At 39.1% G+C, this 144,179-nt stretch overlaps 2 protein-coding genes across 2 annotated transcripts; both read left to right on the top strand.

The window, feature by feature from the left end:
• The first annotated feature begins 48,766 nt into the window (after positions 1–48,766).
• Positions 48,767–73,862, top strand: LOC115633292 (irregular chiasm C-roughest protein). Its single transcript, XM_030530704.1, has 6 exons — positions 48,767–48,795; positions 69,968–71,066; positions 71,523–71,625; positions 71,689–71,816; positions 71,879–72,998; positions 73,372–73,862. Exons 2-6 carry the CDS (start codon positions 70,065–70,067, stop codon positions 73,860–73,862), a joined length of 2,844 nt encoding a protein of 947 aa, XP_030386564.1. The 5' UTR covers positions 48,767–48,795; positions 69,968–70,064.
• A 6,062-nt stretch (positions 73,863–79,924) lies between these two features.
• LOC115633360 (neurogenic locus Notch protein) lies at positions 79,925–126,256 on the top strand. Its single transcript, XM_030530800.1, has 9 exons — positions 79,925–80,176; positions 94,256–94,343; positions 105,292–105,560; positions 105,655–105,859; positions 109,708–109,838; positions 115,997–122,175; positions 122,235–122,511; positions 124,150–124,617; positions 124,705–126,256. The coding sequence occupies exons 1-9, from the start codon at positions 80,014–80,016 to the stop codon at positions 125,046–125,048; spliced, it is 8,124 nt and encodes a 2,707-aa protein (XP_030386660.1). The 5' UTR covers positions 79,925–80,013; the 3' UTR covers positions 125,049–126,256.
• The last annotated feature ends 17,923 nt before the right edge of the window (positions 126,257–144,179 follow it).

Raw genomic sequence — 144,179 nt, 5'->3', positions numbered from 1 at the left:
AAACATTTTTTTGAGAACTGAAAGAAAGTCAGTTACAACTGCTTTCAGGAGATATTGTTTGAATAATAATAAATTGTTTGAAGCAGCATGCATAAAGTCAGAAGATCAGGTTTATTGCTCCGAATATTTGATATTTATATATGCTCTACCCATAGGGCACTTGCTATTAGTGCCTTATTGACGTAACGTCTAGTTTAAGCGAGATAAGTAAACTTTAAAGGAAGTTGCAGCCATAGGGTAATCTCATGCTTTGGTCAACTCTGCACAGCAGAGTTGAAAGAAATGTCTATAAATCTATACACATAGGTGTTAGATATTATTTCTTTAATTATTTGAATAAAATACAACATATGAAATCAACCGGCTTTCCACAATCCCTTTTCTCACACTGTGTCACATGCGTAGGGCCCTAGTTGGCCAACGATAGTTGCTGACGCCAGCGGCAGGCTGTTGAAATAAATTTCACTTACGCCAACGCCACACACACATTTATACATATCGGTGGCACAGGCATACACTCGCACACACACTCGCACACACACACACACACACACATTGATGGCACACACATGCGGTGCGTCGTTTACTTGGCAATGCAATTACAGGCGCTAACCGCGCGTAAAAACAACAACAACAACAACAACAACATCAACAATACGAAGTAGAAGAAGAAGAGGAGTAGCATCAGCAGCAATTTCCGTGGAGCTTAAAGCGAGGCAATGACAATTAACAACAGGCGACAAAATGACTACGACTACGATGACGATGACGATGACGAGAGACGCAACAGAGAGGTATTCAGCGCTGAGGACGCATTTGGGAGAGATGGGGAAAATGCGGAGATATGGAAGACGAGAACAGGCTAAATATCAATGACAGCAGCTTCTGGCAAAGGCATTTCGTAGATGCCCCATGAGAAGTAGCCGGAAAAGAAGGAGGACGAGGAGGAGGGCATCAAGCATTTCCTTTTTTACGCATATTAACAGGCTTGAATTTTTCACAATGCCACTGCATTCGCATGCTTTTCCTCTTTTTTGCGCTTGGAAAACCACACGCACAATTTTCACGTGCAATTTCAGTAAAAATCGTTGGCAATAGAATGCAGCCGTTAGGCTGGGGAGGACAACAGAGTTCGGGGTGGAGGAGCGGTGGGTGGGCGTTTGGATGGGCATGTAAGCCCAGCACAACAAAAGTTTTGTGTCTTTCCACGCTCCGTGCATACTCATGCCTAGTCAAGCACACGACTGGCAAGCCACTTTCCGCAGTCGCTACCTCGTTCTCTTTCCCTTTCTTTTGCCCACCAAAGCACCATACCACCAGTCCCACTGCTCTATTGCTCGATATATTACGAAAACAAAAAACACTTGGCAAAATGGGAGAATTGCGCAGAATTTTAAGTGAAATTCCATGACATTTTAATGGGGTAGAAAAGGCAGTCGTCGTCGTCTCCGTCGTCTCCGTTGTTGTCACTTGAGTGCTGCCTGTTGTTATACCCTGTACCCGAAGGGCGGGAACAAGGAACATATAAAAGGTCTGTTCAAATTATATAACTGACAAAAGGAAGCGTCTCAAAACTCTTAAATCATAGAAAATGTTGATCGACAAGATGAAATCAGTCAAACCAGATAATATCAACACCATTTTTCATTTGTATGCCCAGTACCCGAAGGGTAACGAGTATTTAAAGCTTGGGAAAAGTAGGCAAACTATACAAGCAAACGCAAAACGGTCTTAAAAACAACATATAGCTTTCAAAGCCACACATAATACCAATGAATTATAGGTGGCTCCCTTTAAATTGGAAGTGATATTCTGCATGCCATGGTCATTTTGATTTGAATGGAAAAATATTATACAAATGTTACGAATATATGTATGTTTAACCGAAAAAAGTAGTGGAAGACTTCATAAAATACATATCTGTATATTCATGACCAGAATACGCAAACGAATCGGGATAACCAAGAACCAGGCATTGGCTTAGTGATCGAATTTTTCGAATGCCAGTTTATATATCTTTGCAACAATATTTTGTTATCCATTTCACATACTGCGTTGTAATCAATTTGTTAAAATAAACACCCATAGTTGTTATTTTTTACAAATACTATGACATTTCCACCGGTATCTTCGGTTAATACAAATACACAAAATTTAAGTATTTTTAAGATGTTGGTGTCATGCTGCACATAGAAACTCCCGAACTCGTGAAATATTCTCGAAGCCAAAGTCATAAAAAGCCTTTAAATGACTAACATACGCGACAAATAAATTTCAGGAATCAACGGCGTGCCAGAAAAAACAGAAATTGTTCACTAGAGGGGATGGCATACCGGGTCTTAGCATACCGATTAAGTCGCCACCGAGGAGACAAACTATCACGCTGGAGAGCAGAGCATAGCGAAGCCGGACCGAAGGGAAGTCCAACCGGAAGTTCTTTTAGTAAAGTATAGGCATATATTTAAGTGGGGAGGCCTAGACAAAGACAAAGCTGTCGAGCGCCTTGCACGGATCTTGTTGAAAATTCTTCAGTTGATGGTTGTTGTTTGAGAGAAGGGGCCGACCTTCGTTTAATGCTGCGCGACAGTGTGACGCATCCTATTTATAGATGCCAGCAGACAAAGCATTGGGGGCGATCTATTGCTCGGGCGTTTTCTAAGACGCCTCCCTTCTACATCACCCACCCGCCACAAACGCTTTGTCAGCCTCATTACGCCCGTGCCATCTCGCACCTTTATTAATTGCAGGCGACGTAAACGAACGCCGGGGGACGAAATGGGGGAGGAGATGAGCGCTTGACATGTTTAATGCGAAAACAAAAAAATACGAGAGAAAAGAAAGCAGCCATGGGGGCAAACAACATCTCCGGGATCGCCAGCCGATGGGGCCCACGCGCTATTTTTGGCATTACGTACGAAGAGATGGCGCGTGGCGTGTTCGGAGTTGACATAGGCTGGAAAATTGTGTACATTCTTGGCAACCAGTCTATTTCGGAACCCGGCAACAGCAGCTTAGCAGGAACACGGGGCAAAGTCGAGCGATGTGCCTGTCTGGGTGATTGCACTCATCAGACATTGCAATGTGAGGCAATAGCTACATGCCAGGCCCATGTCATGGCGATATCCAGACAAAAGTGGCAGCCGCGAATGAGATGCCGTATTAACGCCTGAAAAGTCGGATCTGAATTGAGGAATGTATTTTATAAATAGAGCTCTGAAATTAGCAGACCTATTGTGAAATACACTTTTGCAAAACGAATCTCTGTCTGAACAATGGCTATATATTTTGATTAGAAACTTGCTATTAATAAGATTATAGGGCTTTTGTGCGCCTCTTTGTCCATTTATCAGTCCGCCTAAAAAAAGGGGACCTCGCACAAGGGTCTCTTGCAAAAGACGATAGTATACTACGAGTTTATGAATGTTGCAAATAGAAGTATTTTTGGCACAAAAACACTAAAATAGTTTTCGTGCCATTAATCTTGACATTCCAACAGTAAAAATAGAATATAACACATAATAACTAAATACATATTTAATGTAAGGCTTGGGAACTTGTGGTAAGTCTCAGAAAAAGCAGATACAATGGGGATTACAGCTTTTCAACTTTTGATATGTGCGCAATTTTAATCTAAGTGGTCTTTTGCTTGTTTACAAGACTTTACAATCCAATCCCACTTTCTATGGATTGTGAAAAAAGTTTTGCAAAAGAAATAAATGGGCACAATTTTGAACGTTATCCCTCCTAGGTTAACATTTTAGTATTCTATGGACCTAACGGAAAAAAATTACAGTATTTGAAGCTGCTTTCAGTAACCCCTTAATCTTAGTCTCTTATCCGTTCTAAGTACTTTGATGATTAGTGTTGGCGCCTTGTCAGCTACAGCCGACGGTTGGAACTTTTGCACTTGCCATTGCAGCTGGCACTCAAGTACTGGACGCGCCCACTAAGCCTAATTTGGCAGCATATGATAAAATGTCCGGTCATAAATTATTGAAGTTTCTCGGCGCGACCAAAACATGCAAAACATGGAAATCAAATTACGAGTCCCATTGAGTTGGCGAACCACCGGGACGGGACGACAGTCAAACAGGAATCGTTATGTGAATCGCTCTCTCTCTCTCTATTCTTCGTTTTCTGTCCACTTGAGCGTACTTAATTTAATGGGCGCCAAAAATTAGAGCCACTCACATGGGCATCAAATGCCAGTTTTATGTAAATGAATGCGACCGAGTCGTGCCACAGGGCAAGTTTCTCAAGTGCTTGCACTTGTCCTTTAAGATAAAGTGCGCTCAGTTGGCTCAGTGCGTCTGATTCCATGCCTTGTCCTGCTGGACATGCAGCCTTCAATCAGGCTTGCCAGCCGCTACGCCTGTCTGCCCGCTGGCCTGCCTGCTGGTCTAGAGTTTTTCAGTAAAATTTGTGTAGACGGTTTCTAGTACTTTGTGTGGTTTAGTATTACAGCGAGACGAGAGAGCATTCGAACGGACGGGCGGGCAGGAAACGCATAAAAGGATAATGACAGGCACTTGCTGCCAAATGCATTTCGTTATATTTTTTTAGGAATGTCGCAGTCAATATCGACATCAGAGGTTTTTAGTTAAACTAAGCATCGATTTCAATGAATTGCCGTCCCCCAGCCCACTCAGTTTTTTCTCTTCTTTTTGTTGTTGTGTAATATGAGGCGCATCTTTTTTCATCTTGTTAAGGTTACTTGCTTTCTCTCTTTGAAACGACGCCACTTTGGCTTGGCTCTGTTTATTTGTTTGCTTGTTTTGTCAACATTTGGTCGTCCTCAAAAGTTGACTTAAATTTCCTGCTCGCACACTCCACAAATATGTTATTATAACCGTTTAACTTGTTCCTTTACTTATCTTTTTCTTCTTTTTTTGAAGCTGTCTACAGTTACGCAGTTTTTCCATTGAAAGTTTCAAGTTTGATTTTTGGTGGTGGCCTTTTTTTTGAAATGCAACTCAATCAAAGACAACAGCAACTTCTAGGGCAAGATGTTGGCAACTTGTGTGGCTTTTCTCACACATTTTTCACGCTAAGCCAAATACTCTTGCGCTCCCTGACTAAGTCGCAATGTCGGGCGGTCTCATCGACTACAAATATGTACACATATACATATATACTGGCAGTAGACATTGTTATACTAGTATGTGTGTGGCGGAGCGGTTTGCGTTGTTTTTGGTGCCAAGCGGCTTTATTGGCTCCGCTCCCGCTGGGCAGCACTTCATTTGTCAGGGTTTCATTCGCTCCCGTTGTTGTTGTTGTTGTCGTTGTTGCCGTTGTTGCCGTGTAATGAATTTTTTTTACCCAAAAACCAACACTGCATGTGGCAACTATAGTATAGTCGATGCGTTCTTTATTGAATTTCTATTCACTTCAATTGAGGGGCCCAACAATCGCCGAAGAGTCTGTGCAATGGATTTGTTTCAACGATAGACGTTCAATCACTTTACATTCCAAATAAGTAGCGCAACTCTTTTCGGATTTATGTAGAATTTGCATGCTCTAAAGCCAGTAAAATATCGTACAGTGAACACAAGTTTGCTTTTTTTAGTCATTATTCAGTTACCGGATAATACTGAAACGTATACACGCTAGTATGCATTTTTCGAGATATGTACGCGTGTACGTATGTATTTGAATTCAACTCTACTCAGTCATATTGTACAGCCGTTCAATGTTATTAACAAAGACCATCCCATTCCCGAACAGCCTCCATCCCCCCACCCCCCACCACCACCCACCACCCACCTAATTCAGCTACTCAAGGTACTCTCAAGTGTCACTGCCAGCAGCCACATGCTGACTTGGGGCCTATTACGAGTAATTTATCACAAAGAAAATACTGCCAGCGCCAGCTAAAAGCGATACCTCATTGAAGTGGCTTGGCTTTACTTTTGACACTAAAAGAGCACCGAATCGATCATTATCGGAACACAAAAAAATGTATCGAAAAGTGCACGGACTCCTTTGAATGTTTATTTAACTCAGAGCAAGCGATATACTATATACACCAAACGTAAGCGATCATATCTTTTCTTAACCATAACTGTGATTCTCTTTCAATCTCACAAACAACTCCTCCCATAGTATTAACCCTTTCGGGACTGAATTGTTTTTCTAAAACAGGGACATTTAACAAAAACAAATTTGTACGAGTATAAACTGAAGAAAAGGATAAAAACGTAATTCTGCATACTACTTATGAATCCTGTTTTTAGCCAGGAAGCCAGTATAAGTATTATAACTAATACTAAATTGTTTTGGAGAATACATTTCCAAAGCAAAATTTGAATCACAGAAGAATAAAAGATACTTGGGAACTGAACTAATATTTCAATTTTAAAGGTATTTATAGTTCAAAAATAATTAATAAATATATTATGAGTGATTTCTCAAGCAATTTACTCTGTTTTCTCAATTTTGCACATTTTCTCGGCATCTAAAATTGCCTGTAAATGACCTGTATGTCCCATTCAGAAATGATATAAATACATAAATTACTTATAAATATGGTGTATTTATACGGATAACTTTTTAAATGACGCTGACCGCTATCCCTGTAATTTTCGGGAAGACACTGAATAAATTAACATAACTACCACAAAACAATCAAAGTACCAGTCTAATACATAAACAGTTTACTTCTATGAAAGTCGATTAAGGCTTCTCCGGTGAAGAACAGTTCTCGAAATTAAAGCCTTTTGAATTTCTCTCTAATCGGCCATAATCATACAAGTAAGTACTATGACAATCAAAAACTAACATGTTTGCAGAGCAATTATTGAACTTTGTTGTTGTTGTCGATGACGGTATAGTAGGTTACTACTTTTTATGATGTTTAGCGATAGCTTTGTAATGTGAGTGACGATTAATTAATTAAGCCTTTATAACCAAGTATAGTACATAATACATGTTTTGGCTATCGAAGCGTTAATAAAGTACTTTTTTAGTGAGATTGCAATCTACGATGTGCGCCGCGCTGACGTTTGCCATCGACGCGCCTTAGAGCCCAAATCTCTTGAGGCTTTTTTAATGAATAATATTTATTTATATAATCAACCATAGAAGCCTCTTCCTGGCTCCCAACAAGCCGAATGAGATCTGTATGATGCATGATGAGGTGTTTATGAGTATGGGCAACATTTTGCATTAGTCATGGTCGTAGTATCGGTATGTCGTTGGGCTCTTTGGGGGCGTTGACTGTCGGCATTTCATTTCAGTTTGATATTTGTTCGTTCTGCATATTTACATAAGTATGTATGTATGTATGTTTCAGAGCAGGCGCCTCTATTAATTAGCATTGCTTTGATATTTTACCCTTGACTGATAAATGAAAGGCAATATTGTTGATGTGTGCGTTTGAAACTGCCAGAGAATGGTAAGCCACATGTTGTGGGTGCATGGATGATCAGAAAAACATGCATGGGTTGAAAAATTTGGGCTGGCCTCACTTTTAAATATCCTGTACCCACTCACAAAAAAAAATATATATATATTTTTTTTTCTTGAATTTAATTTGTTCAATTAAATTAATTTACTAAATTTAAATATGACACGTACGTTTATGTAATGCATCAATAGCATCAATTTACATCAGGATTGCGTCTATAGGCTTCCATTTGTGTCTATGCGTGTCTATATGTTACATACATTCGCACTGAACTACTGTACCCTTTTGCTCTTTGGTTACAGGGTATAACAACGCACATCCAAATAATGATGTCCATGTATCAGTGTATCTGTTTTAATCACTACAATACAATACAAGTTGCATTTTTAGAAATGTAGTGGCATTCCTGGAGATGTTTTATGAGTCGTGGGTCGCAAACACTTAACAATATTATGTTATCTGGTCAGTAAACACTAAGTTTTTCTCTCTGCAATGCCAGATATTTTAATATTTCAGTACGAAAGTGTTTTAATATATTTAAATATTTTTCAAAGCAGCTGATTGCTGCACCCAAATATAGTGCATATTAAGCTAGACTAAACTAAAAACAAGAGAGAACGCTACAGTCGAGCAAGCCCGACAGTGTAATACCCTGTACCCAGGTAAACTTCCGTCACTGAGTTATATGCGCCCATAGCAGCAACAAAAAGAGGAAGAAGAAGAGCGAACTTGTTGCTGCAGTTTGTGGGGGTTGTACTGGCGAGAATTTGTTTCGCTAATAACTTTTCTTAGAATTAACCGAATTGAATAAAATTTTAAACAACAGTAGACAATTATATATAAATTATGTGTGCAAAGTTTGGTTTAGGTAGCATTTGAAATGTGGACGCTATTGACGAAATTCTGTAGCGGGGGAAGGGGGGGAAAATTAAAAAAAAAAAAAATAAACTCGTCCTTACTCGGACCTAGGAGAATCTGGATGCCAACTTTGGTTATTCTAGCTTTTATAGTTTCTGAGATCCTCGCGTTCATCCAGACGGACGGACAGACGGACGGACATGTCTAGATCGATTTCTCTCGTCATGCTGATCAAGAATATATATACTTTATGGGGTCGGAGATTCTTCCTTCTGTATGTTACATACTTTGCACAAACCTAATATACCCTGTTTACCCTACGGGTACAGGGTATAATAACTAGCAGTGAATGATTGTCAATACAAGGTGAACAATATAGCTCTTCATCTCAGCAAAATCCTCTAAGTCTGTCCGCCTTGATCCACTAACTTAAAGGTTACACTTTCTTAATGCAGTAGCTATTACGTATAACTATAGCCTATAATTATTTGCTATTTAGAACAGCCCGCAGGTACTTAGTTCTTCTTGTTATAGTTAGTTAGTTTTGTGCCTAACCCTTAGCAGATTTAACACAAAAAGCACATGCTTGTATGTATATACTATATACTTACAAATACAGGGATACCAGTAAAATGTTTTAATTAAGCTATTTATCTAAACTAATGTGAGCATTTAGGAACCAAGACAAGAAGCAAATTGTGCTCATTAGCCGCTGGGGCTATGCCAAACCTCATCGGCCGTTTCGATTAAAATGCTAATAGTCGCTTTTTGTTCTGTTCTTGCATTCCTTTTGTTGTAGGTATGTATGGGTGTGCTTTTTATCATTTCTCTGTGTGAGATAATTGCCTAAGAGAAGTATATGGCCGACCAATCGACAAACCAGTCAACCGGTCAGTTAGACGAAGAGCAAGTACCTGTCCCTCGCCTTCAACTTGTTTGTGGTAGCCACCGAGAAATGTTTGTGGGCTCCAGAATCAAATGAAGATATCGTCACTTCGGGCCGATCAACGTGGCGATCAGTCAGAGAAGCGGTGTGTCATCATTAAACGCTGATGAGTCTGGCTGCTTGCCTACTTTGGGCCATCGTCGTCTCCAGGCCGCATTATAAGCTTGATTATGATTATCAATGAGCACATCGCTATTGCCGCGGCTCTGACTGGGGCATTTTTGACCGCTATCCCTGCACATTTAATAACAAAACTTGTCTTTGTCTTTGGTCCACTCTTCGCTGGATACCTTTTGTCTTCTGATTCCGCCCAACATATCATGTTCGCTTCGGTCAAATTTGTGCACTGTGGTTCAATGAGTCGTATTTGGGTGATAAAATTCTCTTACTACTGATGATATGCTCCTTGGGAGTTGTACTTTAAAATACCAACGTTTCAAAACGAAACCTTTGAGCACAGACGAACTCGCATACAATATATTGCTTTAAGTTTGCGTACACGAACTAATATTCTTTAATCTAGATTATTCCAAAAATATTATATAATATTTTTTAAAAGTCTTTTAATCGTATATAGCGAAAGTTTTGATGTACTCGTATGTAAAATACAGAAATGGGCGAGTCCGATCACATTTTGAAGCCAAGTATGCACATCGATCCTTTTTAACCATTACAACTTGAACAGCTGGACATCTAGGCTTGTTCCAATATTATATACTTAGTAAGTTTGTTTGTAGTGTATATATTTGATAAATACAACATCAAGTTTGCGGAGAATTTAAAGAGTATCAGTTGGTGAGTCTCGAACACTGTCATTAGCATTTCCTACCGTACAAGACACCTGGCTCGTATAAATTTTGAGATGTTTTTTTTTTATTAGGAGTTCGATAACTTTAGTGAGGTCTTGTTTCGCTTTTGTAGCGATCTTTGCGCCTGATAAAAGGCAGCATGCTGGCGACGCACGTCAGCGTGACAAATTGTGGCTGCTGTGTGCCCTCCTAATGATTACGATTATTAGCATAATGAAGTGAAGTTGAATAATAGGGAGAGAGCAAAGCAATCTAGTGATCTGTGCACAAACAAATGCGGCTTCTGATATATGTACTTACATACACACACACAGACACACACACACACATTTACACTTACATGGAACTCGCTCCTTGCCGTTGCCGATTCCCGTCGCAAGCGCTTGCCTTTTAATGTATTTCTGTCACTTTTTTGGTAATGGAGTTTTGTTTTCTCTTCTTTCCTTTTTTTTAGGTTGATGTGCCGTTATGAATGTATTTGTGTTTGAAAATCCCGTGCGCACTTACACGTAATCATAATCGCCCTAAAAGGTCATATATGGCTGGCATGCCCATTATAAGGACAGGTTTGGAGTATGTGCCACATGCGACGCACACACACAAATGTATCAGTGAAATGTGTTCATTTTTTAACATGTCCACCCACTCCACCACCACCACCACCACCCTTAACCTGGATCCACATCATCAACAGCAAGTCCCCCAAAAGCATCAGCAATAAAAAGCCACAAAAACTGTCACCACAAGGATGTTTGACAGATGGACTTGGTAGCTGAGCAGTGCTCATCTAATTTCTTGTTTTTGTTTTTCGCTACCATTGATGAAAACTCAGCTCCCGAGCTCAACCTTTTCCGCATCCACATCAAAAAACGAATCCTCCATCGCCATCGCCATCGCCAAGCCCCCGACACTTTCAAATCTGTTTTTAGAATTTGAATGCGTGTGAGAGTCGCAAGTGAATAGGTGGCTGCTGATACATATTTCAGTCAACAGAAATGCAATGGTTCTGATACAACAACAACTACAAAAACTGCCAAATGAATTAACTGTTATTGGTTGTCTATAGCGACACATTGGAGGTCGAAGAGACGTTACTAGTGAAAAACGAGCGTCAATTCAACAAATGAACACTTATAAAACTCATAAATGCAAGGTTTTCTTTAGATACACATACAAGTTATCTAAAGTGAGGTTATTCCGGCCGTTGCAGTCCCACTTCAACCCAAGTTGTGGTGCTTAGTGATGCCGGGTGTTAGTTAGTTATTTTTCAAAACATTTCCTTTTTATCAATTGTTATGTTAACTAAATGAAAAAGTGAGCAAATTTCAATAAACTCCAGTTTCTGGTGAGACATTATAAAGAACTCAGGAATACCAATTTTAGTTTTCATATCGAAATACACATCTGAGTTACTTATTTGTTTAGGGAAATGCAATGGTGAATCAGGACACTGGGGATTTTGTCATCACATCAAATATGCTGTCAATTAAAGCAAAAAGCAGCATTCGTTTAATTTAACATAATTGCATTGTTGTTTTTTTTTCAATTTCATATTTTAATTGACCATTTTATTTTGTCCCACTGGAAAAGATAAATACAAATTGTATTACTCAAAAGTGCTTACAACACAAGCAGCTGTAACGGCATGGAACATTTAGGATATGTACACTCATAAAAAACACACGTAGTAGATGTAGAGTTTGCACACTTTAATTTCGATTTTAATATTAAGATATTACGGTGAAACGGTTTTTAATCGTAGGAATTATTTGTAAACTCTGTACCTGAAAGATTTTCCAAAATGAAAAATGTAACAGGCAGAAGGAGGCGTGGCAGACCCTACAATATATTTTATTTTATTTTTTTATTTTATTTTTATTCATAATATCAACAATACTACTGTCGATTATATTATAAAACGTAATATAACAAATTAAACTAAACAAAATAAAAGATAAGAAAGCCTAACACAAAGCTGTACAATGACGTCTATTAATGCCTCCGACACGTTGGGGGAATTTTATTTGCCAATTGGCCAGCTATGCCCCGATTCACAGCCATATGCGGTCAGAGACATTAAAGACCTAAAAAACTATGCAAAAAGTAGATAAAGGTGAAAAATTAATTCTATTTAACAACTAATTAGAAAAAGTACGAAGTAGAACGAGAAAGAGAAAAAGAAAGAAGGAAAGAGAGACAGAGAATCAGAAAAAGAGAAAGGTAGAAAGAGAGACGAAAGGAAAAAGAAAAATAAAAAGAGAAAAAGAGGGAAATCTCCAACCCGGTGGGGGAAATTTTAAATGCCAGTCCGGCAAGCTACGCCCCAACTCACAGCACGAAGTGGTCAGAGATTTCCCCGAAGATAATTATAAAGAATAGATTTGATAGAACAGAGAGAGAGCCCTGTCGAAAGTAAATGTGAAAGATCATTATAATGTCTGCACATGACCCGAAAACGATTGTGCAAAGCGTAGTCAGTTGTGCATCTGGCCAATATAAACGGCAAATAATTCCTTGTTGGTCTACAAGGAACTGAAAAATTAAGGCGACCTAAGAGGGCAGAGAAGTCAACCTCACCAATAACCAACTTGTGGAGAAAAACTACTCCAAGAACCGTCCTACGATGTACTAAGGAAGAAGGTTTATAAGCATCAGTCTACTAGAGTACGATGGCAAGCAGAGATTGGGATCCCAGCTTAAACCACGTAGAGCAAAAAGAAGGAATTGCTTCTGAACAGACTCAATACTTTCCTGATGCTTTCTATACTGCGGAGACCAAACGCATGAGCAGTATTCAAGCACAGGGCGTACTAGAGCAGTGTAAAGAACGTTAGTGGTATAAGGGTCATTAAATTCCCTGGACCAACGTTTAATAAATCCAAGTAATCCCTTGGCCTTATTGACAATACTAGATATGTGAAGGTTAAAGTTCAATTTGGAATCAAAAAGAACCCCAAGGTCTTCAACAGTCGATATACGTTGCAATGGCACATTGTCAATCATATACGTCCCTAAATAAGGCAAGGTTCGGTGAAATGTCATGAACTTACATTTAGAGCAATTGAGGTGCAAGTGGTTAGCTAAGCACCAAGAATGCATGCAGTTCAGATCTTCCTGCAGGCGATGAAAATGAGAAGGGTCTTTCTAAGTCAGAATAAGTTTCACATCATCAGCATACATAAGAATATGAGAGTGTGGCAAGGTAGCGGGGAGGTCATTAATAAATAATGTAAAAAGTAAGGGGTCAAGATGGCTACCTTGAGGCACACCTGATGATGCAAACACAGGCTTAGAAATGTGCGACCTAAGCAAGATCCGTTGGGATCTGCCTTTTAGATAAGACGAAATCCAACACCAAAAAGCGGAGGGAAATCCTATACGACTTACCTTAGTAGACAGCTATCAGTAATTATGGGAGCGTAAATAGTGTGGGAAGATGAAATGCTATAAGAATAGGAGGAACTACTGATAGAGACAGAGGAATAAGTTGATTGGAAGAAGTTGGCAAACAAGTCAGAAGCTTCAGAATCGTTGCTGGCTTTTTTGTCACCAAGGAAAAATGATGAAGGTAGAGAAGCAGTTTTACGCTTAGAGTTAACAAAACTTATAGGATTACTTAGGGTCCTGTGCAAATTGCATCTTGCATCGGGCAAGGTAATTATTATAACATAGGGAATTAATAAGAACAAAATCCGATTTCGCTATAGAGTATTTATATAAGTCAAGAGCCCGACTGCTTATACTTTTTAAAGCATCTAGATTTAACATTTTTTAAGTTTGAAAGTCTTGGTGAAAACCAAGGAGGTTTTGATGACGCAGACGAAATGACACTTTTTGGGATACAGACATCAAAAAGAGCATTAATAGTGTCATAGAAAAACTTGACGGTTATGTTGATATCAACCACACTATACAAAAAGGACCAATTAGTTGCTAAAATAAGTTCGTTAAGCAAAGAAAAATTTCCTTTGCGAAAGCAACGACGTGTTTTATTAGAATTAAGTGTAGGAATAAAGGTGTGATTTGAAAATGATAGGGAGATTTCTAAAGTAGGGTGGTAAGTATCTTCAGGCACTGACAGGGGTAAAGACCTAGAGACTACAGCGCTACTAGGGTCAGTAACATAGACGAGATCAAGCATTTTGCTGAGGTGATTAGGTAGAGAGTTCATTTGAAACAAAGAAAGATCCAAAAGGCAATCCAAAAATTCATGTTCTGCAGAGGGCACCAAATAATTGGACTCATTGAAAAATGACCATTCTATGTTAGGCAAATTAAAATCACCTAGCACAATAAACGCATCTCTGTCACGGAGATGAGTAGAAATTGCTTTAATACAAGTTATATGTTGCATATAAACTTGAATATTGGAAGAGGGAGGTATATACGAGCAAGTGATGTAAAGAGCAAAAGACGGAAAAGTTACTTTAACAGCAACAAATTCAACATCATTTGGCACATCACCATCAATGATTTCCGTCCGAAGGTTGGATTTGACTGCAATCAGTACCCTTCCACCTCGACGACTCGGACGATCATGACGAAAAATACAAAAGTCATCTGATAAAATTTCATTATCAGAAATCGAAGGATTTAACCACGTTTCTGAAAACGCAATAATATTAGAATCAAAAGAAAAACTGCTCAGAAATAAATTCCCGAGCTTGGACAAAAGACCCCTAACATTTATTCCTTATCAGCATGACAAAACCTTTAAATCGAGAAAAAATAAAAATAATTTGCTATGGAATATTGGAAATTTACCTACATGTTATTTAAAGTGGGCTTATATGAAAATTTAATGAGCTTCAACATTAAATTGAGAACATCAAACTTAAATAACAACTTTGCTTTGAATATAATTCATATATTGTTGCTTATATTTGATTCAAAATCGATATATAAGAACATTGAATTGCATATGAAAATATTTATTTCTACTATGAAATTTTCTTTTGAGTATTCGTATAAGTGTTGGCCATTTGTTGCATGCTGGCAGATTTCAATGGCCAACTGAAGACAAAAACCATAATGCGAGCTTAAAAATTGTATTACGCTTATAAATGGAATTAAATCGCACAGTGTTGCACTTAAATCTCATTTCATTTTTTCTACGACTGCATTTCCATGTAATTTAAGCCGAATTTTAATAATGGTATTAGTATTGTTACAATCTAACAGCCAATTTAGAGGAGTATGTAATTGTTTGTGAAAATTATCGGTAGCTTAAGACAACTTGACATATTGTGGAGAAATGGAATGTTACAGTAGAGCTCGCTTGACTCCTATACTTATACCCCAAACGCCTTCCCAATGCTTCAAATCGAACATTTAAATAGAAACAAAGGCATTTAAGCACAATTCAAAAGTAAATGCTTCCTTAACATTGCACCTAAAATAAATGAATGGGCCAATTGATAATTTATAACTTATATGAGCATGGAGTTAAAAGGCACATTTTTTCTTGAATGTATTGTCTTTTTTATGTGTGTAACAACAACGGAAGGTGCTGGCAGAGGATGGACAGAGCAAACATTCATGATTAAAGCTTCCGTTTAAATCGGCCTTGCGGTCACCGTCTCAAACCCCAACGATCACTTCCCGCTGATTCAAATTTAATTAATCCCAGCACCTGCATTGCTGACTGAACGATATTGGACGGAATCGGGAAATTAACTTAATGACTCATCAACAATGGTAATAGGAAAGCAAATACTATATAGTATTATAGCTAAGCTGTCCATAATAAATTGCAAAACATAAATTGCATCCTACGACAATAAAGTATTTTGAAAACACATCGTTCTGATTGGCTTATTCTGTTTCCACCTAAGAGTACTTAGCTCCTTATTGGGAAATGAAGCCTTGTGGAAATAGCTGTGCTGGTCTTAATCTAAAGTAGTATAACCGCCTTTCATGCTAACCATTTCAATTCACTCTCGCACACACACACACACTTACTGAGGCCTTAAACATAGGCGGCAATCACACAACGTACTTTCCTCGGTCACCCAGCTGTGTGGCACAACTGTAAGTAATAACGGAAATATTCCATATCGAAATTTGTAGCGCTTTTTACCGCGTAACTTTCAAAGTTAGTCACTTTTGCGGGCCCGACGCTATTTTTGTTGTCGGTGTCATGTTCTGGGTTCTGCGGCACAAACCCACTCTCTCAGACACACACACACACACACATACTATTGATATGTACGTAAGGAAACATATAAAGGCAAGTGTGCATGTGTGCGTTGCGCTTGGGCGCATCATAAAAGTTGGGTGGCACCCATTTGCCATTAGGGTAACACATCGACGACAGCGACACAGCGAATTTAAAGCAACAGATCCATTCGCATTCCCAGCTCCTGGCTTTCAGCTTCCAGCACCCAGCTCCCATTCCCAATCGCTTTGCATTGCTCCTTTTGTGTTGCTTGCACAGCTCTCACGTAATTTTTCATAAACATAAAAGTTTCTGTTCCTGAGCCCATGTGTGTAGGTAGCCGGGTGGTTCGGCGTGTTCGGAGGTGTAGTTATGACGCATATTGTATTTGTATTTTGTGATTTTAATGCGGTGTGTGTGTGCGCCGGCAGGGCTCCACAAACGCGACATTAGCAGCAAACGCCAAAACATTTTATGACATAATTTGGTTGCTGTTTCATTTTGGCACAGCCCGGCAACCACAAGAGCATTTTGCGCACCAAACCTCAGAGCAGTTACTTTCAGCTGCGTTTTCGGGACGTAACAAAAGGTAAGACGCACGCGTGCCACGAAATTCAACTCCGCCATCCAACGGAACCACCGCTAAGCCACCAAAGGCCACCAACAACGATAACGACAATGACAACGAAACGAAGCGACGGAGTAGTACCAAGGGAGAGGAAGGTAAGGGAAGGCGAGGGGGAGGGCGTACGAGAAAGGAGCCGTCGCAACACATTTACATGAAGAGTACTTCTGCGGTTTAGCATTATAGGGACGCATACAAATGCCGTGATTGACTTGAAACTAATTTATTGATTGTACCAGGGGCCTGAATAGCCAGCCATTATATAATACAATATTATACTTATGCACATATTTTCGAAATTTAAGTATGTATCTGAATCAAAACGAAAAGATTAAACTAGAGCATCCAGAGATTTCTCCTGTTCTTATGCGTTCTAAGTGAGCAATTGATTTGAGAATAATCGACTTAAGTCGACAGTATTTTGTAAACTCCATTTACTATATTCTATCACGATGAATGTCGAAAGAATTCGAATTTAAGAACTTAATTTAAATTGGCATTCCTGGGCGTGATTGGGTTGTGACGTGTCACGGGGCTTATCTCTGCTTGCGTTATTGTTGTATTGCTACCGAAAGGGGCTTCCTCCCCCTCCCTACCAACAAACCTTTATACATAAGAAGAGCTAGCCTCGCGACCAAGCCGCAATGCCTTTTGGCCTTAGAAAACCTCAAACCTCAAATATGGGCTTTGGTTTGTGCGTTGGCACTGATAAGCAGCCTATGGCATCGATGACCCCAGACATACATACGGGCACGCTTTCATCCGTCCGCCCTTCCACCGTACGAGTATATTGCATCAAAGCTTTGTGGCATTTTACATGTGTATTAGTGGCAATGGTGTGGAAACGCAAGTCTCACAGCAGCCACACCCCACAGGAACCACCACCCCTTTCCTGCGGCACATGTGCGTGGGTTCATTGAGGGGGACTTACTTTTTTATATATAGTACAAATATACGTACATATTTATAAGTATGAATACATATGTAGGTGTATATGCACATACACATGTACATATATGATGGTCGTTATACATTCACATATATGTGTGAATTGTAATTACAAGCATGAAGCCTAATGACACATACGCCAAGTTTTGTCCCTTAGCACTGCCCAGTCCACCCCACCCCCCACCTCCCCCTCCGCAAGCACTACCGTTCCCCTACCAGCCCAAACATAGTGTTGACTAACAAGCAACCGTGTTGTAAGTGAAAAATGTTGTAAAAAAAACAGAAACCAAATTCCACATGGATGCTTTGCGCACGCCTTTTCCGCCTTTTTCGCCTTTGTTTGCTGCCATGAAACTCGACTCGACAGCTGGTAATTAAAAAAAATTAGTGGCAAAAAGGCGGGCAGGATGCGAAAGCCTGCCTGTTGGAAGAGTGAAAAAAAGAAAGGCCTGGTGCGGTGCTTGGGCTAGAGCGTGTGTAGGAGGCGCTCATCTTGTTAATAAAGACTATGACTGGCATTAATAAACGCATCATTATACACACGCATGACTCTTAACGTAAGGGGTACACATACAAGCTACCTTCACACACACGCACACAAACACACACACATACTACGAGTTTGGAGTGTCTATTTAAGCTAATGCCGCAATGTGGCAGTCAAGGCGCGTTGAAAGCGTTAAAAACTCATCTGAGTGCCGCAGCAATTGCAGGTGTAATATTTCAACACAGACACACACACACATACACACACATATATATATATATATATATATATATATATATATATATATATATATGTATGAGGCGCCTGTGTTTGTGCAATGCAAATTTATATTTTGCGCTTAGCACGCCACACAAAACTCAGTGCAATAAATAGCAAGAGGGGCAAGTTATGGCTGCCGCTTTTACTGTTCCGGTTGCAGCGACTGCCGCAGCGGGTGTATTATCTTTAGAATTTATTACCTACAAATGTTATTTCTAGAACGTTAGACACACTTTTAGCTGCTGCAGCAGCCAGCAGCATGCCTCATCTACGCTTCCATTAGACTTCAAGTGACTTAGACGGTCCATGTTTGTGTACGAGTATATTGGCAAAAGCAAAGAAAGAAAGCACATTGTTTGTTCTCCTCCTTAGAGGTATAGCAATATGGTGTAAGATGTACATTTTTATTGAGACATATTTACTTAAAAGTTATATAAAAACTATCTATTCATAACAAGTTAAAACACTGTTAAAAGCAGGGTATTTTACGTCCGGTCTAGCTCAACTGTAACATTCTCTATTTAATTAATCGATTTAGTTTCGCCAAGACTTTTGAAGTTCGTTGTTTAAGTTTTGAAGTCTGCCGGTTTCATGCTGAGGGAAGAGGGTTAAGTTAGCTGCGCCAGACGAAACCGCAAATCAGATTCCTGGATCAGATTCAGCGTTTGCCACTAAATATTAACAGTAGGTGTTCGGACTTTTTCAATAAATGATTGCCAGCTTCATGTTGGCGTACGCAAGTATGTAGTAATGCTTCCCTCAATCGTTTGCTCATAAATCTGCCTTTTCCGATCAGGACTGGGCGGAGCAAGAAGGGAACAACCATACTGGTATTTATTAGCGGGTAGTGTACACCCACTACAGAGTTGCGTCATAAACATGATATCATTACAATAATTTCCAAGTTTATGTCTTCTTTCAAGATAACACGGCATTACGCTCTTCCTTTTTTTCCTATTTGTGTGTATTGTGGCGGTACATACATACACGTACGTACTTGTATATCGACACCATTGGCTCGTATATTTAGTACTTTTGGCTTTAGGTTTTTACGCTTTTTCCATTCTGCTGCGGTCGGGTCGCTTAGCGTCAATATTTCATAATTAGCTCAGCATTCCCTACTGGTCCCTGGGCACAAACAGAAGCACCAGCAGACCACGCCGCGCCATGCCACCAAGCAAATGATCCGCTCCACTTGCCCTCAAAGTGAAGCAACAGTGGACAGAAAAAAAAACATGCTTCCAGGAAATTGCTGCACTCCAAGTCTTCCCCCGCTATAATACGCTCTACGCTGGCCCCTTTGGCACAAATATTACAATATGAAAGTGTGTTTTAAAAAACACAACAACTACAAAATATATGATTTAAAAAGAAGCGCGCAAAAAATAAACGACACGTGCCCGTAAACTGCAGCTCCTCGAGCCCCACAAGATACAATCCGACCAAATCCAACCCAACCTGATCCGCCTCGACGGCCGGAAATCCGCTGGGAATGCGCGATAGCAATGAACCATTAGAATTCAAATGAATTGCGAGGCTGTAACTTAAAGCCAAGCCATTATAATGAGTACAGCACCAGAAAAAACTGACTACAGGGTAATAAATTGACTCTTTAACGAAAGTGCTAGAGTAGACCGACGTTTATTATTTTAAAATCGAAAATGGAAAGGAGTGAGTCAGAAAAAACAATTCGCAGACTCGTATACAAAAGTGTAATGCTTGTAGGGCTCATATTTTTCGAACAGGCAGACTGCAGACAGGAACAGACAAACTTTCCAAATATTAATAACTTTATTTATACCCTGTACCCAAAGGGTAAAAGAGTATACTAGTTTTGCGCGAATGTATGAAACGCACAAAATATATATATTCCTGATCAGGATAACAAGACGAATCTATATAGCCATGTCCGTCTGTCCGCCTGTATGAACGCAAGAAAGTGTAAGAAAACCCAAATTTGGTATCTAGATTCTCCTAAATCCGAGAAAGGATGAGTTTGTGGTTTTTTTTTTAATACTCCCCGCTCTTCCCCGCAATTCGTGTTTTTTCCATAACTGCCGTAATTTTCAGAATTTTGTGCTCAGAATCGGCAATTCCTGCAGTTAGTGATTATGAGTCCGTATGCTAAGATAGGTTAATTATAACGAAAGTTAGAGATAGGTTCCTTATCTATCACCTATTTTTGCAAATGATCAATGCCTTTTTTTACATGGTTGTTTCTGAAACCAATCTACCGTGTAAAAACAGAATTAGGCGTATATGCAATTTTTAATTTTCAGACCGTGTTATATCAAAATCGTGTACAAAAAGACCGTGTAAAAAAGAATTAGGGGTACATATATTCTTGATCAACATGACGGGTCGATATTACTATGTCCGATCGTCCGTTCGTCTGTCAGTCCGTAAGAATACTGAGTTTTCTTATTACATTTCAGCGTTTTGACTTTTTTCGATTCTGTTAATTTGTTTCTATAATTATTCTACACATAGGGATAGGTTTTTTCAAAGTGGGGACATCTGACTTTAGCTTTCCTACTTGTTTTGTAATGAAATTACATATGTATACCCTTTATATATTAATGAAGTATTGATTTTACTACTACCAGTATAGACACACATACACTAGAGGTGTATTATTTGAATAAAACTTCATTAGGGGAATGGCAAATTTTATTGCGCTTAAAATTAATGGCCGCTTTGTTTTAACGCCGATATCAACATCGAAAGCGGCCTCAACGAGGAGCACCGAAGTTTTTTCTTTAATTCATATTTCATGTTAACATTTAACACACCTTAAATTCGAAGGTACCCGTTCGAAATGCAAGCCAATCCACCCGGCTTAGCTCAAACTCTGGACTCCTTGCAAGGGCCCAGGAGTCGACCCATGGAATTCATAACATTTTATTGCCATTTCATTTTATTTACTTGCATTTTATTATTTTATTTTGATCATTCGTCGACGTCGCAGTGCAAAAGTTGGCATAAAAACCAATGAAGAAATTTTATGAAGTGCTATTAAAAATGGAGCAAGGACAGGAAAATATTTATGCATTGCTCGAAACAAACTTGAGTAGAACCAAAAATGTAAACAAAGCACGAAGAAGAACGAATACGAAGACGGGAAAGAGGCAATACGAACATAAGGAATGAAATGAAATAAAATCAAAGGAAAAATTTAAAAACCATGAAAAACTCATTTAAGTAAAAACAATAAGGTGCAGCAGCAACAAAACAACATTGGCCAATTGTGTGGCAAAACCCAACAATAACAACAACAGCAACAACAACGCCTTAAAGAAGCGATGACAGTGAGAGGCAATGCTCACAGGCTGCCTAGCCAGGCGGGGCAAATGTTTAAATTAAATTGTTGGACATGCAAAACAAAAATATTGAAAGCACTGGAAGACCAATGAAAATAATGGCACCGTTAAATGTACAAAAATATGGCTCGACGGTCGGAGTCAGAGACCATGGACGGAGTAGGTGGACGATGCCAGCACAATGTTGGAATTGGCAAGTGTGTAAGCCCGACTGTGGCACACTCTATACACAAAAACCATTGTCGGTGCATAACAAGGAAGTGCACAGAAGGAACGAATAGAACGTTGAAGTCGAGTCAGTCCGACTCTTGATTTTTGTAGCCCAGCTTTTATGGTTCAAAAACAAACAGATGAACATGTCTACATCGATTCATCTTATCATGCAGATCATATGTATGTAAATAGACTGTACCTATTACACGTCAACTATGCCGCCTTCGGCTTGCTACGTACATTTGGCATTTAGTACACCTCTTCAAAAAAGAAAAAAACATCAAAAAAGTAGTCTGCGTCCTATGGTTTTCAGTTGTTTTCCAGGTTGCCAGATATTAGGAGCTCAGCAAACCTGGCTAGCAGCCCAAAATTTTATGGACAGAGTTTGTTTCAAACTAGATTTGCTTAACAATATCTTAGAGCATTACATGTCTTGACACTTATGGTTGTGTGTGTCTCCCAGATGTAAAATAGAGTGAAATAATTTTGGCACACTTTTTCACTGGTATTAGGGTATGCGAATATCGGGCCCATCATCACGCGTAGTTACGCGTCTAGTTCCAAAATTGAACTGTTTCTACTTCACTTAAATCCAAATAACAGGCAGTCGTATTAATGTAAAATGAAATGGGTCTGGGCTAATTACTTATTTAAATTCAGTCAGCGGAAAGCCAAGCTATTCTCTCGTGCTCCTACATCAATGGCTATGGTAATGCCTGCGCCCTCTTACCATCCAGCCTACGTCTAATTAACCTTGAAAATGTGTGCGCAAAAGGTATGGGAACTTTGGTAACGAGAAAGCAATACCCCACGCCATAAAATTCCAACACAAACACAATATTTAGCTGATCTTCAAATGTATTATCGCCACAATACTTCGAATCTGTCAATCCAACTGACAAAGTAAAATTACAGCTTTCTTCCCAAAGCCCAAGTTTCCTATTACCTCACTGAATTAATAATCAGGAACAAATTTTTAGCCAGCTAAGAATGTCTAAAATAACTGAAGTAATTATTTATATAACAAGTAAAAAATCTAAAGTCGGGTGGCCCGACTTTGAAATACTCTGTACATATGTTTAGAATAATTATAGATATTAAAAATTAATTAATTAATTAATTAAAATTAAAAGAATTAAAAATGTCTGTGTAAACATGTGTGCAGTCAACCAAACAGCAACATCAACAACAGTTGCGGGCAGCACTTGGGCAGCGCTTGAGCAGCACTTGAGCAGCGCTTGAGCAGCAGATATATTTATGGCTATAACTTCTTGGTTAATCGGTCCATCATAGTGTAACTTGGCATACGGACACATAATCACTAACTGGGGTATTTGCAAGATTTTAGTTCGAAATTCCAAGAAATTTCAAAAACAAATAATAAAAAAAAATTGCACAGCGTACAGGCATAACGAATCTTTGTGCAATGTTTGGTGTCTCTACCTCTTATAGTCTCTGAGATCTAGGTGTTCATACGGACAGACGGACAGTATATACTCTTGTACATTTTATGTTCAGAGTATAAAAAGCAGTAAAGGGATGTAAAGCTGTGAATTCCAATGATATGATAGGCATGTCTATATGTATTTTTATAAGAAAATTGTTGACAAGAAAGGAATTCCCGCAGTTAGGATGTTTTAGAGAAATTCAGCTTGGAAAATAACATTTTGACTGTCCCTATTTAATTGAGAAGCAGTGTATGTATCATATTGCCCAGAGCCATGCTGGGTTCTGAATTAAGACTGGCCAATTAGTTATTATACATTAATGAATATGTGAACCAATGTTTTACTTCTGTACTTCTGTTGCTGTTGCTGCTCTACAGATAGATTTTCACTGCTCCTTAAAGTAGATTACTTAAGTGTACTACAATTTGGTCCGCATTGGCCCCCACATGGCACCCTATCTTATCAAAATTATTGCCGCCATTGCTACTTTTTGTTATGTTCTCGCTGTGTTTTCGTTGTGTCTGCTGTCGCATAAATATTCAAGTGGCTGTGACAAAATTGAGCTACGGCGCCGTCCCTCAGGAAGTGAAATATGTTCGTTGACATTGCTGCTGGGCCATGATTTTACATGTGTTTGGTCCCCATTGCCGTCACCATCACCTCTTCTGCTAACATCCCTTCATGTTGGCCCTGCTGTTCCCATCTGTGGTGCCAATAACAACAACAATGCAACCTACCGTGTTCCTCAGCCTTTTGCGACTAAGTTGCCTATCTGTTTCGATGCTCCCCAATATACACACATACATACATATAAATGTATGTATATATACAAAAAGGAAAATAATAAAATGAGAACTGCTCGCGATGTTATTGTTGTTTCAAATCGCGTCATCCTTGTTATAACAATTGTTGAAAACGCAATTTCGTTTTTCAGCCGCTGCTGTTGATGCTGATGCTGATGTTGATGTTGACGCTCATGCCGATTCAAATTGTGATGCTCATGATGATGCCGCTGCCCGCTGCTTGCTGACGTCGTCGTCGACGCTGACTCTGACGCCTTTGACTCCTCCACTTGAATTGTATTTCAGCTTAAGTGTAAATCATTTCCGTTTGAATTTGGTTCATTGCATGATTTTCACATTAACAGCCACCAGGCAACAGCAGTAGCTTCATCGACGCTACGTCGCAGTCACGGTGGCTGCCGACGCAACTTCTTATTGCTTGGATGCTTCTTTGGCATCTCCATCGCCATCGACGTCGCTCTTCTGCTTGATTGTGTTTTCCTTAACTTCTTTTCTAGCGCAATTATTGACGTGTGCCCGAGTGTCGACTCGACTCGACTGTCTTCCGTCTGCCGTCTGCCGTCACTCCATCTTGGCTCTCTTGCTACTGACTTGGCAAGTGACTTCCCCTTAACCGTCAATGTTGGCTCCTGGAATTCTTTGAGTCGAAGTCATCAACACAATCGTGCTCCAGAGAAGTTGAGCTTGGTTTCCATTTGCGTAATATCATATGCTTTTTTTTATGATTATTGATTACACTGCAAGTAATCAGTACCATAAGTTGGACTAATATGCATACAACATTATATGCATATATATTGATAGTATATAGCATCTGAAATGTTAATTGGCATCTACTTGTTACTAATTTATTAGTTAATAAAACTAATTTATGTTGAAGTCTCTTAAGACAATGGATTTGAAGTATACAAATGTAGGCACCCGGACCTAATTTAATTACCATATTAGGATAATAATACTTATAATTAATAATCCTGGCATGACACTAAACTAGAGTTTTCAACCTTTTTATATGGGGCAGACACTGTAAACAATAATTCTTCTAAAATACAACTTTTTCTACAAATGTATGGACGGTATGATCTGTATTTAAATGTGCCTTCAGACTTCTAAGAAATACTTAAATATATGTGAGTTTTATAGTTCTCCTGGAGCTCATGAGAAGGCATATTCTTACTCGCTTGTTTATTGAAACCCCCTATCTGGAGAAACCGGGTTAGGGCGTACCCTCGCAAGTTCGCAGTCGTTTCGGTTCCTGCCGCCTGCCTTATTATATTTACGCTCGACGCAACAATAGTCGTAGTCCCGTCCCTCGCCTTCACTCCCCCACACACCACACCCCAGATTCTGTGCAAATTTTTATTTGTTTATTTCATTTGATATCGTATTTATTCACTTCTTGTGTTTGTGCGAAAACAGCCTCAGAATCCTCCTTTATTCATTTTCTTCATGCATAATTGGCTACGCCAAAACGGAAGGGCCCATCAACTTTCTGTGCAACCAGTAATCATTGAATCACATACACACATACGACACACTACATCATAATGAACACGACACTTGTATACCCTATACCCGTCCTTTCACATTACTAGAATTTAAACTGTATTGTACCTGAGGTTTCAACACTGTGTTTTGACGGGTGTACTAGAAAATTTCAGCGTCAAATGTATGTAACAGGATAATATACAATATAGAGCTCAAAGGAACTATACGTTGAATAAAGTTTTCCATGCAGAACTATGTAGTTGAAGAACTACACTACAGTATACTGGGTATAGAAGCGGGTCTGTAACTTTTTGGGATTCTCCTTTCAAGAAAACAAATCAACTTTGCATACCTTTAGCTTAAGGAGATATAAATACTGTGTTGGATGAGTCAAGCTTTTACACCTTACGAACTGCTGATATTCAAACACATTGATAAACTCGGCTTTATTTATTCTGATCAAGAATGTATAATGTTTTTTAGAAGTATTCGTACGAAAAAAGTTTAAGAAAAATTATCAGAATTGGAAAAACAATTAACGCATTCATACCACTGTGCCTTGTACCGCGCTTGTCATACAATCATTTTGTTGGTTCTGCCTCGCGTGGTGTTGTTGTTCTTCTTGTCACTGACTGCTAACACCCGCACACCCAAAACAGCCAGCACAGCCTTAAATGCTGACAATAAGAACAACACTAAAAATTCAGTCCAACGACAACTGCAGCCACATACAGGAAACAAGAACATAAAGCAAGGTCTGCTACCGAAATAAAAATCTGAGCAGCATATTCAATATAGGGGACGTTTCATACTGAGCGGAGCAGAGGTAACCCTTGAATTTGATATGGAAACGGCGAGTGGATCACTAGATTCGTTAAGAGAGTTGTATCTCAATATACTGCCAATACTTGGATTCTGAAGCTTCCGAAATTCTTGCATATACATTGAATATATATATTTGAGATATAAAGAATAGTCTCGGATACATACTATCGTTACTATATTGAATCCAGAAACTGCACATTTGTAACTAGCTATGTAAATATGTGTTATCTTCTCCAGTTTTGCCACCGCTTTCACTAAAACAGCTCCTCTACTTTCACATACCTTTGCATGTCGATCTTCCGTCGCATTTTTACACGGAACCATCTCTGCACTCCCGTTGCCATCATCAACATCGTCATCAAAATTGCTGCTGCTGTGCTGCTCGGCTCGGCTCATCGCTTTGCCTCATTGGAATTTGAAGAGTCTCGAATTTCTACCGCTTTAGAGGCAACTACTAAGTAAGTAATCCCGAGCCCAATCCCAGGAAAAATGCACATAAATTCGTTTTCCAACATTAACATTGGCGTGTGGATGCAGTTGCCCGCCCGTCTGTCTTTCGGGCTGACTGCCTAGCTGGCTGGCTGGCTGGCTGGCTGGCAACGCGTTGTGACTGGGGGAATCTATGGTACGGGCACACACCCACACACACACACACAAGTGTGACACACGCGCCTTGCCCTTCCTGTCTGGCCATTCATTCTCATTCATTCAATGCATCACTGCTGTGGTAATTGCTTTCCAAATGCTTAAATGCTTTCATTGTTGCTGTCGTCTTTCCCCCTCCCTGGCCGACGTACTCGTGTTCTCGTACACCTCAGCTGCTTCCATGCCTCAGCCACAGCCGCAGCCTCAGCGTCAGTTTCTTTCAAGTTAGTGCCCTTTTTGTTGCATTGCATTGCTGTGCCAGGCATGTCCAACATGTGTCGTCGTCATTGATTTGTCGTTGATAGCAGCAACATCAGCAGAAGAAGAAGCAAAAACAACAACATCGTCATCGTCATAGTCATCGGCACAATGGCAAAGGGGCCGCTGCTTGAAATGCTTGAAAAGCTGCAACTGAAACATCAAGCAGGGGAGCACAGGCAAAAACTATTGACATTTGTCTGTCAAAACGTTGACAATCACACCCAGAGGTCTGGATAGCCCCCCACGCCCAGGTCTCTACATGTTTATAAGGAAATACTTAGAAAAGGTAGTGACGATAGCGAGGGAGATGAGGGCCTATAATTGTATACCCTTTAATAACTAGTTACTAATAATAGAAATGCATTTATTCCCGATGTTTAAAGCGAGCTAAAAGCAAGAAAGGAATGCTAGAGTGCAACTGTTTACAGCTCAGAGAACGAAAAATTAAAAAAAACATCTGTAATATTCGACATAACATAAAATGTTTAACAGTTAGTTGTTAGTTAGATGGGAAAATGTCCCACCTTTGTATACTTTAGGTATTTGAAATATATTATAATGGAGCATGGCTTAATTTAAAAATATAAAATAAATAAAATATAAAATAAGACTCAGATGATTACCTTCTGCCTCTTGCGATATTGTTCTCAGCTAAATCATCTGATGTTGTTGTCCAAATATTCACAAAATTTATATTGACGACTACACTTACTTTGCGAATGACCAACTAAGATGGGAATCAATACCTGTTTATACTCTGTACATGAAATGTACAGAAGTATATTAGGTTTGCGGGAGCTGAAAAATGTAACAGGCAGAAGGAGGCGTGGCAGACCCCACAAAGTATATACAAGTATATTCTTGATCATCATGGCGAGACGAGTCGATCTAGCCCTGTCTGTCCGTCTGTCCGTCTGTCCGTCCGTATGATCACCTGGATCTCAGAGACTATAAGAGATAGAGACACCAAATTTTGCACAAAGATGCCTTATGTGTGTATTCTATACGAGTTTGTTTTATTTTTTGATTCCCCCCCCCCCACTTCCCCCCTATGGGGGTTTTCCCGATTTTCCATTCGTATAATCGCCTATATCTCGGAGACTATAAGACCTAGGAACACCAAATTTTAGTCCAAGATGACTTGTGTGAATACGCAGAGAATGTATATTTTGGAATTTCCCTCCCTCCCCCCTCTCCCCCGCAAATTCCGTAATTCTCCCGTAATTCTTGGAATTTCGAACTAAAATTTTGCAAATACCCCCAGTTAGTGATTATGTGTCCGTATGCCAAGTTTCACTATGATGGACCGATTAACCAAGAAGTTATAGCCATAAATATATCTGCTGCTCAAGCGCTTCCCAAGTGCTGCAGCTGTTGTTGATGTTGCTGTTTGGTTGACTGCTATTATGTTTACACAGACACGAATAGATGCGCATAAACATACATACACTCACATAGACGCAATTGCTATGTAAATATGAAATTATATACCCTTTACGTGAGTTCGAATACCGAGAAAGGTAAAATCGATAAAATTTTTTTTTTTTAATTTTCTTATTGTTTTGTTTTCTATAATTATTGTAAACATATGTACAGAGTATTTCAAAGTCGGGACACCCGACTTTAACTTTTTTACTTGTTCATCATTTATTTATAACACATTTTGGGTACAAGAAAAACCTAAAGTGTTTTTTATTCTAAAATGAGTTGTATTTTAGAATACCTAAGACAGTATTTTTCGCTTATAGCCATTTACTTGTTGTTATTAAAGAAACATTATGATTTAAAAAACGAAAATTAGATATATTTGTTCTAAATAATAATGCTCTTTCTTTATTTGCTTCTATCGAGGTTATACTGTAATTGAATCTGTGAACTGATTAATAACAAAAATAATCAAAATATTGAATATCACATAACATACATACTTGTATGTGATATCACAATATATGCCGTAAAGCCATCATCCATAAATTTATGTACTTAAATTTTAAAAAATTATAAGAGACATTGTTTTATTTTTACTGCAGTTGTTTTTCTCTTTTGGGGGCGTTGCACCTCTCGTTCTTGTTTTTGTTTTGCCGCCCCCAGCTACAGAGTCGTAACACAATTTGTTTTAAAAACAAGTCGCTCGCGTCACACGAAATGCTGTGCATGCAATTTATTCTCGAAGATAGACTTTCTCAGTCTAGAAATAGAGTTTTGCATTCTTTGCATTTTAATTATGAGGCACGATGCTGAACTTTTTTTTAATTGTTGTTGTTGCAGATTTCCTTAGCTTTGAATGCTTTCTTTTCACCTTTTATTTCTTCACAGTTGTGTTGTGCCAATTTTTTCCTGCGTTTGCATTTTATTTAAATTTTTAGCCCCATTCCCAATCAGCAATATCATAATCGTCATCATCATCATCATTAGCCGCATTGCCAATAGTTCTTCGGACAGCCTCATTCATCGCGACAACGTGTGAATCATGATTCGCAAGCCAACGTTCTGGCTGGTCTGGTCGGGTCGGGTCTCATCGGTTCCGTTTCGTGACACTTGCATTTGTAAAGCTGTGCTTGTTTCAGACTTCATCGCAATGCCTTAAGCAGGCCAGTAACCCATTCCCATATAATAATTCTCTGGCATGCGAGCAACAACAACGATAGCAACAAGGGGCATACGATTATATGGCTATCATAAAGTACGCGACTGAACTGAGGCTTTCGGACTTTCGGTCGCATTTTAGTCTCTTTTTTAAATAGGTGCTCGTCGCGCGCATCTGCAGCCCACCAATCATGTGCCACTTAATGGTTCCCTTAAGTCTGCCATGGTAGCAGAAGCTACAACAGCAACGCCAACAACATCATCAGTAGTGACAGTTTAAAGTGCACGTTTGAGGAGAAGGAGAAGAATGTGGAAGGTAGGAAAGGGACAAGAAATACTAATTTATGCATGTACGGGCAAACAAACAAACCAATTCGATAGTTCCGTTTTTCCTGTCTTACACACACTCTCTATAAATATATAAATAAATGCTAGGCATCGGATGTTCCTATAAGAAAACTGTGTCTTCATGGAATTTCTGCATGCGACCGAGTTCTTTTTTTGGACCACTTCAAAATGTTTGGTTTAGTTAGCTCTGATAAGCAAATGATGGTGGTAGTTTCAAGGTTTAATATTTCAAGTTCGCCATTTAAGACTCAATTCGAACAAAAAATCTAAATCATGTGTTAGCTGTTAAGAGTTATCTTTTCGGCAAATACCAAGGGTAAAGAATGAAATTGATAAGTAATCAGCTCCAATGAACTGAGGTACGCCTAGGACTTTATTTGTGGGCCTTAAAAAATCTCAGATCACTTGCAATAACAGAAATTCTAAATTACATACTTCAATCAACAATAGTTAAGGTGTAAGCTTAGCCATCTAAGCTCCGCGTGCGAGTTTGCTGGTTTCTTTCAGTCAAGCATAGAAAACTCTGTGACAAGTACTCAGTAATAGTACAATAAGCGATAATCTGATAAAATGATTTTAATTGTATTTAAAGGGAAATGGACAATGTACTAGAAATTTACGCAGAAGAGGCATCGAACTTAATGCTCAGAACGCCAATAACAAGAAAACGCAGGTATTCTTTATGCCATTAAAAACAAATTCAGACAAATTTGCAAAATGTTGGGTGTTGAACAAGCCACTGCATGAAAAAGAATTTCATTTTCAATGTTCAAAATGTAAGATGTACTTTTTTAAATTCGTTCAACGCTTTGCAAAATGTCTCTGCAACCCGTAAAACCATCGTTTAAATGCAGTTCATGAACATGTTTAGCAAATTATGGTACTTAGAGGTGAAGCTCCCGATTATTGTAATTGCAATGCGAAATGTTGGTCACATGAATGATACAAAAGGGAGTAAACTTGACACCAACGATCAGCACCGTTTAATTCAAAGGCAAAGATCCATCCCCGTGACAAACATGTATCAACATTTGCAGATCATATACACAAAGTATAGTAGTGACCTCAAGTTCACAAATTGTTCAAATTTAAAGTAAAGTGAACACGATGGATGCATGATGGATGCGTGAAATAGTTGAATCAAGAGCTTACATAACTGACATCAAGCATCAACAAAAATGCAGCTAGGAACGTTTAGCTTGCCAATTTTGTTTTCTTTGTTTTATAAGCGAGAATTGACTCTGGTGTGATGTTTTGTAATATCCAGGCAGTTCAATTAATTCGCCAGCAGAAGTGTGATAAAATGCTGAGTTAACAGCAGGCAGTAACAGTGAAACGAATGCAATCGTGGCTTTTGGGGCAGTCGTGTGGGCGCACGACGCGTGAAGCACACGAATGAACGTGAACGTTGAATCTTGAATGAATACCAAGGCATTCGTACTACTCTCCTTTTTTAGCACAAAGAGCGCGCGCACTCGCTCTTTCTCAGCATACTCTAGCTCCCTATCTCTCTCTCTCTCTCTCTGTGCCTCTGTGTCTCTGTGTTAAAAATAGCAACAGCTACAGATAGGCAGACAGCAGGCAGAGGCAGTCGAGAGTTTAACAGCCTGGGAACAGTTTTGCATATTGCGCGTCCCATCGCTGTGGAGCGAGAGAGCACTCGTCTGTCCACATAAAGCCGTCGTGAAGCATGCATCACCATCGTTGCTGTTCTCGTTGTTGCGTCGTCTGTTAACGCAGCAAAGTTCGCTGCTAGCGCATTTTTCCGGCGCATTTGATGGTCGCCTGCCTGCGAACAAGTTTTAGTACGTGTTCCGTCGTGTCAGCAAACAGTCGACCCAAAGACTTTATTCCATGCACATAACATCCGTGCGTCGAAGTTGCTGCCGCGCTTTTACGCCCCCGACCCACACCCCCTTAAGGAGCAAACGTAACGAAAATATCAAAAACAGCAAGTTATCCACAAAAAATTTAAATACATTTTGAAAATATACTATATTTTTTTCGAGTGTGAAAAAGTGCTTGTTGGTTTATACGTACACATTCATATCTACGTACGTACACACCTAATACATATAACAATTTCTGTTGTTTTTTTTTTTTTGTTTTTGTGTCAAGTGTCAAGTGTTGCGTGCTGTGTGTTGCTTAGCTTATAAATTCAATTAAAGTCGCAAACAGCCGCAAAAAAGAAGCAAAGTTTTCCTTTGCAAAAACTTATAATAGGAAGCAACGGCTAAAATCGCGGAATATAATAGTTAGTGTGTGTGGTGGTGAATTATTTTTTATTTATTTGCTCGTTTGTCAGTTTGTTTGGTGCACACACACACACACACACACACACACACACACACACACACACACACACACACACACACACACACACACACACACACACATACACACGAAATACAATTCTACGCTCAATAATGAAAAAACGCCGACAACTACTAATATAGAAGAATCTGTACAGATGTATGTGCAACTATATAGTCAATCAAGTGTGCGTGCTGCTTAAGAGAAACGTTTATTTAAAGCATCCTCCGTGGCAGCAGCGGCAACAACAACAACAACAGTAACAAAAACAGCAGGCGCGCTTTCATTCAATTTGCAGCCACACTACCAGCACAACAACAACAGCGGCAGCAATAACAACAACAACAAGAGCATCATTGGCAGCTTCCTGCGCAACCGGTCGAAGCAAAAAGCCAGTCGAAAAGTTGCACCTGTGTCATGGATCGTATGAAAAAGTTGGAGCAGAACTCGTTTTTGAAGCCGCAAGTCCTCCTTAAGCCCCATCAACTTCTTTACGCGTTTCGCGCTGCATTTTCGTCAATGAACTGCAAAACTGGTTGCACGGCAACAACAGTAATAACAACTTGCAATTATAATGATTTTGCAAACATATTCCCCGTACACGGCTTTAAACTGATTCGAGTCAACTTCATATCATAAGTCCAAAGGAAACAAAGCGCAGCGTTTAAAATTATTGGATTCTGTTTTTTGCAAAGCCTTGCAAACGCATTTTACAAAACAAATTTCTATAGTAAGTACTTTCATTGTTTGAATATACTATACTACTTATGTGGAATTACTCCAAAAGCTAACGTGTAAAGTTATAAGGTAATTTTCCACTTTCATCAAAATTATTTTGCAATATAATTACAAATAAAGCTTCAGCCAATAACGTTTGTTAAATTCTCAATGGCAAAAAACGCGTGCATTTGAAAATATGTTCTGGCCTTAAATGCCAATGAAATTTATCTTGGATGAGGGAGACCCTTTGCAATGCCACTTGCGCCCAAAACATGTTTACCTAACCACAACAAAGCCCCAAACAAAGGCAACAAGAGCAGGAGGACAACAATAGCAACAAATAGAGTCAGCACAGTCCTCTCTTAAGGAGGCATTCATGCAAGCGACGCGTGTTTGACGCTGCCAAAAACCGAAGTGCAAACAAACCTCAAACAAGCTGCAAAATCAACAAACTGAACAGCAACAACATAACAGCAGGGAAAACAGCAACTACAATTGCTATATACAATATTTTTATAACGCGAAACTGGGGCGTCTATTTGTCTTTCCCCATTTTTTAAGGGCGCCATTAGTTTGCACACCCACTTCATAAATATCTATTGAAAAAATAAAAATAATTCAAGCAACACAAAGTCGATATTCCCTATTAACAAATTGATAACTTGTTTAACACTTCTCCCCATTAGGTCAACCCTTTAGTAATTGTATTGAACCTACCACATATAGCCAAGTTTTACCGATATTGTTGCTTGAGAAGCAGTCACAATATGTTCCAACAGGTACCTGTAAGTATTAGTTACCAAATAATGTCAATTATATGGATCTATATTATTTTAGTCCAATTCATATTTCAAAGGTTTTTCAAATCAGTGAAGTATGGCAAAACAAAACTAGTATAGCCTTTTAGCCTTTGGGTACATGCTATAATGAGCAGGTGATGGAACAACTTTGGGGCTTGTACTAGAATGATGCATGTAGGCAACAGATAAAATTTATTTATTTTAACAAGCGTGCAGCGTAAAACTGTGGAAATGAACTAAAATTGTGCCAACAAATAAGCCAATAAAAGCAACACAAAGTCAAGTGTGTTAGTAAAAGAGGCAAGCAGCGCAGCACAGCCGTATCGCCACCCACCACCCACATCCGCATAAAACGCAAGGCCACTTCACTGGCCTGATACCTCATCGGTCGCAACCAGTTGAAGTTCAGGTTTCCACTCAGACTCAGATTGAACCTCAACCTCAACGTCAGTCCCATTCTCAACATAAAACTTTGGACCAAAAATTTTACATTTGCGCTTCATAATACGTGCAGAAATGTTGCCGTTTTCAAAACTTTTCTAATCAAATTAACAGCGAATCTGTAGCGCATAAGTCGTAACTAGGCGGCAAACAGCAACAACGTCTTGCCTGACCCCTCTCCCTTCCAGCAGGCTGGCACCTTGCCACTGCGCCCTCCACTATGCAACATAATAAGTGAAAATTATCAAAGTCAATTACGAAAAGCAAGTTGTACTTTTTGGCGGGTACATAAACCAAATGCCAAGTAGCAGAAAGAAGCAGCAGCAGCAGACGCAGAAGAAGAAGAACAGCAGGCGCTAACAAAGTATAAATAATGGTTGCCTTCTGCTGATGTTCTTCTTGTAGCCTCTGAGCTGATGCTGTAGCTGTAGCCAAGGGCGTACGCAGGGGGGGCTTTGCCCTCCTATTTTTTTCCATATAAGGTCGTACATTATTATGGCGCACTACTTTGCCTTAAAATGGAACTGAGTTGGATTTGTTTAAATTCTTTCATTGATCATATGCATCAAAATTGTATTTTTTTGGTCCCCCCCCTTTGGGAAAAGCTGCGTACGCCCTTGGCTGTAGCTGTTGCTGTTGAATGGTAAAACTTTTTCCGGCAACACCGCCACTTCCACTTAGCTTTATGCCTTTAAAGTGTGTGTGTGTGCGAGCGTTTGTGTGAGTCTGTGTGTTTATGTGTATGTGCACACACGCACATATCTAACCTTGAAAATGAAGATAATGATGTGAATGGTCGTTGTTGCCACTGGCATAATATTTATTTACATACAAAAGCAAAAGTTGCTGCATAAAACTGAATTACCGGAAATTGGCCCAAAAACGCTGCAACACAAAAAGAAAATAGCAAAGCAGAGAGCAAACAACCAAGCGAATGAAGGAGAGAAAATGCGCCATAGATACAGCTAACAGACCAGAGAAAATGGCAATAGAAAAGTAGGTGGCCCCAAAAGTTTTTCTATTCTTTTTATTTCACTGTCACTCTCCCGCACTTTTTTGTTGTCGTTGTCTGCTGTTGTAATTGTTGTTGTTGTGTGTATCAAGAAAGTGGGCACGTGGGTGTGGGGTGGGCAGTAAAGCCCACACGTACATACATACACACATATACCCATACAAACAAAAGAGCCAGCACACATAAAGTACATGTATACCTACAAACCTAGTTAAACTTATAAATAGAAATAAAAACCATGGCGAAGCGTGTGAAGCAAATAAAAGCCAAAACCAGCACAAAACTTTGTTAAACTCAAAGAATAAAAACTCAAACGAAACGAAACTCAAGGATTTGAAGTAAAAACATCAGCAACAACAACAGAGAATCAAAAACGATGCGCGCATATCCATGGATAAAGAAACAAGCGAGTTTTCGGGCCATGACCAAATGCTCGTAGACTAGAAAAACAGCAACTACAATAGCATAGGCAACAAAAAGCAACAGGACTGAAGTTAAAGAGTACCCTGCAGTCAACATTTCTGAATAATTCTATAACCAATATGCCTGGGCATTACATTAAAAGTAACCTTCAAGATATTAATTTATTTTAGAAGCATACCGGATGTGATTTCTGATATTTTTAAACTTTTAACCTAGTCAGACCAGCATCATATTTATTTACATATCTTATTTTCGATTGCAATATCTTTAGAAATCATATTGTTTGCCATAAGACAGTCCCATGGCATTCAAACTAGCACTTTTTATATAAATTAAGAGTACACAACAAACACGAGCTGTACACACATTTCAGTAGAATTCAAATTAACGAGATTTGCATGTTACTGGCATTGTTGGATAATAAGAAGCTCCTTTAACTTTTCCGGGCAAACACAAAAACAGCAACACAGTTGCAATGGGGCTTATTTAGAGAACTGAAAAAAAGAACCGGGCAAGTGGGGAAACAGACAAAAAGAAGACTGCAAAATAGAGTTTGAAGGGAAGCAGATATTCAGCAGGTGCGGAAAAGAGACGAACAGGAAACTGATTATTTAATTAAAGATACATTTAACCGCACACTTTATTCCTATCTCTGCAAGTATAATTGTCAACTACTGCATGGATCAAGGGCTCTAATTATTTGTTAGTCACAAAAATAGTACCTGTGTACATGTATGTAAGTGTGTGTGTTGCTGTTCACTAACTACAATTAGGTGTGTACTTTAAAGCAATTTATAATAATAAATATTTATTATATGGCCTTATCCAATGTTTTGATTGTGATTAGATCTGAGTGTCTTTATTCGTTATTTGGTTATTTTAGCCTTAGTTTCAAATAGCTTTAATGTATTTAGCCATTTGATTGCCATTGTGGCAGTAGGATACGAATGTTAGTTATTATTTGCATATACGAGTATGCACATACTTATAAACAATACGTCAAGTAATCCAAAGATAGATAAGCAGCAGCGAAGCTGAAGCTGACCGCGACTTTCAAAACTTTTTAAATAGCTCGCAGTGTTGGTGTAGGACTTTATATTTGTCCAAGAGTGCAAGAAATTTTTATTTTTCTGCAATGCAGCTGTTCGAAAGTATAATCCGATCTTCCAGCAGCAGAATCAGGAGCTAACGTATGGTCTCCAATTAGTCTTAAGTGAATTCTCATATAAAGCTCTAACTATCAATAAAATTGCACTACCCTCCACAAAACTACTTATTATTAATCAAAACTCTAATTTCCAGCACACACACACCTACCTAAAGCCCACAAGCGTTGGTAGACATGATGTAGATTCTAGAATATTATGTTGAAACTATATACGAGTAAATGTAGGCAATTGCCAGTATACGAGTATAGCGAGAAAGAACAGAATATTTTTTTTTTCAGTTTTTCATAAAAAATCTTTTAGTCTATAGGAGATAGTCTCCATCCATATAGACAGAAATATAGACAGATTTTATCATCATATATATTACGTCATAAATAATATTAAAAATAGACTTTGGAAGCAAACTAGTATATGAGAAACATTGGGGGCTGATTGAAGTTCGCAGCTGGAATCTGGAAGTTGGCAGCTTCCTCCTCCCCCATTTCAAGGTAAACTATCTTTCTACGAAATGTGTTTCGCCGATTCAAAAATAATCACCATTACATTACCACTTCCTTTAGTGATAATGTGATACATATTTCTTAATTTTTAACTTGCGAAGTTGAACGTTTCTTCGTCTCCTTTTTTCTTTCCCGCTTACCATAAGATAATGGGTGCGTTGTCTTGAGCCTTTGCCCCATTTCTCATTGCCTTCCTGCGTTTTCGTTCAGAGGTTGAACGTATTTTTTCGCTATCTGCTCACTTGTCCTCCCCTCGTCCTTCCTCTCTCCACCGACTCAGCTCGGCCCAGGCCAGCCCCGCCGCTCATCCACGCGTGGTGTTTGTGTTTCGCATTCGAATGACCTCCTCAACGTGCACCGAACTCGACCCACACTACTTAATAATTCAATTCATAGCCAGTGCACAAAGCACAAGCACGAATACAAATTTTTGTGTCTTACTCACACTTGGCTTCTTCGATCTGTAGGAGGTATACGGATATGTGTGTGTGTTTTTTTTTTTGGGACGCTGACGTACCGCATTAAGTTCAAGCATACGCTTGTTATTGCATTCCCTCTGCTCCCGCGGGACTCCCGCGAAATGTTACCTAGCTCTTAGCGCCAGTGGCAATACACGCACTTGGCGTTCCGCTCTTTTTCATCTTCTCCGAGAATTGCCGTCACCTCGATAGTCGCTCTCCGTCGATGGACCTATTCATCTGACATCGGATGTCGGTCACCTCTGAGCGTAGGGCTCGTAACAACCCATAGCCTACATTTCCGGATACCACTGTGCCGAATTTTTGGCAGGCAGCAAGAAGTAAGTAATTTCGACTCCAACAAAAACGAACCAAGATACAAAGTAGTCGTAGCGTAGCGTCCATCAAAAGTAGCGTTTACTACAAAATACACTCACCTGTAACTACTTGTACACACAAAAGCCGTAACGCATACGGCAGGAGGAAAACCAGGCGAACAAACGAAACGAAAGGGACAAGCAACTAAAATAATAAAACAAAACGGTGAGAGCGAAATGTGAATGCGAAAAAATGAAAATGATGTTGGCTTTTATGTTTTCTTCTTGCCTTCATTTGCATATGAAATTTTTATGTTGCGCCCGAAAGCGTTTATTTGCTTGGCCAGCGAATACGGCGCCGCAGCAGGTCCCTCCATGTACTACTTGCTCGCCCATTTAAGTCCATCCTCATCGTCCGTTGACCGTGTCTTGCACAATGTATTTAGACTAGGTTGCGGTCGTGTCTAGTACAAATAAAGCAAACAAACCAACAAACGCAGCATTTCAAACACACACGCACACCAATGAACACACATCGTTTGATGTATGTGTGTACCTATGGACGTCCTTCCGTTTGTATTTGGTCAAGCTCATGTTTTATTTTGCGCACATTATGTCAAATCATTTGTGATACGCCGCTCCCAAACTAAAAAAAAGAAGAACCACCCGAAATATTACAAATACACGTACAGTCAAGCCCCTTTAATGCACACTTTAATGGGAGGAATGCTGCTTTGATATAATGGCATTATTTGTTTAAGAAAATTGCTGAAAAGGGCGCGCCTTCATGCCTTCCTTAAACGATCAGAAACACGTCGTAGTTTGTATGTTAAATATTTCATTCATGGAACTGCTTTCATTTTAGAAACTGTTGGCACATAATATGTGCTTATGAAACATTCTGAAACACCACTTAGAGCGTTATTCAGTTTCGAAAAGAAATCAGGTATCAATTTTAGGAAAGCTCGTTCGTATATAAAATTATTAGCTGTGCTAACCCTGTAATGTTCAATTCCTGATGCACAATTTCTTTAACTACTAATTTCTTCACCTAAACCCCATCATTCAACTCACTAGCCGTCTTATCTTCGTCCTTGCGCTGGCAAACAAATCTGTGCCTAGCCCACAAAAATTCTAATTGGTTTACATCAGATGCAAATTTAATTTACGCCAAATTGTTAAATGCCACTGTCAGCCGCTAAGGCACAACACACACACACACACTCTCTCACATACTTAGCCATGTTAATTTAGTTATGCTTAAGTATTAAAAAGAGATTTCTGAGCTCATTCACTCAAAAAACTTTCGTTAGCTTCTCGCAGCAGCCGAGAATAAGAAAAAGCCCGGAAGGCAAGCCACAACTGCCACACACATACACAAACACACACACACACTCTAACATACCAGCTAGCTTTAAAAGTTTTGGCCACACACTAGGCAAGAGTCTTTTGCCACGCCCACTTGAAAGCGCTTAACGGGCGACGAGCGCAAAACTATTTAGGAAATTTGTTTTAAGTTTGATAAAAATTATAACAAGGAGCAGCAGCAGAGCCTCAAAGCTACCCACATACACACACAGACACATTCCTACATACTCGTACATATTACTAAGTACATATAGTAGCTAACAAATGTATTTGAATCACGCAAAGCCGTGCTTTGCATCCATGAGTTGCCAAAGTTCTTCGAATGCGAATTTCTAAAATATAGTTTATTAAATTAAAAAATGTAGTAATTTCTGTTGATCTTAAGAGAGTAATTAAATATTATATCTGGATTTTCATATATTTTCATTTTATTAAGTGCCACTTATTAAGCACTTTTCTCACACCCTAGAAGCTTTCTTCTCTAGTGCTCAGTGATTTCATTTTAGTTTTTGGGCATAGAATCGAAGCTGGACAGGGTTCGAACAAAGGCTGGCGTTATGTTAAATATAATCAATTAGTGAACATACTTGTGCCCAATACTGTAAGCACATTTGGCCAAATTAATAGCTCGCTTTACGTTGCCTTTATGGGTGAATGTACGAGTATATGTATGTGTATGTGTGTACTCAAATAATCAGAGCATTGCAAGAGGGGGAACCACACACATACTTAAAGAGATAAGATTGAGGTGTGTGCGTATGAAAAGCGTGGGGGCACCGAAAAGGTTGCAAAGGCAGTCACTTTCTGTCTATTGCAGCAAGGCTAAATGTTCAGAGGCTTGTGCTCGGGTTCGTTTTAGTTTTCGGGATTGGACTCGGACTCTCGATGTCCGGTTCATACATTTAAATGGACTTATGGATGTCTGGCTTCGTGTGTGTGGTCTGAATTTGAATCAATTTAAGCGTTCACAGTCAGTTGAACCCTTTGTATTCTATATCAAATGCACCCACACACACACACACAGACACACAGTCACACACACCACACACAGTTCATCTGTCTCTCTGACCCAGCAACGGCATTGGGAACGAAACGAAACGGCAACATTGAAGAGTTGGCCAAATTATGCAGACACTTAAATATGCCATAAAATTATTTGAATTCTGCACCAATTCTTTGTATTTCGAAAAGTTTTTCGTTTTTTGTTTGCTCCCAGGGTTTGCCTTTTTGCCAAAAAGGCAAAAGGCAAAATGTTGAAGCTTTGTGCTGGCAAAGCCAGCCATGCAGCTGCTTTCATGTCTATGCTCCAATTGCGGGGTGTATATCTTCCCCTCTCTGTATGTGTATGTGTATATATGTGTGTGTGCGGGTGTGCTTTTAAGGGGGCGTATGTCGGAACACATGTTTGCTTTTGACTTTGCTTTGTTTTTCGTTTAGTCGTCATTTCCATGCCTCTTGTTGTTGTTGTTGCTTATGCATTCGTATTCATTTGCCATCAGCAGCGCAGTTTTTTTTCATTTTTACGTTGCGAATGTCGGCCCACAATAAACAAAAAAAAAAAAAAAAAGGAAGGACTTAGCCAAGGCTGTCCGTTTAAAGTGCCAAAGTCCGTTTTAAACAAAAGTTGTCTTTTGGCTGCTTTTCTCTAGAATTAACAAACCATATTGAGGTATGTAGCTCACGCACGCACTTCTCAATGCTGTATTGCCAGATGATTGGGGTCCTAAAAATAAGTAATAAACAAACATATTCATTAATAGAAAAAAGACAAAATTGTGTTTGAGTGCAGTTTATATTTGTTAAACAACAATCTGAACAGCAGCAGCAGCATCAACAACAAAATTACAAATTAAAATTTGTTTTTGCACACAACTACAAAATTGAATAAAATGTTGCCACAGTCGTTGCACACACGAATCGCTGTATAAAATATATCGTAAAATGGGTGTGTATGTGTGCGTGTGTAAGTATTGCGTTGTTGTTGCAGTTACTTCTGTTACCGAAATAAAATAGGCGAGCGATATGCAAATAATATCTGCACACAATTTTTAAATAAATAAATAATTATAAAAAAATTGCAATGCATTAAAGTAAATAATTGTTTTTCAATTCGACTACACACACACACCCCCCCGGACGGTTCAGAGGGCAGCATGGCAGTCATTTTTAAACTGCCTATCAGTGTTGTTTCTATTGCTGTTGTTGTCGCAGTAGTTGCAGTTGTTGTCACATTTGTTGCAGCTGCATAATAAGCAGCACAACAGGAAGCGCGCCATTGTCTGCTCTATCGGTCACGCGATGCGTCCGTGTCGGTAAATATTTAAAAAGGCAGCGACTGTGAAAAAGGCGTGCGGGCATAATGCGGCCCAGAGTATCCTCTCTTGAAATATCATGAAATGATCAATTTATTTTTAGAGCAAAATGTTTATTCTATTAGCTTGATGCACGATGTTCTCCAGGAACTATTGGTGAAGAAAGGATTTATATCTACTCGTATATTCTCTATATGGTTTATATATTTATTATTATTCTATTATACTCATATAAGAAATGGGCACATACGTACATTCATACCTAGCTCAGTGCTAAACTCTACACTAAGATAGAAAAGTTTAGCTGCCAGAATTCATAACTCTTAGGTCAGTATGAAATACACATACATACATGGCCAAAAATCCCTCATTATAAATATTTAACAATTGTCACCATTATTTCCACGCGCCGCGCTCAACGCTCATTCTGGCTATTGTTGCAATCTGCCGCATGTATCACATAGCCGCATACGCTTCGCAGTGCGATGTTATGCAATGGCCAGCAGATGCGATTATTCGCACGCTCGCCTGATATTGTTGGCTTTAAGTGCTAAAGCACGCCAGGTAGCCTTTAGTTGAGTTGCTCTGATGTGAGGAGTGTTGGCAAAATTTTCATAAATAAAAAATAAAAATTTGACCCCAGTGGCCGATCCATCCATTCAGACACACTACAAATCCATTACTCCATCTCTGCATCTGATGTTTTGTTAATTGTCTAAGTTCCGGACACAATTCACTTTGTTGCTCAGTACCCGATTTGCTTCTCCTCCTAACATTCACAAACTACAAGTAGTTACATTGTTACACCAGATAATGTTAACTAGTTAGCTCTAAATTTTCAGCAACAACAACTGCGAAAACAACAACTTCATTGGCGGACATCGAATGAGTGAATAAAATGCATATCCGCCAAATTGAATTAAATGCCTGGCCATTAATTGCATAGTCGCGTCAGCGTGGCCAGAAGGCATCCCTTCACTATCCCTCCCCCATCCATTACTTGACCAAAAAGTATGGAAGCTGAAAGCTGATTATTTTTGCGCGGCTCATCAGCGTCATTGGACTTTCAGTTGCAATTTGTTGGCAACCAGAAGGTATGTCACATATATGGCCAATATGTATGTATTTCAGTATGTCCTCGTATGTATAGGCATATGTGCGCTGCCAGTTGGCACTCTAACTGTCTCTGTGAGAAGGTGGGAGTGAAAGCAAATGGCTGCACCGATGATGATGCTGTTGCCGCTTTTTCTGAACTGATAATGATGATGATTAATATGATGACAAGGCGCATGCCAACAGCCAACAACCAACAGCCAACATATACCCTTAACAACATCAACAACAATGGCAGTGTGAAGGCATTAAATTGAAAACCGAATAAAACACTCAATTTATTTAAATTGTATGTGATTGACAATGAAAAGACGGAGCTGTCAATGCAACAACAACAAATTTGTCTGCCCCACTTTTGTTAGTATAAATGCGAGCAGAGAAAAGTAGATGTGTTTGCGGGTCGCGTCATTGTTGCTTTGATTAGCGCATTCGGAAAACTGCACACGTAACGCCGAGCACAGCGAAAGGCGGCAGAATTCCAAAAGACAGCAATATAAATTGAATATGAATGCCACTAAGCAGCAAATATGTGTGCGGCCCATGCTTGGGTTGTGGGAGGTTCGGGGGCGTTTTTATGGGAGTTAACATTGCGATTATGCTACGTGCCGTACGATAGAAGCCTTCCTTAAACAAAGCTTACGCGTACTTGCAACTCATTCTCCATAGTCTCTTATCCACGATCAATACTGCTCCTTTATTGTTCTTGCGCTAACAATATTGCGAATCAAATTTCCCAAACGCATTCTTTTGCAGTCCCCACAGACATAACAACTTTTTGGCATTTTATTCCGATCCGATTCCGGCTTTGCAGTCTAAAGAAGACAAAACAAGAAGTCGCAGACATGAATACAAAAATCGAAAAAATTAAAATTGCAAAATGTTGTTGTGTGTATATGAATGCCAGTGATTCTTAGATAAAACCCGCCACGATTTTGAAGGAAGTCGACAAGGTCGTTGCGTACTTTGCGGCGCATTATACGCATCACACAAGGCAAAAATTCAATCTGCTTTGATTACTGGTATTTGTATCAAGTTTGGGTGCTAAGGATCTGTTTAAGTATTGATGCGTTTATGCGTACTAAGTAGGGTTGAGTATTTTCACAGAAGTTTCTAAATGTGAATTTATGGATTTGTCCACACATAGCTGTGCGATCTTGTGTACTAGCTTTGTCAGAAAGAAAATTTTGGGAAAATGTTTTCCAAATATTGTTCATGGGCTTAACAGCTAAACCACTGTCTGCTTTGAGCTTGTACTGTCTCATTATGTGAAGATATGAGCACTGACTTACCTTTAGAGAGATACAAACTGTTGGGCACAGCTTCCGACCGTTTCTCAATTCCTGCGTATTAGAAGATTTCGCTGCCTACTTTTAGGCTGAGTTTGCTCTTCCCCCTATTGTTACCGTTGTTTGACCAAACCAAGTCATAAAATTGCTACACAACAGTTACATTAATGCAAAAATTTTAGAACCAGATTCTCGACGTATTGCGTGCCACACATTGTTGCCACCATTTTATCTCTTTAATCCATTAAATCATGCGAGAACACAATAAATGAGCATGGGCCAAATTCCTTGATAGGGCCATATACTATAGTTGGCCTTGGGCTGCTCGCCAATTTTCTTCAATCTCCCCATCTACCTCTTTCCTCCACTCGCGGCCCTTCGGTCTCATTTAGTTTTTCGCGGAGTTTGTGCGGCGTTTTGTGGCTGAAATATTGCGTACACGGACTGTATTTGCATGCCAACAAATATTCGAGAAGCAAACTAACGACTGAAATGCCGTCTTATCTAGTCAAGTCTCCATTTCCCATAACCACCTCGGGTACTTCTCCGATTGTCAGTGTCCTCACACCCCTATTTACAAATATTGCCCTATTGTTTTAATTTTCATGGAGCATTTTTAAGACCATCTGCTTCACCAAGCATAAGGAAATGTCAGCTAGCAGCAAAATTAAAGATACATGAAAGTGCAAGCTTTATGATTGTTCCTATTTTAAATGTAGAGATGTAAGCGTTCAATTCCGCTACGCTTAGAACGCCTTAAGAAGGTCTACAAATCGATGAATAACGATCAATTGCAATACAACACTTATGGCGAAAACTAAAATTAGGTTTTTTTGGCTTTTCGTTGAATGACAATCAAATCATACCATATCTGACATTTAATACAATGCAGTCCATAGTATCGTTAATGACTGATTTCAATTGTTGGTTTCATTACTGGCCATTATTTGTTTGATAAACAAGAGAGAACGCTACAGTCGAGCAAACCCGACAGTGTAATACCCTGTACCCAGGTAAACTTCCGTCACTGAATTATATGCGCCCAAAGCAGCAGCAAAAAGAGGAAGAAGAAGAGCGAACTTGTTGCTGCAGTTTGTGGGGGTTGTACTGGCGAGAATTTGTTTTGCTAATAACTTTTCTTAGAATAGACCGAATTGAATAAAATTATATATAAATTATATATAAATTATGTGTGCAATGTTTGGTTTTGGTAGCATTTGAAATGTGGACGCTATTGACGAAATTCTGTAGCGGAGGAAGGGGGGGAAAATTAAAAAAAAAACTCGTCCTTTCTCGGACCTAGGAGAATCTGGAGGCCAACTCTGGTTATTCTAGCTTTTATAGTTTCTGAGATCCTCGCGTTCATCCAGACGGACGGACGGACAGACGGACGGACATGTCTAGATCGATTTCTCTCGTCATGCTGATTCAGAATATATATACTTTATGGGGTCGGAGATGCTTCCTTCTGCATGTTACATACTTTGCACAAACCTAATATACCCTTTTTACCCTACGGGTACAGGGTATAAAAATGCGCTTTTTGCAGCATGCTCTGAAATGTATGCCAACAAAAATGAAACATTGAAACAGAATTGTAGAAAACTTTCTTTTAAGCCCTTTAGGTGCTAAATATGCCATATAAAATAATAAATATGTTGTAAGTTTTTAGACTCATTGTACTATGCCTTTGACATGTAACCATGTCCCCTCCGCTGGTTTTTCGTTTAAGTTGCACTTTTTTTGTTATGCTCCCTTTCCTATATTGGCGAACGGGAATGGCAGGTTCATATTTAAATGGGCACGTCAGCGCTACCAACGACGTGACATAATTAGCCAGACTCGCGAGGATGTCGAGGGACACATCCCGTCCGGACGAGCCAGGGGCTGTGCGAGTGTGACGGCATGCGACAAGCGTAAAATATTATTTACCACTTAAATGAAAAATTATGCTCAATTTCAACAAATTTATGGGTTAAGCTACTAAACAACAACAACACCGAATACATTTTTGCACATAAATTTCGCGCGCTAATAACAATAACAATAATCATCAACAACAATGGCTAGCGGGTAAAGGCAAAGGCACAGGCTCTGGCACGGGTGTGGCTGTGGCTGTGACAAGCATTTATGGCCGCTTGTGGCCACGCCCCCAACAACAACGATATCAATAGTAGCAAGAATGAAAAAAATTATTACTTCGGGGCGTATGCGCGAAATGTGTGGTTATCATTAAGCGATTAAAATTTTTTATTAATTATGGCCGATTTTGCATATTTCATCGTAACAGGCTAGTATGAGTGTGTGTGTGGGTGGGTGTTCAGATATGTAAATAGAATTGGATAAATACGAGTATGCTGCAGAACTTCAAGCCATGAAGCACTTTATTTCAATTTGATTTAATTTCAAATTGTACATATATTGATAAAATAACGCATACGCATTCGAATGTGCATTGTCAATTCCTTAAGAGTTTACTCAACCATATGCATAAATGCGAGTAATGTGTCTACAATCGTAGTATATTATTATGAAACAAATTAGAGTAGGGGCCAAGCATTCAATTGAATTACTCACTAAACAAACGATTTTAAAACAAATACATATACGGCAAAACAAATCGGACTGTTGTAAGTCCACAGAAGTAGGTGTTTGTGAATCAATGCATTTTTTATACGAATACTATATGTGAAATATACTATATGTGTAACACTTATACTCAAATCGTTCTATATTTTAGCAACGCGAAGGAACAATATATGTGTAGATGAAAGCAAAGATTGGGTAAAGCGGGAGAAGCACCCCCACTTCAATTTAGTTCACTTTCGGGGAAAGAGCCATGAGACAACACCTCCTCGATACCATAAAAACTGTGATGATTGAAAAAGACAGTGAAATGTTTAGTATTACAGTACATTTTAATAACATCACACTACGAGTATGAGCACTAAATCCGCTTAAGCAAATACATACCTCTGTACTTAGTGAATAGTAGTTATGTTGAATTAAACGGCTATTGTAGCCATCACTATGAGTAAGTAAAGGAGCACAGAGACTAATCAATTTACTGAATATGGGATACGCTTATTGACGCCACACTGAACGAGTCTCTATTCAATTGAGCACAGTCAAGTTCATTTTTAAGTTGTTGGATCAAACAAATAAACTGTTAAGCCCCTTTTTATACACTATTCTTGATGCGAAAATGATATAAGTGTGTGTGTCACTTGGTCCGTGCTTCTGTCATTGCAAGCATTTCTCTTAGAATTGGGATCTTGCAACTGCGTAATTTTACTGCTTAATTATTCTGTATTCGGGTTTCATTCTGATGCGGCAGCATTAAAAGTGCCCATTTAAAGGTTACCAAATAGGTATTCTTTCCAGGACAATAGATATACGATTTTTATTGCTTCTGCATTGATTTGTGTGTAGCTACACACACACAGGCACACGCATTGCGAGTATGTGTGTGTTACTATTTTTTGGTTCAACTACCACCTTTGAATTGATACCGACTGCCACCTCGTACGTTTATCTGTTTTGTCATCGAAAAATGAGTAATTGAATGGTAATTAATTAATAATATTTGTTCGATGTTTTATGAGGCTCCTGTTATACAGAGACGATGGAAATGCGGCCTTAGGAGTGCGGCCTTTGAACCATTCGTTATAAGAGGCAGTGGAAGCTTTATGACATCCTATGCTAATGTTTGGAAACATCGAATTTTTTTTTTTTTTTTTTTTTTTTGTTTACCACGACAAAGAACATTTTTATGTTTTGTGAAATTAGCCATTGAAAAGAAACACATTTCTAAATAAAAGGAGCTCTTGTTGGTGCTTTGTTTTTGAATTCGTTCTAGCTTATGTTTGCCACACCTTGTGGACATTTATTACTTCTTTTATATATATATATATACAAGTATATATATATATATATATATATATATATATATATATATATATATATATATATATATATATATATATATATATTGAATTTATTGTACCATTGTACCACTTATGTTTTTATTTCTTCTCATTGCAGATTCGTTTGATTTGGTCTAATAATGGTCAATATTATGGGATTAAATTCTATTTTATAGAGCCACCACAGTAAGTAATCTAATCCATGTGCATTGAACTCATTCAAATATGTTTGTTTATTTACAAAAATATGCCGACAGGCATGGGCAGCATAGCCCATCCCTCCATCAAATCAGTTCAGAATTATTATAATAGCATAATACAATTATAATTACTTATCTTAAGAGCTGCTGGGTGCAGTAGATATACGAAGAAAAATTTTAAAGGATATGAAAAGCTTTATTTGATCACGACGTTCTAAACATTCATCGATTTGGAGTATTTTGTGCCACGAAAAAGTCAGAAGAATAGATAACTTAACTTTGTATCAATCTACGATTAAGCAAGGATCGCAAATATTAAAAAACTTTATATGATTAGAAGTAAGAGGAAGTCTTATAATAATCCTGATGGGTTTAGTTCTTTACTTCAATGGAAAAGGGAGATCACTAACTGAGATATACGCTTATTCATCTTGTAGAAGTATTTCGTTTATGCGTGCTATGCTAGTTCCGAAGTATTAAAAAAGATTTCGAGCATCAGTATGTTTTTTTTAAGCTTCTAGGAGTTTTAGCCTTTCTAGAATACAATGTGAGGATGCTTGGGCGAACGTTTAGAGATATTTAATATTTCAATCGATAATGTGATTAAAAACTATACGTGTAATAATATTATATTATACTTTGCACTAATCTATTAGCGAGTATTGCGACGAATTTATATAATTAGTTGCTACATATTTAACTAAGAACCTCAACACATACTTAAAAATTAACCTTAAATACTGTCTTGAGATATTGAAAATGCAAACACGCCTGCGCTCTAGAAATGCTCGCCCTCATTCCCTTCACCTTACGTTTTGATTGATTGATGTAACACTTTATCTTGCTCACACACCTCAATATGCTCTCTGGTTTGCCCAGCTTGAGGCTCATTGCTCCTTCTGTTTGTGCCGTGCAGCAGACAGAAAAGCAGAGCTTCTGTTCGTTCCCCTCACTTTGTCCATCCTACTTATATCTCCACCAACCACTTCCTTCATCTACCACCGGAGCTCATAACAAATTGCAAATCATATTTATTATAAGCCAAATGCAGCGCACACGGCTTTTTAATTAAAGTGCCACAACCCACGCCTCCAGAGCCGAGGCCACTAACTCTTCAGCACACATCCGCAATCACGTTCCTTTTCTCACCCCATGACCACCTTCATCAGTCCTCCTCACTACCCAGCTCACGCCACATACCGCCCACCGCCCACTACCCACCACCAACACTCACTTCTGTAAACTTCTGCACATCCGCACACATTTCACTTAGCCGCAACTAATAAAATATAAAACCCAATTTCATTGAAAAGCAGTCGCAGCCATAGCCCCGGTACCGGTTTGGTTTGCCACGCCACCTTTCCTTCCGTCCCACTCCAGCCCCCACCTGCTATGCCTCCCTGCCACACTTCCCCTTAAAACTGCAACGCTACCAAGAATTTTTGCAGTTTTCTTGTTGGAAGTTTTGACGCCGCTTTTCATTTTAGGCTTTTGGTTTACCTCTCTCTTTCTCGTGCTCTTTTCCTGCTGCTCTTTAAAGCACTTTTTGGCTTAATGCCTTCCTAATTGAAAGTTGCAAAAATTAGAGGTAAAATGAAAAAATGTTGTTGAAAAAAGTACGGGAAGAGCGCCAACTGCGAACGAGGCAGGCAGCGAAAACGGCCAATGGCTAAAGTTTGCGGCCGGCGCATGAAACCGCATAGAATAAGATGATGAAGAAGCAGCAACAACAAGAGTAAAAAAAAAACACGCACAAAATAAATCTAGGTGAAAAGGTGAGGCGCCGTTCGGAAAGAAAGGATATTCAAAGCTTCCTAACTGCCCTTCTATATCGGTGCCAGCCTCCTACCTAGGCTAGTGGCCTTCTCGACCTCCTGGCAGTGCATGAGCATGCCATTCAGCAGAAAAACGCCAAAGCAAGCGAAAAAATCTTAAAAGTTACGAGTTTTAAGTCAATTATAAACATTTTGAAGCCCACATACTATTTCGCAACAAATCTTTTGCTACGTTAAACAAGCCCCGGAACCTTTGATGTAATTGAAGCAGACAGACATAATTATTTCTGTGGAATTATAATTATAATTAACCCTTCATATGGCGACTTCAAAACTTGTCACCAAACACGATCACTTCACTTAGAAGAAAGATCACAGAGCAATAATGATCATGGTTCCTTTACACAAGGCCTTAGTGTGTGCTTCCAAATCAATATACGAGCAGGTACAAGAAAGTGTAACGAGCCTTGGCCAGCGGGCGGGTTCGTGGCTTACTTATCTCAACTATTACATTCGAAATCAAGCCAGAAACAGCATTTAGGTCAGCAACGGCTCATACACAACGAGTAAATCGTTGTTGCGAGTCCGTTTGTACTAAGCTTGATTTCTGCTCCGATCGCACACTGAGACACTAAACATGCGGAATCTCTTTAGCCTTTTGTTACAGGGTATACAAAAATATGTTGAGGATAAATTATTATTAAATTTAAATATTTTAATAAATAGTTCATTGGATATGCCAATATATGTATAATATCTATGGCTATAACCGAACAAAATAAACCGTCTCCATTTGCCAATTTTATTTTATAATTGTCTCTTTCATGCTTATGTACTTCTTTACTTTACAAACATTTAAGAGAAATGTTACGCTCTTTTGCTCTCAACGATTGATCCAAATGCGTTATCTTGCTCCTTTATGTTTGTTAATGCACATAGTAAAAGAGTAATAAAATTAAAATTAAATTATAATTAAATTAATTAAAATTCAGTTACAAAATATAAAAAACGTTGTACTTACACATATGTACATACTTGTAACATACTGATTAATGCTGATCGTTTTTATAATAAAATTATCTTAAAATTGGGAAACCTTAATTGGAAATCTTTATTGGAAACCTTAATTGGAAACACATTTACTATCACTTAAAAAAAACAAACAAAATTTTGGCACTGTCCAATTGATTTGAAATCATGCACACGCACATATGGATGTACATATGTATGTACATATGTACATACAAACATACATATGCATATACACAGCCCATACACAAATATCGCGGATTCTGCGCACTTTTAAACGCATATTATGCACATGGAAACACATTGACAAACACTTAAAAAAACAAACAAACAAACAACATTTTTGCACAGCGCAATTGATTTGAAATAGTTCACACGCACACATGCAAACATACATACATATGCGCATACACGGCACATACACAAATATCGCGAAAACTACTCGATTTTAAACACACATTATGCACGTTTTACATTTAACTAAATTTGTATGTACCTATACATATATACATACGTATGTTTGCACATAATTCCGTAAATATTTAAAATATTAACCAAAAATATTCTAATATTTTCGGCAACCACAACAAGTACCGCGACGCGTTCAACAGCTCGAGCAAAACTACGACATGCCCGCAGCTGCTAGCAGAATGCTCTCTCCAAGAATGCAAAAGTAAAAGCAAGGCAACAAAAATCATAACTGTAAATTAGCTCTCGCGCCTGTCATGCGTAAGGGCGTAGCAAGGATCGCGGCAAAAGGGTTTTTCACATATTCAATTCATATTGTTTGATTCATACAAGAAACTAAGTTTTGTAAATTTTGTTTTAATTGTTTATAAATTAACTTAAATTTAATTAATAAATTAAACAAATGAACTTTATTATAAATTTCGGTAACATTTTTTAATAATCATTTAAATGCGTGTTGACAAATCAAGAAATTAATTAAACAAATTATGATTTCGGTATAATGATTTAATATTTATTTAAACCCTTTCAATGTGCATACAAATATATATTCTTTAATCAATCAATAAATATTCGTACATATATACATGGTGTAAATTAAGCCCCTTTTGTGTTCTGTCCTGTCTACACCCATTCATGTTATTCATCTAATTTGATTTGCTGTGTTGTTTATTCCTTGCTTTCTACTTCATCTTGAAAGAGAGCGTTCGTGAGCGAGAGAGCGTATTTGTGCAGAGATCAAGGTTGGCTTAGTTTTCTTTGCGTGGTTCAGCGCCGCGCCGTCTGGCTGCTCAGTTACGCAAAAATATTATTAATGTTTTGCTTTTATGTTGCCAATTTAGCAATTCCCCGCCATCTGTGTAGTTTTTGTACCCTGTACTTGAAAGAGCGTCGTAACTGTTTCTCTCTAACTAATTTACACAGAAGCATGTCTTTTGGTGTGTGTATTTATATTTCAATTTTGCACAAAGATGCCTTATGTGTGTACGCTGTGCAAGTTTGTTTGTTTCCACCCTATGGGAGTTTTCCCGATCATCCATTCGTATAATCACTTATATCTCGGAGACTAGGGAGGTAAAATCATGCAAATATATATTTTTACATTTTCTTAATTTCTTTAATTTCTATAATTATTCTACACATATGTATAGGGTATTTAAAAGTCGGGATACCCGAATTTAGCTTCTCCACTTGTTTATTTCTTCACCTATATATTTTTTATGCATATGTTTGGGTGTGTTTGTGAGAGAATAAAAATCGTTGTTGTTGCGGCGCACTCCAAGGTTAAGTCCGAATTAGGCAGGCATTTCATTAAGTGGGAGGCAACTGCAGGCAGGCAGGCTGGCAAGGCCATGCTGGCGAGTCTGATAATTATCAATCGCGCAACTACCTAACCAGACAAATTGTAGTCGAGCCGCTGGATCCGCACATGACCCCAAGGCTGGTGTGCCAGAACAACTCACGCTCTGAACTCTCGCAGTCTACGGATAACTGAGTGAGTGACTGACTGGCTGAATGACTAAATGTAGCCCGCAGGGATGGAAGCTTTAGCTCGCAGCACCCCCACATTGTCCAGATAACAACAGTTTTTCTGTTCTTGATTAGTAACAAAGAAAATATATTTCATAATTCCTTTTATTACAAATTATAGCGCACTGTTGTGTGGACGATAATGGTGAAAGTTTTGCATATGAAAACCTCCATTTAACATTATTGTTGTTATTACTGCTCGTTTGCTTAGGTGAGACAACATAATTAATTAGTTGTCAGAACGTATGTCAACAAACGGCAAAAATAATGACATTGACAATATACAGGAAGGGGAAAGGGAAATGCCCGTGGTCAGGTCAGAGAGAAAGAGAACAGCGTGAGCCGGAAACCTTTCGCAAGAGTCGTTCAAACTGTTTTTCTTGTTTTTCAATAAGAACTGTCCTACTTACGAGTACTCTTACTTCTGCATGAATGGAGTATTAAAACAATTTATGTGCTGACCAGCTGCTAAGGCTGCTAACACAACACCCCATTGGATTTTTAAAGTCCTCGGTTTTGTAGTTTAGTTTTGAGGTACGTTGAAAATATGTAAATATGTGGCCCCGATATAACAAAAACAACACGATAGATCGCTGAGGAAGGCATAACAGGTGCAAGGCAAGTTGACACTGGGCTTCTCTTTTGCTGGCTGTTGTGGGACATGCCAATGGTTGATGCGCCTCTTCTGCCAATGACAGACCCCCACATACGCGTATGTGCGGCATTCCATTCCAGAGGGATTGGTTGCACCTTGGCATTTTATTTTAAAAAGGCAGCCGCGACCAAAGCAGAGGCGCCAGTGGCAGTCGCAGATTTTCCAGCTGGGAACAAAGGCAGAAACAACGAGAGGTACTTTAAAATATAGTAGTTATAAACTAACTGAAAAGGTAAAATGTATGTATTGATTATAAGAACCCGAAGGAGGTGTGGGAGTTATTGCAGTATTTCTACAGATTTCGTAATTTTTGGATATACATATTTAGAATTTTCATTAAATTTGAGGTCGCAATCCAACTGACTTCATCAAAGAAAAGCCGATCAGACATTTTGGGTAACTGGCTGCCTCAAAGGAAGAGAGCACGCCACCGTCCCTTGACTAAGCGACAAACAAAAATGCGAAAATGCATGTCAAACGGAGAACGCGAGCGTGCACTTCGCTACACATTCTGTTTCCGCTGCGGAGCGGCAGAGATATGCAAATGCAAAAGAAAATATCCATGTATGTATGTACCTATGTATATGTGTACCTAGTGTACTCGTATTGTGTATATGAGGGCTTGTGTGTCGCGCCATTTTGTCGCTGCATAAATCGCATTGATAGGTTTAAGAATTTGGCGTTGCTTTGTTCGTCGCAGGATGTGCAGGGATGGAGAGAGGCTGGCGCAGAGGAGATGGCCGCCACGTTTTATTGCCATGCAGCTGCGTCTTTGCTGCCTGACTGCACGTGATGTGCTCTAAAATGCAAGCCCTGCCAGGGGAGCATAGCGCGACTTTCACAGCCAGCAGCAGGGCAGGTAGTGGGGGAGAGGGAGCGGGAGAGGCAGAGGCAGAGGCAGAGGAGGGCGAAGAGGCGATATGTGGCGATATGTGCCGATATGTGGAGGCCACATACAGCCAAGACGTGCTGAGACGCCTAAGCAGTCGAGTAGGCGGCTCCATCACCACCTCAGATTCAGCTTCGCAGCTATGCAGCTATGCAGCTTCAGCTTCAGCCGTAATGACACATTGAAGTTCTGAATACATATACAAGTATGCATACGGACATACTCGCACATATGTATGTACATACCATACTTGTACATATATGGGAGTCTATGCATAAATATTAATGTGCGCTGCAGTTATGGACAGCAGAGCAGAGACTCAAAGAAACTATTAGGATGATGCAGAGTAGCTGGACCAGTAACATGGGAAACTGACAACGGAAACCAAGAAGCAAGCTGTTTTATGTAATCAATAAATGAAGTAAAAAACAAATAACTATAATAGAGAATAGAGGAGGACACAAAATTAAAACAATTCTGGACGGCCTAAAGCCGATAACTGCCGGTACACAATATATTTGCAATGCCAAGTAATTTAATTCTAGCATCACAACAAGCAATAGGCCGACAGCTGCAATGCACTCCCAATAAATGCTCATAAAACTATGTTGGACTTCAAATTATTCTCTTACTTACCTTACTATGTCTACTTAGATTTGAAATGTCTTCACAAATATCTTATATCTTTTCTGCAATATTTTGATGGCGTATAACCAATTAAAACTGGAACTACCACGTCTAAAATAAAACTATGGACAGGATTTTAGGAAAACAACAACAAATATAGGCAACTATGAAGCAAAAGGTTCCCCATTCTTTCGTTCTCTCCTCATTTTTGCATTCCCTTGTCTTCAACATTTACATAACGTATTATTCGTTCTGGGTCGTTCTCCCCTATGGCTCCCTGTTTTCCACGCCCCTCCACAAATGATATTGACTGTCAAATAGGCATATATCACGTTGAGTTGTTGTTTTATATCATTTGTGCGTTGGTGGCTGGGCATTTGATGTTTCTGTATCGGTATTGTTTGGCTGTTTCCTCCTCTATTTTTTATTTTTATGACTCACGCACTTTGCGGCTTCCGCTGCACATCAATGGAGCCATCAACACCTGCCCTATTTATGTGTGTAACTAACTAAGAAATATTTAGAAGAAGAGCGTTGGCGGTCGAGCGTTGCGAGCAACTTCAGTCGAATTATGTGGAGCCGTCGCAAACTCAATTTGAATAAATTGTTGAAACGAAAACGAGGTAACAACCAAAATCGTTGCCATAAAACGCTACCGAATAAAGTCGGGGAGTTGCTGCTGTTCCAGTCTATCGACGGGGAACTTGTGGCAAACTTTTCAGGCGAGCGAGCTCCAAATTTTTTTTATTTGCGAGGCGCGCTTAAACAAAATTTACAGGGAAAGCGCGCGCAAAACTTTTTACAATTGCGTGTGTGTCTGTATGTGTGTGTGTGTGTGCTCTGATGTTATGCCCGTGCATGTGTAAAGGAATCAAGACGCGCCAAACGCATAAATTTTCATCTGCACGCGCCCACAAACGCCGCCGTCGTCGTCACACAGCTTTTAAGCTTATTTACTACTTATATTTTTAACACTCACACAAACACATGCAACACAAACCGACACACATGTACACACTCGTATATAGAGAGAACCAAAGCAGGGGAATGTGCTTATATTTTATTTTTTGGCGGCACTTCCGGCCGACATGACAAATGGCTGCAAATCGTCTTCCTGTCGCAGCCGACAATGGTGTTGACAGAAAATGCCTGCGCGTGCCATATAGAGGGAGGCAAACGGGAGAGGGTAGGGGAGTGGGGAGAGGGGAGAGGGGAGAGGATAGGGGCTTAGTATTGGTCGCGGAAACAATTGTCACACCAGCTCTCGGCACACACAAACACACGTTTTTATTGTTATTTTTTATTTATTTAGTGCATTAAAGTATTCTATCTCCATCTTCTCCATCCTCTCCCAATTCTGTCGACCTCTTTCTTGCTTTTTGGCATTCGACTTACAGCCGCTATCGGAAGTGGATATGCCGGAAGGAGGCGACTGAGCGAGCCATGGCGACCAAAAATCAGCCGACGCTGCCAAATGGTGTCGCCGCCAGCTTCTGGGCAGTCGTTGCAATACAAAACAAGATTTCCAATTCTCAAGTAAAGAAAGATATGTAATTTTTTCCCTGATCGGACTCATTTCAATGTATAGCTGGGCCATGAAGACGAAATTCTACATTAACCAAACATTGCTATTATTGCTATATTTTAGTCATCGTTTAACAATGTCTATAGACCGCGTTTGCCATATTATATTTGTAGTATGTACAATGTATTGGACAAGAGAAAGCTGTCGGCTCACTTTAATAAAAAGAGTGTTAGAATGAACTGAAACCAAAGTTTCTCCACGTCTTTCCCTTAACACCCTGCACACTTAACTTGAAGATTATTGCTGCCAATTCAGCTGCCGCGACCGGCTCTCCTTCTACAATTTTATTGGCTAGCAGTTGACTTTGGCACCCGCTTGTTTTTAACATGTCTTTAATATTTTAATTAGTTTTAATAAGCGCTGAGCTTTTTTACTGTTCCTTCTTGTGAGCAGGGCAAGGCAGCATTGACTACAAAGGCGTCGACTCGTGAAAATAGTTCCAAATAGACGCGTCCTGTTTTCTACTTCTATTTCGTTCTTAATGCGAAACAGTCTACTTTCGAGTCGGACTAGCTCTATAGGATTAGAAGCATGTTCATTACAAAGCTAAGGCATAGCAAGTTGATACAAGCATGTATTTTTGTAGTTCAACTGTTTTAATTTATTTCCCAATACATCAATATTTGCACATTTAGCTATCACTGCTATTTTTAGAGTTTATTTATTGAATTCCTTGCCGCCTTTTAATGCCATTTATACTCGTATGCCATAAAAGATAACATGTGTACCAGCTTGGACGATGGCCTGCATGTTAATCCCCCGATAGGTCAAGCTGTTTTATGTTTATTAATAATTTTAGCCAATAATTGTGGCAGCTGCTATTGTGTTGCTAATGCACAACAGCAGATGCATGATGACAAAAGGCTTAAAATAGACGCAGACATGCTGCACTAGAGCGGCCGGCACAAGCAAATATCCTTTAAAAGTATTTCAGTAATTTTAACGAGGCACTGAATAACTTTAAATGCCACCAGAAGAGTATATGCCCTTCGACTTTTTACATATTCACGGGCAATACTTTCTTCTTTTGGTCTGGCTTTCATGCCGTTTTTTCGTTCTTCCGCCTCCGCCTCCTCCTCGGTTTCTTTCATTAGTTTTTTGAATGCTGGGAGCATTCGCAGCTGCTGCGCTAAACTGCTCGGTGCTGCGGGTTGTTAAATGTGTGCAGGAAATGCCGAGTGCTGAGTGTGTGAGCAGTGGGGGGAGTTAAATGGGGTGAGATGGGGTCCCACATAATACATACAATTTTGTGGCTTGTGGAACGCGCCCACGCGGCGTATGCGTAATGTTTAGTTGGCGGTTACGTTGGGCTTGGCTGCCTTTTGTAGTAGTAGTTGTAGCTTGTTGCTAATGCCGTTGCTGTTGTTCTTGTTGTTGTTGTTGTTGTTGTTTTTGTTCTTGTTATGGTCCCAAGTTTCGTCCGAACTTTGCGGTTCGCTTGAGGTCCTTTCCGTCATGTGCGCTGTATTGTTTTTATGTACTTAGCGTTGTGAGTTGATTGAGTTCGCCGTTGGGCGCTAAACAAGTTGACAAGGCTGACTCGATGTGGCCAGGGAGTGAGAGTGAGGTGAAAAGGAGGAGGGGTAATGTTTTATAGAGCTTATGAAGGTGCTGCAATTGGCAAGCTTGTTGGCCTTTACATACATACAAGGGCATGCTTTCATCTGTTCTTGAGCCTAAACACCTCAGCATTATCTTGCCAAGCCATTCCAATTAATGATTAATCCTTGCACTTTTTATGGTCAGCACGGCGTACTCCAAAAAGCTCAGTTTTCACGAAGAAACAGTACATTTTTGTTTATTATGGATGAGATGTTTGTTGTGCCTCTTCGACAATCTCTTCACTGATTAAAAAACGAGCAAAGAAATGTGCCCCCTTGACCCCCAATGACCCATCAAGAAATCTGTTGGGACTAGTAAGAGCGCTGAGTTTTTACACCGATCGCTTCTATGCAAGCTATGTACTTGTATATACATGCAAGCAAGCTTATATAAATAATAATGAAGCTAAGTATGGATTGTTATGAGCTTGGGGTGCGCGCCATGTCCGAAAGATATATTACTACCACGCCTCTTCCATACAATTCGACTGCAAAAAACACCTCCCTTCATCTTTTTTGAGTAGCTGGGAAGTACTGTAGAGAGTTTCTCTGTGAATAACATTAAATTTAACTCGCTTTTTTGCATTAGTTCCATTTTCCAACCTCACCCCACCACCCACACAATTTCTCTGTGGCTCTTTCTGAATCCCTACGTGCTCCTCTGCGTTCACTCATGCGCAAACACAAAATGCATTCCAATTGATTGAAAGCCCTTGTAGAGTAGTAATCAATAACTTATTGAACTTTTTACCACAGCTTTTTGGAAAACATTTCGAGAGCTTCTTACTAATTAGCCAATTGGAAAATAATGACACAATTAAGAAAAACAAGCTAGATGGAAATATAGTATCTTCTGCATGCCAAATCACATGCACTTCAATGTCATTTCTGGTCGCATCTAAATGCTTTGCCGGCTGCCAACTTTCCGGTGGAAACATGTACAAAATCAGTGCCGACTCATTACGAAGCCAAAGAATTCGCGTTTCAGGCCTTAGGTATCAGCCTTCTTGCTCGCATACTATCGATTTATTTGCGCATTGCCAAAAAGCAACAAGGCAACAAGGTGCGGTAAGGTTAACAGCTTGTGTACAACGACTGGCATGGCTATAGGAGGAGGGCGGCAAGGGTACGAGGAGATGAGCTGGAAAACAAATTAGAATTGTTGTCAAGGGGCGTAATGCGCCAACGCCAGGCCAGGCCAGATTCAAACTGATAATGCAATGAACTGCATTCGTATAGTGTTTGCGCTTCGCGGAAACGGGAAAAGGTCTCAAAACATGCATTATACCAGCAATCTATTCATTCGCTTATTAACATTTAACATTAACATTAACATTTGTAGAATATCTAAGCAATTAGAAGTTACAACAAATCAATACAAATGCCTGTGTGTGTATGCTTTGTACATATGTATGCAAAAGTGTTCTGTTTATTGTACAGCAGAGTAGAGCTGGAAACACACCACTAGGTGGTTGCACTAGGTTCCTGTGCAGGTGCAGGTGCATGCTTGCCGCCTGCCTCCAAATGCGGCAGGCAACTCACAAAAACATGAAGGAAAAAACATATCCGCCTTCTTGTCTTTCTGGGTCGCAGGGGCCCGGCATAAGGCCCGAACGCTTGCTAACTGAACGAGCGCCTTGTTGCACATGACTAGACACGCATATAGAGGCTCATCCTGCTGCTGTCTGTAGTCCTGCCCGTCTGCTCCTGCATATGTCCCGGCCTATAAGCCTTGTATTTGTGCGGATTTGTGTGTATCCGTATTCGAGAACAGTCATACATATCGTGCTGCATTCTCCTTTTAACGTTTAAAGTCCTTTTTACAGCCTGGGCTTTTGTTGCAGAAACATAATTTGGGGAATTTCAACTGTATCGATTTAAACACTCCTGCTTAACAAATATGTTTAAACCGCACCAAACAATTAGTCCTAACATCATTCACTAACATTACGCAATACGGCACTAGCTGAGTTAAATGTTCCCAACGGTAGCGATTATTGGGACGCAGAATAAATACAATTTCGGGCTTTTTTTTGGATCCGTTTGTCCTCACTTTTCGCTCGAAAAGCTCAACAAATCAATAAAATGAGTTGCTTTCTTTTATTGAATGGGAATTTGAAAGAGAAATGTTAGCACTTCTTCTAAATCATTGCCTTTATTTTCATTAGTTGTGTTAAGTTTTAGGTTAAGAACATTGGTAAGGGTATAAAGAAGAGTATAAGGAGCTTGGCAATCAGTCACAACTCTTTTACGCTGCATTTAAAGGGTCAGAACTCGTAGTACTCGTATATGCATTCATTCTCCATCCGTATGGGTCGATGATGAGCCGTCCGCCCGGGCCTTGTCATGTATAGGATCTAACATAACCAAACTTATTATATTATTATTATATTATGCTCAGCTCCTCCTTCAAAGTGTGCATATTTAGGTATTCTATACTATCAGCTCTAATATAGTATTGTTATTGAGGTAAAACTTTGTGAAAACAAAAATGTAGGCACTGTGGAGTGAGTGCAGGGTATTTGAGACCCGGTTGCGCAGGAGTCTCCTTTTTTTGCTTCTGTTGGCATTACGCCACGGCGCAGTTAAGTCAATTTTATAGCAATACCAAATGTTACTAGCAAAAACAATAATAACAACAACAACAAGAATGACAGCCAACAACAATGAACACTAAATTGTGCAAAACTTCGTTTCGTTTCATTTGCTTTCTTTTGTTGTTGTCTTTATTTTTCCATGCCATCAATTACAGCGCATTGTGCGCCACAATTGGCTGATTAAGCCAAGGAGGAGGAGGAGGAGGAGGAGGAGGAGGAAGGGGAGCCAGTTTGTGTTTGGTTCGACTAGTTCCTTCGGTTCGTGAGCTGTGCATTAATTTTCAATGCGCTGTAGTTTACAAATTATAGCCTACTTCCGAGTCCTGCCACAAATTATTCATCAGAAAATTTTTTAACAACATTAAGTGACCGTTTAGACTACGATTGTTTTTAGTTTGAATTTATAATTATTCTACCTTGTCCCCGAAGGCTGCCGGCCCCATAGCGAGGCGAATCGATAAGGCCAAATCGATATACTTCCATCGAGATATTTCCAGAAATAGCAGCTACACACCGAGAAATACTTAAAAAATAATGTTGTACTCAAATCGATGCCAAACAGTGACAAGAGTAGAGCCGACTAGGAAGCTTTTAGACATAGGCCATCCATCTTGGTTTGAGTACGTTTTTCATTCTTTGCAAACATTGGTTGTTTGTACATACATATTTGTATGTATATATTATTTATAATAATGGCAGCTTTGTGCAGGAAAATGACTTGAAAATTAATATCCACACGAAGGAACGAAAAGTCAATTGTTAAATGAACTTTGAAGGCATCAGCCGAGCATCAGATTTCATGTCTCTGGTACTGCTTTAGTCCGAATATCAGGCTGACATTCCGAGTTCACTAATGAACCAATAACAAAATACATACCAGTAGAAACGAATTTGCAGGAATTGCTTTTCTCCAAATTATAATACAATATTTATCAAATTGTTTGCTTCATTGTGATATTCGTTCACTTAGTATATACATACGTATCCCATAGTGTAATTGTTGGGCAGATATAATCAGATATTTCAATCCAATTTATTGAGGCGTTGAACAATGTCTATAGCTGCTGAAGCAATAATTATAGGGGTTTTTTATTGAAGTCGCTACGTCGTAGAGACGGCAGAGCGCAACAATGCAAAATATGTGTGAGATCGCGGTATTTTTGCCAAAATAAATAACAGAGGAGTGCTCTGGAAAGCGAATGATTCAATGGCCCCACGGGGAATTGGTCAGAGGCGTTGAAATTGATTAATTTATTGTGTAGGCTAATGCCCGGCTTTGGTGCTGCTTCTAGCCAACGTTTCAACCGCTGGCAATTCTCACGTCTACGCCCACCACACGCACACACACACGCACACAAACAACTATAGACACATACGAGTATGTATGTATGTAGGCACATGTGTACGAGTAGTTATGTAAAAAGTTTTATTTATGGTCGCAAAGAAGAGCAAGGGACACTACGAGAATATGTTTCCAAAACACATTCATGGATTTGATTAGGAATTCAATCCGTCAGTTACTTGCACAACAACAGCAACAGCAACAACAGCAACAACAACAAGAGCAGCAGCAGCAGCCAGAAGTAATGTTTTACATTTTTACTTCTGGGTTTGTTTACTATTTAACTGAGAACATGTGGGAGTAGCGTGGCAGCAGGCAGAAAGTGGGGGAGCGAGAGAGTCAGACAACGTCTTTGTTTTTTACGCCTGTTTCTTCTTCTTCTTCTTCCTCCCGCTGCAGCTGTAAACTTCCGCTGGAAAAGGATAATAAACACATGGCAGCGAGAAGCAACCCCCAGCAGCGCGCACGTGTCTCCAAAATTTGTGGGCATGTACGTACATATGTTTATACATATGTTCTGTTGATTTGCATGCGTCTGTCTGTCTGCCTCCACTATATCTCGCTATGAGTGCTACACAGGCGCTCCTCCTGCCTGTCTGCCTGTCAAGTCATTTGTTTAAGTTCTGCCTCCGCCCCCGTCCCTTCCCCTTTCCCCTTTCCCGACCCATGCCACACACCACAATCCAGCCATTTCCACGTCAGTTACACACCTCTGATCAAAACAGTAGCTACAGGAGTGCAATCTGGCCATCCAGTTTCGACAAGCAATGCGATATTAAATGAAATATACTTATGAGCAAAAACTGGCTCCTTAATTCGAACTAATTCATATCACTATATCAGTGTGGAGATCTGGCATGGTCAACAAAAAAAGACAAATTAATTAAAATCATTGCCATGTCTGGAGTCTAAAATATTGCTAACAAAAGTGAACTTTTTATACAGAGGCTGAACTTCAAAATACATTAAGATAATATACATATGTATGTAGTTGTGATTGCGGATGAAGGCGCCTCAAACAGCTTACACGCGCTTTTCTCCTTGAAGCTGCTGCTGCAGGATTTCACAAGAACCGCAGTATTTCTCCAACTAGAGCCACAACTACAATAGCGAGCACAATGCTGATGACAGCCTGCAATTACAATAAACAAAACGCAACAAATGCTGCTGCCTAGGAGCGGAATGGTGGTGATGGAAGGAAATGGGTTAGCGTGCGAGTATAATGAAGCATTTCTACATGTTTGTAGCAGCAATTTGAGTGTGATATGAGCAGCATTGGCCATATAAAAACCCGCACACACACACACACATGCATACCATGTGCGTGTACGCTGTGCATATACTTGTGTGTATGCACAAAAAACACATTCCGCCTGCCAAGGCAAAGGGACGCATTTGACATTTAAATTCTTTAAAGTTTTTCTCAAGTGTTAAAGGCAACAAACAAAGGCAGCAGGACACATTTCACTCGGCCTTTTGTTCATACTTGTATATGGTGTATTGCTTTTAAAATGCCGTTTTTGTTTTTTTCAAAAAGAGCAACATGGAAACCATTTTCATTGTTCACCTCCAATTATGCTATGGCTAGCCGTATAACGATATAAGTAGATGGCTTAACTTGCTATTTATATACTTTCATAGCTTGAACTATTATTAATATTCTTAAATGAGTTAAATGGAAACTAGGTTATCTCTTTGACATTTCCATTTCAAAGCTGGTCTCTACAAATCAAAAGAAAATCACTGGGTGTGGACTTTCGTATTTCTAGCGATCAGTTATATTAGGATTGGCTGACAAAGCACTTCATATTTCATTTATTAATATTGACCTTTTCACACAAAAAGACTTTGAACAATGATTATGCGGCTTGGACACCAAAGTTATATATAGATTCGCGTATAAAATCGCGAGCGTGTACGTAACTATGAGTACTGTAAATCCTGTGAGTCTCAAATTCAATAAAAACAAGAGAGAACGCTACAGTCGAGCAAGCCCGACAGTGTAATACCCTGTACCCAGGTAAACTTCCGTCACTGAGTTATATGCGCCCATAGCAGCAGCAAAAAGAGGAAGAAGAAGAGCGAACTTGTTGCTGCAGTTTGTGGGGTTGTACTGGCGAGAATTTGTTTCGCTAATAACTTTTCTTAGAATTGACCGAATTGAATAAAATTTTGAACAACAGTAGACAATTGTATATAAATTATGTGTGCAAAGTTTGGTAAATGTAGCATTTGAAATGTGGACGCTATTGACGAAATTCTGTAGCGGGGGAAGGGGGGGAAAATTCCAAAAAATAAAATAAACTCGTCCTTACTCGGACCTAGGAGAACCTGGATGCCAACTTTGGTTATTCTAGCTTTTATAGTTTCTGAGATCCTCGCGTTCATCCAGACGGACGGACAGACGGACAGACGGACAGACGGACAGACGGACAGACGGACGGACAGACGGACGGACATGTCTAGATCGATTTCTCTCGTCATGCTGATCAAGAATATATATACTTTATGGGGTCGGAGATGCTTCCTTCTGTATGTTACATACTTTGCACAAACCTAATATACCCTTTTTACCCTACGGGTACAGGGTATAAAAAAAGCTTCCACTCAATTCTCACTTTCTATCACACAAATATACGCAGAGCAAGAGTACTAAGATAATCGTCGATAATATTTAAAGGGATATAGGACGATATAGAGGGAAAGGAAAGAGACCTTACAATTGTTTGGAAAAGGTTTTTGTGGATGTTGCACAATTAATTTGATTCATGCACAGAAGCTTTGTATATTAAACGCCATGAGGGCGACAACAAAATGTGAGTCATGGACTCACGGCGAAGCCTAGGACATGAAACTTTTATGACGGACTAGACGAAGCTCGATGGTGAAGTCACGCTGAGACTGAGACTGAGACAAAGGACCAGATACCAGTGGGAAGTAACTAATGTGATGGCCGAGCAATGAAACCTATATTGCATAGTATGTTCCACACACAACAAGAGTCATGTAAGGCCATTTCCGGTGCACGCTTTCCAAAAACCTCCCAACCGAACCTTGACTGCTCAAGGAGGCTTGCCCCTTACAACTTTTTGTGTGCCTTCTGTAGAAGAAGGTCTTCAATGGAATTGATGACCATATATACTTATAGCCTGAACATTTTTGTATGTAGAACTTTAAAATTTAAAAGAGACAGCACAAGGCAGTGCTCTATAGGGCCGAGTGCGTGCTGCGCTCTCTATTCCACAAAATACAGTTTTTACAAGTATGGTGATGGTCCGATATCTGCAGCTCGAGCAATAGTCGCTTGTTGGTGCTGCTGCTATTCTCCCTAATCCGTTTTACTGATTCTCTTCGTCAGCTGATTTGCTCGCTTCTTTTTCCACTCCCACTTCTCAGTTTACTTTTCGTGCGAATTTGATGGAATTGTGGCGCTAGATGACGCATTCAATGCGTGTGGCTGCTCCGCCACACTCGTGCCACATAACGCGGGGGTTCTGCTCGCTTTGGGTTGTCAGTCGGGAAGGACAGCTACACAAATGTGCTTATCGTAGCTACAGAGGAGAAATAGGGGCAGAAACGGTATAAAGTGTAAAAGTCGTGGACAACACCGCAAATGCCAAGGCCGAACAACAGTGAACAGCACTCGCATGTATGTATATGAGTTAGTAAGTCTATACTGGGTGTAAAGTGTGTGTGTGTGCGAGTGCCATAATAAATGTTCAGCGGCAGCAGAGTCCTTACACAACTGCAACGACTACACACAGCATACGGTCAGACCTGCACCCGTATACTATATATATAAGTGTGTGCGTGTGTGTGTGTTTATGGGTGTCTGTATTTGCGCCATAAAAACAGCGGATAACAAGCTGAGAATGCTAGAGTCGCGCGAGTCCGATTGTCAGATACCCTCGAACCACCGACCTGAAGTCACCTAACAACTTTGTGTGGCACACGCACTCTGGCAAAAGTAGCAACAACAACCATGGACAGCGAAAAAGAGATACCGTAACACTTTGCTCTAGAGTTTCCCCAGTTATTGGAATTTGGAGGAAATTCCATGAAATGCTGCAATTACGAAACAAAACGCTGGCACATTTGCCCTTTGTCGAGCTCAGAAAAGCGAGTGTATTCCGTTTGGCGGTTCTAGCTTTTAAGCTTTCCAAGAACGTTACATTCACATAGTCGTGCATACAGATATAGCTTTTCAAGAACGTTTACATATATGGAAGTCTACCAAGCCCACTTCTGGGTGTTGAACACATTCGCACAAACATACAAGTATTTAGCACTTTATGCACAGGGTGTACAAATTCGCTAATGTGTTTCAATTTCACGTGACAGCCTTTGCCCAATCATCAGCTTTCGCTTTCCACACTACTTTACAAAAGAAAAACAGCACCTCGTGCCTAAAAGTGTGAAAACTCGAAGCTCAGCATAACGAGGTGGGTGGATGGTATTTTCCTATCGAATTCCGAAAGGTATAAATGCTACTTACCTCTAAATTGCTTAGCCGATCCCAGCTCATATCAGTGGGCTTTCGCCCACCTCCGAAATAAAGCAGATATTGTGCATTATGTACATATGTATTCCAAACTGGTGTCAACTCACCCTACCCTCAGTTTATCGCTCGGACCACAATCAGATATGTAGCAACATTCCAATAGATCTTCCGTCTTCTTCGGTATTTAAGATTCTGTTACGAAGGAAACATTATGATGTTTAATGTGCCAATAGACCATTTATTTCGAAAGTCTTCTTCGGGGCCCTCGAGATCTAATCAAGTCAAATGCAAATACTTATCAGAACAAATTCAAAGTCCATTTCATTTGGAAGCATTGGATTCCCAGGTTTTCGTTTGGCCTACAACTATTTTTATTTTGATTATCGAAACCGAGTATCTGTTGTTTACCTTTATGTCGATCGAATCGTTCACAGCTCTTGCGGGCAGATCCTTACCATCGCCATCACAACAATGGGTAAGAGTGAAGGCAATGGGGAGTCCATATTTATTTTGTTACTCATTTTGTTTGATAGTGTAACACACAACGGGTTTTCATGGGGAGGGAATGAGAGCAAGCCACCCCATAGATTGCGTTGATTGCCAAACAGAAAACAGCTGACTTACACACACACACACCCGCCAAGGGCCTCCCCAAACCACACTTGCATTCTCGCACACATTCCGACACTAACTGGAAGCTACGGTTTGCAGCTCTCAGCCCCACAGCTCTGGCATTTATTTGTGTTTGTTGCTTTCGCTTTTACAATTTATCGCGCTCTCCTCTCAATTGATTGAACTTGACCCATAAAGCCGAGCCAGGCGCTTTCTCACATGGCTGGCAATTTGCATATCACCGGACATACGAAATGAGGAGCCCTCCTCCCACAACTAAGTGTCTTCAATAGCTCTGGAAGGTCTTGAAAGAATGCGTGTATATAGAATTGGTTGAATTCAACCATTAGTTGACTGCATTCGTTAAATAATCGTATAAAAAATAAATACAACAAATATAACTTCAAAATCTCTGCCAGAAACTGTTTCTTACAAAATAATAATTGTTCAATTATTAATACAGCATACCTCAAAAATATTAAACTTTTCAATCCAATTAATACAAGTATTTCAAAGAACTCTTCCCGTAGGCAACCAATCGCTTTTAGAAATACATACATTTATTAAAATACACAATTTTCCAGGCAATTCTTAAAAGGAAAAGAAAATACAAATCCCAAAATAAAAGTAGAGAAATAAGATTTTAAAAATAAAGTGGCAGTTATATTTCAAATTAAGAAACATAAAAAACAAATACGATTATAATTTCAAATTATGTTTAAAAGTCAAGCAGTGGTAATGGTACCACTGCTTTGCCTACTACTACTGCTCTTATATACATGCCCACAAAGCTGATTGCACTGCTTTCTAGGCAATATGGCATTTTCTTACTTCGGTTAGCATAGCCACCAACCACCAAAACTGCTTTGTTTGTGCCATCAAAGACTTCAATGTGTTGTGCAGTTCTCAATGCATTTGTACATTAAACCTGGAATGTTGAAACTAAAAATTCGCATTGCATTCTTTAAGCTCAATTTTCGCACTTCGTTTCTTCACATCATGTTAAGGGTAAATTAAATACCAATATTTCGACTTAAAATAGGCAAAAAATGGACTGCTTGCACAATGTTGATTCTAAGCCTGCTTTTTGATATTTTGCCATTTTCAGCTTATTTCATTTATCATAGCCCAAAACCCTACTGCTTTTCAAAAGCTACCAGAGCTTTCAAACTACTTTTAACATTGAAAAGCCTTATTTCTCTTATTTTCTGCTTTTCTATCTGAATATATTTGTAGATCCTGACACGCGCATGTTAATGTACATGTCCATTCTATTTGTCAACTCCCTACATTATAAAACGCGGCATGGAAGAATATTATAGACCATTTTCTTGTTAGATACAGTTAACAGTTGTATAACATAACAAAGTTGGAGAAAGTCGCCCTTATCGCTTATATGGCAACTACATGAATTAGTGGCCAAAGCTAAACCAAACATTGGGGGAACAAAATATGCGTACAATCTAAATAACTTAATATTTACAATTAATGCCAAACAAAATTGAAAAAACGTGTATAAGTGTAGTACCCTCTAGAATCAGAAAGAAGCAGAAAGAAGAGCTGCCTCCGTTTCTCTTTTATGTGGGTCTTCCAAGTAGATAGAGCCACTACAATATACAATACCAAGTGACGATCTCCCGCTAAGTTGACTTCTATCCTCCATTTCCATTCCTTAACCATTTTCCGACCATAGTGAGTTATTCTTGTTGCTGTATTGCCAGCATGTGTCATTGGCAGATCAAACTGTTTAAATTGTATATAGTCGGAAAATATGGCGAAGCTCCAGCTCTAATAGAACACAGTATTGACTATTTATATCGTTAATAGAAATACATATATGCATTGATAGATCACAAGCCCAAAAGGAAACTAATTACAGTATGACTATATTTTAATTTAAGAATTGCATATTAATGTGTCGTTTTGTATTTCTTTTGTGGTTTGCAGCATCAGCAGAAATCAGCAGTTGGATTCTTCACCATTAGTGACGGAGCAACTGAACGCAAACTTATTGCCAGTTTTTCACAGCCCCTAGCTAGTTCCAATGAAGATGTATAGTTTGGTCGGGCGTCACAAGGTCAGCGTGTACTTGTTAATGTACACGATCGTGCTCATAACCAGTGGGGTGGACTGCAAATCGAAGAACAAAAACAAACCCTCACAGAACACTCACTACAGCGACAGTGGAGGCGGAGGCGGCGTTGGGAGCAGCAGCAACAATGATGATAAGCCGAAGGGCAATGGCGACGGTGGTCAGCACTTTGCCATGGAGCCTCAGGATCAGACTGCAGTGGTAGGGTCACGCGTGACTCTGCCGTGTCGCGTGATGGAGAAGGTCGGCGCACTGCAATGGACCAAGGATGACTTTGGTTTGGGTCAGCACCGGAATCTGAGTGGGTTCGAGCGCTACTCGATGGTGGGCAGTGACGAGGAGGGTGACTTCTCACTCGACATTTACCCGGTGATGCTCGACGATGACGCCAAGTATCAATGTCAAGTGGGACCAGGACCACAAGGGGAACAAGGCATACGCTCGAGATTTGCCAAGCTTACGATTCTCGTGCCGCCAGAAGCGCCTAAGATTCTACAAGGTGACTATCTGGTGACCACGGAGGATCGAGAAATTGAGCTGGAATGCGTCTCGGAGGGTGGCAAGCCGGCGGCCGAAATCACGTGGATCGATGGCCTGGGCAATGTTCTAACCAAGGGCATTGAGTACGTGAAAGAACCGTTAGCCGACTCACGCCGTGTCACGGCAAAATCCATCTTGAAGTTGGTCCCCAAAAAGGAGCACCACAACACGACCTTCACATGCCAGGCGCAGAACACAGCCGATCGCACCTATCGTTCAGCCAAGCTGCTGCTCGAAGTGAAATACGCACCCAAGGTCTCCGTCTCTGTGGTGGGCGGTGCCTTGGCCGGAGGTCGTATACCCGAGGGCGCTGAAGTCATACTTAGCTGTCAAGCAGATGCAAATCCGCGCGAGCTCAGTTATCGCTGGTTCATCAATGACGAGCTAATGACGGGCGATTTTACCACCAAAATGGTGAGTACAGTCCAAATACTCCCTTGCCGATCAAATCTATAGGCGTGTGTAAAACGTAAATATGTTCAGTTATCTTTAGTTGCAAAAATGAGGACCAGTGTGCGATTTCTATATGCTTGGCCCCAAAGAAAACAGACTGAGTTGGTCATTCTGAACGCTATTTAGTTCTTAAAACTAGGATTCCAAGCATTAAAGCCTCCAAAATAGATATAATCCTGACGCTGCTCTCCTTACGTTCTGCTTTGCTTCGCAGCCACTACAAACATGAGACGCCTTTTTGTGTTTTCCTTTCTTTCTTTTTATATATACTCGTATATAAGTAAGGAGTCTACCTGCAACTTTGGCCATATAGCAATACAATTAACTACTTCAATAACGCCAAACTTAACAAATATTCAAAAAAAGACGTCTTTTTCTTAACGCTAAAATATCAATTCTTCGTTCTGTCCCCAATAGATAATTCATAACGTAACGCGACAACATCACGATGCCATAGTCAAGTGTGAGGTGGTCAACGCGGTGGGTAAAAGCGAGGAGACCGAAACACTGGACATTAGCTGTAAGTATACCCGGTCTGGGTTCCTCTAGGTACGCATGTCTCAAAGCACTTTGCGTTTTATAGTTGGACCTGTGTTTCGACAACGACCTGTGAGTGTGGAGGCTGATCTGGGAGCTTCGGTGGCCATGCGCTGTGAGGTAGATGGCAACCCTACGCCCGAAATCGAGTGGATCAATGAGAACTCAGATAAGGTAAGCAAACATTTCCATTTCTACACAACAGTCTTATAATATCACGTCTATGTTTTATTCAGATCGTTGGCAACTCACCCGAGCTCAAGTTGAAAGTAAGCACAGAATCAGCAGGTCGCTACTTCTGCAAAGCCGTGGTGAATGGCTTTCCCGAAATCGGGGCTGAGGCTACCGTCTATGTGAAACGAGCACCCATCATCACCTCCCATAAGGTGCAGTTCGGCGCCGTTGGAAATCGTGCCAAGATCGACTGCCTGGCCTTCAGCATACCAAAGGCTGAGCACATTGTCTGGTCCTACGAGGGAAAGGTGATCAACATGAGCACCGCCGATCCGGACCTATATATTTTCGAAGAGCATCATTTGCCCGAGGGTGTGCGCGCTGCGCTGATTATCAAGGAGAGCCGATCCAATCATTATGGCAAATATAACTGCACTGTGGTCAATTCGTACGGGAGTGATTCGCTGCTTATCACACTCGTTCCGGAGCCCGGTTCGATCCCAGTCTTGATCGTCGTCATGGGCTCCATGTCCTTGGTGGCTATTGTTCTAATGGTAGTTATGACTGTGATTGTCTATAGAAAGCGTAGTCGCAAGAAGCCGATGCCCGCGGATGTCATTCCAGAAGCATCGCGTGGCGGCGACAAGCTCAACGAACTCAAGAGTGAATTGCGCGCCAAAGCCTACGATGTGGAATACTCAGAGGCCGGCTCAGATGGTCTGGCCATCAATCTGACTCACACACCCATGCCGGATGTGCAGATAAAGGGCGCCACCCTTGGTGTTCCGCTGGCAGGGCCGGTTAAGTTCGACGAGCGATTTTCGGGTGATTTTAGCGAACGCTACAATCGCCAATGTTTTAACAAGAACATCAAGAATCAGCAGGATACCTACAAGGAGACAACAGGCAACGGCTATGCGCCTTTCTTTGAATATGCTCTAGACTACAGTCCCCCCGCGGACAACAGCAAGCCGATGTCCAAGGCCTGCATCAATTCGGCCACACTGCCTCATTATGCAGTCAATGCTACGACTACGTCAGCCGCCACAGCCGTAGGCATGAGCAGCACCGGGGGCAGCGGCAACTCTACTGGCAACATGAGTCTGCCGCGCAATACTCGCAATGAGCTGCAGCAGCAGCACCAACAACAGCAGCATCAGCCACAGACCAATGGCTTTTTGGGTAAGATTGGGGGAAGGCTGAACTTTCGAAAATACTCGCATTGCTATATATTCCTATAAGGGTTGAAGATAATGCCAGAATGTCAAAATGCCAAATATATGTATCAGGTTATCGGCATGACAAGACTTTCCGAAGGTTCCAACTTTGGAACCATAACAGCTAGGGACACCACACTTGGTATGAAGACTTGCCTTCATCAGTACTCAGAGCAAGGAAAAACTTTTTCGGTTTTCGTTTCGGTTTCGGTAGTTTCAACCCATATCAATAAGTTTCTTACAAATCGGGGAAAAGGCAGTTGCCAGCAGGCGACATTGCGTTGATATCTTCGTATCATCTAATCATGCTTCTTTTATATTCTTTTTCTTGCTTACAGGCCAACCACTGCTGCAGAATGGCATTGACAGCCGCTTCAGTGCTCATTATGGCAATCCCTACCTACGCACCAGCTCATCCATTTTGCCACCGCTGCCGCCACCGAGCACAGCTAATCCGGCAGCCACACCCGCACCACCGCCCTATCATGCCGCCCGGCATGCCAACAGCAACGGCGGCCTAAAGCATTTTGTGGCCGGGACCAGCAATGCCAGCAGCTTGGTGGGCAGCATTGGCGGAACTGCTGGCGGAGGCGCCGGCGGAGGCGGCGGTCCCGGCAGTGTCAGCGGCAGCAGCTCCAATTTGACAGCCAGCAGTAACACCTTGGCGGCCACGCCCCTCACACAGCCAGCTGCACTATGCGGACCGCTGGTCGGGGGAGCGGCGAGCACGCTGCCCACCACCAGTGCGCAGAGTCCCTCCGGGCAGTTCATACTACCCACTAATGGCAAGGGCGTTACGCAGAAGGGTGCGCTGGCCACGCATGTCTAAGACAGACCCGCGACTGTACCCACTTTTTTTTTCTTATAAATAAGATGTTAGTAAATTCGAGTGCATACAGAGATATACACATAGTACGCGATACTTGCATGTACTCGTTTAGCATAGTATCAGAACTTTATTATACCGTTAGATCGTAGTGCGCATATCATATGTACTTCAAAGTCGAAGTCAAAGTCGAAGCAGATCGTGTTGAGGTTTAGCGTCTAGTGCAATTAGAGGGGCTTCAGCTCATGCCGAGTAATGAAATTGTTTGTATGTATTTGTATTTATGTTTCTTTTCGTGGGCTGAGGATCTTAAGAATTCGATTATATAAAAACCGTATTGTGATTTATAGCGTTAATTATTTTATTGCGAACTCGTCTAAGGCTCGAAAAGCAAAGGGTTAGGGAACGGGAAGGGAGGGGAGGGTTGGGTTGGGTTGGGTTGGGACAAAGCAAGTGAAGCAAATACTTATATACCTAGTGCAAATTTTAAGGCATCACATACTTGTATGTATAGTACTCGTATACTCGTACACGAGTGTATCAAGGGTCAATGAGTGCTCCACAATGGGGCAGGGTAAAGTAAATCAATTAACGAAACGTATCGAAAGTAAAACTTACAAAGTTCAAGTTTTAGTTAATTAAAAGCAACAACAAAAATGCAAAAACGAACAAAAAAATAAATTAATTAATTATCAAAAATTGTAAAAACGAAATAGAAAATGCTTGTAGTTAGTTCCAAATACAAAACAAAATTTGCAGCCGAAACATTTTCAAAGCCAAAATTTACCAAATTCTTAGACATTCGAACGAATCGAGTCGGGTCGAGTCGAGCCGAGCCGAGTCGAAGAGAAAAGAACTAAAGCAAATTCTCTAGTAAATTAGACATTTTAAAGTATAAATTGAAAAGAAAATAAAAAACTCTGCAGTACGCTCCGCAATCACCCGCGATTCGGCTCCAAAGTTGTTAAAACATATCTTCGAGCACTGACAGTGAGCCAAGCAGGCAAACATATATATATAGAATATACATTTTAAAGCAGTACGTATCGAGCCTGATGGCCTAGGAAGGCATTTAATGAATGCACTCACTTAGCTGAGTCACAATTTTATGCCATCACATTTCATTAACACCAATTCAGTCCAAATGATAAAGTGCAAATGCATTGATACAACGTACGACTTAACTCGCTCTGCTACACAAATGAATGCACTCACTAAGCGAAGCGAGTGTCGGCATTTAATGTCATCACTGCTCACTCCAATTAGTACCAGATCATCGCTGTAGTGAAGCTATTGAATCATGCAGGCGGTACTTTATTTCAAACATTGTACAAGTATACTTCTTCTCAGTGGGAACTCAGTGTGTGAACAAATATGTGCGCACTTCGATTTGCATATATTTGGGAATAAAGTGCGTTAGTCAAATGAATACATTCACTAAGATAAGTCACTTCCGGCTTGTTATGTAAATTCGAGTGTACAACCATTACTCACTACGACTACAATGAGTAACAGATCAACACTGTTGTATAGCTATCGAATAAATCGAATCATTCAAATGGTACTTATGTATGTACGTACATATTTGCAGGTAATGAAGGGCTCGTTAAATACTCAATCAGTTCAGTTAATCAACTCATACATTTTATACATAATTCTTCATCATTTCGAATGATAAATAATAAAAATATATATAGAATGAGTGAGAACTCAGTGGGCGTCAAGAACTGAGTGCACTCGTGCCCATAATAATGTACAGTCACCATTTTGGGCCGGATCGTGCAAAGAAGTAGAAGAAGCAGAATCATGGAATAACATTTAAAGTCTCTAAGCCAAGCGTTAAGGAAACTAATAATAAATTTATGTCATTTACATATATGTAAAATAAAAACGAAATAAATGAATATACGTTTATCGCATATCTGTATGTAAAACCAGCCAGTTTAACGCTTAACGTAATTTACTAATAAAAATAAATATACATAATGAAAAGATATTTCAAAAAATTTATATATATACATATATAGTATACAAAAAAGTCTTAAAAATAAACTATACACAATATTTTTTCTGCATAGTTAATTCATCAATAAACGACAAGTAAATACATGTTTAAGGTAAACACCTTAGCGAAATTATTAAACACAATTGGGCGAAAATTCTACAAACAAACAAAAACCAAAAAGCCAATAAAAACAAAAACCCTAAAGCGAAAAATTTCAAACACAAAATGCTGCCTTATGATTCCATGTGAAGTTTGTTGCATTCTTAAGTTACACGATGTATGTATATTTAAGCGAATACTGTACTTATTATTGTATATTTTTTAATAAACACATATACATACAGGCACAAAGCGACAAGGATATATGTACATTATCCTCGGTCTGCCGAAGACTATATACCCTTTCAAGCGCTCTTTTTGTGATTGGTGCCCGATAACAATTGGAGGTAACAATTTGGAGGCTTTTCACTTAATATAGGCATTTCAATTTACGATCTATTTATTCCATCTATGTAAGCGGTATTGGTTACATTTCAAATACATACGAACTTTTTCTAGCAAACAGAATTTCCCAATCCAGCATTCATATTCAAATTCGGTGTCTAATTTATTTCCGGCTTTCTTAAGACACCCTCCAAAAGGTATGGTTTTGTCACTGTTTTAAGGAAACGACAAGGCCTCAGATACAATGGTCCGACACAATTATATGCGGGCAATATCCCAAAAGCAGTATAAGTATAAAGAAGTTTGTGGGGTCTGAAAAACACTTGTAAGGGTATATACGTAATATTAAAATTGCTTAAAGTTTTTTGGTCATAACTCTTTTTGTATAGGGCAAAGGTGTATTACGTTTTGTTGTAGCTATTTGCAGAGCTTTCAAGTCAAGCTAAGGACATTTTTTTTAGAACGCAACATACTTTTTACGTAAGTTAAGAGAGATCAAACGATTCAATAACAATTTTAATTGAATGCAAGACAAAACACAAAAACAAAACAGAAAAAGAAATCCTATTAAGCCAACTAAATGATAACTGAAATTTATGTGAAATGAAGTTGAAATGCAATTAAAACAAAAAAAAACAAAAAACAGATATCCAAACGCAAGCGAAGTGCACAAGTTGCGTATAAAATGAAAATGATTTAATTGAAAACCTAAGAATGAAAGATGAAAACTCAAATTAGTTGAAATAAAGTAAATAAAACAAAACTGTTATTGTTCTGGGGTGCACTAATTACCTTCCTATACCACCGACCTTTGGAAAGGAAAGGACTGCTTTGTGTAAAATGCATCTTTGTGACAAACGAATGAATTGAAGGACTAGCTATGGATATTATATACAAGTACATCCATCCGATCAAAAAAAGTTAAACCCATCTGTCGCATTCATTTTAAGTTTGTCGGGCTGTGTCAATTTGTTTGTGTTTAGCAGCTATTTGTGTACGAGGCGTGAAGTTTTTCTGGCGGCACGAAATTGGTACCCGTTTGGTTCTAATCTTCTGTTCCTATTGGATTTACGAGTACGAAGTCATTTCAACTATTGCGGAATTGTTTTGGGGAGTCTACTCTATCGAGAACGCAAGTGTTTGAGTTGCATGAAGGGTCCAACGAATGTCATGGGGTCGTAAAAAAGTTGCATCATATAAGTCGCCCATGCACCTATGTTAACAAGGATCATATCGGAAAAGCGAAAGAGCTTGTAAGGAAGATAGCAGAGAGTCTCAAGATTTCTTATGGATCAAGTAACCACATTTCGGAATGAAGCAACCACAAAACAAAACTCAGGAATACAGGGGAATACACCATGAGTCGATAAACGCCAGAAAGCGTAATTGGCTGAAGGAATTAAAGGCTATTCCGCCGACTGGCAATGTATAGGCAAACATGAATTCCCTTTCCATACTCTCTTAACAGCACACATTAGAGCGCACACAAATCGGATGCGAATTTATGCAATTGAAAGAGTACATTCAAAATAATATTAGAATATTGTGCGTGGTACCAAAGACAAAATATTAAGCTATGGCCACCCAGGCACTTCAAAAATGCTGAATGCTGAAACAAAGTTCTCTGCTACAGCAAACCTACTAAGGAAATACAGAATTCGTGGGTAAACTATTTGCGGCTGACCGAGCTTCTTAAGTATCGGGACAGCCCATAAAATTAATAATAAATATTCATGCGCTTTTTAAATATTACTCTGTTATTTTATTGACACGCAGAAAACAATTACATATTTTAAAATCGTACGTCATTAGCTTTTTTTCTAAAACAATTAAATACAATTTATTAAACCAGTATTCAGCTACCAATATGCATAAGCTAGTTGAAAATGAATGGGGAAGACAAGAATTGTCCAATGAGTAAATATATACATAGAACACACTTAAATCTATGTAAATATACAATGCAATATTTAAATATTTTTAAAAATAAATAGGGAGATCCTTCGGATGGCACTCCTTTAATCTTCTCTTCTTGGGTCTGGAGAGCAGCCGTCTCGCTAGTGAGTTGAGGTGGCTACCGAGTCGCTTCTCATAATAAACACTATAATAACATATCAAGGATTGTAATAAAGTATGTTTTCGAATGAAAATAGTTGATAGATTAACTTTTTACTTATTCTTTTACATTTAAACAGTTTGCAATTGTTTGCGTAGAACAGATTTTGCGATATAAAATATAAAGCGCTAGTTTTTTGCGAATAGGTATCTATATTCGAAATCGACTAGTCGATTGCAGCAGCACTCTGAAGCCACGAATGCCATCACTAGTGTCGGCTCAAAGAGGAAAAAAAAAAGAAAAACAAGTAATTGCTGGGTAGCAGCCATTTTGAAATTAAAAGACGAACAAAAGCAGCAACGGCGGCGTCGACTGCACACATGCGCAAAAAGCAGCGCCACAAAATAGCAGCAGGCCATAGCAACGACAACGACAACCACAACGACACAACAACAAGCAAACTCAGCGACACACACGCTCATAAACATAAGTGCAGAGAGAAAAAGAGAGCGATCCACATGTAGTAAGCGCAAAGAGCGACTGTAAGAGAGTTAATTATTCCGTTAGTCTTATTTTGTTTTCTTGGGGTTCAGGTTCAGCGATGTTGCTGAGCGTGAGCGCGGCTCAAAGTGTTGCGAGTCGCCAAACGAGACGGATACATGCGGATAGTTGAATGCACTGTTATTCCATGGATTTACTTTTTTTTGTTAATAACTGAAGTGAAGTGTGTGTGTATGCGAGAGAGGTGCAAGACAGCAAGGAAAGGCGCATCGACAATATGGCGCCCAATGCCGCCGCATGTGAAAATTGCATGCAGGAGAATATAGAAGCTACTTCGTGAAAAGTGTAAAGATCAAAAATCGGTCGCATATAATAAATAATTAAGTATAGGGTGCTGTTTAAAGAAGTGGCATTTTATATCACTTTTTTTTGCATTTTTTTTTCAAACCGAAGTGCCTGCGGGCAGACAACAAAAAGCAGATAATTTTTGTGTCCGTGTGTGCGTGTGCGAAAATCAACCAGCAACAACAACGTTCTGTGAATGTATTGTTGTGTATTTCAACATTATCTTTTCGGGTGTGTGTATACATATGTACATACTTACATGCATGCACACATACATACATATGTGCGTGAAAGGAAGCCACAGCGGCAACGGCATCGACAACCGTTGTTAAAATTTGAATAATTCACTATTTTGTTTTTTGTGTGCTTTTCGGCGGCGCGAAAACGCGCAGCGTGAAAATAATGTCGTCGTCAACAGCAGCAGCAGCAATCTCGCTGCATTTGAGAAACGATAGTTCCGTTAGCGTGCGAAATTTATTTGTTCTTGTGATGAGCAGCTACAGCAATGAAATCGTGCTGCAAAATACATAACGCGAATATAATATTATAGTATTCCTTATTTTGGAAACGTGCGTCAAAATAATAATAATAAAAACAAGAAAAGAAATAAATGAGTGGTGTGCATATACACCCACATACATATATACATAAAATTGAATTGAAGTGTTAAGTGCATAAACTACACACATACACATACCGCACACATATACAACATACACAGAGAAACGCGACTGCAGCAGCAAACCAAAACTAACCAGCAACGAAAAAAGATAACAACAATACTCGCCACATTAAACTGGATAATGCAGCGCAGCGTTCGACGTTGCAGCGCTGCCTACTGCCACAGAGAAGGCAGAAAGAGCAACAACAGCAACAGTAGCCGCACACAAACTTGGATTAAAATGCTTACGGTTGCGTTGCTGTTTCTGCTGGCGTCTGCTAATTTTGGCGTCGTTCATGCAACGGGTAAGTTTTATTATTAACTGCCAGCCTCCCTTCTTTTCTACGTTGCGAAAAAGTGGTATTCCTGAAATCCATTACAAATTTAAAAAAAGCGACGGCACAATCATTAACGAAGCGTTCAAAATAAAACATGAATACCCTAGAGTATTATTGAATAATACTAATATGTAACCAAATGTTCTGCAGGCCATCTTGAAAATTTAAATCAACTATCGGGTTGATTTCTTACAAAAACTATTACTTTGCAGAATCTGCATTTGTTAATAGGTGTTCGAAAAAATCCATTTAAAATAAAAATCAGTTGCAGAAATTCCACGGAAGTGCATTCCCAAAAACATATTGTACTCGTATGTATGTACATACATACATACATACATATGTATGTATGTATGTACATACATACATACATACATATGTATGTATGTATAAATGTTGTTGCTGCTCAATTTCATTAACTACACGTATTCTTCTTGTTCGTTGCTTTTCGTTTTACTTCTTTTTTCATTTTCCTTTTTGTTCCAATGTGCTGCATTTACTTCATTTCGCTTTTCTACGCTCTATGCTGCTCCTGTCTTCGTCTTCGTACGACTTTGGACAGGTGGTCGATCATTTCGGCTCGTTTCATTCCATTCGTTCATTTGTTTAAGGTTTCTCTTACTCTCTTATATACGCGCTCTCTCTCTCGGTCTCTCTATCGCTGCCGCCACCATGCTCAGATTTTTGTGTGCGCACCTTTAACTTGTTTCCCATAGTTTCGTCTTTTGCCATCGGCAAAGCTGCCTTTGTGGCGGCCTCTTAGTTTTTTCTTTAACGCCAATTTTTCCTTAGCTTTGTACCAACACGTATGTATAAATGTATTTACTGTATGTATGTGTATGTATGCATACACACATGTACACAAATGTATGTACATATGAACATGTATGCCTTCAAATATTTGTTTACCATCGGGCAACTTCCTGCCGGTTGTAAAATTGGTCTGTAGTAACCGTATTAAAATGTGCTGCGAGTATATGTGTACACACATCCATGTGTATGGTATGTACATACCAATGTAGCATAATTAACATTAATTGTAGTCGGTTGTGTATGCATGTACATACCTATGCACATATTTACCAAAAATGATTGTCCCAACGCTCTTGTCAATAATGCCTCGATGTTGTCGACTTTTGCTAGCTATTGATTGTGTGTATCCTACATAGATACACATGCGTACATATATGTATATAGACATGCACATACACAAATACATGCTGGTAAATATGTAAAGATGCATATACATACATATGTTGTGCTGTTGTCGCCATGCAACGAAACTCCAAGAAAATGCTTGAGCACATATTTGCATACATATGACCGGCTCTCCCTGCTCTTCGCCTGTCTGCTCTTGTCTAATCATTATGTCAACATTTGGGCCTTAAAAGTTCATTTGCTTTTGGTGGCAATTGTTAGTTGGCGTGCGTTTAGGGTTTGCCATCCTTTTCAAATTCCCCGAATTGACAAAATTGTCGGTTCTAAATTGAAATGGAGCAGTCGCTTCAAGTGATTTACATTTGTATATAAATACATATGTATGTACATGTAAGCATATATTTTTCAGACTTGATAAGTGCGATCAAACATAAAAAACAAAACAAAAACATTATTACTTATCATCCTCGTCAAGCTGTATATTAACGCATAGAAATGTCATAATTTATTTTTTTATGAAATATAAACTCTCGGACTCTGTCCCATTGTCACCCGATCTAAAAGTAAGCACATTTTAGCAGACTATTGTTCAAGATTAGGTATTTCCAAATGATGGAAACCATTGAAATAAGAGATATAGTATATTTCATTGTGGAACACATTATAGAAAATCTCTTAAATAGTTATTGGAGAGAGCTATATGCCAAATTTTGTAAATAAAAGATATTGTGTTTCAGGCCCAAGCATAAAAAAAGTCGAAAGTTAAATACTATCCATACTTCTAAATTACATTTTGCGCAAGTGATTTTTAGGTATTCATTATCTCTACCTCAAAATCAGTTAGTCCTAAAAAATAGCAAATTAGCAAAACAATTTTATTCCACTATGTGCCACTATGGTGCTTCTGCTATGAAAAGTAGTATTGTCGGACTTGCTCGCACATTAAATGTACTGGCTTAGTGTGAATGTATGCAACACACAAAAGGAGAGGCAGACGCCCGCCCTCCAAAGTATACATATGTCATGTGTATTAACGAAAGGATCTTAGAAACTAAAAGGTAGAATGATCAAATTTGGTACCCAGATTCTCCGAAGAATTTTTTACTCAAAATTGACAATTACAACCAGTTAGTGCTTATCTGCCATCTTCGTAAAAATAGGCAAATTTTTAAGAAAGTTATATTAATATAAACTCTGTACTGCACACACGCACAGACACAAACTTATGTTTTAATGTGCTGAGATTTTTATTTATTTATTTAAAATAAATTAATTACAAAAATATTTGTACTTTTTTAAGGATATATACGATTTGGGCCTGCTCAACTCTGCCTTTACATTTTTGTTATAAATATTTTTAATAATTTCAGCAGGGCGTTGCCCCTCGCTTCGATCTGCGCACGAATTAAACGGCCATTTCCCCTTCCTGGCTGTCCAATCATGTGAATTGAATTCATCAAAAGATATTTTGCTTGATCTGCACTTTTAATGCATTCGAACCTCAAAGAAGTGCAGCACTTACAAGCCATAACAGTCAACAGCCGCGCACTAAATCGAGGCCGAATTGGTCAATAATTTTGCTACGTTTTCCGTTTGTACTCGTAATAAAATATACATACATACGTGGTGTTTTGTTATTATGTGATTGAAATGTAAGCTCAAAATAAATGGTGATATTGTCCTTCCCATTTTTAATTTTGGTTCGACAACGCCCCAAGCCAGCTTTTATCAAAAACGTCAGTGTATGTCATACATGGGTGAAATTTAAATAAATTATCAAAATATAAAAGTCATTATAAGCAGGGTTTTTTTTATAAAAAATAAGGCTTATAGTAAATATACAATTTCTCAGTTAATAGTATTTATTACTTATTTCAAAATATCTGAATTCAATACTAAACGAAAAACTGTGTTCTTATCATAATTTCGCTGTAACTCTATCAATATTTAAAAAAAGTATATTTGAAATGCAGGTGCTGATAATTATTTAGTAATTTTGCACCTAAACGGTCTATATCTATCAAAGTTTTGAAGTCTCTTTTTGAGAAAATAGAATAAGCCGTTTCACCAATTTACAATTATTTTCATTATGGTTTTTTGAGGTCAAAGCATTACATATGTGCATATACATATATATGTATGTATTTTGGGAAGTGGGTGCGCCTGCGCAGGTCTGTCGACTGACCGACCACTGGCTCTGAATATCCCTACTTCGCGCGTATTTTCTCTCTACCGCGAGTCTGACGCTTTGTAACGGTTTTGTTCAGCAACCTCGTTGGAAATGAAGTTGGTGGTTGTTGTTTTTGTTGGTTAGAAAAACGACAGCTGGGCGACGGCACGGAAACATCGGCACTCAAGGCAACCCCTAGCTAGCGTTTTTGTTGGCATATTGCACTGTCGCAGGGGCTGAAAGGCAAGTAGAGAGCGTAATTTTTTGCCCTCTCTATTGCTCTCGTTCTTCCGCTTACTCAAAGATCAAATTACGATAAGGCAAAAAAACATATACACACAAGCATACTGGCTCTGGCTGCCTGCCTTCCCTAGGTAGAGGACTGTTCGGTTCGAAACAAGTTCCACTCCACTTAAAATGTTATCTGCGTATCTCCCTTGCCTCTCTTCTCTGTCTCTTTTCCATGTCGTGTTTCTCTGCCTACTTTGTGCTGCACTTTAGCACGCTCCTTCTCACACACAATTTCCTGTCCCTCGCTTTATCCTGCAACCTACATTTTGACTTTGCCTAAATGCTTAGAGAGGCTAGCATTCATACTCGTCTACGGAGATATGTTTGTATGTATGTATGCACTACACGAGTATACACATCCATTTGTACGCGTAACAAACATTCGTATACAGACATAGAAGTATAGTCCCAAATACATAATGATTTTCCTTTTCCTTATTTCAGGCGCTAATTAACTAAAAATATATTGGTCCCTCTTCTCGCGATTCCTCTTAAGAAATTGTGAGAAGCGAATTTAATTGAATTAAATTTCTATAAATAACACTTTAAATATTATCGTATCGGCCTGTCACATTTATTAATTAATTAAAGCCGCCAAAGTACTTACCTCCAACTATTTACAGTTTTTAACTTTCTCAGGCCTTAAAACATGAGTGCTACCGAAAATATGTCGTCGCAATTACCTCCGGACCACAGCACTTTGCTGCTGCTGCTGTTTTCTCTTCCCTACTCTTTTTTATTATAATTTTTTAATCTTTTTTATCATGGCTGCGCAGTAAGTTGATACCATGTGTAGCAGTTGGCCAGCCTTAAAGACCTGTAAGCCAACGCCAAAAGATGTCCTGGCCTACATGCGTACCCTTATGTACATACATATGTGCAGATATGTATGCATGTGCATTCGTTAATGTTTGTGTTCATGTTACTTGATATGTACATTGAACTTTGCTAAATTATTGTAAACCAACATATGGTACGAAGCTCTTTGTGGCAAATACCGCAGGAAAATTAACCCAGAATTTGTTTAAATATATACATAGCTTATTTTATGAAATTTCGAACAAAACAATGTATGTATAGTACCTATACCCGTATACTATACATTGTTAAATGGAAACTTTTCTAAAAGATAAATCTTAAAAATCCAATGAAATATATACATACACATGTATGTATGTATGCTTCTGAAACTCGTGCTTTCGACTAAAATTGCAGTGCCGTTTGTGGCGACCAGTTCAGTTCCAGCGTCCATACAACGATCCTGTTTTTTCATGATTTCAGCGAACGTCTTAAATAAACGAGTGAACGAATGAACCAAGTTGGTCGGATCGACCGGCTGTGGCACTTTATGCGCTCGATTTGCTTGGACACACCTTGGCAGGCATGAACAACAACTACAACATCAGCAGTTAGTATGAAAAAAGAAGAAGAAACAAAGGCTGCAACGTGGCCTTAGCAAAAAGGTTTTGGTTTTACTTCAGTTTGCTTGTCGTCTTGCTTTATTTGTTGTAGTTGTGTTGTTTTTTGGCAGGTAAAAGAACGCTTAAATATAGCCAAGCTCCCCCCTCTCTCTCTCTCTCTCTCTCTCTCTCTCTCTCTCTGTGTGTGTCTCTGTTTCTCTTTTGAACCATGAGCCGGAAATCATAGCAGCACTTTTCCCAGCCTATGGAACTGCATTATTGCCATAAATAAACATGACTATGCGTCATCGTCATCATCTCATCGATGAAGTGCGCCCGTTCCCAAGAAAATGTTGCTGATGTGTGGTTGGAAAACATGCCGCAGCACTATAGGCTGCCTCTCTCGCCTTATCGGGGAACCCGTTGACAACTTTCGTGCGCTGGGAAAATACCTCAAATGGCTAAGACGATGGTGATGTGCTTGCTCAGATGGCTTAGATGGATGGTTGACTTGACTTCGACTGAGTTGACTGACTATGTTTATTCCAACTTGCTTTTGCTCGGTTTGTTATTCAGCTGTAGTTTGTGTGTACATGGTCTGAAATAATTATAAAAAGCAGTCCCGTCGTTTGAATTATTTAAATCCCAATACCTTTGGGCTGCTTTCAGAAAAACGAAATAAACCATAATAGAAGCGATGATTACGAAATCAAGCTTTATATTTTCTTTTATTTATCTAAACAGATTTGGCATTCTAAGAAATATGTTTTTATTTGATTTCCATACATAATATGTATGTACAAATGAACATGTAAGACCTGACAAAGAGTTTATTTTTATGTATATCAATTCGGTTCGTCTTTTTCAAACAAGGTGTTTTGAATTCAGTAATGCAGAAAATTGAAGTCCGATAAGTTGGACATGTGGAATTGGCAAAGAGAACGAAGCAGTTTATTGGTGGACGAACTGGAATAACAAAAGCAGGATATGTACCTACATACATATGTATGTATATGAAAGTCATAAAGTTTCTGTATATTGATTGATATGCATACCATAATATTTATATATGTATATACATATAATGTATGTATAGTACATATGTATGTATTTCTTTGCCTTAACGGCACTTAAGCTTCAACAGTACCACGTACATATGTAGTACGTAGTTCGACAGTATGTACATACTTGTATATATGAAGAAGATCATATGTGTGCGTGTACTAATATGTATGTAAGCCTGTCTCACAGTCTTGTCTGTCCGTTTATTGACTTTTAATGATGGTCGAGCGAATTAGTAAGCCTGAGCTATTGGCTTACTTCTCGGATTCTGCTTAGCTGCTGCTGCTGCTTTTGATGCTTGCCTGCCTGTTTAATGGCTTTTCTTTATGACGATGTCGACGAAGAGAGCTCGAATGTGGGGGCAAAGGTAGGTATGAAACAAAACAGCGACGCACTGGCCGAACAAGTTTTCGTGTTGTATTTTTTTTCATTTATTTTTATTGCTTCAACGTCTTCTTCAGGGTTCTGCTTTGTGTCTTATTCTTGAAACCACTTCATGGCCTGGCCAAGACAGAAAATCCAAACCAAAAAGGCTGACAACCTCAAGAAGTAGACATCATCGGGAGGGTACGAAAATGAAGACGATGGACGATATAAGCAGCAGCCAAGAACAAATGAACGACGTTGGCCACAACGTACAATTTTTATAGATATTACCAGTGTCTTGTCTGCTTGTATCTTGTTGTTGTCGTTTCTGCTGCTGCTGCTGCACGCGATGTCCAAAACCGAGCTTAAATAACTATGCGATAGAGCGAGATCAATAGCTGTGCTCCCTAGTGCGTCATCCCTCTATCTCTGTCCATCTCTCTGACATATACATATTTTTGTGTGTATTTGTTTTTGCGTGTGTGTTGGCAAGTCATTCAGCGGGACGAGACTTGCAAGCAAACTGTAGAAATTCTTTCCTAAAAAGCCAAAAGTTAATGCAACAAATAGTGGCAATAGACAATAGAGTTGGTCAGAGTTGCTGCCTATTTGTATTCTAAGCCAAATGTACATATGTATGTACATGTGTGTGTATGCATGTCTCTCTATTGAACATGCAATAAAAAACGACAATCATCATTATGTTCACTTCAGGGGATCATTCAGCGTTCACAGTATCGTGGTGCGCACTGACGTTTCCATGTGCACGTATACGTACATATGCATGTATGTATGTATATGCAAACAAATGAGTACATACACACATATGTATGTATGTAAATAGGTACATGCTGAACAAAATTTAAGTTTCTGTCTTGAAGCCTTCGAGCGTTTCTATTTTCCCTGCATGGGTGTGAGAAACTTGGCGAAGTAGCTGGCGCACTTTGTGTACATTCTTGTACAACTTCATACATATGTATGTATTAATGTACATGGATCCATAACTGTGCACATAAAGTGTGTCCCCAGTGTCTCAAAAATACACACAAGTAATTGGTTAAATGATTATGTTCATACATTCAAATCATTTTGGTCAGAGATTTAATACAATTAATACCTGGGATACGCACTGTGACTTACCCGTTTCTACGACGCATTCATTTTTGTTTGAAATGATCACCTTTTTATACAACTCACCAACAACTTTTTGGTCAACATACATATGTCTGAGTGAACGTTTCACCTGCTCTCTAAATAGCTCTGTCACAATCCCACCCTCTTTTTGATCGCATTGCCCATAGCAACCAATGCCAAGAGAAGCAGTTAGATTCGATCAATAGTGAGTGAACTCCAGACACACAGCTCACACGTTGCTTACAACACATATAGTACATTAAAGCCCAACACAAGTTTGCAACTGGAAACAGTAACGACAACTTTATGTACTATATTAAGCTAAGCCCTTAAACTAAGTTAAACATTCACACGCTCTCGAACTATGCTGTTGCTTGTTGCTCGTTTGCCGGAAGTGTTAAATGCTTCACTTTATTTCGAGCAGACAAGAGAGAAGGGCCAAAGGGGGAAGCAAGTGAGAGGCTAAAATGCGTAGGGGATAGACGACAATATCATTCATATGTCATTATTTTTATGGACTTCAAACTCGATATTTGTTATACTGGGACAACCCTTTGCGAAGCGTGTCTTTATGCGTGTATGCATGTGCCTTCGTAGGCATTTATCCTCTATATATGTATTATAGTATATGTATGTATGTTTTGTGTGTGTGTGTTTACGTTTTATCTATATGAGGGTGTCTTCTGGTTGTTGTTGCTGCCACTGCCTCTGCTTTGGTTTCTCCTGCTATTGTTCCCACGCAGCCGCTTCCTTTTGAGCCCTCCTTACGCATCTGTATGTATTTGTATGCGTGTGTGCGACAGACGGCAACTAAGTGTGAGGAGTATTCGAAGTGTTATTGATAGGCGTAAGATAATACGACACCATTACAGAAAAAAAAAAGAAAACAAATTTTAACGAATTTTTATGCTTTTACCGTTCAAGTGCACTTCAATTACAAACTATCAATGGGTCTGCTGGTCACATTTTAAAGGCTAGGCCTGTTCCTGTGTTTATTGTTGTTATCATGCGCATAAAAAAAAAGTTGTCTGAAACTTTGCAAATTTGTGGTCCATTACATATGTATGTATGTATATACGTCCTTATGCCGCTCATTATGCTTAATAACGATAATAACAGTGGCTAGCTTCACATTCGAATTATAAATTTCTGTCACAATCGACTTTACCAAGATGATATGTTTCATTTTGGTGTTTCCTGCCAAAACGGCCTGCACCGATATACTCCCACTCATATACTCATAAATGATAACTAACGCCCTTGAGATCTTTGCGACTAAAGACAGGCAGGCGGTCATGCTAATCAAGAATGTGCCTTCTTCGCATACAGCACAACTGCACCAACTTTGTAGTCTCGAATGTCTGATTGCCAATAACAAACATATGTACTATATGTATGGTACAGTATGCAAAATATATACGAATAACGCCAGCTGCGCTACATTCAATATACGCATACGCGGAGGGAGGGCCTCACTCTACTGGCCTATTAATATATCAAGCTGAAGACGCGCGATCCGAACAATCCAATCAACCAGACTCCGATACACAACAATAGACGAAGACGCGGCAATGGTGACGAGAGAGTGAGATGGTAGGGATGTTGGGGGAGTGGTGGGGTGGGATGGTGTAAAGGTGCAATACTCGGTGCGCGCACTTCGCTTCAGTTATACATAGACGTTGTTGTCGGCATCGGTCTTCGATCGGCGCCAAGTTGGTTCCCACACTTGTTTTTCGCTTACGACTTTATGCTCATTTTCCCCTCTCTGCCCGCCTTCCTCTCTTTTAGAGTAGGTCTGCCAGTTAGCTACTTTTTCATTAACACTTTACAATCTTTCCGCATTTTGGTATTGTTGTAGTTGTTGTTGCTGCTACTGCCGTTATTACAACTTGCCCAACGCCTCTGCGTAGTTATCTTGTCCACTAATTCGTTGTTTCCACTACAAATTATTTATGTAGCGACTATTTATTTTTATTTCATGTCCCGCTTTATTTGCAGCCACCTCCCCCCCCCCCCCCCCCCCGCGCATCAATTAGTGGGCGTTTAAAGGCTGGGCCTGTGAAAATTTTCGTTGCCCCAGAACGTCGTCGCCACAGCTGTCGCTCCTTTATCACTTGCAACACTTACGACGCAATTCGTCGTTTGGCGTTTTTTATCAGTTCTGCCTAGTTTAAGCACGACTTCCCAGCTTTGCTGTCGCTTCTCAAGCTGACACTGCATTCTTATTTTGATAAGATTGGAATAATATTTTGGCTCCCACGCCCATATCGGTGAAAATTCAAAAATATTTCTATTTACATATTTTGTATTCGAGCTGTTTTTATTTGACCATTTCTTTAAGTTCTATTTAAGTTTCACAAGGAGAATTAAAAGTACGTTACCGAGCTAGGGTTGGTGTGGTAGCCACAAAACCATCTAAACACGCAACTGCTGACCTTGATTAGCCGAAAAGTCTTCATACATACATACATGTACATACATACATATATGCATGCATACATATGGACAGTTGTTCGAGCAATTTGTATAAACTCAACGCTGGGTGTGTCATAGAAATACGTATTGTTTCATAGTTTTTAAATATTTCATCGTAACATTTAATGTGAAACACACACAAAGCCAGTCGTTTTGACATGCTTCAACTTGCCAGCTAACCCCAGCGCAAGCTACTACCGATATCATGTCTACAGTATAATTGTTGTTGCGGTTGTGGCGCCCAAAAGGGTATTACTGCAGCTGATAAACTACTTATATAAATTGCACGACTTTCGGAATTTTTCGCATAGGCGTCTACAGTTTTATTTCGTCTATTACAATTGTTTGTTTTTGTTTTTGCATAAATGAACGAGTATGTAGGAACTACTATACACAACAACTATTTTTTTTTTACAAAGGAAGGAACATGTGCATATTATTATACACCGATTTTTCTTTATGAAGAATCGATTAATCGTATAAAGTCAAATGCTTAATTAAATGAGCACATCATTACTTGAAAGTGATCCAAAAAATCAAAAAATAACAATTCAGTCAACATCAATTATCAATTATTTTGCAGCTCTAGTTGACTGTAACACAGAATGGAATGCTGGGGATTTTTTTACCTGGCAAACTCGACAAACGCTTGGAGAGAAAATTCGGCTTAGGCATTTTTGTCAACTTTATCTCATTCATGATACACCCACATTTCGACCACAGTATGTTAATACATATGTATGTATGCGTGTATACGTCCGTCCTATACATGTACAGGGAATTGTTTATTTTTTTTGCGAACATGAAACTGGGCGCTTAAAGAACTTTCTGCTTAAAAGACAAACATCTTAATTCTCAGTGTTTGAATATTTACAGTGTCCTCGTAATTAGAATTCATGTAGTGTGTAGTTAGATTTTAACTTCACATACTATTTTTGTGTATGCTTATTAATGAGTTCTTATGATTTTTTATTGCTTATATGCGGCGGTTTTTAGATACCGTTGACTGACGGTCTCAGTTTTTTTTTGTATTGTTGGAGAAAAGCGTGAGAAATTGTTGGCCGTGGTTTTAGTTTTTGTATACACAAATATTGTCGATTTGTTGTTGACATCTTGTTGTTGTTGCTACCATAGTGGTTTTATTTTAATGTTGTTCCATATGCTGATAGCGTTAACCGTCTACCAAATTAAACGCAACGAATAATTCGTAATTCGATAAGCGGCCGCTTATGCTCCCTCTCTGCTCTGCTCTGGTCTCTGTTTCCCATAGAATGAGAATACTGCTCAGAGTAATGTCAAATATCAGAGCCATGCTCTATTTCAATTATACTATCAGACAATTAGTCCGATTTCGTCCCCCTACCATTCCCCATTTGACTAATTGGCAGCCAATGCAACTTATTTATCCAAAGTGTTTACACATCGTACGTCACAGTTGCCTGCACCCTCAAGCGTTCGTTTCAATGTGTACGCACACAAAAATTCATCAGGCAACTAGCTAACTGCTCACAATTATTTGTTACAGTTTTTCCCTCTAAATGTGCGGTAAATCACTTGCTATAAAAACAAGCCACGTTTTCACGCTCTATCGATGAAGCGATGAGAAGCTCCCTCCTTCGCTCACACGCGCACTTTAAATTAATTAAAATCAAGTGCCTACCTTTTAACTAAATGATTAGGGGGTGTGGTCGGCGGCACGCTGTGTTGCTGAATTGGGCTACTGTGATATACTCTCTACAACAACAAAGATGTCATTTGATCAGCAAGTATTTTCGTCGACTGCGCTCGCGCTAAATCTCTATCACCGTTTTTATGTATTCATGTGTTTTTAAATATCCTATATTTTTATAATTACCATGTGACATATATTCTTCATTGTAGATGTTGTTAACTCGGTTTGTTACAACCTTGAATAGTTTCTTAATTATTATACCCAACTCGTAAAAAATATAGTCGGCTGAAGGAAGTGTCTTGGAGCCCATAACATATTTTTAGGGGGAACAAATAAATTCGTGAATCAAGAAAAATATTTGCTTGATCCCTTTCCTGTAAAATTGTATGTTCTACGCAATAACTTTCTCATTTATAAACCGATTTCTTCAAGAGATTGAAGTATGCAAAATGTGTATAGCTAGGCTTAAAAATGTACGTTTATTTCGCTTCTGTTCACTCAAAATGTGCCATTATACACACATACTTATGTATGTGTGACGCATGGAAATTATAGGAACTGGATTTCGCCCGAACTATTGTAGCTCATAGTTCAAAAACTCATACCCAAAGGTCTTCAAATGGTGTCTGGAATGAATCTTTTTTACGTCGCCTTCCCATGTCTTGTCCTTCCGTAAAATGTCGTTTGTTGGGCGAGGCACACACCGCACGAGTCCCAAATGTGATGTCGTTTAGTTTGTTGAAGATATACAGATTTTGTATCTGTTTTCTGCTGCTGTGTGTGACGATGTCAGCGACGTACGTACCCTGCCCGTACGCTTTTGCAATACGCTAATTGAGGTCAATTAGTTTAGATTACACACACGCACTCACACAAATAAACAGTTGCACATTGCTGCAAAATTAAGACAATCAGCATGTTGCTTACATTTGTATTTGTTCGTTTGCTCGTTCGTCGTTTTCAATGTTGCTTGAAAGCATTAATAATGCGATAATTTAAGTACTCCAGACTTACCAATTTAAGACTGGAACGACGGAGGCCATCATAGAAAGAAATTGAATCGAAGAAATTCGAATTAGAAACTCACCATCAAATACAATTTACTCATCCAGCCGTGGTCCTATTAATATCATAAAACTACATCTATATACACCTAATTATGTTTTCACACTGTCTTTTTTGTATATTTTTTTATATGGTTGCACGACTTTATTCCATTTAGCACGATTCAAAATAACATATTATTAATGTTTTTTTTTTACACGGTTTTTATTTTACACGACTTTTTCTGGAACCAATCTACCGTGTAAAAACAGAGTTAGGTGTAAATATAAATATAAGTACATACATATATAAGCATAGCTGAACGTTCTGTGGAGATTTATGTCGCCATTATTGGCTAGCCCCACGTCTTTACCCTTGCATTCGAGCTGCCATCGATCATCAAAATGCCGAATTTATGCTATTTCAAATTTGAGACAAGCACTTTTTGTCATTGCTGCTGTTGTTGTTCTTGCTGCATTTGTATGCAAGTCAGCAGAAAAGAAACGGGCCTGGCTATTGTATTCTGACAAAAAAGAGTTTCAAATTGTTCTTGCCACCGCTCGTAAGTCGAAACGTGTTTCATATTTGATGAATAACGCCTACTGCATTCTCCAGCTCCCTCTCATTCTACATCGCTTGCGTCACTGTCAGCTCGAAACAAAGATATTTATTTATTTTGCCGGCAATCAGAACTTATTGTCAGAGTCGAGGTCCCATTGCTGAAGTCGGCGATCCCGTCTCGCATAATTCATTGCCACCCCACCAGCCGACACAGGAAATCGCCACACGCCCAATTAGCAAACATTGGGAACGCTTCTCGCCCTGCAGCGGCACGTTTGTTTAATTTATACCGTTTGCTGCTTTTATTTTCAATAAAATATTCATACAAAACACAAACCAAGCAACCAACTATACATACACATATCACTCATATGCTTTTCTTTTTCTCTGTGTCTGAATTTATTCCGCAAACTGCAAAGTTTTTACCCTCGGACCCCTTTTATAAACTTCGTTCTTTCCTTCAATTATCGTGCTCGTGGCTTACAATGCACATTACTGTAGTTATTACTTATATTAATGCACTCGTCGTTCTTTAGCTTTGATTACGCCCGACTTTTACATACCCTGTATCCAATCCTCTAAAAATAATAATAACACTTTTTTGTCATGAAAACATTTTTTTTATCTTCTTTATAATATAATATATTTTCATTATTTCTTAATGAACCAACTAATACGATACATGTATAAATACATATTGGTTTTCCTTACAGAAATCACTCAAGCACTTTCATGCACCAGCATAGGCTGTAAGAACGGTGGCACCTGCATCACACAGACCAATGGAAAGTCCTACTGCTCGTAAGTATCCAAGTACATATTTCATCAAGTATCCACTCAGTAGAGAATTTTGTGTTTTGTCTTTATATTTGATCCGATATACAAGGACTGGTAAGCTGCTTAATAGGCAGCAAACGTACCAGCAATTGTGCAAATGATTTGCGAAGAACACAAATTACCATAAATTGTGTGTGGATTTGAAGGTAGCAGGATACTTTCATACTTCAATTCGGTGTGAGATTTGGCCGTCTATAAAATATCAAAATTGCAAATTCAAGGACGAACAAAGAAATTCAATTTAAAGATCGAACGCCAAAGGGACGTCTCCTGCGCATTTTTAGCTCGAAAATTGTCTAGACGACAAGCAGAAACAATAGGCCCGGCCAGTTTCTTTTTTAAATGCAATACAAAAGCTTCGGCATACCAAAGCACACAGCGCTCCCGTACAATTTCGGCTGACATTCTTTGCAGATCATTTCGCTCCAAGCCAGGAACGACAAAGAAGACAACGATAAAGGGGGGGGAGAGGGAAGTGGTGCTCTATTGACAAACACCGTGGTTCGTGCGTTTCGCTTGCTCGATTCATTTTTAGGTTAAAATCCGTTTTGCGTTTGGTAATTTGTAGCTGCGTACACAATTTTGCAGTGTTGTCAGATGTTTGACTATTTTTGTAGCTGGTCTGGCGATAAATCAAAACAAAAAGCTGCCAAAAAAACAACGGCACGTACACAACGCATAACTTTTACTAAAATATAGAGACAGTTGTGAGACAGTGTAGTGCGCATATCTTTGACTGGCTGTCAAAACATAATGGCTGTGCGCAATCGTCGTTAAACGTGCCGTTGCAGAAACGGTATTCAAGCAGGAAGACATGAATATTTCATTTAATATACTAGCCCTTTCGTCCGTTACCTATGTATAGAACTGATTTTCATTCTTCATCCCTATATACATAGTTAACGGGATACAATAATTAAACTTTTACATATGTACGTACTTCAAATTGATTTAGAGATGATCAGTTTTAGAGGCATAGCATCGCCAATTTTTTCGGAATAATACAAACGCATTCTCTTGTATGTAACGTACATCGTATAAACATCCCATACATAGGTTTTTTTTTTCAAAAGCTAAAGCAATCTTGTGAATTAATCTCTAGGATTCAATATAATTACTTCTACACTCTACTAATTAGGGTGATTATCCGTGAGTTTCACAATGCATACATACGTTAATTCTATTAATGCTTTCCTTTATTTGAATTATTGAAATTTTTACTTAGCTGTAGAGCTACCAACCAGAAATTGGATTTTATTTATTTGTTTTCATGTGATATTTACATTTTGTGTTCATTGCGATCTGATCAAGTTGGTCCTTGCTTTCTGCCTACTGGAATGTAATGTCTTCAGCACAATGCCTCCAGTCAACTGAACTGAATAACCTGACCTGACTGTCTTACTATTAACCTAACTGATTTATGTATTGGTTTGGGGATCACTAAGCTAACTGTCTCTCTCTCTCTCTCATTCCCCCTTTCTTTAAATTTTGTTATGTATGAATTAGCTGAGGGCGCTTTGGACCCAAAGCCAAAAATGAGACAAGTATTCGGTTTTTACAACAATTTCTCTCTACCGTCAATCGCGTCATGTTGATATGCCTGCAACTGTGGGCTCTGCATTGTTTCTTGTTACTGGTGATGATCAGGCCATTTGCCTAAAAGCTGCATACCTGCTCGGCTTGGCTAGCTTTTTGCCTGGCCCTGATCATCAGCGCCACGGATTAGCACGATCAAGTAAGCTTTACATATAGTACTATACATATACAGTATGTACATATGTATGTACGTGATGACATTAACGGCGACGGGTCTGCAATCTGTTTTAGCTTACTCTTCTCTCTCTCACACACTCACTCATACACACACACTCGCCTAGTTTTGTTGTGGAAAGATTTTGTAGACTGCTATTGAAAGTGCGATAGCATCGTTTGAACTTTGTCTGCCGTTCGCTGTTGTTGCTATTGTTGGTATTATAGACTGAAACCGTTACCCATGTATACATGTACGTGTTGAGAGCGTGTAGGTACCTGGTCTAGATGACTTATCGATCGGTCCATTTTGCCATTAATTGCGAAAGCCCTGACGATCGGGCACATCTAGGTTTGATTTGGCATTGGTTCATTTTATGAAAAATTCAAAAACTCGCCAACAAGATCGTCTTGTTCATTCTGCAATTGTAATTGTATGCACTTGATTTCAAAAGTTGATCAATGCAACAAACAAGTATGGCTTGTTCGATGATCTTTGAGTTACATTTATGCCAACGCTCCCTCTTCTAGTCCCTCTTTTACTCTCTCTCACTCCCTCTATTTTAATAACTGCATGTCAAATGTCGTGTCTTAGCTTTCATTCATTCATGATTGCTCGCCCACAATCTAAGCGGTTTCTTTCTTTTTTCGTCTACCCTGCGATTATACACTTGATGTTGTCTTTTTACATGAACATAGAACAAAGCATTTGTTTTATGTGCATACATACATATGTATGTTGAGAGCGTTAGTTGTATGTATTGGGTCTTCATTAATAATAAAATACAAAAACCCCCCACAAATATTTAAGAGCTGAGCAACTGTGCCATAAACAACCATACTGGTCGTTCAGCAAAGAAATGTCGACAACAAGAAAATTGTGCTTGCGGTTTATGACATGTTAATGAGCAGTGTTGAAGTCTTCTTACAATTTTGGAAATAAATAGAAACCAAAAAGACAAATACCTTGATGCGGGCCGCTTTAAATTTCTTTGAAGTGTTGGGATCGTTTGCACAATTTGTTTGCAGTCAACACCATTATTTAAATCAATGTGAGTCATCAAACTTCTACGTCCACTTAAGCTCATGCCAAAAAAAGGAAATAAATAATGATTTACAACTGGTTTTCAGATAGTATATTTATTCTTTTAAGTTTAGGTAAAATTTGTATATATTTCATTTCATATTAATTCCTGGTTTGCCTCAGTTCGTCACCCAAGTCTTTCGTTTTAAATTATGATGGCACAGTGTGTGTGCATGTCTTTCTTATATTTATTTACAAATGTGTTTGTGGGTGTTGATTAATTTGCGCCGACATAACATATAAGTATGTATATGTGATTTTCTTCCTATTTAAATTCAACTCACACGCTTCTTTTTGTTTTGTTCTAAAATGATTCTACTACTTTTCCATCTGCTTCTGCGTTTATGCCCTTTCACGCACATCCAGAAAGAATTAATCATTTGGAGCTGAGTGCAATTACTTTAATCAACTCATCGCTACGAGCGTCTGTATTACCATCGTGCAGAAGCTACAGATGAAAGGAAATGAAAATAAAAACTTCTACAATAAGAAAACAAAAAGCTCAAATGCCGCTCTTCTATGCTATGGCTAAGCTCTTGAGCAAGTCATTTTCTCATACCAGCCACAACAATCTCGACCGCCTTAACTTTTTATGAGCATTTCTTCTGGCCTTTTATGCATATCAGATACATCTTTCAGATAACCATATCTCTCCCGCTCCCACATGAACCGTATTGTGGATTGTTTGTTTGTAGTATATTGAAATTAAAAATTTATCGATTTCTAGAAGGTCGCCCGTCGTTGCTTTCACATCGAGCTCATTTCCAGAATGCTTCTGTAGGAACTACCCAGTAACAAATTATTTCGCAAAAAAATAAGTACATTAACATACATATGTATGTAAATACATAGTACATACATTCTTACGAACAATGTGTTACTGTGATATGCTAATCGAAAATTGTATAATTTAACGGTAACCGCTTAACCAAAATATAAACGTACCTACATATCTATAGTGGTTAGACAATTGGTCTTAATTTAAATTTCAGGCTAGCTGATTGTTTTGAATATTAAAGTATTAATTATCCGCGCTCCTGTGCTGCAAATCACAAAAATTCGAAGCAATATCAATTCGATCGGCCGATAATTGTTCCACAAACAGTAAACTACAAAAACGAGTCTGGTTTCAAAAACAATTTTTTGTTAAAAAAATTGCCAGGTTTTTACTGAGAAAGCTGCAACTTTTTATAGCTTATTGGAGATGCTCTTTTAGATTCTCCAATGAATTTACAATTTTTTATACCCTGTACCGAAAGGGTAAAAGGGTATACCAGTTTAGTGCGAATGCATGTAACACACAGACGGAGGCGTGGCAGACCCCTAAAAGTATATACATCTAATTCTGTTTTTACACGGTTTTGATTTAACAAGGTTTAAAAATTAAAGTTTTATATATGTATAGTTACACGACTTTATTCCATTTAGCACAATTCAAAATAAAACAAAATAAATAAATAAAAACACAAGCAGCTAGAAACCATTCTTATATGGTTCGTTATGCACTTTATTTATGTGATTTAATAAAATAAGAAAGAAATCACCAACAGAATTGGGTGTGTATTACTGATCAGGGCGACAAGACGAATCGATAAAGCCATGTCCGTCTCTCCGTCCGTCTGTCTGTCTATATGAGCGCAAGGATCTCAGCAAGTACAAGAGCTAGGATAACCAGCTCGGTATCGAGGTTCCTATAAGCCCTAGTCAGATCGAGTTTGTTCTTTTTTCTAATACAAAGATTGAATATTTTTTATTTAATTTAATCAATTAATTTAATTTTTTTAATAATTTTGTTTTTAATTTCCTTTGCGTGCAATATTATTTTCCATATTGTTAATCAATAGGTATTTTTTAAAAAGTATTACTTTGTTCAGATAACCATATTTTTTCGGTTAGTTAATTTGCCTGCTATAGCTGATCTACGCTAATGGCATCCTTACAGCTCGTCTGATTTTTATCGTGGGTCGCATGGTGCGACAGAAAACGTAGAAGGGCCCCAAACTTGTTTGCCCTTCCATACAACCTGATTTCTTTGCCTTTCTGTGCTCCTTTACCTATTGTTGTTGCTACCTCTGCTGATTTGTTATAGCAACGAACGACAGCTGCTTGCTTGCTTGCTCTGCTCTTCTCTCTAAATGTGTTAAAAATTTATTGCGCATTCCGTTTGCATTTTACATTCTTGCCATAGCAGAGTTGTAGTAGCTCTCCCTGCTGCTGCCTCGATTGGCTGCACTGTGTTGATGCTGCCAACAACTGCATATATACTATACTATACATGCATGCACATATGTACATATGTATGTAGCTGTGTGTGTAGATATGTCTGTTCAGGGCTGTAAACCCTTCTTGCTTGTTTACATGTTCCCTTTTGTTTACCATTCGTTAACACAGAGGTGTTATGTGTTTTTGGCCATATGACACTGGACCAAAAAAGTACCTTCATTTTGCCGGTAGAGAATCTAGAATTTGTATAGATTAAATTAAATAATTTTTGTTAATCACATTTGAACTGCCGCTAAAGGATCTAGGATTGATTAACTTGCCGAACTTTTATCAAATATTGATTTGGTTCAGTTTAGTTTTCAGTCCTAAAAACTTTTGAGCTTCCATTAAATAGATGGTGCACCCCATGCACAGTCTGTCTAAAAGTTTCGTATACAAGTATTTCGCATAAAATGGTAATTTGGTAAGCAGTGAGCAAAGCGGTCGTGATACAGCAGTTTGTGCACAGAACTCTTTTAACTCGTTTTACTTCTTTATTTTCGATTGCGTCTGAAAGACAACTGATTGCTTTGATCATCGGTCGGACCTCTCCGATCCCATTCTGTCCGAGCCGATTGCTTCCGTCGTTTTAATTCAGTGAGAGACGACCGAGTGCATTAAGTTTGCGAAATTAAAGCGTTTTATTGAAACTCAATTAAGTAGCGTGCTGCCTTCCCATGACTGTGTCACAACGATGGTAATGGTGAGCGATGAGGCTGATGGTGGCTGAGGTGGTAACGATTCGGATGCCTTACGTTTCAGCTGTTTGTTTCATGTGCCTTATTTACTTGCTTAATTTTTACCCACAACAATGGCCAACAATGAGCTTATACTCACGCATACATATACATACAGACATATTGCATAAATCCCGTCGCTCAGTTTCGGTTAAAGCGACTAGGCCCTCGCCGCTATTTGATGTCATAATTCATCATGGTTGCGGCGATGATGCATACTCATATGATCTGTTTTAAATTCCCACCACATTTACTAATGTATTGTATGTTTGTATTTGCATTTGTATGTATGCAGTGCACAGCAGCTTCAAGCTTTGGAATTTAAATAAGCTCTTGTTATTGCAGCTGTGGCCACTCATTTAATGAGTGCAAAAAATTTGTAGAAGGAGACGAAAACAAAACAAAGAATTATGTACTATTCTATATTTATATCATAATATGCAAACGATATGGTGTGGCTCAAAAATGACTTATTGAGACTTAAGCTTACTCTATCTGTTTTCTGTTGCAACACATAATGGTCGGGGGCTGAATTAATTAGTTTAAAAATGTTTTATTCTGGATAGTTGTACGTTGTACGTAGGTATTTTACCAACAATCGTATATTTAAAAATGAACTGGATCTAATTATATACATATGTTATTATTAAATAACTAACTGTGTCCGAATTGTCTTGCACATCCGTTATGTTATTCGCGTACGAACTAATGTATCCTAAAGCCACGACATGCATGTACTTGCATCTATGCATCGATGTTTCTTGGATCAATATCCCATTTTAGGGGCATCGATGTACATACATCGAAATTTACATGCGAAATATCATCCCTAATGCAAGATAAGCAGCCCCCATATGTAGGTACCTGCGTCGGCTTACAATCTAGAGTTTGAAGCGTAACACTGACGTCAGCAAATTGCAGATCTATACAAACTTTGAGTTTTTACCTGCATGCCTTTAGAACTATCAACAAAAATTGGTAGAAAATATCTCTCTATACTACGGGCATATAATTCCCGAATAAATGAAATAGAAGCGGAGGGAAGAAATGTGTTTCTGAGCCATAGGACCCGCACTTTGTTTGCGGATCCGCCGCCTGCCGGCTCTCTGGAGTAGTTTAGATGCATTGTTTGGCATAATGCCTCACAACCGACTGGCCGGGGTTAAAATCATCATTGTGTACACACAAGCCGGAATGAACCAGATGCAAGCCAAATGGATGCTGCACCTGCACTCTTAGGGAGGTGTGCACCTACCTCTCTTTTATTCTTTTTGCTTGCTTTCACGCGAAAAGGAAGCAAAAAATGTATTAAAATTTACATTAATACATATGCACGAGTATGTATAGATATGCCCGCTTCTGAACACTACTCAGAAGTACTTTTCTGTAGGAAGAAAATAAAAGCAAATAAATAAAAACCTGTCTATTTCAAATGCCGCAGCTATTCCGTGGCTTATATATATGGTTTACAGCTGACCTCTTTAATAATATTCGTCTTCTACGTGTATATATCAACCTCTTCGTCCGAAAACTACATAAGTGCCGCTAATCAGACTAATTTCCAACTGCACTCATTACTCTACCTACATTGTATAATTTTCCATTCGCACTATCTGCATACAAAGTTATCTATTTATGTACAAACTCGTGCATACATTGTACATACTTGTATTTTGCACAGATTTCCTGTTGCAAAACTAAAATATGCGCGGCCTCATCCACAAATCGAAAATTTCGCGATTACAGTTTACTTGCCGTTAAACGCCTCTAGGATTCAGTAATACGAAAACGCACAAGTGTTAATCGAAGCTTCTTTTGACTCAATCACTTAAATGAATCGAGCTGCGGTTGTTTCCAAGGAGATGCATCGAGCACAACTTCTTTACAACACATACATTGTTCCAAAAAAAAAGAGGTCCATAAGAGGTTCCTGGCAGATCAATATCGAAAATGCAGTCGTCGTTTCTCGTAATGACTGCAAACTTCCCTCCCCATTCGCCCGTCTTTGAAGTCGGCAGTAACAAGCACTAATAAACAAAAATGATGCTTTAATTGGGCTCCTCTGTCAACAGAACTGCGCTTTTAATTGCAACTCAGTACGTTGCTTCGCTGTTGTGATATTTGCTGCTTGATAAGAGTTTTTCGGGCTCTCTCTTTTCTCGTTGGCCATCTTGATTTGTGTGTTGCACACACACACATATACATACATATACCCACACCTTCACAAGTTTACAACAACAACTGCCAAGCTTAGCGAACAGAGGTACAGAGTACCAACATTTTTCGACTTCCAACGTCGATTCGTCATGCTGTGACGTACACACATGCATATGTAGTATATGTATAAGTTCAAAAACCCCTCTTTAAGCATACATATCTATGATGTAGATATCCTTGGAAAATGTGGAAAACAGGCCAATCCAATTTTTACAACTCATACCTGTTTTTGCTCAAAAACAAAATTTTTGGCTACGAAAAAAAACGCGTGACATAAATAATGGTCATGTAAACAATACAGTCAATAATTACTTCACAATTTTAATACATGATTACTATTTGAGCTGCAAGGAGCGATAGATTGGAAGAGTCTACATACTAAGTTGGGTCGCAGAAGGTTGAACCCTTTTCCCAAATGCAGGTACAGGCAGACAGACGATCATCCTTCTGTCGGTAATGTGTACCCAACCGGTACACTGTTTCATAAAATAGCTTTAACGTTTACAATTTTGATTAAATTCAAGTACGCTTCAAAGTAATACAATACGAATTTTTATTTGGGAGTCTCAAAAGTTTTCGTCGATTCGACAAAGTTTCCAGGTTAGAGGCAGTGCCAAGAAACTAAATCAAATACAGGCAGGCAGCTGAAATTGCGCTTGGAGAGCAGCGTGTGAATTGCACCCCCAAAAAACGCACTCACAGACAGAAATTAGATCCACACCAGCCACACTAACAACAGAAACAACAACTGACTGCTCTGGTTGCTGACTAGGTTTAGTACTCATAAGTGCATACACATCTACATATGTAAGTACATATGTACACATGTGTGTATACATACATATGAGTATGAAGCATAGAGAAGCCAAAGCGCATGCGTAGAAATCGACTGACTGGCTGACTTGACTGACTAGTGAGAAAAATAGGAGAAGGCGCAACGAGATAAGTTGAAATGAGAAGTGAAGTTATAGGCATGATGGCTTGTCTTGCTGGAATGTTTGTTGGTTGACTGACTGCGAAGATGAATGATGCTCTGTACTAAATCATCCGGACAAGTATGATGGGAAGCCTCTGTAGCGACCGCGACGGATGCGCATTTGATACGTTCGCTGCTGCGTGCGTCGCTGCTGCGGTTACGCTAGAGTTCAACGTGAGAACAAAACCATTGATGGCCAACACAAAACGAATTATTGAGTAAGTTCACCAGAGAATTTCGACCAGCGATCATCAAAAAAGTAAACAAAACATCAGCCTACTCTATCTCAGAGTGTAAGAAAACCTGTACACCAAATCTGGTGACCCCTGCTTATATTTTCCGAGATCATTGCTTTCAAGCATAATATTGGGCTGACCGACCAGTCTTAGGCGGCTCGTTGCGTTGTGCTGATCAGGAATGTACATAAGTATATATCGAATATGGGATCTGCAGCTCATTCAAAACCTGCAATATTGTTCGTATATTTAATGAAACAATATCTTCTGTAAAAAAGAGTCTGTTATAAAGTTCCAATGGCAGCTGTTTATTTAAATCGCATGTTTGAACATTCATTTATAAACCTTGGGCTCTATGCGTTGCAAATATCATATCAGACGCAATATACCTTTTGTATCAAGGGTATAGAAACCGCTCGCTATTGCTTGGGCCGTTGTAGTTTATTTCCCAATACGAGTCACGTTTTTTGAACTGCGCGTTTCATTTAAAAACTCTAGCAACTTCATGCAGGCCAAGCCACAAAACAAGTTACAAAAACATGGCTAACAACAACAACACCAACTGGCTGCCTGGCTCAATTGTGTGTGTATATGTATGTGTGTAGTAAATATGTATACTAGTATGTACGTGTGTATACACCTAATTTTTATTACATTAATTTTCAATGCAAAGTTTTTGGCCTGTTGTTTGCAACTGCTTAGAACTGCCCAGCTGCGCAGCGCAAAAGAAAAAATGCTTGACAGCTCATTTGAATGACACGCTTAGGTGACGTGTTATCCGAGCCTATCAGTAATAACAGCTACAACATCTGCAGCAGCAGCAGCAGCATACTGACCACTACTGGATTTTCCAGACTGAAAAATCTGTTTCTCACCGGCATTGGCAGCGTGTTGCTTAGTTTTTTTTTCACACATACTCCCCGGACGAAGCCGACAACCAAACGCGTTCAATTTTACTTTACCACTATTTAATTTAACAACCTGCAATAGATTACGATCGACAATCGACAACAACGCCACTGTGCGCTGTAAACTTTGCAAGAGCAGCAGCAACAGCAGCAGTGCGAGTACGAGTGCGAATGTGTTGCCACAAAACAGTACGCACATGCAAAGGCCAACCAATTTCTGCTTTACTTTTCTCAGATGTATTTGCTCTTTCATTTCTGGCCGCCGTTTACCGATGCTGCTACTCTAGCTGGGAGCAGAAACAACAAAAACGTATGCAACGTTTTCACACACTTGTAACGGTGCCAGAACTATGCCTATCTGCAAGTGACTTACTAACCTGTGCATCACTACTCTTTACATCTTGTACCCAAAGGGTATACTAGTTTAGTGCGAATGTATGTAATACACAGAGGGACATATGTCCGTCCGTCTGTCTGTATCACCGCAAGAATCTCAGAAAGTACAAAAGCTAGAATAACCAAACTTGGTATCCAGAAACGCATAGCCAAACGCAGATACAATATTGATGTACATATTTACCACTTTTTTTTATTTTATTTTTTATTATATTAATTTCGTTTTATATTTAAAAAAACAATACCTAATTTCAAAAATATGAAAGGGTTTTGTTTTTCTCGGGGATGTGGATTTTAAAAGTTGAGCCCACTCGAATTTAGCATTCCATTCTTGTTTATCTTTACAGTTGCGAAACACATTACGTCGGCGATTACTGCGAGCATCGCAATCCTTGTCTCACTGGCCATGGACGCTGTCAGAACGGTGGCACTTGTAAGGTGGCCTTTCGCAATGGTCGACCGACAATCTCCTGCGTGTGTCCACTCGGCTTTGCCGAATCTCTCTGCGAAATAGCTGTGCCGAATGTTTGCGATAGCTCGCGTTGCTTTAACGGCGGCACCTGTCATCTGAAGACGCTGCAGGAATACACGTGTTCCTGTGCAAATGGTTATACGGGTAAGCTCTAATTACTGCCGCCAGCTAGAAATAAATCATTGGATATTTATACGAGGTTCGACCTTAACATTTGTTCGCATCTTTTTCTTTGCAGGCAAACATTGCGAGACACAAAATCTCTGCGCCAGTTCTCCTTGTCGCAATGGTGGCACTTGCTCTGCATTGGCCGGGAGCAGCAGTTTCTCCTGCAATTGTCCACCTGGCTTCACGGGCCATACATGCAACGACGATGTCGAGGAATGCCAGACAAATCCATGCAAGTACGGCGGTACCTGTGTGAATACGCACGGCTCCTACCAGTAAGTACATCTGTATGACACATATTCATTGTTACATACACTCGTACCCACATATAGTATATAGTATAGCTTTTCGCATAAAGCTATAACTCACCTGAAGCCGAGAAGTGTAAATTTTTCTGCTTGTTCGACAAAATATTAAACACCAGACACATGCACACAAAAGGAAGCCAAACAGCTAAACAAATCATCTCATTAACATATTTATCTTTAAACCAAAATTGTTTGAGAGATCAATTTGTGAGCGGTCAGTATCTCTGTAGGCTGCGCGGCGGATAGCAGGGGTACAGGGGCTTCGCCGCCTAATTAATGACAATTTAAATCTAATAATTTATAAAATCGATTTGTATTTATTGTGTAGGACAGGGCGAACAAAAGGCAAACAAATGCGACAAAGCGTACACATTTGCATAGAAAATATATTAAAATAGTTTATTGATTTTGCCAACATGTTTGGCAAGAATCGGCCAACAAATTGCCAATTGATGGCATGTTATATAAGATTGTAGATTGTTAATTCGCTTTAACGACAATGGTTTCACTCTAATTAAAATTTACAAAGGCTTTTTAATGAATCACAATCAATGGCAGCGAATTGGAAGTAAGGTGATCGAAAACTTCCGTCGATCACTGATCGCTGAAATATCCGCTCGATATCGAACCAATCTCTAGTCGATCTGAACGCCACATTGCTTTGCTGTCGAAAGTAAATAAAATTATTCAGTTTCCATAATTTGCATTTTTAATTTAAAGCACACAAATTATCGGACCTTTTGTTGTGCATAAACAAGACAGCTTGACAACGACAGCTCTTGATTTACTTGCCTACACTTCTAGTTTTAAGAGTTATAGTGCGAGGCGAACATATGTTTTGCGAGCAGCTACTGCATTGCACATTCCGAGATAAATACCGTGTATTCATTAACTAAATAAGAACATAAGAAGGGGGCATACTAAGTCCTTTTAAATTATTGTTGAATCTACAGGTCATATCAAACTAAAGTATATTGAATCAATAGACAGGTTTAGTCAATGAAACGCTTAAGCGCACTTAATGGCTGCCACTGCCACTGTTAAATCAACGCCAAATACATAAACTCGACATTTTTATGACATATTTATACAAAAATAAAACGTTATGGAAATTTCGGCACAAAACAAAAGAAATGCTCGATAGAAACTCGTACATATTGAAGACAACGAGACACGGCGCCCAGAGAGATGAAACGTAGGTCTGGGCCTAGTGGAGCCGTATGTGTTGCGTAGATGTTGCCTGTCATGATATTTATATGTAGATGCGTTCTGCTCGTTGTGTGGCATATGCAATGAATGGGCTATGGACTCCTAACATTCTACTATAATAATCAATAAATTGGAAATTGATTTGCAAAGATATTAACAATTATTTACGATTCAGATTACAATAATAAATCTAATACAAAATTCAATGTCAACATGGTAGCAACAGGGCCAATTTACAATTAAGCGAGGTCTTTAGAAAAAAATCTACTTGAGGAAAATGTAGAAAAGGAAAACCGATGCGACATTACAACATCATTGGATATAGTGGCAGACTCCCCAATATCGAATATAGACCAACAAATTTCTTTACCAAGTTTTTCCTACTTTATCTCCTTTCAAGCCAAGTCATTTGTACATATGATATAGTGCTCCGACCTGGTCTTGACATACTTTCTACTTGCAGCTATGACAAGACTCAATGAAATCTAAGAGACGATGTAGTTTTTATAGAAACAGACAGAGGGAAATGGCTACTAATGTATATAAAGTTTGTGTGAAAGGGTATACCATATTGTACTACTTCTAATATGTACGTAAAGTTTACCTACCCAGCAAGTACCGCCCGACAAAGGCGTCCAGTTGGCACGGAGCGGCACTGCTCACAGAAGAAACATTCCGTTTATTGTCCAGAGAATGAGAGCGAAGTTCGCTGAGCCGCTACACTTTTTTGTCTTTTTCAAGCAACACTTTTTGCCTATTTCAGCTGACGTTTAATTGTTCAACATAATTAAATGCTCTTAATAGTTTTAATTAGTGTGGCGGCAACGTTAACCGTATTTGGACGCGCTTGATGCCATGTTGTAAAGACAGAATTATGCACTCCACCTTAGCCCAATAAAACCAAGCCTTCACATAAAACCAGTTTTTGAGCCGCAGCTCTTGCCTTTTGTGTTTCTCTTCTTGAACTGACAAGAAGCCCCCAGTGGTGCAGACAAAAATCGACAGCAGTGCAGGGACAGAGACTAGAAACAAATTACATAACATACAGACATAGAGAGTTACATAGTTAACGAGAGACTAAGCGGGATATTGAGAAAGATGGAGGGGACGAAGTTTCTTAAATTGCTTGCAATGCTACAAAACATATCCAAGCGAAATTTTGAGAGCGATAGCAGCATTTAACTAAGGTACAAGTTTTGAAATAAAGATTGAATTTGTAATATGAACAATTTTTTAGCTCGATAACATAATATACCACAGTTAAAAGAAGGATTTTAATGGAAATAAAATTTAAATAAAAATGGCAAAAAAAAATTAATTTCAGATGCTTTTTTGATTAGAGAAATCTTATTAAAACAAGACAGAACGCTACAGTCGAGCAAGCCCGACAGTAAAATAGCCTGTACTCTCCACAAAAAAAAAAATAAATAAATAAAATTATTTAAAAAAAAATTTAATTAATTAACTAAATCAAATCAAATTTATTTAATATATACATAGAAGACATGTACAGTTTCAACAGCATACATTTACATCATCGGGTCTATGCGTGTATGTATGTAGCACAAAGTTGAACCAAAGAAGCAACAAGCAAGCAGCGCATGGGCAGCGATTTTATTTATGGCTATAACTTTCTTCAGAATTGACCTATCATAATGACTTGGCATATGGACACATAAGCACTAACTGGATGTGACTACCAAATTTGAGTTCGAAATTCCAAGAATTACGGAAGTTATGGAAAAAAAAACACGAATTGCGGAGAAGTGGGGGGGTGTATCAGAAAAAAACACAAACTCGATCTGCCTAGTGCTTAGGGGAACCTGAATGTCAAGTTTGGTTATCCTAGCTATTGTAGATGCTGAGATCGTTGCGCTCATACAGACAGACGGACATGGCTATATCGGCTAGTATTGTCATCCTGATCAATAATATATATACTTTGTGGGGTCTGCCACGCCTCCTTCTGTGTGTTACATACATTCACACAAAACTATTATAACCTTTTACCCTTTGGGTACAGGCTATAATTAATTTGATTTAATTTAATTTTATAAAATTATGAACGAGCGAATGCCACAAAAACTTTAGATCCATGAGCAATGCCAGTTAATGTTGTTGTTTGTATGTACATATGTCGTTCTCTCTGGAGTAAGCCGGTCACTCGGCCCTTTGCTAGTTTGGTCAATTATATTGATATTGGAGAGAACCAGGATTGGGGCGAAGATTTTGTGAGGCAGACAGAGAGTGTCTGACAATCAAAGAAAGAGCGTGTTAAATTCTAACGCTAGTTGCGACCAAACCTCACCTATCACATCATGTGCCTGGCTGTTCATCTACGAGTACTTTGTGGACTACCTTTATTGTCTTCAGTGCTACTTAATTTGAGCAATGTCAGCTGAGTCATCAACTTGTCCCAAATGAAAAAAAAAATGCATTTCAACTGAGGGGCAAAAAACGGAAGTTGCATAGCAATTTACTTAATGCAGCTTCCAACTGAGTGTAACAAATGATTACTGTCAGGCCCAAACACACCAACTACGCAATTATCGTCATCCACATCGTTCCGAGCAAACTTAATTTATATTTTTCTTCTTCTTTTGCAGATGCATGTGCCCGGCTGGGTTTACCGGAAAGGATTGTGATACTAAGTACAAGCCATGCTCACCATCTCCCTGCCAAAATGGTGGCACATGTCGTGCAAATGGACTGACGTACGATTGCAAGTGTCCAAATGGTATGTAAAGCAGCTAATGCTCCCGTATTCTTAAGTATGTAATTCCAATGAATAGATCCACAATCCACCCGGACATACATCACTGTTGTTTAACACGCCCTCTGCCTTATCCTTAGTGTTTTTTACTATTTGAACTAAGTAGTTGAGCTTCCTTTTAATGGTTAACGAATGAGATCAAAAATCTGTAAATGTAGATTTGGCTATATGCAGTTTGAAAGATGTTTGTATTGATATGCTGCATTATCGACAATTTGCCGCAAACCAGTAGGTGGCAAGTAGCCCGCTTCTCATAGACTCATAAGTTACCGTTGCCCATCAAAACCGCCACGAGCCAAAAATCTTGCCAACTCTCCAAACCCCAGTCAAACCTGTTGCCAGTTTCTAACTGCAGTAACAGATTTTTCCTGCTGCAGTTGCAAAGAAAACGTCGTCGTCGTCACCCACGCAGGGCACCACGAAACTTGTTTAGGTGCACCATGGCCAGTAAAACTTTTACCAAATAAAAGAAAGACACACGTTAGGCGACGCATCTGCCGCAACAAATTCAGTCGACTCATGCGATTGCTTCAAAGATAACTGACTGGGCTGCTGCATGCTTGCCTGTCAGGTTGGCTCGATGGCCAAGAGATCGTGGCCCGACTGAGTAACTGAATTTCGCATGACCTCCTTAGGGCGTAACAGTGCTTAAGCATGGTCCTCGGCTCAATAACTGCCTGTCTGATTTATTTGCCACGTAAATGATTCCACAGCCAGCGACGACACCACCACAACCGTCAACGCACAGTGGTTTTGAATTCTAACAACTTAACAAATTATCTTCGGCTTCTCGAAAGTTATATACCCTTCACTGTCTTTTACAACATAACGTTGTTTCGTTCATGGGTCATAAGCCGCCAATCTCTTCGCTTTTTTGCCTGTACGAAATCATTCACTACATTGGATTTGTATACCGTATACTCTAAGGGTAAAATGGGTACATTTTGTTTGTTCAAATGTATTTAGCAGACAGAAAGAATATTCATTCATTCTTGATCAGCATAACATACTAATCGATCAGGGATTCAGGCTGAACAAACATTCACCAAACGTAGTAGGCTCTTGTAGACTCTGTTAATTCAAATAATATATGATAATTAATAATTGTGGCTTCATGCTCATACCAATCTGTTTTGTACCACTGTGCAATAGTGCTGCATATTTGTTCGCTTGTCCGATCTCTTGCGCCTTCTGGAACTTCGATTTCATTCTTTAATGCCAGGCTGATTGACGATGGCTGCTGCACATGGCAACTATTTGAATTGACTTCCCACCCATTCCCAGTCAAACGGCATGAACGTAACTTGTTTCCCATCATTACCAGCTTTTTCTTTTAAAGGTCTCTTCTTATCTCCACTCTCTTCTTTGTGTCTAACTACGCCTGTGGTTTGTTTCGTCGCTGCTGGGCGTTGTAGCGCCTCTGCCCGTTTTGCATAATGCGCCCCTCTAGATCCCAACTCTTTTCGTTGTTTTTGTTGCTGGTAGCGCGTGATGTCCACAGGGCACTTCGTGTCGTGTCGCATTGTTGTTGTAGTTGTTGCTATTACTGTTGTAATTTTTATGTTGCTCAACTTTGTGCAGCACGCCAAAAGGCGTCATAAGTTTCATGGTGCCGCACCATTGCTCAAATTTTATTGGCGTGGAACTTTACATACAAAAAAGGAGAAAAAAAAAACAAAAACAAGAAACAAAACAAACGCCGCCTTAAAATGTTTTGTTTTGTATTTTTGTAAAACGATTGCAATTTCTGCTTCTCAGGCCAATTGAGCAACCAAAGTCTCTGCCACTTTTTGTCACACTTTCACACGACCTCTTAGTATTAGGAATCGGATCTGCATGTAGCAGCAAAAATATGTAAATACAACAATGTTAACAACTAATAACAACTGTCGCACTTTAGGCATTGCATACATAATATGTAATTGCAATGTAGTTCCACGTCTCTCCCGCTTGTACTGCAGTAATATAACGGAAACATTTGAAATGCATTAATTACAATATGTTGATGGAAACTTCGCGGCAGTCTCGCATGCAATTCACACCAATTGAGATTAATTAAAAGTGAAAATTGCACACACATCACATCCACATCCATAGGCATGAACAATTCCAGAGCTAGCATATGCCGCTGACTCGACTCAGATGATGTTGCCGCAACATTTGCCGCTGGATACATGCTGCAAAGTGTGTGTTTCTGAAATGTGCCAGCTATGAGAATGATGTTGACCCTACTGAGACGCACACAAATCACTTAGTATTTGAAGGGTCTAGTAGCGACCCTTCCCTACATACTGTACTAAGCTACTTTGCCAACCAAAATAAACGACAAAAACGAAAACATAACTCAACAAATTGACTTTCATAGACAACACATACTCGTACTAGAAATAAAGCGCATGCTGTGCAATTGTCAGTGCACTACTGCAACAACAAATTGACATGAGCATAATTTTCTGCTGCGAATACCCTACAACAGCAACAACTTAAGATAAAAGTGGTCGTTAACTAATAAACAACATCAACTACTTAGTTGTTGAATATTCCATTTAAACCATTTGCTTGTGTACCGCTGTTCTTAGAGTGACGCTCATTAAATAGATGCAATTCGCAAAACTGAACGCCGGTCCTCCACGCACGGCTCAACAACAACTCTAGGCTGATTTTAACCTTCTGCTTATAGAATTAAGCGCTATGTTGCACAATGAGTCCTTTTATGAGAGAAGAATCCTTTGCGCCTTCTGACTCTGGGACTATATGTACCACTACAAACATCCGGGTTCAACAAAGTCACTTAGTTTTTGAGTAATGTTATGTACGTATTTATGTACATTACGATCTTCTCAGTATACCCCTTGGCTATGCCAAAACTTCCCCAGAAATGAAAAATGAGTTTTTATGTTTTGTACAAATATGGTGCATGAGTTTCGATCACGTAGAGCGAAATTTGAGTTCTCTTCATGGAAACTAATATTAAAAGGTTAAATCTGAACACATATGTATGTATGTTGCGTTCAGATGTGTTGCAGAGTGGGATGCAAAGTGCGGTTAGTATGTGACTGGGTAAATTTACACATACGTGTGTGTGTGGTGAAGCAGATCTTTTAAAGCGTACACACATACATATGTATGAATGTGCATTCTCTTAGTTTGGAAATGTCACTTAACTAAGGCACATACTACACGTACATATGTACGTAAGTGTACGTTGCACGCACAAGTTCAGAAATTCATACCATAGATATACATATACATACATGGGACCTAAAAAACAATTGCAGCCACCTCTGCAAGTATGTGCATAGTATATTTGATATTCTAACAGAAATATACACGTTTATATACACTCATATACATGTACATATGCATGTATCTACAAACATATACCCACAAAAATAAGAATTAACGTCTGCGGACATGGCTATATGTACGAGTATGTACAAAAAAGGGAGGCCACAACAAGAAATGCGCTGCCACTCCGCCGATCAAGCAGCAACAATAGCAACAACATGCGCAGTGACAATAACTGGGCTGGAACACGGACACGAATATGCCTCGTGTACATGTGTGTGTTTGTGTATGTGGTTTTCTTGGCCCTTTTTTAATACTAAAAAAAACGACGTAAACCGACCAAGCAAGAAAAACCATTAAAAGCTTAAAGGCGGCAAGAGAGTGGACGACTTGCGCTGAGACCCGACACTCGTGCAAGCCAAATACAAACGAGAGAGGAAGAGAGCGCACCGCATCGTATAAAGTGCGATTTAATTCCTCCGAACAAACCACAAAGTAAAGCGCAATGAACAAAGCAGCACAGAAACAACCACAACAACAACAGCAACATAAAAAGTTGTAAACTCGATCGAGACCCGGAGCCGCAGAGGCGTTGCCGAACGCGATGCCGAAGCATAAGCAACATTTTATTTTTCTTTGCTGTTGTTGTTGTTTGTGCACCCGAAGACGCAAAGTAAATATGCCATATACAATACACACACAGTTGTTGTATCTATGCCTGTGTGTATGTGTGTTAGTGAAGTGGGGGGAATCGCGTCGTACCCGATGTCGCTGCGCTCGTTTTGCTTTGGCTCGCATTCAGATAGCAAAGCAAATCGTTCAGCTACAGAGCTGGACTGGCTGGCTGACTGGCTAGCTGGCCAGATATGAGACCGTGGGAAAGAACAACCAAAGACGTGTTGTTATACACAGGCACACAGATACATACCCATACATACACACATACATAATGTACATGCGCGCGTCTGTTTTCTTTCTATACATTTTGTTTATTCATTCGCTTCGCATGCGCGGCGTTTGCATTGCTCGCTTGCTTTTGTTGTTTTTGCGACGGCGCACATTTTGTTGCCTTATAGGTGGTTTTGTATATGAATGTGTGTATGTATGTATGTACATACAGTGAAATTTACGTGAATGAAACATTCTGTCGTCTTTTGTATGCATGTACATTGTAAAAGAAAACGTACCCCGAATCTCAATTCAGATATATGTATGTACATACATATGTACATGTATACATACATACATGTACATACTTATGTATGTGTATGTACATGTACCCAAATCAACGCTGCGCGGGCCCGACTTTTGTGTACCCTATTTCCGCACCATTCCACCACAGCCAATTCACCAAATTTTAGTTTATTACACCAACCGTTCCTACAAGTATATTGCACCGATTCCGGTGAAACTACAGATTATATTAGTTAACCATTTCACATTTTGGTTATAGGGTATGAAACGGTACACTTACATAAATTTACATACAAAAATGTATGTAAATACAACATTAAAGCATTAATAAAGGCGAACGACAGTTTTTGAATTTTATTATTAAGACAAACAAACCAAAAATTCGAAATGGAATCTACTTTCGTTAGCTCTTAAAATTATTGTTAACCAACCCTTACTGTACTTTTTTAAGTACTCGTACATTGCGGATGCTTTAATACATACTATAGTGGAATATGCTTTGCCAGCCTGCCGCAACTTTGCTGAGCGAATGAGAGGATCGAATAAATTGTTAGAGCGTGAAAGCGACGTCTGCTTGATCGCACCACGTACCTGTGCTCGCTTAGCGCTCTTCGCTCTCCGGTTTTCTCATCTTAAAATGCTGCAAGCTAAACATGTGCACCGCAGCTGCAGCGCTCCCTCAAAGACGACGACGGTGGACGTTGCATTCCCTCATACATTTTTTATGTGCGCTTTGTGCACGCGTTCGCGTTTCTCCCATCACCAACAACAACCAACACCACTACCACCACCAGCAACGAACATACTATGTACTATTGTCCAGTCAGTTTTTTTACATACAGTTTTTTCTACATACATACATACGTAGCTATAATCGTTTGCATTTATTGAAACATTTTATGATGTTTCTATAAATCTGTTTATACACTGTTTACACACATACCGGAGGAAAACATTGAATTGCTGACTGTTTTTACGTACATACTAGTATATAGTATACATATGTACATATTTATCCCATACCATCCTCAAGTATTTGAAACTGATATGTTTTACTGTAGGAATCCATAACTTGAATCCGTTGTTGTTTTGGTTTCTAAATTAAATTATGTATATTCCTTAAGTCCGTAGAACACTCCTAAGGTATCGCAAATGATTGCGTTGCATAAAATTAGAAAGCGATATCACTTTATGTCTATTAGCAGTTTTGATTGAATTTTTACATCAAACTCATACATGACCTGATGCCAAGGTTTGAACAGAAATCGAAAAAATGAATATTATTAGCTTTAAAAAACTAAACTTATCAAACATTGCTTGATCTGAGCAAATATTGTGTAAAGAATCATCTGTAAGGAGATTTTAGGTAAAATACTTATTAAAAAACCGAGGGTTTAGGGCGCCAGTCTGGCAGCGGACGTCCAAGGATGACTAGTGGGCGTCAGGACAAGAATTTAGTCCGAATATCTCTACGCAACCGATTTGAAACAGCTCCAGAAATTACTGCAGAATTTGAAGATGCCAGCCTTTTCGAACTTAAAATGTCCTCCATATATTATATTTATATCAAATATTTTTGCCCATCTCCATCAAAACCAAGCGAACATAAGATTTAATTTCTATCTCTTCTATTACTTTAGGCTTCGAAGGCAAAAACTGCGAAGAGAACATCGACGATTGTCCAGGGAACATGTGCCAAAATGGCGGCACTTGCGTGGACACTATAAATGCCTATCGCTGTAATTGTCCGCCTAGCTTTACGGGGCTCTATTGTGAAGTGGATGTGGATGAGTGTGCCCTGCGTCCCTCCGTATGCCAGAATGGTGCCACGTGCACCAATACGCACGGCTCCTATTCCTGTATCTGCGTCAATGGTTGGACTGGAACCGATTGCAGTGAGAACATCGATGACTGCCGACAGGCCGCATGCTTTGATGGTGCCACCTGCATCGATGGCGTTGGTTCATTCTATTGTCGTTGCACACCGGGCAAGACGGGTCTGCTCTGCCATCTGGACGATGCTTGCACCTCGAATCCTTGTCACGCCGATGCCATATGCGATACTAGTCCCATCAACGGCTCCTATGCTTGCTCTTGCGCCACTGGTTACAAAGGTGGCGATTGTTCGGAGGATATTGATGAATGTGATTTAGGATCACCATGCGAACACAATGGCATTTGTGTGAATACGCCAGGCTCTTTCATGTGCAACTGTTCGCAAGGATTTACAGGACCACGTTGCGAAACCAATATTAATGAGTGTGAATCACATCCTTGCCAGAACGAGGGCAGCTGCCTAGATGATCCAGGAACTTTCCGTTGCGTTTGCATGCCGGGCTTTACAGGCACCCAGTGCGAAATAGACATCGATGAGTGTCAGTCGAGTCCGTGTCTCAATGATGGTGCCTGTCACGACATGATCAACGGCTTTAAATGCTCCTGCGCCTTGGGCTTTGCCGGTGCCCGTTGTCAAATCAATATTGATGATTGTCAATCACAGCCTTGTCGTAACAATGGGATATGCCACGACTCTATAGCGGGCTATACATGTGAGTGTCCCCCAGGTTATACGGGAGCATCCTGTGAAATCAATATTAATGATTGCGACTCAAATCCCTGCCATCGTGGAAAGTGCATCGATGGCGATAACGCATACAAATGTGTATGTGATCCAGGGTTCACAGGTTCACTTTGCCAAATACAAATCAATGAATGCGAATCAAATCCATGTCAATTCGGTGGACGCTGCGTGGACCGTGTTGGTTTTTATATGTGCCACTGTCTGCCCGGAACTTCAGGCAAGAACTGCGAGATCAATGTTAACGAGTGCCACAGCAATCCATGCAACAATGGCGCCACCTGTATCGACGGGATCAATAAATACACCTGCAAATGTGTGCCCGGTTTCACAGGCGTCCATTGTGAGATCAACGTAAATGAATGCGCTTCCAACCCCTGTGCGAATAATGGCGTCTGTATGGATCTGGTCAATGGCTACAAATGCGAATGTCCCAGAGGTTTTTACGATGCGCGCTGCTTAAGCGATGTGGATGAATGTGCCTCCAATCCATGCACAAACGAGGGACGCTGTGAGGATGGAATTAATGAATTCATCTGCCACTGTCCACCGGGCTATAGTGGCAAGCGTTGTGACGTAGATATTGATGAATGCAGCTCAAATCCTTGTCAACATGGTGGCATTTGTTTCGATCAGCTGAATTCCTTTACGTGTCAATGCATGCCAGGCTATACCGGCTACAAATGTGAGACAAATATTGACGATTGCGTGACAAATCCATGTGCAAATGGTGGCACTTGCATTGACAAGGTCAACGGGTACAAATGCGTGTGCAAAGTTCCCTTCACCGGTCGCGATTGCGAAAGCAAATTGGATCCCTGCTCCACAAATCGTTGCCGCAATGATGCAAAATGCACGCCTTCGCCGAATTACTTGGACTTTTCGTGCAGTTGTAAACTTGGCTATACGGGTCGTTATTGCCACGAGGACATAAACGAGTGTGAGCCATCAACGCCGTGTAGAAATGGGGCCACTTGCCTCAATGTTCCCGGATCGTATCGTTGTCTGTGTGACAAAGGCTATGAGGGACGTGACTGTGCTATCAACACGGATGATTGTGCTTCATTTCCTTGCCAGAATGGTGGTACTTGTCTGGATGGCATTGGAGATTATCAGTGTCTATGTGTTGATGGCTTTGATGGCAAGCACTGCGAGACGGACATCAACGAATGCATGAGCATGCCTTGCCAAAATGGCGCTACATGTCGGCAGTATGTCAACTCATATACCTGCACATGTCCCCTTGGATTTTCTGGTATCAATTGCCAGACCAATGACGAAGATTGCACAGAATCCTCTTGCATGAATGGTGGAACATGTGTGGATGGTATCAATGGGTACAACTGTTCCTGTCTACCTGGCTTCACAGGTTCCAATTGTCAATACAAGGTGAATAAATGTGACTCCTCGCCATGTCAAAATGGTGCTACTTGTCACGAGAGTCGCGATGAGTATACCTGCCATTGTCCAACTGGTTATACGGGCAAACAATGCAAGGAATATGTAGATTGGTGTGCTCAGTCTCCCTGTGAAAATGGTGCCACCTGCTCCCAAGTGGGGCACCAATATAGCTGCAAATGTAACTCCGGATGGACTGGCAAACTGTGCGATGTGGAAATGGTTAGCTGTCAGGATGCCGCCATAAGAAAAGGCGTGAGCCTCAAACAACTTTGTAACAATGGCACATGTAAGACTCATGGCAACAGTCACCTTTGCTACTGCTCCCAAGGCTATACGGGCAGCTATTGTCAACAAGAAATCGACGAGTGTGAATCACAGCCTTGCCAAAATGGCGGCACTTGTCGCGATCTGGTAGGCGCCTACAAGTGTGTATGCCGCAACGGCTTTCAAGGACAGAACTGTGAGTTAAACATTGACGACTGCTCTCCTAATCCGTGCCAAAATGGTGGAACTTGCCATGATCTGGTGCAAAACTTTAGCTGCTCTTGTCCGCCCGGAACACTAGGCATAATTTGCGAACTGAATCAGGATGATTGCGTGCCTGGAGCTTGTCATAACAATGGAACCTGTATTGATCGTGTGGGTGGCTTGGAATGCGCTTGTCCACCGGGATTTGTGGGCTCTCGGTGTGAGGGTGACATTAATGAGTGTCTCTCCAACCCCTGTTCCAACGCCGGCACCTTAGATTGTGTGCAACTTGTCAATAACTATCACTGCAACTGCAAGCCCGGTTACATGGGACGTCATTGCGAGAACAAGGTGGACTTCTGTGCTAACTCGCCATGTGAAAATGGTGGCGTTTGCTCTACAAAGCAGAGCGGACATCATTGCGTCTGTGCCGACGGTTTCTATGGCAAGAACTGTGAGTTCAGCGGACATGACTGCGATTCAAATCCCTGTCAGGCAGGCACTTGCATTATTGCCGATGCCGGTGGCTATCGCTGCAAGTGCCCACGTGGCACTGCGGGCGTCCACTGCGAACTGGACACAATAGATGAGTGTAATCCCAATCCTTGCTTACAAGGTGCTGCGTGCGACAATTTACTGGGGGACTTTGATTGTTTTTGTCCCAGCAAATGGACCGGAAAACGTTGTGAAATCTATGATCCAAAATATCCAGGATGGGTTTCCGACACAAGTCGAAGTGCTTCAAATAAATATGCCGCCGATTTGGAGTATCAACGTGAGTTATGCAACAAGCGTAATTGTGAACAGAAGAAAGGCAATGGCGTTTGTGATGTCGAATGCAATAATTACGCCTGTAACTTCGATGGAAATGATTGCTCGTTGGGTATTAATCCGTGGGCTAATTGTACAGCACCCGAATGCTGGCGTGTCTTCATGGACGGGCAGTGCAATAAGGAGTGTAACAACACGGGCTGTCTTTATGACGGACGCGATTGTGAGAAGAAACTGAACCGATGTAATGCCGTATACGATGCGTATTGTCAGAAACACTATGGAGATGGATTCTGTGATTACGGATGCAACAATGCCGAATGCGGTTGGGATGGCCTAGACTGTGAGCAAAAGGAAGAGAGTCCAGTCCTAGCCGATGGCGCCATTTCTGTGGTCATGCTTTTGGATATTCAGCAATTTCGGGAACAACAAATCGAATTCTTGCGCGAAATGAGCCACGTTCTTCGCACCATAGTGCGTATAAAGAAAGATTCTATGGGCAATGATATGATCTTTATCTGGAAGGGTGCTTCACGTATGCCAGATATTGAGGACACGGAATTCGGACGCAAGCATAAAATACTTTTCACCGAACGCAATGGACAGACGGGCATACAAATCTATTTGGAAATTGATAATCGCAAGTGCACCGAATGCTTCAATCGAGCCGCCGAAGCTGCAGAATATTTGGCCGCTACCGCATCAAAACACACATTCCCACAGAAATTTCCCATATATAGTGTACGTGGAGTACAGAGTCCTGGCGAAGATCAACCCGACTCCCCGACAAATCTGAAATATGTTATCACGGGAATAATTTTAGGTGTCCTCCTTTTGGCCTTCTTTGGAATGGTGGTGACCACGCAAAGGAAGCGAGCCCATGGAGTCACTTGGTTCCCCGAAGGTTTCCGTACTCCAGCAAATGCCATAGCGCGCGGACAGAGACGCAGACGTGATACCAATGGGCAGGAAATGCGTAATCTGAATAAACAGCCCTCGATGGCGTGCATGAGCAATGATGTAAATATGAATTCGGGACACATGGGTGGTCATCATGCCCCACAGTGGTCTGATGATGAGTCGGATATGCCGCAACCGAAACGCATACGTAACGAACATGGTGGGTATGCAAGTGATCATACAATGGTCACTGAATACGAAGAGGCAGATCAACGCGTATGGTCCCAGGCACATTTGGATGTGGCAGATGTGCGCTCAATAATGACGCCACCGGCGCATCAGGATGGCAAACATGATGTTGATGCAAGAGGTCCTTGCGGTCTTACACCTTTAATGATTGCAGCCGTCCGTGGTGGTGGCCTAGATACAGGCGAAGATATCGAGAATACGGACGATACTACGGCGCAAGTGATTTCAGATTTGTTGGCACAGGGCGCTGAATTAAATGCCACAATGGATAAGACTGGTGAGACCTCATTACATTTGGCCGCACGGTATGCCCGAGCGGATGCTGCAAAGCGACTTCTAGACGCTGGTGCCGACGCCAATTGTCAGGATAATACAGGACGCACGCCATTGCATGCTGCAGTAGCCGCCGATGCTATGGGTGTATTCCAAATTTTGCTTCGCAATCGTGCGACGAACCTGAACGCACGTATGCACGATGGCACAACGCCTCTGATTCTTGCCGCCCGTCTGGCCATAGAAGGCATGGTCGAGGATTTGATAACGGCCGATGCAGACATCAACGCTGCCGACAATTCGGGCAAAACCGCCCTGCATTGGGCTGCTGCTGTCAATAATACTGAGGCCGTCAACATATTACTCATGCATCACGCCAATCGTGATGCACAAGATGATAAGGATGAGACGCCTCTCTTCCTGGCAGCCCGCGAGGGATCCTACGAGGCATGTAAAGCACTCCTCGATAACTTCGCCAATCGTGAGATAACCGATCACATGGATCGTTTGCCCCGTGATGTGGCCTCCGAACGTCTGCACCATGACATTGTCCGTTTGCTCGATGAACATGTTCCACGGTCCCCACAAATGATAACAATGACTCCACAGGCCATGATTGGATCACCACCACCTGGACAACAACCACAAATGATCACGCAGCCCACGGTGATAGCAGCTGGCAAGCAGACAACACAGGCTGCCAAGAACAAGGCAGCCAAAAAAGCTAAACTGATCGAGGGCAGCCCCGACAACGGGCTTATCGAGGGCCATGTGACTGCTGCCGGTGCTGGCAGCCTGCGTCGCAAGGCGAGCTCAAAAAAGGGCACCAATGCATCGAGCGGTGGCGGAACGGCGTCAAAAAAGGGTGTCAATGGGCTGACTGCCGCTCAGCTGCTCAATGGGTTGGCGCCAACGACGAACCCAACGACGGGTCATGCGGCTCATGGCGACAGTAGCAGCAATCAGCTGTTGGATGCCAGTACTTTAGATTCTCCACCACCAACAACTACAGGCCTGAACAGTTTGCCCAGTCCCTATGACACAACGTCCATGTATTCGAATGCAATGGCAGCGCCGCCGCATCCGCATGCTGGAGAACTGCTAGGCAGCAATAGCACGGGCAACACACTCAGCAACAATGGTAGCAAGCAGCCACCCACCTATGAGGATTGCATCAAGGTTAGTGTAATTATCATACTAATAAGTTCACATAATAAAACACACTTATACATTCACAGAACGCGCAGTCATTGCAATCGCTGCCAGCAAACAGCCTGGACATGATAAAGCTGGAGAATTATGGTTACTCCATGGGCTCGCCCTTTCACCAGGAACTGCTGAATGGCCAAGCACTAGGAATGACTGGACGCAACACACTTTGTGGTCTTGGTGGGCCGCCCAATGGCACCAATTTGTTGGGCGGCCACGAGCAGGGTCTGAGTCCGCCTTATTCAAATCAATCGCCACCCCACTCGGTGCAAAGCAATATGGCGCTTTCACCGCACGCATATATGGGTGAGTCTAATAAAGTTTTGGAAAATGGTTCCATCGAAGGCTGGTTTAGTTGACAAACTCGCTTGCAGTACAATTTGCCCGAAAATTACGAAAAATGTATATATTGAATTGTATCTCATCTAGAAGTCAGTTCATCATCACATTTGGTCAGATACTACTTATAAGACCGATTCTTACCATTTTAAATGGAAAAAAATAAAACACCAAAGAAAAAGCAATTCATTCTTAAGCCGAGTCCTTGCTATGGTCATTATTTGAAATAAATATTTGATTTGTAACATTATACTAAAGCAGTAGGAAATCAACTATTACAGTTGTACTTACAAAGACTGATCTGCTCTAAGGTCCTACTGGTTCAACAAAATATTTTTTGCAAGAAGTCACTGTGCAGAAATAATTTCTTATCATTATAGCTTTAAAGGATGAGCAGGATATTTTGTTTCAGTCTAAATTAAATTTAATAATATTTAAAATTGAACCAAATTTAGACTAATATCGACAATTTAATAATTAATTCTCAGTAAAATTAAAGCAAATTAAGGAAACAACAAAAAAGGAATGCCAGAGTCGAGCGGGCTCAACTTTTAAAAACCCTTTACCCAATTCCACAAAAAATGAATACATAAGCAATATTTTAAATTTAATTTATTATGCCACATATATTTTTGTAACGCATACTTGGCATCGCCATCTTTTACCCTTTGGGTACAGTATATAATAATGTATGCAAATATTAACATTGTTATTTTTTGGATATGCGCTTTTCATCCAAATCCCTTGCTTTTTTCCAACAATAAAATACATACATATATGTTTGTACATAACAAAACGCTTTAAGATAGAATTTGTGCAAAAGATTGGAATAATTATTATTAATTATATTTGTGTCTTTTCTTTGCCTTATTCAGTCAACACGATACCGCACGAAATCAGAATATGAAACATGGTAACATCCATCGATATTATCGATAGTTCCACCGAAGTTTGAATGCAATAAAAAGAAGATTTGAATAATAACATTTTATAGTTAATTTAGATCAAATAGAACAAATCAAACTTTGTATTGAAAACAATAGCTTATCCTCTGTTTGAAATTATATTATTAAATAATTCTATTTGGAAAAGTTGTAGATTTAGTTACCCAAACATAAAATCGATCGGACGAAATTTATAACCCAAACTTTTCATTTGAGAAAGTGATTAATTCAAGCTCCAAGACAAATTTCGAACAACTGAGTATGCTTTTTTTTGCATTCTTTTATAGGCTATAAAAACCAAGTTTAAGGCCAATCGAATGAAAATTTCAGATTTTTCATACAATCTTTGGAGCCCGTTTTCCTCCCTTTGACGTTCGAGTTAGTGCTCACTTTTACTGTGAAAGGAAACTTGTGTCCAAATTTCAGCTTCGTAGCTCTTACCGTTTGGGCTGTGCGTTGATTGCCAATCAATCAGTCAGTCATTCAGTCAGGACAAACTGTTTTATATATATAGATACTTAAGTACATACGTATTTAAATATATTAAAAGTTATAGAGTGAAATAACATAATGACATAAATGGCAACTCTAGGGATATATAAAAATTGCTTATACCATGTAAGAACGAACAGAATAACATGCTCTTTTTCTCTTCTCCCAGGCTCACCTTCGCCCGCGAAGTCACGACCCAGTCTGCCGACTTCGCCAACCCACATGCAGGCGATGCGTCACGCAACTCATCAGAAGCAATTCGGCAGCAACCTTAACAGTCTGCTGGGCGGTGGGAGCAACAGCACCAGCATTGGGACGTCGAACGGTGGACCGCAAAGCAATAGCAGTGCGGCGGGCTCATCGCCCAACAGCCTGAGTTTTCAGTCTTCCAGCAGCCAGAGCTCGCCCGTGAGTCTTGGAATTATTTCGCCCACGGGAAGTGACATGGGTGTTATGATGGCGCCCCAACAACAACAGCAGTCGCAGTCTAATAACACAAAAAGCAGTGCAATAATGCAATCGCTGACACAACAACAACAGCAGCAACAACAACAACAGCAGCAGCAACAACAACAAATTGGAGGCCTTGAATTTGGTTCAGCAGGCTTAGATTTAAACGGATTTTGTGGATCTCCGGGTAAGTGTGGGTGAAATTTGAATGCAGTGCAATATGGAACTAAATCTATATATATATATATATATATATATATCATTTTACCCACAGACTCATTTCACTCGGGTCAAATGAATCCGCCCTCAATACAAAGTACAATGTCTGGATCCTCACCGTCAACCAATATGCTATCGCCCTCGTCACAACACAACCAGGCCTTCTATCAGTACCTTACGCCGCCCAGTCAACATTCAGGCGCACACACGCCTCAGCATCTGGTGCAGACGCTGGACAGCTATCCGACACCGTCGCCAGAGTCGCCCGGACATTGGTCCTCGTCCTCGCCGCGCTCCACTTCTGACTGGTCAGAGGGCGTACAATCGCCGGCAGCAAACAATTTATATATCTCTGGTGGTCATCAGGCCAATAAGGGCTCTGAGGCGATCTATATTTGACAAAGGCGCGTAGGGGCGGCAGCAGCAGCAGCAGCGGCGGCGGCGGTGGCATCGCTGCACAAGTCCTAGGAAGCTCCACATGAAACTGGAATTGCCGGAAATGGGGCTGGGATTAGATTATTTGAGTGTAGGGGCGCGTGAGTCTTTTTAAAAGGCCAAACGACCGTGTTATGTAACTATAAACCAGCCCACACACTTGTTTCGACTTATATGTAAATGCTTACAAAAGTTAGCATTCGATTTAAATTTTAAAAGACGACTTTTTTTTGCTTAGCCCTTAAAAACGTAATATTTTTAGTAACTTAAATTATTTAGAATGTTTGTTGTACAGTGCGCGCTAAAAATTATACGATATAGACACGAATGTATCTAATTTATATATAAATGACATGAGTTATTGCAAAACGCAAAACAAAACATATATGAAGAAGAACTAAGAAGGACTAATATTTCCGGTATTTTTTATTATTATTTTCCATTGGCTCCAGTAGCGCCTATTATTTTGATTCGATATAAGCTATTTGGCTAATTTTCATGTCCTTAGTTGTCTTCTATGGCGCGAACGTCTAGCACAAAGGACAAATAATTAAAAGTAAATAACAATAAGTGGAAAGTGCATATGATACACATGCACACATTATGATGCAACATGCGACTACGTTTTAATTATGTAATACATAATTTGTATGAATACCTTAATGATTGTCTAATGATTAGTAATAGTTATTAAATGTTAGCTATTAGTTTGGAAACTGAAGTGCTTATAAACAAAATTGTTAGCTATAGTTGCAAACATTTTTTTGATTTTTTTTTTAATAATAATTATTATTAATATGTTTACACACATTACGCATAATTTGTAAAAAGATTCTCATAATTGTTTGACTTAAGAAAAGAGCATACACAACAAATAAGGAAAGATACGCATATATAAGGAGAGACGAATGCCAAGTGTTTTATGTAAGCAATTAATTACATTAATTATATCTGCATTTTGGGTCTGGCGGAAAAGCGCGTGACAGCGAAATATATTTTGAAAAATATAAATACTTAAATGAATCGAAAACCGCATGATTTGGTTTTGTATTGGTACTGGTTAATTATTTTAATGTGTGAACTGTAAAATTTTGTTTTTAACACAAAACACTGAACGAAACATGCCGCATTTTTTCACATAAATAAAACTTGAATAATTATTTTAAAGCAAACTATTTGTGTTTTCACTTTGTCCTCTTGCAGCTCCTCGGCTCCCCTATTATCATTCATCCAGCTAGATCAGACCGTTGTACTATTAGAAAAGCCATTTATTTCAAACAGATATGAAGAAGTGGAAAGTTGGGTGCTCCGGCATTGAAATACTCTCTACCATTATGTATTGAAACAAATAACAAAATTTAAATAATAAAAAAACAAATGGAAAAGATCAAGTCGGGTGCCTCAACTTTGAAATCTACATATGTATGTGTGCAATATTTATAGAAAAAATTACAAAAAAATTAATAAAGAAATTACACTTGTGGCGCATCCTCCGTCATCAACAAAAAATTAAATAATCTCGTACTCATACATATAAAGCATCTGAAAACAAAATTTGGTCTATCTTTGACAGTCTCTGAAATCCAAGTGTTCATATCGGCGGACAGACTGGGCTTAATCAACTCGTCTTGTCATGGCGATCAAGAATATACATATGTACACAAGGGCGTAGGCAGGGGGTTGGGGGGGGGGGGGGGGGGGGGTCGTTGGAGTTCAGTTGGATTTGTTCAAGTTTTTTCATTGATCATATGCATAAGTTATTTTTTAAATGCATCGTGCATTATTTAATCAAAATTTTAATTTTTTGCACCCTTTGGTAAAAGCTGCCTACGCCCTTGTCTGTACATATTTATCCTTTGTGGGGTCTGCCATGCCTCCTGTGTGTTACATGTACACTCTCGCACAAAACTAATATACCCTTTTACCCTTTGGGTACAGGGTATAAAAAGTTGGCAGCAATCACCATTAAGTAGAGAACTCGTTCCCCTCATAGGCTTACGCCGAAAGGCTATTTAATAGGTAAAGCGGCTAAGGCCGCACCTTGCACTAAAATCTTGATAATTATTAAACAGTGGTTTTTTGTGCAGAATTTATAACACTAAGAAACATTTTTAATAGTAATAATATTTAATTCGTTTTGAGAAGAGTAAAAAATTTTAAATAAAAACAAGTTTAGAAGCAAAAATCGGGTGTCTCGACTTTTAAATACTCTATACATATGTATGTTTAGAATAATAAGAACATTTAAAAACAAGTAAAAAAGCTAAAGTCGGGTGTCCCGACTTTGAAATACTCTGTACATATGTTTACAATAATTATAGAAAATAAAAAAATTAAGAAAATAAAAAAAAATTTGATCGATTTTACCTCTCTCGGTATTCGAACTCACGTAAAGGGTGTATAATTGCACATTTACATAGCAATTGCGTCTGTGTGAGTGTATGTATGCCTATGCGCATCTATTTGTGTCTGTGTAAGCATTTTCGCAGTCAACCAAACAGCAACATCAACAACAGCCGCGGGCAGCGCTTGAGCAGCGCTGCAGCAGCAAATATATTTATGGCTATAACTTCTTGTTAAATCGGTCTATTATAGTGAAATTTGGCATACGGACACATAATAACCAACTGGGGGTATTTCCAAAATTTTAGTTCGAAATTCCAAGATTACGGGAGTTACGATTTTCGGGGTAGAGGGGGGGAGGGAGGGGAATTCCAAAATATACATTTTCTGCGTATTCACATAAGGCATCTGGGACTAAAATTTGGTGTTCCTAGGTCTTATAGTCTCCGAGATATACGAATGGAAAATCGGGAAAACCCCCATAGGGGGGAAGTGGGGGGGAAAATCAAAAAAATAAAACAAACTCGTATAGAATACACACATAACGCATCTTTGTGCAAAATTTGGTGTCTCTATCTCTTATAGTCTCTGAGATCCAGGTGTTCATACGGACGGACAGACAGACGGACAGACAGACGGACAGACAGACGGACAGACAGACAGACAGGGCTAGATCGACTCGTCTCGTCATGCTGATCGAGAATATATATACTTTGTGGGGTCTGCCACGCCTCCTTCTGCCTGTTACATTTTTCAGCTCCCGCAAACCTAATATACTCTTGTACATTTCATGTACAGAGTATAAAAATGTTGATCGATTTTGCCTCTCTCGGTATTCGAACTCACGTAAAGGGCGTATAATTGAACATTTATATAGCAATTGCGTCTATGTGAGTGTATTTATATATTTGCAGTCAACCAAAGCACCAACATCAACAACAGCTGCGGGCAGCGCTTGGCCAGCAATTATATTTATGGCTATAACTTCCTTTTAAATAAGTCTATCATAATGAAACTTGGCATACGGACTCATAATTCCAAAATACACATTTTCTGTGTATTTACAAAAGGCACCTTAGTCTCAAATTTGGTGCTGCTAGGTCTTATAGTCTCCGAGACATACATGATTATACGAACGGCGTTTCCGCAAAATCCCCCATAGGGGGGAAGTGGAGAGGAAAATCAAAAATATAAAACAAACTCGTATAGCGTAAGATGCCTATGTGTATCTTTGTGCAAAATTTGGTGTCTCTATTGTTTTAGTTATTCTCACGAAAGCAAGAGGACTTCTTGCTTTTATAAAACGTTGGTCAAAAGAGTTTGATGATCCGTACACTACGCAATCATTGTATATATCCTTAGTTCGCCCTATCTTGGAATATTGCTCTGGTGTATAGATCCCACAATACAATGAACAACAAATGTTGATTGAATCTGTTCAAAAACCATTCTTACTGTTTGCTCTTCGGAGTCTAAATTGGAACCCGTAGAGCCGCTTGCCTCCTTATATATTCAAATTAAATCTAATAGACCTACCTATCATCACCGTAGAATTTGTCTTTGTTAGCTATATTTAAATTAAATAAATCTCTTATAGCACTAACCATGCAACATATAGTTGCGTCATTTCATACAACGAAGACGCCCGATTAAAATTGTGAGCGACAGCTCCCATTCGGCACATAGCCGAACAGCTAGCTAGGAGCTGTCACACTCGTGGTCCCTGTGGGCGAATATCAATTCATATGGTTAGAGGCAGTCAACAGAGGCGGTCGGTCCGCGCCGCTTCTGCAGTTTGAATATATGTGTGCACAAGTATACATGTGCATACAACAGTGCTGAGCAACAGTATGCAACAGTATGAGCGCCAGGATCTCAGAAGGTACAAGAACTAGAATTACCAAACGTGGTATCCAGGTTCCCCTAAGCCCTAGGCAGGTCAAGTTTATTATACTCTGTACATGAAATGTACAGAAGTATATTAGGTTTGCGGGAGGTGAAAAATGTAACAGGCAGAAGGAGGCGTGGCAGACCCCACAAAGTATATATATTCTTGATCAGCATGACGAGACGAGTCGATCTAGCCCTGTCTGTCTGTCTGTCTGTCTGTCTGTCCGTCTGTCAGTCTGTCCGTCTGTCCGTCCGTATGAACACCTGGATCTCAGAGACTATAAGAGATAGAGACACCAAATTTTGCACAAAGATGCCTTATGTGTGTATTCTATACGAGTTTGTTTTATTGAATAATGTTTTATGTAATAACAAGGACTTCGTGAAGTGGAGCGGGTCTACAGACAGGTGAACTTAGTTAAATCCAAATTAAGCAATGGGATGAATTTAAATACGCTTAACTACATTTTAAGCGTAAGTTATGTTTTTTGCCAGCAAAATAAACCATATTCATAATTGTATTAATTAATTTTCTATTTAAGATACGGACTTAATCGTAACAAGACTGAACTGAAACTGAACAACTGTAGAATTTTTAACTTGATTTTAATGAGAATTTTCTATAATTATTTTTACAAGAATCCCATATTATTATTATAAATTATGAATTAAGAATATAGAATTAATATGAAAACATTAAAACAGATATTTCCTCAAATTTAACCAAGAAAATAGTGTTTTTAAAGCCGGCTTGTTTTTAGCTTATTTTGCCTTGGATTAAGCTTTTTTTAGCTTTATTTTTTGGCAATCTAGCATACATATATGTTTACAAGCATTTGCACATTTTCCTCTTTTGCTGTTTTGCGAGCAGCAGTTTAAATTTCGTTTTCAGTTTTTACTGTTGCCATCTTTTGTCGCACTGCGTGTTTTAAGATCAGTGTTGCCAGCTTTTTAGAAGTAAAAAAGCTGTTTTTAACGGAAAAGAGAGTGAAATAAAGCTGAAAAAACTTTACAAAAAAGCGTAATAAAAAGCTACATTTATTTTTACAAGAAATGTTTATAAAAATGTATTTTTTGTATCATCTTGGTGAACACTTTAAAAGATATTTACTCATTTTGTTATGTGTTCTTCAAAACGGTCAATCTGCGCTATTGCTGTATGCTGAGCAACAAAGAGGCACATTGCTGCTTCTAATGACAATGATAAAGCTGCCTAGTTTCCATTTTTTTTTTTACTTAAATGTTGACAAAATTACAAAAAGCGGAAAAAAAGCTAAATGTATTTTTAAAAGGCTAGAATTCCTTCCAGCCATTTCGAATATTTGCCCGCAGTCACATTTCAAAAACAACCAGATTTGACGGGAAAACGCCGAATTGGCAACAATGGTTGCGGTATAAGTTTTACAGTTACTTTTCTTTGCTTTGCTATTGTTCTCTTCAACTGTTTCAACTCAAGCAGCATTTTGACGAGTCGTTAGTATTGGGTGGCGGTAGCGTACGTCGGGTCGCGATGCTCGTTCTAATTGTGACAAAGCTAATAAATGTTTTGTTTTGCTTTTGTAATGTACACACATGCATACATTTCACTTATTATGCACATACATTGGTGTGTGTATGCATGTACATATATGTATACATTTGCAACTGCATATCATTTTGTGCAGAATTCGGTAACACACATGTGTACTCGTATTTGTTCGTGCATTGCAAGAATAACGGGAGTTAGAGAAAATCACGATTTGCGTGGGAGAGGGGGGAGGGAGGGAAATTCCAAAATACACATTCTCTGCGTATTCACAGAATACAAATATATAAATTTTTTTGGGATAGGTAAGTATGTATTTACTAATTTATTGCTTATGTATATACTTGAACATATGTAAGTTACCACCAGCAAAGAAACGTCTAGAACAGCCTACCGCTGCCTCTGCTGCGAGCGATGCGTAGTCGCTGGCACCGCCTCTGCCACTGAAATGTGCAGCATGTTTGCATAGTAATTCGCAACTGGTTTAAGCTGTCCTAGTTAGTCTAAGACACTCAAGATCTTGGTTAAACCAGTTTCTGAAGTAGAAAAATAATAATAAATAATAGTTATTGTACTTACATTATTGTAGAAGAATACGCAGTTATTTCTTTGTTTTTTAATTTATTTTATTAATTTGTGTTAGAAATGTTAGAAGTCAGTTTTTATACTCTGTACATGAAATGTGCAAGAGTATATTAGGTTTGCGGGAGCTGAAAAATGTAACAGGCAGAAGGAGGCGTGGCAGACCCCACAAAGTATATATATTCTTGATCAGCGTGACAAGACGAGTCGATCTAGCCCTGTCTGTCTGTCCGTCCGTATGAACACCTGGATCTCAGAGACTATAGGAGATAGAGACACCAAATTTTGCACAAAGATGCGTTATGTGTGTATTCTATACGAGTTTGTTTTATTTTTTTGATTTCCCCCCCCACTTCCCCCCTATGGAGGTTTTCCCGATTTTCCATTCGTATAATCGCCTATATCTCGGAGACTATAAGACCTAGGAACAGTGTTGCCAACTTTTTAGAATGGAAAAAAGCTGTTTTTGTCAGGAAAGAGAGTGAAATAAAGCTAAAAATTATTGCAAAAAAGCGTAATAAAAAGCTACATTTATTTTTACAAGAAATGCTTTAAAAAAACCTTGGAAAATACATTTTTCCATCATCTTGGTGAACATTTCAAAAGCGGTCAATCTACGCTATTGCTGTATGCTAAGCAAGAAAAAGGTACAGAGCTGCTTCTTCCTTCAGTAGCTTTACAAAACTAATTTTGTTTTGTATGTATTTGTTTTGTATTTGATTTTGGGGGTGAGGATAGTATTATTGGGGATGTATGGTTGTGACTGCTCTCTGAGGAGTTTTCAGAGTCTGAGTCCGAATTTGAGTCACTGTAGTTGTTGTTAGCTTCATTAAGAAGATCGTAGATTTTACGATTGATTCCTACGTCGTCGTTGTCACTGTCAGATTGCATTAATTCTGCAAAACGTCTACGCATTCTTTTATTACTTTGTGTAGGTAAGAAGGTGCTGTCGTCAGCTATGGCAGCTTTCTTATTTGGAGGGCAACCCTCGCTGATATCATTAGTTATTGCTCGCTTATTATTTATTAGGGGCAAAGGTAGGGTTTTAGGAGCATTAGGGTTACTTCTTTTGTTATAATGATTTACTGCATGTTTATTTAGTTTGACAAACGGGGGCGTTTTTTCTAAGCTAGATGATATAAAATGTGGGTCCATTGTAATTGAATAGTTGAAGTAATTGAGTGGTGAAGTATAATGGAGAAATCAAAACAAGATACCTATCCAGTATATGAATTCTTATATTAGATTTAATTTGTAGATAAGTTTATAGTAAACATTTATGTGAAGAGTTTATATATGTTATAAACCCTAGCTTCAACCAGTGATTTGAAAAAACCAATGGGTTATTGCAGCTTTTTTATTTTTTTTTATTATTATTATTATTTTTTTTTTTATTATTATTTATGTTGTTTCCTTTAAGGGATTTTTATATTTTGGAGATAAATATGGCAAGTATATTTATTAGTTATATGTATTTTATAGGTTGCTATTTGTTTGCATTAGTTAATTAAGTTAATTAAGGTGACCCAATATACGATAGAGAATCTCAAAAAATTATATTATAAGAGTTAAGTCAGCTTAGTAGCTATTATTGCTACTAGTTAAACATCTGTATTTACAGATGTCTAGAAGAAATTTAATTTTAAAAGAATTTTTATGTTAAAAGTGGAATATGAATTTTTGGAAAATTAATTATGGTAGGTAAATTTATTGATTTAGAGGCGCGAGGTTAACAGACTCACCAAAATAAAGTAATGATTACTTTTGTTGTTTATTGTAGCAGATCCAATTTAATTTTGCCTATTTATACTCTGTACATGAAATGTACAGAAGTATATTAGGTTTGCGGGAGCTGAAAAATGTAACAGGCAGAAGGAGGCGTGGCAGACCCCATAAAGTATATATATTCTTGATCAGCATGACGAGACGAGTCGATCTAGCCCTGTCTGTCCGTCTGTCCGTCCGTATGAACACCTGGATCTCAGAGACTATAAGAGATAGAGACACCAAATTTTGCACAAAGATGCCTTATGTGTGTATTCTATACGAGTTTGTTTTATTGAATAATGTTTTATGTAATAACAAGGACTTCGTGAAGTGGAGCGGGTCTACAGACAGGTGAACTTAGTTAAATCCAAATTAAGCAATGGGATGAATTTAAATACGCTTAACTACATTTTAAGCGTAAGTTATGTTTTTTGCCAGCAAAATAAACCATATTCATAATTGTATTAATTAATTTTCTATTTAAGATACGGACTTAATCGTAACAAGACTGAACTGAAACTGAACAACTGTAGAATTTTTAACTTGATTTTAATGAGAATTTTCTATAATTATTTTTACAAGAATCCCACATTATTATTATAAATTATGAATTAAGAATATAGAATTAATATGAAAACATTAAAACAGATATTTCCTCAAATTTAACCAAGAAAATAGTGTTTTTAAAGCCGGCTTGTTTTTAGCTTATTTTGCCTTGGATTAAGCTTTTTTTAGCTTTATTTTTTGGCAATCTAGCATACATATATGTTTACAAGCATTTGCGCATTTTCCTCTTTTGCTGTTTTGCGAGCAGCAGTTTAAATTTCGTTTTCAGTTTTTACTGTTGCCATCTTTTGTCGCACTGCGTGTTTTAAGATCAGTGTTGCCAGCTTTTTAGAAGTAAAAAAGCTGTTTTTAACGGAAAAGAGAGTGAAATAAAGCTGAAAAAACTTTACAAAAAAGCGTAATAAAAAGCTACATTTATTTTTACAAGAAATGTTTATAAAAATGTATTTTTTGTATCATCTTGGTGAACACTTTAAAAGATATTTACTCATTTTGTTATGTGTTCTTCAAAACGGTCAATCTGCGCTATTGCTGTATGCTGAGCAACAAAGAGGCACATTGCTGCTTCTAATGACAATGATAAAGCTGCCTAGTTTCCATTTTTTTTTTACATAAATGTTGGCAAAATTACAAAAAGCGGAAAAAAAGCTAAATGTATTTTTAAAAGGCTAGAATTCCTTCCAGCCATTTCGAATATTTGCCCGCAGTCACATTTCAAAAACAACCAGATTTGACGGGAAAACGCCGAATTGGCAACAATGGTTGCGGTACAAGTTTTACAGTTACTTTTCTTTGCTTTGCTATTGTTCTCTTCAACTGTTTCAACTCAAGCAGCATTTTGACGAGTCGTTAGTATTGGGTGGCGGTAGCGTACGTCGGGTCGCGATGCTCGTTCTAATTGTGACAAAGCTAATAAATGTTTTGTTTTGCTTTTGTAATGTACACACATGCATACATTTCACTTATTATGCACATACATTGGTGTGTGTATGCATGTACATATATGTATACATTTGCAACTGCATATCATTTTGTGCAGAATTCGGTAACACACATGTGTACTCGTATTTGTTCGTGCATTGCAAGAATAACGGGAGTTAGAGAAAATCACGATTTGCGTGGGAGAGGGGGGAGGGAGGGAAATTCCAAAATACACATTCTCTGCGTATTCACAGAATACAAATATATAAATTTTTTTGGGATAGGTAAGTATGTATTTACTAATTTATTGCTTATGTATATACTTGAACATATGTAAGTTACCACCAGCAAAGAAACGTCTAGAACAGCCTACCGCTGCCTCTGCTGCGAGCGATGCGTAGTCGCTGGCACCGCCTCTGCCACTGAAATGTGCAGCATGTTTGCATAGTAATTCGCAACTGGTTTAAGCTGTCCTAGTTAGTCTAAGACACTCAAGATCTTGGTTAAACCAGTTTCTGAAGTAGAAAAATAATAATAAATAATAGTTATTGTACTTACATTATTGTAGAAGAATACGCAGTTATTTCTTTGTTTTTTAATTTATTTTATTAATTTGTGTTAGAAATGTTAGAAGTCAGTTTTTATACTCTGTACATGAAATGTGCAAGAGTATATTAGGTTTGCGGGAGCTGAAAAATGTAACAGGCAGAAGGAGGCGTGGCAGACCCCACAAAGTATATATATTCTTGATCAGCGTGACAAGACGAGTCGATCTAGCCCTGTCTGTCTGTCCGTCCGTATGAACACCTGGATCTCAGAGACTATAGGAGATAGAGACACCAAATTTTGCACAAAGATGCGTTATGTGTGTATTCTATACGAGTTTGTTTTATTTTTTTGATTTTCCCCCCCACTTCCCCCCTATGTGGGTTTTCCCGATTTTCCATTCGTATAATCGCCTATATCTCGGAGACTAGAACACAGATGCCTTATGTGAATACGCAGAAAATGTATATTTTGGAATTTCCCTCCCTCCCCCCTCTACCCCGAAAATCGTAACTCCCGTAATTCTTGGAATTTCGAACTAAAATTTTGGAAATACCCCCAGTTGGTTATTATGTGTCCGTATGCCCAATTTCACTATAATAGACCGATTTAACAAGAAGTTATAGCCATAAATATATTTGCTGCTGCTCAAGCGCTTCCCGCGGCTGTTGTTGATGTTGCTGTTTGGTTGACTGCGAAAATGCTTACACAGACACGAATAGATGCGCATAGGCATACATACACTCACACAGACGTAATTGCTATGTAAATGTGCAATTATAAACCCTTTACGTGAGTTCGAATACCGAGAGAGGTAAAATCGATCAAATTTTTTTTTATTTTCTTAATTTTTTTTATTTTCTATAATTATTGTAAACATATGTACAGAGTATTTCAAAGTCGGGACACCCGACTTTAGCTTTTTTACTTGTTTTTTAGAGTAAATGATCCTTTATATGATCATTGGCCTAAGTTCTAGCCGTGAACAGTGGTTATGTGAATATTTGGTCAAAAAATCCACCTATTTAGAAGATAATGTTGTAGTAGCAGTAAAATTTTTCTATAAAACAATGTTATAATTATTTTATTGTATTTATTCAAATTCAACTGTATTTCTACAGTGTTCTGTGTATAAGCAGTGTTAGTACTGCTTGTTCCAAAACTGCCTGCACATTTGCGACCCACCCGTAATGAGTGTTGCATTTGTTAGTGTGTGTATTTGTAGATGTGCAGCCGAGCTGCCCACATGAGTTGCCTAATACGCACTCAGAGGGAACCAGGGTGCGAGCGGGAGAAGAAACTAGTGCAAAGCATATATGAGTGCTTAAGGGGCAAACATAATAATTGAGTAGTTTAATAACACACGCATTCACACATGTCAAAGAAAACTCAATAGCAGAGTCAATTAGTACTGAGTTTTGGTGGCATAGACGGCAAGCGTCAGCAGCTCAAACAGATGTTGGAGTCAATCTGTACAAGTGTGTGTGCGAGACACTTGTGAAGGAAGAGTAGAACGTGCTTAAGCGCAGTCAGGTGGCAAGAGGATAGAGGAGGAAGCAAAGTGTGGAAGATAGCTTGTATACAGGCAAGAGAGAAGGGCAAAATAGAAGCCAGCCACAGAGCAACAAGAAGCAACTGTACATCAGTATGAGGATTGCCAAATTAATAATTTGCTTTAGTATCAGAAGAGAAGCGACTCGCATCTGGAGGCAACCACAAAAAGAAAGACGTGCAACAATTGGAACAAATTAAAACTTAATTTTTCTACAAAGACTGTATATTCTACATCATCAATATTAAAATGATAATGCCATCTGCAGCTGTCCGATGATTCAAAAGTTATACTGGGACCATTGTGGGGATTAGTAATATTGACACTGGCACTTCTCGTATAAGTGGCATTAAAAGTGATATAGTTTAAATAGAAAGGTGTTTCACTTCCTATATGATGTTTCAAAACTACATCGCATGTTGGAATAGTTCCCACCGTGCCCTCCTTTTTCTTCAAATGGTAGCAATTTCCCTGAACGTCCCTCATCCACCATGTAGCAACTGTGCTGCTTATTTCAGGGACTTGAATTGGTATTCGTCACATTTTTTTAAATTGTTTATTATGGCGCACAAGGCCGAGAAATGGGTACAACAAACTTAATCTAAAATTAAATACTAATCCCAATTTCAGCCAAGAGTGTGCAGTGATAGGAGGCAGCGACATTTAAATTTGTCTTAATCCTTCCCTTTTAAGAGAGTGGAGGGAATGCGGGGAGAATCCGAAGCAGTGATGATTAGGTGCCCCTTCCCTCTTGGGCGTACCAAATGGTAAGTTAAAATTGTGAGTGTTGTACATAGTTGCATAATAGTATAGTATAAATGTAATTAAATTTAAATGATACAATGTGCAATATATAATTACTATGTGATAAGCAGTACAAGTTAGATTTGTGAATGTTGTGCAATAGTAGTATAATATAGTATATATATAATTAAATTTATGTGATATGATGTGCAATATATAAGTATAATGTGATAAGCAAATGCAAGTTAAATTGTGAATGTTGCACAAATAGTGGTATAAAAGTATAGTATAAAAAATAATTAGATTTGTGTGATATGATGTGCAATATTTAAATTCAGTGTGATAAGCAAATGTGATATTTTTAAAGAATTTCAACAAAATATATAAGACAAAAATTTTGGACCTAAAAAAGTAAATGTAGTGTATAAAGTAAAGAATAAAAACTATTGCATTGAAATGAAAGGTAAATTTAAATTATTTCATTATGAAATTATATAAAACAATATTTTGAATGGCATGTAGCTCAAGCTTTTAGGAGTGATAAATTTAACAAAATAATATGTATATATACGTTGCTAGTAACAATAATTGTGAGCTTAAAGATTATGTCAATGGAACAATGTTTGTATATTAAAGTAAATTCTAAATTAGCGCTGCAGAAGTTCCGAGGCTGAATGGTGTTCAGGTCTGGGCATGTTGTGCCAGCAGAAACAAACTTGTGGGAAGCCGCCAGTTAGTCCATTATTGAAGTTTAGGAAAGTAAAATGAAGAAGTAATTAGTGTTTTGTTATATGGAGGATAAATCCAGAGAAACAATAAAGATGTGTGATTTGTGGTAGAGTGTGCTGTTTGATGATGTGTATATTATAAGATGTGAATCGGCATGAGTGTAGCAATGTGTGCAGAGAAGTGTGTGTAGACGGAATGATGTGTGTGTAGGGTAGGAGTCCAGGACCCAATACGACAGAATTGACAAAATAATGTGCGTGTAGATGAATTATTTATATTATTGTATTCTTTATATGGTTTGAAAGAATTTATGAATTAATGATTGATTATTGAAGTGCGTTATTAAGAAATTTTTTGTAGTATTATTATAATATTTATAAGGCTTGTTTTATGGTGTTATGGGCTATTAATATAATGAGTTATGGAACTAAAGATGTAAGTAAGTAATTATATTGGCTTGACAAGTTTATTAAATGAAATGTGATTATTATGAGTTAGTTATTGTGGCTTTTAATTTATGGAATGAAGAATTGTGTAAATGTGTGATTTCATTAAGTGTGTGTAATTAATTATACGGTGGTGGAATTTTATTTAATGTGGGTTTTGATTAGATGTATGTAATTAATTGTGAAGTTGTGTGGAAATAATATAGTATTTATTATAGTATGTAGATTTTATAAGCAAAATTATGATTGCTTTGTAAATTTTAGCGGGGAATGTAAATAAGTGATTAAATTGGTGACTTGTTTGTCAATTACAGTGTGTTTGTTTTAAGTTTGTTGTTTGTGGTTTCAAATTTATAAAATGAGGAATTGTGTGAATATGTGTATCATTAAGTGATGAAGTTATGTAAATATACGTTTTAATTAAGTGTATAAATTTTAAATTGTAAAATTGTGTGAAATAATATAGTATTTATTATAGTATGTGGATTAATGTAAATAATTTATAAGCAAATTTATATTTTCTTTGTAGGTTTTAGCGGGAGATGTAAATAAGTTATTAAATTTGTGACTAGTTTATCAATTACAGTGTGTTGGTTTAAGTTAGTTATTGTGGTTTGTATTTTATAAAATGATGAATTGTGTAAATGTATGTTTCTATTACGTGATGAAATTTTGTAAATATGCGTTTTGATTGTATGAATGTATGAAGTTAATTGTAAAGTTGTATGGAATAATATGGTATTTATTATAATATGTGGATTAGTGTAAGTAATTTATAAGCAAATTGATATTTACTTTGTAGGTTTTTAACTGACGAGAAGCAGAAATGTCGACGTCTTGTCCAGACCATGGTGCACTAGTAAATTTGCGAGCATCAGGAATTAATGGTGGAGAGTGCAACACCAAGCAAGCAAGGAGTGTGGGCGCCCCGTCCGAGGTCGTAATGCGCCCATAGTTTTGCGAACGTTGGTTGCAAGGATGAACGATCCGGGCTCCAGGCAGGTAAAAAAATTAGTACAAGCATCCAATTCATAAGCCACGATGAGAAAAAGAGCGGTGAGTGTGCGAATGTCTTAATAGCTATATTAAATTTTGACCGGTGAAACAGCCTTGCAGGATTACGTCTGATGCGAGATTCAAGTGAGCGAGAGGAATGTATGTCCTGTGAGAATCGCCATGTGCCAGTCCATTGTAAAGATGAAGGGTCCGATTTCCGAGTTACAAAAACTGCGGTGTATAAAATATAGAGCGGTGAGTATATAAATGGTTTGTTAAGTATATATATATTTACAAAACTAATTTTGTTTGTCACATAGAAAGTCTGTGTTTCTTTGTAAGTGAGCCAAAAATCACGGCATTTTTTATTGCATTCTTTCGGCATTCCCACCTTTACAAATTAAGCGCATTTTTGAGATAAAGATGGTTTAAATTAGTGATGTCATGTGTAGTATAACCACAGCAGTCTCTTTGTCAATACGTAGGGCCTACTTTCACAAGCGAGTGCCACTACTGTCATAAACGAGCGGCATTATATACATAATTAGTAATTGTAAGTCATTTTTTCCATAAAAATAACTCAATAATCTGCCATCAGCACACATAGGCAAATATTGATTTAAAAAAATGATAAAGCTGCCTCGTTTCCATTTTTTTTAACATAAATGTAGGCAAAATTACAAAAAGCTAAATGTATTTTTAAAAGTCCAGAATTCCCGTTTCCCGCAATTTCGAATATTTTCCCGCATTTTCATTTCGAAAACAACCAGATTTGACGGGAAAAAAGCCAAATTGGCAACACTGCCTAGGAACACAAAATTTTAGTCCAAGATGCCTTATGTGAATACGCAGAAAATGTGTATTTTGGAATTTCCCTCCCTCCCCCTCTCCCATGCAAATTGCGATTTTTTCTAACTCCCGTAATTCTTGGCATTTCGAACTAAAATTTTGCAAATACCCCCAATTAGTTATTATGTGTCCGTATGCCAAGTTTCACTATTTGCTGCTGCAGCGCTGCTGTTGTTGCGGCTGTTGTTGATGCTGGTGCTTTGGTTGACTGCACACATGTTTACACAGACACGAATAGATGCGCATAGGCATACATACACTCACACAGACGCAATTGCTATGTAAATGTGCAATTATAAACCCTTTACGTGAGTTCGAATACCAAGAGAGGTAAAATCGATCAAATTTTTTTTTATTTTCTTAATTTTTTTTATTTTCTATAATTATTGTAAACATATGTACAGAGTATTTCAAAGTCGGGACACCCGACTTTAGCTTTTTTACTTGTTATTAGAATTCCTTCGTTGTATTATTGAATGCATTATTTGAACATTTGAAGTTAGTGTTTTTGAGAATGTTTCCCAATATTCTATGTTAGAGCATGATAACTATCGATAGTAGAGTCCATCGGTGTTTTCGATAGTTTTGTATGAATCCATCGATACTATCGATAGTCCCACCGAAGTTTGAATACTATAAAAAAATTAAAGAATAACATAATTTATTGAGATCAATTACAAAAAACCAAATTTTTTTTAAAAACAAAAGTTTGTCCACCGTCTGTGGCTTAAGACAACATCGGCGAACAGAAATTAATTGGCGTGCCTTGCGTAAGTCCTTTCAGCTTCGCAGGATAAAGCAGTCACATACAAAAAAAGCCTTCCAATTGCCTTTAGGGCTAAAACCTCCTCAGAGGATTTCTGAAAGACATTTATTAAAAATCTTTAATATAAATAAATATGCACATACTTACCTTCCAATATGCGAGAACGTCGGTGTCTTTTGGTTCATTTCGAGTCTCTATGTACAGGCGCTGCATTATATTGCTGTCTGCCTTTGTAGATTGAATCACTGGAGTATTTTCTATCGTATAGCTAAATTTTGAAAGCGATTGGTTTGATGGTGTTGGCACCAAAGTGGACCGAATTTCCTTTTCAAGAGAAATCAATGCTTGATCTGCATGATCGGAAACACAAAATGCGTGTTTTTTAAATCGGGGTTCTATAACAGTTCCGACGAGTGTTGCAGTGCGTTTCATGTAATGCGAAACGTGTTGAAGCAACCGTTTTATAAATAATTGACTGGCGGCAATAGCTTCCATTGACTTTAACTTTGTGTTAATTAGAGTGGATTGTTTGTGCAATTGAAAATATTTTGGTATTATTAAAGACACTGTCACCGTTTTACCAGCAGATACGTCCAATGTTGCTTCATAAAATGGGGCTAATATTTCAGCCAGTTTATTTAAAATATTCATTTCGTCGGCGGTAACTAGCAGCGGCGCCTTTGGCGTGCTTAGCAGGACTGCTGAAATACTACTGCTTGTAAGTAGTATACGTTTAATCATTAAGTAGGCGCTGTTCTAGCGTGTTGGAACCTCTTGGATTAAACTGTAGGGTTTATCCCCACCCTGTGCATCTTTAAACTTTTCGTAACCAATGGCAGATTTTAAAGTATGTAACAATTCGTTTGCATTTGGTTAAAATCGGCTACAAGATAGGCATTTTAAGCACCTCTTGCACAAACAAATTAATTGTATGAGAAAAGCAAGGGAGATGTTTTTTTGTAAAATCTAGCAAGCCGTTATCTGTGACAATTGTTACTATTTTATGCATTATATTCCAGTCGGCGAATATACAAAACAACAATGTTTTCAGCATTCTGGTTCTGCGGCGTTAAAAGTTTTTGAGTTGATAGGAGTACTGTCTTTAATTCAAAATCACTTGTAATAAAATGTCAAGCGACTGTTAGGGCCTTTGAGGACCAGGAATCTGTCGTAATGCTTACAGCGCTTTCCAAAGCAGCAACCACCTTCATCATTAAAGCATCGTACTCTTTGTCCAACATAACTGTTCTCTCATATTAGAGGTGTTGTTTGAGGACTTGTACTCACGATTGCAATGATTGCATACAACTGCAAGGGGTTTCCCAGCGACCTTTTTAAAATGCTTCCACACAACAGAATTTTCTCTTTTTGCTGTTGCGCTTTCAGCTTTGGGTTCCGAGTCTGTCGTTTCTAAAAAAACGAAGGAAAACACACATTTTATTAACATGAAACATACTCACTGAAACATGTTAATACAAATCAGCATTAATACCAAACGCACGTGCGTGCACATATTTGGGCGGGAGGGACCTTTAGAATACTTTTACTTACTTTTCAGAAATATGTCAATTTTTTGCCACCTCCAGCAACAGCAAACACCACCAATCGACTTCTAGAAATATATTGCACTTACCAATTTTCTGTACTCCTTTTACCGTGCAGTTATACGAATTGGCTATCGATGGTGACCGTAATTCCATCGATAGTTACGAAAATTTAAATCTATCGATATTGGCATCGATATTTCTCATGCTCTATTATATGTATCGCATAACATCTTGGTACTAATTATGTGTGTAAAATAATATCCATGTGTAGTCTAGCGATATGCAGAGTTCCTGTTAGTTGATTGCATGCGTAGATCCGCAGAAAGTAAAGTAAATTGATGCGAGGGTATTATGTTTCTGTCTTCTATTTTATTTAAGACTCTAGAGAGAAGTATTTTTTCAAAGATTTTTGACATGGCTGGTAGTAAACTGATTGGGCGATAGGAGTTAGTGTTGCTAGGTGATTTATTTGGTTTTAATATAATTTTAATCTGGGCGTATTTCCATTGGGACGGAAAATATGAAATGCGCAACATCATATCAAAAAGGGGGCCCTTTTATTTTTTAATGATTTAATAATGTTGCAAACTTCTTGGTAAGTAACACGCCTAGTCATCAGCGAAGGTTTCCACAATCTCTACCATTGTCTGACACCAACGATTATCTCTACCTAAGATAGGGTGGTGGGGGAGTGTGTGTTTTTTGATTTTTTTGTTTATACTCTACATGAAATGTACAGAAGTATATTAGGTTTGCGGGAGCTGAAAAATGTAACAGGCAGAAGGAGGCGTGGCAGACCCCACAAAGTATATATATTCTTGATCAGCATGACGAGACGAGTCGATCTAGCGCTGTCTGTCCGTCTGTCCTGTGAAATTGAGGGTTATTTGTGCAAATGTATTGTTTTCGTAATGCTCGTTTTCTTGCTATTAAGCTACGTACTTCTGGTTTAAGATAGTTCGGGGAGCTTGTGGTACCGTGTCTATTTGTTGTACTAGGAGGTCTGGTCGCTGTACGTGCTGAGTTTTGTATTAGTTTGGTAAAGTTATGTATAGCATCGTCAATGTCTTCCTTGCAGCGTAATTCTATGTTTAAGTAGACGCCATCTTTAATTGTTTTTGGAACATTTTTAAGTCACTGTTTACTAATGTATTTGTTTCGGCCCAAATCTTTAGCTAGCTGTGAAACTAATCCCCGTTGAATTATTGAAAGCTGTTCCGCTGTATTTGGATCCTTGAGGATCCTTTTTTTTAAGGAAATTGGAATTTTTCTTTTACCTACCACTAATGCAACAGACAGGCAGACAGTCAGTTTTTGCTACCTTT

Source organism: Scaptodrosophila lebanonensis, unplaced genomic scaffold, assembly GCF_003285725.1.
Source record: "Scaptodrosophila lebanonensis strain 11010-0011.00,11010-0021.00 unplaced genomic scaffold, SlebRS2 tig00001418-arrow-arrow-pilon, whole genome shotgun sequence".
Taxonomy (NCBI): Eukaryota; Metazoa; Arthropoda; class Insecta; order Diptera; family Drosophilidae; genus Scaptodrosophila; species Scaptodrosophila lebanonensis.
This window is presented reverse-complemented; position numbering and strand designations above follow the sequence as displayed.

Excerpts from the sequence above, each read along its gene's own strand:
- LOC115633360 (XM_030530800.1), top strand. The coding sequence starts at position 80,014 with ATGCAGCGCAGCGTTCGACGTTGCAGCGCTGCCTACTGCCACAGAGAA. Across the intron at positions 80,177-94,255 it reads TGGCGTCGTTCATGCAACGG|AAATCACTCAAGCACTTTCA; the intron begins GTAAGTTTTATT and ends TTTTCCTTACAG. Across the intron at positions 122,176-122,234 it reads CCTATGAGGATTGCATCAAG|AACGCGCAGTCATTGCAATC; the intron begins GTTAGTGTAATT and ends ATACATTCACAG.
- LOC115633292 (XM_030530704.1), top strand. The coding sequence starts at position 70,065 with ATGAAGATGTATAGTTTGGTCGGGCGTCACAAGGTCAGCGTGTACTTG. Across the intron at positions 71,626-71,688 it reads CGAAACACTGGACATTAGCT|TTGGACCTGTGTTTCGACAA; the intron begins GTAAGTATACCC and ends TGCGTTTTATAG. Across the intron at positions 72,999-73,371 it reads ACAGACCAATGGCTTTTTGG|GCCAACCACTGCTGCAGAAT; the intron begins GTAAGATTGGGG and ends TCTTGCTTACAG.